This window comes from Drosophila eugracilis, unplaced genomic scaffold (assembly GCF_018153835.1).
Source record: "Drosophila eugracilis isolate 14026-0451.02 unplaced genomic scaffold, ASM1815383v1 contig_90, whole genome shotgun sequence".
Classification (NCBI taxonomy): domain Eukaryota; kingdom Metazoa; phylum Arthropoda; class Insecta; order Diptera; family Drosophilidae; genus Drosophila; species Drosophila eugracilis.
Genome location: NW_024573812.1, coordinates 8,757,239 through 8,871,265, shown reverse-complemented (window position 1 = coordinate 8,871,265; position 114,027 = coordinate 8,757,239). Strand labels below are relative to the sequence as shown.

At 39.1% G+C, this 114,027-nt stretch overlaps 23 protein-coding genes and 2 non-coding genes across 30 annotated transcripts; 15 read left to right on the top strand and 10 right to left on the bottom strand.

Moving 5' to 3' along the window:
• Window positions 1-12,534: 12,534 nt before the first annotated feature.
• On the top strand, window positions 12,535-13,766 carry LOC108112146 (putative gustatory receptor 59d). Its single transcript, XM_017221893.2, has 3 exons — window positions 12,535-12,625; window positions 12,917-13,554; window positions 13,614-13,766. Exons 1-3 carry the CDS (start codon window positions 12,535-12,537, stop codon window positions 13,764-13,766), a joined length of 882 nt encoding a protein of 293 aa, XP_017077382.2.
• Window positions 13,767-16,965: 3,199 nt separating this feature from the next.
• On the top strand, window positions 16,966-18,204 carry LOC108112145 (putative gustatory receptor 59d). The gene is made up of 2 exons (XM_017221892.2): window positions 16,966-17,985; window positions 18,052-18,204. The coding sequence occupies exons 1-2, from the start codon at window positions 16,966-16,968 to the stop codon at window positions 18,202-18,204; spliced, it is 1,173 nt and encodes a 390-aa protein (XP_017077381.2).
• Window positions 18,205-27,058: 8,854 nt separating this feature from the next.
• Window positions 27,059-28,297, top strand: LOC108112143 (putative gustatory receptor 59c). The gene is made up of 2 exons (XM_017221891.2): window positions 27,059-28,087; window positions 28,139-28,297. Exons 1-2 carry the CDS (start codon window positions 27,059-27,061, stop codon window positions 28,295-28,297), a joined length of 1,188 nt encoding a protein of 395 aa, XP_017077380.2.
• Window positions 28,298-29,297: 1,000 nt separating this feature from the next.
• Window positions 29,298-29,796, top strand: LOC108112247. The gene is made up of 2 exons (XM_017222069.2): window positions 29,298-29,361; window positions 29,417-29,796. The coding sequence occupies exons 1-2, from the start codon at window positions 29,351-29,353 to the stop codon at window positions 29,658-29,660; spliced, it is 255 nt and encodes an 84-aa protein (XP_017077558.2). The 5' UTR covers window positions 29,298-29,350; the 3' UTR covers window positions 29,661-29,796.
• A 1,093-nt stretch (window positions 29,797-30,889) lies between these two features.
• On the top strand, window positions 30,890-31,256 carry LOC108112242 (probable 60S ribosomal protein L37-B). Its single transcript, XM_017222064.2, has one exon. The coding sequence runs from the start codon at window positions 30,932-30,934 to the stop codon at window positions 31,196-31,198; it is 267 nt and encodes an 88-aa protein (XP_017077553.2). The 5' UTR covers window positions 30,890-30,931; the 3' UTR covers window positions 31,199-31,256.
• A 6,472-nt stretch (window positions 31,257-37,728) lies between these two features.
• On the top strand, window positions 37,729-42,994 carry LOC108112241 (paired mesoderm homeobox protein 1). The gene is made up of 3 exons (XM_017222062.2): window positions 37,729-38,282; window positions 41,624-41,835; window positions 42,562-42,994. The coding sequence occupies exons 1-3, from the start codon at window positions 38,003-38,005 to the stop codon at window positions 42,895-42,897; spliced, it is 828 nt and encodes a 275-aa protein (XP_017077551.2). The 5' UTR covers window positions 37,729-38,002; the 3' UTR covers window positions 42,898-42,994.
• Window positions 42,995-45,886: 2,892 nt separating this feature from the next.
• LOC108112397 lies at window positions 45,887-47,188 on the bottom strand. Its single transcript, XM_017222239.2, has one exon. It carries the CDS (start codon window positions 47,183-47,185, stop codon window positions 46,652-46,654), a length of 534 nt encoding a protein of 177 aa, XP_017077728.2. The 5' UTR covers window positions 47,186-47,188; the 3' UTR covers window positions 45,887-46,651.
• A 688-nt stretch (window positions 47,189-47,876) lies between these two features.
• LOC108112406 (neuropeptide-like protein 31) lies at window positions 47,877-48,542 on the top strand. Its single transcript, XM_017222247.2, has one exon. The coding sequence runs from the start codon at window positions 48,124-48,126 to the stop codon at window positions 48,478-48,480; it is 357 nt and encodes a 118-aa protein (XP_017077736.2). The 5' UTR covers window positions 47,877-48,123; the 3' UTR covers window positions 48,481-48,542.
• Window positions 48,543-53,045: 4,503 nt separating this feature from the next.
• Window positions 53,046-54,198, bottom strand: LOC108112142 (putative gustatory receptor 59b). The gene is made up of 2 exons (XM_017221890.2): window positions 53,260-54,198; window positions 53,046-53,201 (listed from the first exon to the last, which is right to left on the bottom strand). Exons 1-2 carry the CDS (start codon window positions 54,196-54,198, stop codon window positions 53,046-53,048), a joined length of 1,095 nt encoding a protein of 364 aa, XP_017077379.2.
• A 1,653-nt stretch (window positions 54,199-55,851) lies between these two features.
• Window positions 55,852-57,010, bottom strand: LOC108112141 (putative gustatory receptor 59b). Its single transcript, XM_017221889.2, has 2 exons — window positions 56,072-57,010; window positions 55,852-56,010 (listed from the first exon to the last, which is right to left on the bottom strand). Exons 1-2 carry the CDS (start codon window positions 57,008-57,010, stop codon window positions 55,852-55,854), a joined length of 1,098 nt encoding a protein of 365 aa, XP_017077378.2.
• Window positions 57,011-62,954: 5,944 nt separating this feature from the next.
• LOC108112492 lies at window positions 62,955-63,272 on the top strand. The gene has a single exon (XM_017222360.2). The coding sequence runs from the start codon at window positions 62,976-62,978 to the stop codon at window positions 63,246-63,248; it is 273 nt and encodes a 90-aa protein (XP_017077849.2). The 5' UTR covers window positions 62,955-62,975; the 3' UTR covers window positions 63,249-63,272.
• Window positions 63,273-63,711: 439 nt separating this feature from the next.
• LOC108113194 (protein arginine N-methyltransferase 7) lies at window positions 63,712-66,085 on the top strand. Its single transcript, XM_017223721.2, has 3 exons — window positions 63,712-65,464; window positions 65,528-65,679; window positions 65,737-66,085. Exons 1-3 carry the CDS (start codon window positions 63,755-63,757, stop codon window positions 65,990-65,992), a joined length of 2,118 nt encoding a protein of 705 aa, XP_017079210.2. The 5' UTR covers window positions 63,712-63,754; the 3' UTR covers window positions 65,993-66,085.
• LOC108113195 (tektin-B1) lies at window positions 65,998-67,813 on the bottom strand. Its single transcript, XM_017223722.1, has 3 exons — window positions 67,505-67,813; window positions 66,818-67,249; window positions 65,998-66,751 (listed from the first exon to the last, which is right to left on the bottom strand). Exons 1-3 carry the CDS (start codon window positions 67,714-67,716, stop codon window positions 66,094-66,096), a joined length of 1,302 nt encoding a protein of 433 aa, XP_017079211.1. The 5' UTR covers window positions 67,717-67,813; the 3' UTR covers window positions 65,998-66,093.
• Window positions 67,814-68,808: 995 nt separating this feature from the next.
• LOC108113378 (rRNA 2'-O-methyltransferase fibrillarin) lies at window positions 68,809-70,825 on the top strand. Its single transcript, XM_017223947.2, has 3 exons — window positions 68,809-68,908; window positions 69,028-69,482; window positions 70,075-70,825. Exons 1-3 carry the CDS (start codon window positions 68,896-68,898, stop codon window positions 70,654-70,656), a joined length of 1,050 nt encoding a protein of 349 aa, XP_017079436.2. The 5' UTR covers window positions 68,809-68,895; the 3' UTR covers window positions 70,657-70,825.
• A 352-nt stretch (window positions 70,826-71,177) lies between these two features.
• Window positions 71,178-71,259, bottom strand: Trnas-uga. Its single transcript has one exon. It is a non-coding gene; the product is annotated as a tRNA-Ser (tRNA).
• Window positions 71,260-71,756: 497 nt separating this feature from the next.
• Window positions 71,757-71,838, top strand: Trnas-uga. Its single transcript has one exon. It is a non-coding gene; the product is annotated as a tRNA-Ser (tRNA).
• A 171-nt stretch (window positions 71,839-72,009) lies between these two features.
• Window positions 72,010-77,277, bottom strand: LOC108113160 (transmembrane protein 53). 3 transcript variants are annotated; one of them, XM_017223672.2, is made up of 5 exons: window positions 77,176-77,277; window positions 76,692-76,875; window positions 76,393-76,568; window positions 73,018-73,299; window positions 72,010-72,906 (listed from the first exon to the last, which is right to left on the bottom strand). In XM_017223672.2, the coding sequence occupies exons 2-5, from the start codon at window positions 76,804-76,806 to the stop codon at window positions 72,316-72,318; spliced, it is 1,164 nt and encodes a 387-aa protein (XP_017079161.1). In that variant the 5' UTR covers window positions 76,807-76,875; window positions 77,176-77,277; the 3' UTR covers window positions 72,010-72,315. The 3 variants fall into 3 exon arrangements, with proteins under 3 accessions (XP_017079161.1, XP_017079163.1, XP_017079162.1); XM_017223674.2 differs by lacking the exons at window positions 76,393-76,568; window positions 76,692-76,875 and having other exon boundaries at window positions 77,176-77,262; XM_017223673.2 differs by lacking the exons at window positions 76,393-76,568; window positions 76,692-76,875; window positions 77,176-77,277 and adding an exon at window positions 74,309-74,426.
• Window positions 77,278-77,755: 478 nt separating this feature from the next.
• On the bottom strand, window positions 77,756-80,328 carry LOC108112196 (phenoloxidase 3-like). Its single transcript, XM_017222009.2, has 4 exons — window positions 79,281-80,328; window positions 79,114-79,209; window positions 78,119-78,881; window positions 77,756-78,051 (listed from the first exon to the last, which is right to left on the bottom strand). Exons 1-4 carry the CDS (start codon window positions 80,265-80,267, stop codon window positions 77,828-77,830), a joined length of 2,070 nt encoding a protein of 689 aa, XP_017077498.2. The 5' UTR covers window positions 80,268-80,328; the 3' UTR covers window positions 77,756-77,827.
• A 1,674-nt stretch (window positions 80,329-82,002) lies between these two features.
• On the top strand, window positions 82,003-84,088 carry LOC108112228 (solute carrier family 2, facilitated glucose transporter member 3). Its single transcript, XM_017222048.2, has 6 exons — window positions 82,003-82,092; window positions 82,149-82,259; window positions 82,316-83,074; window positions 83,139-83,351; window positions 83,411-83,513; window positions 83,580-84,088. Exons 1-6 carry the CDS (start codon window positions 82,003-82,005, stop codon window positions 83,858-83,860), a joined length of 1,557 nt encoding a protein of 518 aa, XP_017077537.2. The 3' UTR covers window positions 83,861-84,088.
• A 125-nt stretch (window positions 84,089-84,213) lies between these two features.
• Window positions 84,214-86,914, bottom strand: LOC108112194 (phenoloxidase 3). Of its 2 annotated transcripts, none has more exons than XM_017222005.2 (4): window positions 85,874-86,914; window positions 85,708-85,803; window positions 84,508-85,270; window positions 84,214-84,440 (listed from the first exon to the last, which is right to left on the bottom strand). In XM_017222005.2, the coding sequence occupies exons 1-4, from the start codon at window positions 86,858-86,860 to the stop codon at window positions 84,214-84,216; spliced, it is 2,073 nt and encodes a 690-aa protein (XP_017077494.2). In that variant the 5' UTR covers window positions 86,861-86,914. The 2 variants fall into 2 exon arrangements, with proteins under 2 accessions (XP_017077494.2, XP_041675611.1); XM_041819677.1 differs by having other exon boundaries at window positions 84,214-84,450; window positions 84,512-85,270.
• Window positions 86,915-87,744: 830 nt separating this feature from the next.
• LOC108112226 (zinc finger protein 277) lies at window positions 87,745-89,224 on the top strand. The gene is made up of 2 exons (XM_017222046.2): window positions 87,745-88,024; window positions 88,078-89,224. Exons 1-2 carry the CDS (start codon window positions 87,778-87,780, stop codon window positions 89,184-89,186), a joined length of 1,356 nt encoding a protein of 451 aa, XP_017077535.2. The 5' UTR covers window positions 87,745-87,777; the 3' UTR covers window positions 89,187-89,224.
• Window positions 89,225-89,754: 530 nt separating this feature from the next.
• LOC108113168 lies at window positions 89,755-90,879 on the top strand. Its single transcript, XM_017223685.2, has one exon. It carries the CDS (start codon window positions 89,821-89,823, stop codon window positions 90,397-90,399), a length of 579 nt encoding a protein of 192 aa, XP_017079174.1. The 5' UTR covers window positions 89,755-89,820; the 3' UTR covers window positions 90,400-90,879.
• Window positions 90,880-91,044: 165 nt separating this feature from the next.
• Window positions 91,045-95,225, bottom strand: LOC108113167 (long-chain fatty acid transport protein 1). Of its 3 annotated transcripts, none has more exons than XM_041819692.1 (5): window positions 94,998-95,225; window positions 93,144-93,382; window positions 92,443-93,087; window positions 92,185-92,386; window positions 91,045-92,128 (listed from the first exon to the last, which is right to left on the bottom strand). In XM_041819692.1, exons 1-5 carry the CDS (start codon window positions 95,109-95,111, stop codon window positions 91,187-91,189), a joined length of 2,142 nt encoding a protein of 713 aa, XP_041675626.1. In that variant the 5' UTR covers window positions 95,112-95,225; the 3' UTR covers window positions 91,045-91,186. The 3 variants fall into 3 exon arrangements, with proteins under 3 accessions (XP_041675626.1, XP_017079173.2, XP_017079172.1); XM_017223684.2 differs by lacking the exon at window positions 94,998-95,225 and adding an exon at window positions 93,936-94,093; XM_017223683.2 differs by lacking the exons at window positions 91,045-92,128; window positions 92,185-92,386; window positions 92,443-93,087; window positions 93,144-93,382; window positions 94,998-95,225 and adding exons at window positions 93,645-93,878; window positions 93,936-94,103.
• A 9,406-nt stretch (window positions 95,226-104,631) lies between these two features.
• On the top strand, window positions 104,632-105,708 carry LOC108113287 (ryncolin-2-like). The gene is made up of 3 exons (XM_017223837.2): window positions 104,632-104,783; window positions 104,847-105,461; window positions 105,526-105,708. Exons 1-3 carry the CDS (start codon window positions 104,653-104,655, stop codon window positions 105,650-105,652), a joined length of 873 nt encoding a protein of 290 aa, XP_017079326.2. The 5' UTR covers window positions 104,632-104,652; the 3' UTR covers window positions 105,653-105,708.
• A 1,738-nt stretch (window positions 105,709-107,446) lies between these two features.
• LOC108113286 (protein twist) lies at window positions 107,447-109,888 on the bottom strand. The gene is made up of 2 exons (XM_017223836.2): window positions 108,456-109,888; window positions 107,447-107,957 (listed from the first exon to the last, which is right to left on the bottom strand). The coding sequence occupies exons 1-2, from the start codon at window positions 109,682-109,684 to the stop codon at window positions 107,708-107,710; spliced, it is 1,479 nt and encodes a 492-aa protein (XP_017079325.2). The 5' UTR covers window positions 109,685-109,888; the 3' UTR covers window positions 107,447-107,707.
• Window positions 109,889-114,027: the final 4,139 nt, after the last annotated feature.

Genomic DNA, 114,027 nt, shown 5'->3' with positions numbered 1-114,027 from the left:
AATAAGCTAGCTTCTGGCTCATTTACTTTCCATTAATCGAATCAAAGAAATTATTTACTTTCAAATTTGCAAAGCAAAAAGCTTGATAAATATGTAAAGCCCCCAGGCAACTAGTAAATATTAGCTATCAGACAAAAACCACAAGGCCAAGTATAAAAAATGCCATATAAAAAAATGGAAACCTCCCGCAGAGCGAGTAAAAATAAATCATTTTCCATATCCACGACTAATATAAATCAATAATGGCGATGTGTGCGCCATTGATTGGCTTTAATCATTTTTAATTGCGGCATTAAAAGTGAAACCCCTTTAGCACTCATTTGTTGGTCTTTAATATGTCAATTATTTTGGTGATTTATTTGTCTATTTAAAGTGTTTTTTATTTATTTAAAATATTCCTAAGAAATTTAGGTTGGGCCCATGATTTGATGTCAAAAATATCCCCTCTTCGATACAAATTGATTTTGTATTCAATCGGAAAATCAGATTAGATGAGCTATAGGAGTCTTTTAAAGTTCACTTTAAACTCCTGAACTGAGCTCTTGAGAGGGAAATGAAGTGGCAGTGAGAGTGCCGAAAGCACTTTCAGTTGCTAATTCACTTGGAGAGGCCGTAAAAAGGGGAAATTGAATAAATTAATAAGGCGGCGCACACACAAAAAGCGGAGTTGGCCAGCTGTTGCCCAGGAACCGAAAGGACGTCGAGGCCCTTGCAAGTGGCAAGTGTCCTGGCAAGTCCGAGGATGTAATTAATAAAGTTATTACCAACAAGGCGGAGTACTGCCATCGGGAGAACAGCTTACACGCGGACCCCATTAACTTGTAATTATGGCCGGTTCTCGTTCTGTGCCGGCACAGGAAGTCCGGCTTTATTGCCAAACTTATTGGCAACCGTTGTGGAGCCTTTTTGGCCAATTGGCAACTGCAGCGTAGCCACAAACATACGAAACACGTTGTGATTGCAATTTGTCGGTACACTTCCACTTAATGGGAAACTATGCTCTAACTTGTTCTTAAAAGAGGATTATTTACTAAATCTCATATTTTTGGGATCAAATATAGAAATAAAACTCTTAGAGTGGTAATTTTCATAAGGAATCTCATTGCTCATATCATATCTATTATACTTCTATGTAAGTACATTGGCTACTCATTGGTAGTCAGTAATCTAGTCTGTAGATACTTTTTATGAAACCCCCCAAACAGTAATTCCGTTTAATATATGCCGATTACCTGGTACACGCAATTCACCTTTATGGGATATCGTAATCTGGAACATCCCCCAAAACTGGTCTGGTCGACAAACGATCGAATTACGACTGGTCGACGCAGAAAGCCCGCCGGCGTTTTCGTAACGGAGACAATATTTGAATGTTTTCCCCATTTCGGGGCATCGATATGGTTGATGTATGTATCTATATGTGTTTACAAGCAGCGCCTACGCAACGGCATCTGTTGGCTGACAAGCTAATACAGCTTATTGAAAAATGATTGCGTACTTTTGGCCAAAATGGGAATGGAAAAGGAAGGCAGAAAAACCCAGAGAAAGACAGACAGTCAGAGAGGGAGAGCTATCTGCTGTAATGATTTATGCTGTCACATTCCATTTATTGCACATAATTCGTGGTAAGCCACTCACTCACCCATTTTCACCAGCAACCACCATCACCACCTCCACCTCCACCTCCACCACCCCAACCCGCAAGGCCATTCATTTATCTTAGCACTTGCTGAATAATCGAATACAATTTTTTAGTGTCGCTTAAATAATATTTATTTACAGTCAGCACCAAAAGTATAACTTGGCACGTAGTTCGCCTAGTGGTGCTAATACCAGGAGGGGGTGGCAGGTGACTGGAGGCCAAGGCAGACTTGTCGTTAACATATTGTGGCATATTTATTTTCTTTCCTGCCGTCGACGTTCACGTTGCACGTCAAATTCGCCAAGCTAGTCGGCCAAAAAATAAAAAAATATGGGAAAACTAGAGGGTATTTGATAAACCGAATCTGGAATACCCTTTGAATTAGGAATATCCAGGCAAAGTTCTTTCTTACTAATTAAAGTCAAAATCCAAAGTGTAAAAATGTAGAATGTAAAAAACTATTTTAAAAAGTTGATAATATTATTTCTAACATTGCATTTCAATCTGACTGGGAAAAATATTATATTTTCAATAATTTCTCATAGTTCTCTTACTCGTAATACCCTTTGTTAGGGTATCCAAATACCCAAAATGGTCTAGAAGAGTGGAAGGATAAAGAGTGGAAGCAAAATGCGAGAGAAAAGGAAAACAGTCGAAGTAAACGAATTTCTTTCGTACGTGCCTGACATTTCATTGTTTTCGTTGCGGAAGAAAGAACGCAGTTAGAAGGCAGGTGAGAGGGTGTGGAGAAAGTGGGTGGCAAAGAGGAGCAGTGGGAGAAAGTCTCACGCACCATCATTGCCGGAGCAACCTTCGAATGTTGCCTCTAAACTGCCTTGATGTCGTTACAAGTTGCCTTCATGTGGTGTCACTTCATACCCTAACCCTGGATAATTATTTGGAGAATAAAAAGGTTTTCAAAAATAAAATACGACTTAAAGGGAAGGTTGCGGCCATTCTCTGAAGTTAAAACTAAACAAAATTACTACCCTGAACAAGGCGATATTATAAATGTTTAGCAATTAAGTACGAAAAGTAAAATCTTCTTTCTTGCAACGTCAGTAAAAAATATTTTAATAATTATAAAAATAAATTAGGAAACTTATCAAATCACAACCCTCTAATGAGCTTTATGGTTATTTTTGCAAATTACTTCTTACGTTTAATCGATTATTTGTTTAATCCTAGAAAAGCGCACGAATACGTGATAATATTTACCTCAAAGTCGAAAATTCCCAGCTTTTCCTCGAGAATGCGTGAGCGTGGGTGTTACTGTGGGAGTGTGAGTTTATGTGGGAATTTTATTCGTCGCTATCGCAATGTGGCATGTCAATTTATTTGTCAAAGAGAAAAATAAGGCAGGTAAAGGTGGAAGGAGGCGGGCCAGCAGGAACGGGGCTGGAGAAATGGCAATAGCTGGAGCATAAAAGCTTCAAAGATACGAGACGGAGAAAGTGGCAAAAGGGAGAAGAAAACAATGACAGCCTCAAGTTGCTTCCCATTGAGGTGCCTGTGCATGTGTGGGTTGCTTTGCCTATCTATGCTTACAGTATAATATCAGTAATGTGAACAGGCAGCTGACATAAATAAATTAATGTAACCAAGAGTGTCAAGTTTCATAAAATTGTGTTGTTTTTTTACAGATCCTAAACAGCTTTAAACATAATTTAACTAATGTTATGCATTATTTACTATAAATATTCCATTATTAACGATATAAAATAACTCGTTCTTATAAATCAGCGTTTTTTGCTCGTTTTATTCAAAAGCTATACTCATTAAAAATATTCTTAATACGCTCTTTAAGTCTGCTATCTAAGTTTAAAACAAAACTCCAACTATTTGAGAACATAACCTATTCGTACTTACTATAAATAGAATCAGCTAACTATTAAAAATCAAAAGTATAAAGCTAACAGTCTTCTGTTAATCAGGTTTATGTGGCTTTAACTTTTCGGCTTTTACTGTTCTGTATTAATCTAATATTATTTGGTGTAAAATTTATGAAATTATTGAATAGTGTAGTAACAAGAACTATGTAAGCAACTACTCTTAGTATAAACATGGCCAACGTAGTTTTAGGTTATTTATATTATGTTATTTGTGTAGCCCTGGATATGTATTATGTGTGCTATCCCTGGTTTGTAAAAGTACCGAGAGTATCTTCCATCCCTGGAATGCGAAAACGAAAAAAAAAGAACATTCTAAAAAACGTGGCCGGCGTGATCGGAAGTTTATACAGTAAAGACACCATACTATAATAGTTTTATTTCATTGTTATGTTTTCAGTGACTCAGAGTGAAAGAACCCTTTTTGTGAAACATTCTAGAAAATTTGAAAGTATATGCATTATATTCTAACAAATCTGGTCAATATATCAGTGGTAATCTCTAATACGATCAAAGAGCTTGATAACTGGTTAATATTATGTTTAAAAATCGCTATGTGGTTATATTTTCAAAGTTTTCGTTTTCAACATCTGTAAACTCTTCCTAAAACTTTAACCTCGCTCTTTCTTTTTATCCCATTTATGCCGTATATAGAATATTTACTGTAGTTATTCCTATGTAGGCGTGTCTGATGGCAACTTTAAGCACTCGGGGCGATGGCTGGCAGTAGAGGTAATCGATATTTATAGTTATGGAAATCGCAACAAGGTGGAAGATGGGAAAAGAAACAATGATGGTGGGAAAATGGGGAACTCGACCATTGGTGGAACCTCACGTTTGTCCCGAGATAAGAAATAATATCGTACGTTGCCATGAAAAAATACACACTCTCACCTCGACCATAAACTGTTGCCTATGACCCGGCCAAGATTTCCCTTCTGATTTTCTTCTTAACCCATCTTAAAGATTTCTTCTGATACTGTATAAATTTAGCAGAGAAAAGGCTCACATTTCAGGAGCCAAGAAAAAAGGATGGCATGTCGCAATGCTTTAACCATTTCTATTAATAAACTTGGTCTGAATGTATTCATGCATATACTATATGACTGCAGGTAATGTAAATGGCTTTGAAGGTAATGTAATTAACGCCTCCCCTAATTAAACAAGGTAAGCGAAGTGTAATCGCAGGTGGAAATATTTAAGGCAGTGTCAAGGACACGGATAATCCTTGTGATCTCCGAAATATTTATCGGAAATATTGCGGAATTACTAAAGAATTTATAGTGTAATATTTTCCGTCACAAAAAATATTTGTTGAGAAAATCATTTTGGACCTTGTTCAGGTATTTAGTGAGGAATTTATTAGCTTCAACAATGAAAATAGTATAAAATATAAATGATATTTAAAAACTATTTATTCACATTACGAGTTTTTCCATTCAATTTGATTAATAAAAGAAATTCACATTTTAGTTGCTTTCCTTTATTTGATTTGCGAAATGAATTTACGAATTTGCATTCGTCTCTGTTTTGTGTGTTTCTATTACGCAACGATTTTGCCATTATTAACAAGAGAAAAACAAGGTAAATCCATTTTACCGAAAATGCATCTCCTATCTCCTTTCAATTAAATTGCTCATTCAGTGAGTTCTATTGTGTTGGCTTATTTAACTCACTTTACGTTTAGTTTACTTTCAGTTCACTGTCTGTCCTTGCTGCTCTGCATTATTGACAGCTTATTAAATTGATTTAATTTAGGACTTGGCAAACATGTCATGCTGCATCGTCATCACCGCCAGCAGCATCACGCACAACTTTTGTCCTGACTAAGGCATCCTCATCCCCAGGTCCTTGCGTTGAGATGTTCCCTAGATGGGTGTGGGACACCGATATCATCCTCCTAAAGCCACACCCAGCAACCCACTGTCAAACCGTTGTTGTTGACTTTTTATTGCGTGTTCAGCCCTCCCTCTCCCTGAACCACCACCCATCCACACTTTCTATATCCACGAGCGAGTGAGTGTCCCAAGTTAAGTGCTCATAAAATATTTGTAAATGTTTGAGCTGCCGAGAAGAAGAAAAACTAACCGAGAACATTTTAAAGCGTACTTATGAGCCTCGACTCGGGGGCCTGTCAATTTTCCAGAATCCTAATGCTGTCAATTAGGGCCTTCTAAATTGTTAAGCACTCCCCCACCAACCTCCTCCGCCTCATTCTGCTCGAAGTCTACCCTCAATAATCCCATGAGCCGGGCAGAAGCCTCACTTCGGAAAACCAAGTTGGCCACAAAAACCATAAAATTGTTTCCCTTTTTTCTGGGTTATGAGTACAATGTGGCGTCGTGTGGATGAGTGTTCATATAACTAATATTTATATCAAATAAAGTGAAGTGAATCAGTGCGGAACTTTGACTTTTTTGCCGCATTGTTTTTGCCCGCTCAAAGTTTCTAACAAATTCATTAGCCAGAAAAGGACGCATCATCTTGTACTTTTTAGCAACGGCTTAAAATTCACATCAAAAAGTTGCAGAAGAAGAACAAAAAAGTTGCTAAACTGCATTAAATTAGGGCGAGTAACGATACAATATTATTATTCTGTGTTTTTTAGTGTATTATTTAGACAAATTGAACTCAAAATCTTTTCAGTTTTTACGATCTAACCCCTGTAATTGTGGTCACATCTGATCAACTCCAATGGGCAAGGCTTGAAAGCGAGGCCAAGACAATGACCTGCCAACTGCACCTGATTGCCCCTAATAAGCTGGTCATTACGATAACCCCGGTGGCACAAAAACCCATCAGAGCGAGCCATGGACCACTGCATCACTACTAACCATGGCATCAGATGGCGCTGGGTGGGTTTTCTGGGCGGCTTGCTAGAGCCATTCAATCGCCCGCCAGACAAGCAAATTTCGTTAAAATCCCATCATAAAAACACACGAAACGCTGCACAAATCCAAATACTGTAAAAATACAACATTCGGGTCACTTTTCTTTTCTTCTCAATTTTTCCGCATCTTTTTTTCAGTCATTTTTTGTTCGAGTTTTGTTCGGTCCCAGTTTATTTTATGGCAGCTTTCAAAGTTTTTACTCATCGCCGGACAGGTGAAGTTCCTGCTGCTCTTGAGGTGGCAATAAAATAAATGGCAGCACTTTCGGTTTTATACATATACGCACACACACACATTGAGTTACCTGTGGAAAAAGGCAATTTGGAAAGGTGGAAACGTGGAAACGTGGAAAAGCGAAGCCTGCAATGGCCATATATCAAAAGGCGAAAGAGTAAAGCACATAAAACCAGCCAAACTTAACGAACGTGAGATGTGGAGAGATCGGACCAACAGGACAGAGAGATTTGCTGGCGGCAAGTTGGTTAGCGGCAAATATTTGTGGTACTTTCAGTTGGCCACTGAGTGGTTTATGACTTCTTGGGGCCGTCCCAAATCAGTGGCTCAGCCTGAACCCAAGGACCCAGGCACTAAAAGCTACTCTCTGCACGGGGAAAATATTCAAGTTTGTTGGCATTTTTTATCTATTTTGACTATTCAATAAGTTTTTGATTGAGGTGTTACGTTAATTTCTAAATTGGTTAATCTTTAAACTTGAGTACCTTTTTTCATTTTTCATTGAAAATAGTTACTGAGAAGTTTCATTGAGCTGTTAGATCGACGAAAGCCCATGTACTATTTCCTTCAGTGTGGGTCGCTGAAGGTCTCAGGTGAAACGCTTAAAATGAATGCCTCATCTCATTGTTCAAAGTATTGACAACATTGTAGTTGGCAAAAGAGGGCGAGAAAGGCATAAACCAACGCATGAGAGGGAGCGAAAATGTAATTTCTAAAAGGATTACCGAAAGCTTTAAAGCAAATCCTGGCGACAAGGGCGCCGAAGGAGCTGGTGACATGAAAAATGAATTGCAAGCCACGACAAAAAAGGCGAGTTTTCATTTTCCCAAACACACATACACACGTGGAGTCATCGTCTCGCCAGCGTAAAAATATGTGAAAAATGAACGGAAATGCCGCAGCGACAAAGCGGAAATGAAAAATGCACACAAACACACATGCACACACATATACTCACATGAATGTGAATACCCGGGAAAATGGCGGCTACCTCAGCGCTTGAAGAGCCAAAATCAGAAAGCAATGGAAAATGTAAAATGTAAAATGGGAAAACAAGGGCGCCGGGTGGGAAAAGCCGCACACAAAAACCCAAGAAAGTCAGCCATTGAGAAAGTCAGACCCAACCAGTGAGTACATTGTAATTAATGATGAGGCATAAAGCGCATAATCGAGATGCTGGCTCTGGCTGTTCTCGCACAGATGGAATTTCCATGTGAATACTTAAATGGCACACCGGGGGATAAGGCCAGGAAGTGACTTTAAGCTGCCTTCGGTTAAGACCTAGCCCATGTAAGAAAACCAAACCACTTGAAATGGGACAAAACCTCAGGCTCGTTCAAAAACACCTTCCACTTAAGTCAATGGCCGAATGAGTTTTCCGGCATTTTCACCATTCAATTTAATTGAAAATCTATGTTCGCACATAGTTTACGGCTAAACAAAGCCGATTACATTAATTTCAAACACCACAAACCGAACGGCAAGGTCAGGGCTTAGCAACAGCCAGACTTCTGTATATTGAACTTAGGAAAGCCTAAACTTCTGGAAAGGCCAAACTTTACATTAAAAGCTCTTTAATTTTCTGTGCTATTTGTTTATGTATAAGTTATTAGCAATATGTTAAGCCTGTAAGTCTGGGATGGCAAATAAACATAAAGCTTTAGCTCAATTTTTGGATTTAGTAGTTGGAAAGTGTAAATTAGGGAAGTTCGACTGTAGACTGAGGAAAAGGGTTCACCCACAGACAAAGTGGCCAGAAACTTGTTGAGAGTAAATCGGAAAACTCACCTACACACACCTGCACACACTAGTATATACTCGAAAAGCCACTCAGTCAGGTGTTAAAACTAATTTACGACAATTTGACCAACAAACAACAAAAGTTGCCCCCGGGCAGAGAGCTCTCTGTTCTGAGTGCTCCGCATATTTCACACGATGCATGAAAAGGGTCCGCAGAGCATCCTTGGGGTGTTGGGAGGTGGAAAAGTGGGGATTTCCGTCTACCCACAAGCCCACTCCCATCCCACACTGACCACAAAAGCATCGAAATCGAACAGAAGCCATGTCCGACAAGCACTCAAGAACAACTCAAGCCCAAGTCCAACCACAACTTGATCCCAATTTGGCTGTGAATTTTGCTCACAGCTGACAATTTCCTCCCTGCTCCTTCGCCGCAAATAAACTTCAATTCGTTTTTTGCAGTTTCGATTTTTTTGTGGTAGAGACTGAGAAAGCGAAGGGATTTTCCTAAGGAAATTAATCAGGCACACAGCCACAGAACGAATAACAGACAGAAATGCAATTCATTCAGCTCGATTCTGGAAAGTCATTCCTTGATAATTAGCATGTAATTAAAGCGAATACGCCTCATGGGTGGGAAAAACAGCGGGGACTTTTCCTAATGATGATGAAGTAACTGTCGGCTAATGCATAAAAATTCGCTAAGCAATCTTCAAAGGTTATTTTTAGCCTTGTTTGGTTGGAATTTAAATGTGTTTTCTATTTTACAGTTTAGAAACGATTGTAATATTTTTAAAAGTAATTAAAGCTAACTTATGTTCAGTTTGATATTGAAGTTGGTGCTACTTTTCATGTAGGAATAGCAACATTATTCAAGCTTAATTCAAAGAAAGAATGTCCGGCATATCGAAGCCCTTTAATTACCATCCCAGGGAGGGGTAACTCTAATCTACAGTCAATGATTAACTGAAGAAATCTATCCCCCCAACTCCGTGTCCATTCATTTACCAGCTCTAATGAATTAGCAAACCGAATTCAAACAAGGTACCGGGCAAAAAAAGCAGAAGGGAAATAAGCCTGGGAAAGGAGTGCGAAGGAAGCAAAGGTAAATGGAAAGTCATTATGATACACATTTGGCCTAATGAGATTTTTTTATGGTGATGCCAAAGGTGGCAGCGGAGGTGAGTGAGGATGGCCAACACGCAAACGTCTTCCTAATTATTCACAATGAACGAATATGCTAGCGGAATGGTGCGGCCAGAACGAGAACATTTTGACACCTTTATGGCTCAATAAATTGGACCAAAGGCAAAGAACTCCGGGCACGCCAGTTCATTAGAAACTCACACGGGGGATTTTGATATCGCCTCTGATTACGTTTAAGATGACGAGGCCACTCGTAGCTCACACTCTTATGACACTGAGCACAATGGGGATATGTCAACTATAATTCCTAGTAAGATTAAAGACAAAAAGTTCCCAATAAAGTTCGGAGTAATATAATCAACCAAGTACATGCCAAAGCCACCTAAAAATATCTATTATTTATTCTGATTTTAACAAAGTTAAGCTTAAGCTTAAGTTCAGAATAATGTTTTCCTTTCAAGATGATATCAATTTTTCCTTTGTGTATGCAAACTGGAAATGTGGGCACGTAAAGTTTACAGTTACCGAAGCACTGGACTCGTTAGTACTCGTGTGTGTGTGTGGGTAGTGAAAGCAACGACCAGACGAAGGACCTCCTGCTACCAAGTTGTGTTTTGGTGGGAAAATCCCGGGATCCTTGGGCCCACCGATGCCGATGCCAATGCCGATGCCGTGGACTGCTTATGAATAATGTTTTCATTTTCAGCCCAGCGAATTTGCCAACGATTCCTTGGCCCGCACCTTCGTACTCGGCACGCAATTGCATGTTAAGTGCATATGATTCCGATTCCCGCAATGTTTCCACTTGGCAAGAGCCCCAGGCCCTCAGTCAGCCACGACTAATATGCGAAAATTATGGGTTGTAATGTAAGAGGCACTTTTGCTTCAGTTTTTTAATGACATCCAGCAAACGCGACATGTTCTCGTGAACGACGGATGGCTGTGGGTCTGGCTATGGGTCTGGGTCCAAGTGATTAGCACCGCGGCCCCAAGACAAACATTAGAAACTGTCGTCATTTATATTAATTAATGGCGTCTGCACTTGAGTTGCAGGGAGTAAAACTTTCTAGATGACTTTTGAAACTTTACACTAATAGGGAAAATGCTAAGATGGTTTTTCAAATTGCAAAGACATTTTAAAGCAAATTAGGCTGAGTAGTAAAGTTTTTATTTGATTTAAAAATGCAAGAAGCATAAAAATACGTATACTTATACCACATTAAATGTTCAAAAGTTTAAAGAAGCATTGTGTGTCAGTGATTAACCGTTGGGTTTGGACTTGAATTCCAAGTGAGCTTCCAACTGTTAAGCTTAACAATATCAACTGTATCCCACAGATAAACCTAGGCTTCTATAGTACAATACAATACTTAATCAACTCTGTTATTCGTTCGCATTATTCTCAAAGTTCAGTTTCCTATGACAGGCAAAGCCCCAAAGTATGCAACAGTTTCTGGCTGAGTGCGGCATTGGATTTTCATACAATCAGAAACCATTTTGAACGCATCCGCATCAGCTTCCGTTTTTGCATGGCGGTTTGCATTTTTGAGTTAAAAGCGTGAGCTTTTTTGCAATTTGATTTGTCGCCTAAATTCAACAACATTTTTGACACCCGTCGGTCGCGGAATTCCACGGCAGCAGTAGTTTTTGTTGTAGCCTGGTATTTGACAGAATGACAAATGCAAAACTATAAAAATTCATTCCCTTCTCGACAATAACAAATTTAAATGAAAGAGAGAAATAGCTTCGTGCACGGTGCATTTTAAAGTGAGTTTTGTAAGCGGAACTTGCATTATGGATGCGATACAGCCAGTATCCAAGGGACGTTAACAAAACTCTCGAGACATTCGACGGCATCAGCCACAGATGACGACCTGAGGGCCATCCGCTGTTTAATATGCACTTGAGAACGTCGAAGTTTCAGTTTCAGCTGCAGCAACACTCACAAAAACTACGTTATGTAATTTATGCAAATGGTACTTTGTTCTAAACGAGCTTGAAAACTTGTAAATGAGATGAAAATTAGCATCTTAGAAGATTAACTATATAAAAAATGTATTATTATATTTTTTAATATCAAGGAAATAAATAACAATGAATTTAGATAACTTTTTCTCTGTGTAACTATGTAAGGAATTCGCAGGCTTATACCTAGACCTCCTATCTTCGCGCACGCCTCCAAACCTTTCACTGAAAATAAGTGTTGAGCAAACATTCTGCGGGCATGGAAGTTCGCCTCTGCCACATCAGCATCATCTCCACCAGCTTTGTCCTCTCGAAACAGGGCCATGTTTGTCAAGCCATGAGCTGCGGAATTTCACTGCAAACAAGAATGCAGTGCAAGATATTTAACACTTTTGCCCAGATCCTTGCCCAGTGGGTAGGTCATGGGGTTGCCTGTTGAATAAGATAAGTGAAGGGATAGGGTTAGCAAGTCATACAAAGATATTGTCGTATATCATGAAGAAGCTTTGGCCACTTTTGTGTAGATATTTATGCATATGTATGTAGAATGTAGACAGGTCTCCAATCTGTATAATTTACCAATATTTTTACAGGTTTATTACTTTCGTTGGATTACGCCACAGATGGGTTTAGAAACTGTTCCAAAGAAAAGTGAAAATTAAGTTTATAAAATGTAGAATAACTTAATTAAAGTGATCTTCAGATTGTTATGATCCCAATACTTTACATTTGGGATCTAGAAATATATAATTATAAATTTTATTATGCACTCGGTTGTATTAGACTAGCATTTAGGTCTCTACTGGGACCATCAAATAAACACGTGCAACACCAAGTTGTGTCATTAAAATAACCGTTCTATACAAGCGAATGGCTTCTTCATACCCACTCAGGAAATTAATTGATGGCAGATTAAATGATTTCATTGTCAACGCTTTGGCTAAGATATTACTTACAGATATCAGCATATTGGGTTAGTTCAAATAAGACCAGTTACTTTCTGACCGCTCCTGTTTAGTGTTAAGCGATGGCTGACTTGGTCAAATGGTGTCTGTACATCTCGTACATTTACGGACGTATTTCGGGAGTACTGAACTTTGAGATCGATCTGAAAACGGGTAAAACTCGTACAACCAAATGGGCCACCATTTATGCAGCCTGTATCCAAGTATTTGTATTCATCTTTTTGGTATATCATATGTATGAAACGCGGGATATGACTAGAATATGGGCCAAGGTCAATTTGCTACATGAAAATGTATTTATGATTATGTCAGTGTTTCGGGTCCTTTGTGTGGCATTGGCCTTAATAAGTCGGTGGCTTATGCGTAAACGATTTATGCGATTGTTCAACTCGTTTCGGCGTCTTTTTCTCAACAATCCAAAGAATATTCAATACTGTCGTATAGGGATTGTAAGCAAGTATCTGTGCGCCACAGCAACGGAGATGGTGCAGATTTCAATGGCATTTATACTCGTCCGAAAATACCTAACAATACGCATGGCTCTGGGCATGTGGTCAGTGCTAGCCCTGACAGGCATTGTCAATGTGATCATTACCCAATATTATATAGCAATTGCACATATACGTGGCTGCTATATGACCTTGAATAAGGAGTTGGAATCGATATTATACAAAGCTAAGTCGCTGGTTCCCAGCCGACGTGGAGTTTTTGTGACTAAATGTTGCTTTCTGGCTGATCGTTTGGACGAGATTGCTAAAACACAATCGGAACTACAGGAACTAACAGATCGCCTTTCAAAGACCTACGAGGTGCAGCTTCTTTGCATGGCCCTCACTTTCTACTTAAACTCAATCGGAAGCATCTACATCATGTTCAGCGTTGGGAAGTACAAGAACATGATTGAGGATTGGCCTCAGGTAGCAAAGTATTTAGCAGCAGCGTACTTCATATTTTTCTACCTCGATATCTGGTTAACTGCATACAACTTGTTCCATCTTTTGGATGTCCATCGTGAAATGGTAAATCTGATGGAACAGCGAACTCTGCTTTTTCCAGGCTTGGACAAGCGTTTGTTGACAGCAGTGAGTACTGTTAACCAAACTAAATAATGAAATTCTTTTTAATTTTAACTTAATTCCAGTTTGAAAGTTTCGAACTCAACCTGGCGCGCAATCCATTTAGGCTTCGCTTTTTTGGATTTTTCGAAGCTGATCGTACAACCTGCTTCTCTTGGTGCAACTCTATGATTGCCAACTCCATATTCCTTATTCAGTATGATGTGCAAAATTACTAAATAAAAATTGTCATTAAATAGCGTGACTTTAAGTTGAAGTATCATTGAGGGAGAATGAAATGGATAATATATAAGTTAGTGCTGCCTGTAAGTAATTATATTTGCTGATGCGATAACTTTCAAGGACATTACTGATAAAAATCGAATCTCCTTTCATATATCAGGATATTATGGAAGGCGTATTTTAAAATGAATTTCAGTAATACCGCAATGGTTGACCTGGTAAAATGGTGTCTTTTCATATCATATTATTTCGGACGTTACTCGGGAGTTCTGAACTTCGAAATCGATTTTAAGACTGGTCAAACTCGTGTAACCAATCGAGCTACAATATCTGCGGCCGTTTTCCACATATTTCTGTTTTTTCTTATGGGCTTACAGGTGAAAACCGTACCTTTTCTAATCAAAATATGGATAAAGACTAACTCTCTGCAAGATACAATTTTTATAACCATGTCGTTCGTTCGTATTACATGTGTTTTTATATCTTTGGCCAATCGTTGGTCTCAACGCCGCACATTTATGAGTCTGTTTAACTCAATCTACGGCCTATATCGAAGCAATCCAAATGTAATACGACTTTGCCGAAGAAGTATCGTTAGCAAGTGCTTGTGCGTCTTAGTGAGCAACACATTGCAGTGTATAATGCTTCTAATGCTCACTTCAAAACGATTAACTTTATGGCTGGCTTTAAGCCATTTTGCCATTTCAAACTTCACTGCTATAATAAATTTTATGGTCAGTCAGTATTTCGCAGCATTGGCCATAATAAGAGGACGCTACAACCTTTTGAATATGGACCTCCGATCGGTTATGGCCGAAACTCAATCACTGAGGCCCAGCCGAAGTGGAGTGTATGCAACTAAATGTTGCTATCTGGCTGATAAATTGGAAGAACTTTTTCGAACCCAAACTCATTTACAAGCCCTTACTGACTGTCTATCTAAAGGCTACCAAGTTGAGATCGTCTGCTTGATCATCACGTACTATTTCAATTTAATTGGAAATTTTTACCTAATGTTCGGCATACAAAAGTACACCTTTTTGACTTTGGACTCTCCTTTAGTTATAATAGTTGGAGCCGCAACTTACCTAACATTTTTTTACGTCGACTGCTGGCTGAACTTGTTTAACATTTTTTACCTCATCAACAGTCATGAGAAAACGGTCCAACTGCTGAATCAGCGGACGCTTTTCCCTCCAGGACTAGACCACAGATTGGAAGCAGTTGTAAGTTGTCAATAATGAAATCATTAAGAACATTTTTAAAGTAATTTCATTTGCAGTTTGACGCCTTCATCCTTAACATAGCCCGCAATCCTTTAAAGCTATCCTTCTTCGGCTTATTTAGAATTGATCGCGCAGCAACATTTGTCGTGGTTAATTCCATACTGTCTCACTCAATTCTGTTAATTCAATATGATGTTGAACATTATTAAAATGAAAGAAATACAATAATGAAAAACTCACAACAGAAATTTATAAATCCCATCTATAAATGTATATTCTGAAAGCTTTATATTATTTCTTAAGCCACAAAGTCTTTGAATTTAGCTAAAATTTGGAACTTAGGGAAAATTAATAGTTTCTAGCTGTCATTCTTGTTACCTTTAAAGGTATGTAAAGTATTACCAAACGGCCTTCTTCTGTTCATTTTAGTCTGGTATCAGATGAATTCAAATTCATTAGCTAAAAAGATATGGATAAGAACCAACTCTCTTCAAACTATATGTAGGGTAGTACAAATTGATAATGTTTATTTCGGATATATATAAAGGTAAATTAAAGAAACAAAGGTTTTGTATTAAACTTCATGACTTCATTCTATGGATGACACTTGCTCTCTTCAATATTCGCAATCGACTGACTTCAACTTAAATTAGTAAGGCGCAATTTCTATTAGGAAGAGGGTGATGGGTGTAGACATTCTTTGATGAAAAGAGACAGTTCTATATGGCGTTTTGGCTAATGGAAAAAAGCTACGAGCTTGTGGAATTCCGAACAGTGTGTCCCCATATGAAATTTAATAGGCAGCTTAATACCTTAATATACCCATATCCCACATATATTTATTATTATGTCGGTCGTTCTGGTAGCATTTGTTTTCATCTTCTTGGCTAGTCGATAGTCTCAATGCTTCACCTTTATGAGGTTAAATAACTCGATGTACCTTCTCTATGTGAGCAATCAGGATGTAACACTGCTTACACTTATCATCAACCAGTATTTCGCAACCGTGTCAATCATTAAATCCCAACCAAATGTTACTATTGAAGGAAAAGCTCGAACCCAATTGCATTTACAAGCACGCACTAAAGCGTTATCGAAAGCCTACAGAGTTCGGATCATCTTTATTGATCATTGATCATCATTCTCTATTTCAATTTAATTGGAAATTTTTACTTTATTTTCAATATAAAGAAATAACAACCGTTCAGAGTGGATTGGCCCAAATAACTATTATTAGTGTCTTAACATACTTACCCTTTTATTACCTCGACTGCTGGCTCAATTTCAGTTTCAGTTTCAGTTTGAGTTTTTACCTTATTGATAGCCATGATAAAATGTTCCCATTGCTGTATCTATCGGCCAGGATTAGATCACAGATTGGGAGCTTTTGAAAGTAGTATAAAATCTATAGAGATTTTATATTAAAATGAACACAACTGCAGTTTGACAGCTTCGTCCTCAGCCTGGCCCGAAATCCATTTAAACTTACTTTCTTGCGATTATTCGGAGTCGATTGCAACGCATCATATGCTGCGGCCAATATTGGCACACTCAATTTTATTTTTAAAATTTTAACACATCAAAGAAGAATGTTTTAACTTATGCTATCCGATGATTACAGAAGTTTAAACTATAAAATAAGAGTTCCTGAAATTACCTTAATGCATGCACTTTAAAAATCAAGAAACCCCAAAAACAAATCTAGTCTATATTGGGAAAATATTTATTTTTATTATTAATTCGATTCCCCACATCTGCTGATTACTCGACTGATTCACCTCAACTACTATTCATCCTGAATTAACCATAGTATAGAAATACTGGGGCACCCATCGATTTTATAGAGTTATTACATTACCTAGATCTGATGAAACGTTATCAAACAAAACCCAAGCAAATTACTTCCAGATATCAAAATAAGGGAAACTAGAACCAGGCAATCACACTAGCTTTATTTCAGTTATCCACAATGGACAGAATAGCGAAATGGTGTCTGAAAATGTCGTATTTTTACGGACGTGTCACCGGTGTACTGAACTTTGAGATTGATTTACGAACGGGTCGACCGGAGGTCACTAGGAGAGCTACAATATGGGCAGCTGGCTTGCATTCAGTTATGTTCGTCTTACTTATTTACCACTCAATGACTAGAAATGTTATGAGTAATACTTGGAAAAGTGCTAATTATCTACACGAATACGTTTTCATGGTCATAGCCAGTTTTCGGATAGTTTGTGTTCTCCTGGCTTTGCTCAGTCGGTGGTCTCAACGTAGGACATTTATTCGGATCTTCAACTCATTCCACCGTCTTTTTCAGCATAATCCAGATATAATCAAGTACTGTCATAGAAGTATTGTTAGCAAATGCTTGTGTGTCACGATGGTGGAGACGTTACAGCTCATTGTTATCCTTGCTCTTATGGGAAATCGGTTAACACTTTTTTTGGGCTTACGCATTTGGGCCATATCGTGCCTAACGGCCATTATGAACGTGATCATTACGCAGTTTTTCATAGCCATGGCAATTATTCGAGGGCGATATATCCTGATAAATAAGGATCTTCAAGCAATTATTGCCGAAACCCAAGCGCTGGTTCCCAACGGGAGTGGACTTTTTGGTAGCAAAAGTTGCCTTCTCGCCGATCGCCTGGAGAGGATCGCCCGGAGTCAATCTGACCTACAAGAGCTCATCGAACAGTTGTCGAAAGCCTACCAAGGAGAAGTCGTCTGCATGTCCATCAGTTACTATCTAAACGCGGTGGGAAGCGTTTACCTATTGTTTAGCTTGCACAAGTATGGAGGATCAACGGATAATTGGCCAATGCTCATTACAGTTTCAAGCGCAGCCTACTTCCTCTTTTACTATCTCGATTGCTGGCTAAACTGTTTTAACGTGTTTTACCTTCTGGACACACACAATAACATGGTCAAATTAGTGAGTAAATGGACTCTCTTTCAGCCAGGCTTGGATAGTACACTTGAAAGCGCTGTAAGTTGTAATGAATGGGAGATCATAGAAACTATCCTCCATTTTATTATAAAATCCTTTTTCCAGTTCGACAACTTTAACTTGAACTTGGCGAGAAATCCTCTAAAGCTGCAATTCTATGGCCTATTCGAAATCGATCGGGTGTCGTCATTTGCTTTGGGAAACTCTTTGCTAACACATTCCTTACTTCTAATTCAATATGATATAGAACATACCTAAATACCTAAATTGAATGGAATTATCTCCTAATAAAATCAAAATTAAAAACTACTTTTAACTCAATGAGGAGTAACTCTGTAGAAGCATGCATTTCACTACACAGAATGTCATGAGGGTCGCAGAGGCAATAAATAAGGTGATGCCAGATACCATATTTATCCGGAAGTAATAATTCACAAGGAGTGTCCGAGTTTCAGAGTCAGCGAATTAGTTTCCCATTGAACCCTGACTTTAATATATTTTTAGTAGAGCAAAATGGTGGATCTAGCAAAATGGTGTCTGTCCATCTTATATTTTTACGGACGTGCAACTGGCGTGATAAACTACGAGATCGATTTTAAAAAGGGTCGAACGACAGTTACCAAAAGGGCTACAATAAGTGCAGCTTGCCTTAATTTAGGAGTATTTATTCTACTGGCCTACCATTTCAGACACTTCAACTTTTCGCCCAGTGTATGGAAAAACACGAATAGTCTTCAGGACTATGTGTTTGTGGTTATGTCAGTGCTTCAAACCACTTGCGTTTTTCTGACTTTGGTCAGTCGGTGGACTAGACGTAAGTCATTTATGCGGCTGATCAACTCCTTTATGTGCTTTTACACTCCAGATATAATTCCCTACTGCCGCAGAAGCATTGTCAGCAAATTCTTCTGTATGACAATATCCCAGATTCTACATATCATCTTAGTTCTGTATTCGGCAGGAAAACATATTATATTATCCCTGGACATGTGTGCAATCCTCAGCCAGATAGCCATAGTAAATGTCATTATTATGCATTATTTCATTGCCTTTGCAAGCTTGAGAGCGCGCTACATCCTTCTTAATAAAGATTTGAAAGGGATTATGGCTGAAACATTGTCGCTAAATCCCAAACGACGTGGAGTATTTATAACATCATGTTGCAACCTTGCCGACCGTTTGGAAAAATTAGCTCAATCCCAGTCGGATTTACAAGCACTTATTGAAAGATTTACAAGAACCGATCAAGGCCAAGTGGTCTGTTTGATTATCAATTTCTATTTAAGCTTTCTGGGACGTTTTTACCTATTATTCATCTTAAGTAAATGTACAATTCTAGCAGGCAATTACATCCAGGTCCTCGCCCCGGTTTATATTGCCTTCATAATATTTGAATGCCTCAATTTTTTGATAAGCGCTTACAATATATTTCACCTGCTGGATGCCCATGAAGACTTGGTCAAAACGCTAGCTCAGCGGACTACTTTTCGACCATGCTTGGATCCGAGACTAGAGGAAGTTGTAAGTGAAACGAGGAATATGTGCATAAACTTTTTAAGCTAATAAATATTGTTTCAGATCGATAGCTTCGCTCTAAGCTTGGCCCGGAATCCATTAGAGCTTCGATATCTTGGCCTTTTTAAAATTAATCGATTTGGATTATTTGCCCTGTTCAACTCTCTATTGGCCCACACAATAACCCTAATTCAATATGATATTGAAAAATTTTAAAGGAGCATAAAAATTCAAAATATAATATAGTTATAAGTTTGAAACTTGACATTATTGGTCAATTTATGTAATCCTTTTTTTGGTTTAGTTTCAATATTTAAGATTGTAACCTGCAATATTTTAAAATAAACAAAAATGGTTAGTCCTGTTTTCCATTTGTTTCTTTTAAATTATTTAAAATTGCAGTTAAGACGTTTTTATTAATTTCAATAAATTTGTCGAACTTTTCAAATAACATTTTCTTGATACTTTCTTTATGACTTTTTTCTTTTAATTTTTAATTAATTTAATTTTAAATTTTTTAAAGAATACACCTTTCTTCTAGAAACCCTAATGCAAACGTTGCATTAAAAAACTGTTTTGGTATTTGTAGGAAATGCCATAAATACCGATTTAAGAGGATCGGATCTTCGCTAAATTGGTGGCTAGAAAAATACACAATTGTATTTAACAGTACTAACTATATTCGAAAATATTCTGACTCTCAAACTGTAACGTCAATTTTGGCAGTTCTACAGAATCGTCGTAAATACAGTATTTTGTTAGAATGGCGTACTTCATCCTCCATAACAAGGATTTGGAAATGATTATAGCTAAAGCACTATCCCTGAATCCCAATCGACGTGGAGTATTTATAACAACATGTTGCAACGTTGCCGATTTACAAGCTCTAATTGAATGATTCACAAAAACCTACCAAGGTGAAGTGGTGTGCTTGATTGTAACTTACAATTTATCCTTGGAAGGAAGCTTTTACTTAATATTCATCTATTATAAATATGAGGCCATAACAAATAATTTTCCCAAGATAATTATGGGGGTCCATGTTGCTTTCGTAATGGTCCATTGCCCCGATTTCATGTTAAACGCTTACAACATATTGAACCTGCTAGATAGATGCCCACGAAGACATGGTGACATTGCTAGCTCAGCGGACTATTTTTCGACCGTGCCTGGATCAGTAGGCATTTGTATGTTTTAAAAGATAAAAATAAAATACATTTCTAAGTTATGAAATATATTTTCAGACCGATAGCTTTTCTCTGAACTTGGCCAGGAACCCATTAGAGCTTCTATTTCTTAGACTTTTTAAAATTTATCGAGCTGCAACTACCTATTGCCCCACACAATAATCCTCATTCAATATGATATTGAAGCATACAAAAACAAAAGATTATCTTTTCATTAATATTTGTCTTGGCCTCGAAGGACCGATTGCTTGTTCAAGCCTAAGATATAAAGCTGTAATTTACATTGTTAATAACAGATGAAAATAAAACATAAATGTGAAGTTTTTTGTTTCTCTTTTTATTTATTTTTCTTTTTATATTCATAATCATTTGTTAGGTGAAGAATCAGTACGTGTTCAAAATACGTTTACATCACATTAAACACAAATGGAAAACTAAACGAAACCTAAGTTACCTAAAAAGGTTTACAAATGTGAAAATGGCAGCCTCATTGACTCCTAATTGTTGTGGAAAAACATTGCCGTTTCAGACGCCTCGGTGGTCTAGCTGGAAGTATATTTCCAGCAAGTAGGCAGCGATGTTTTTCCAGTCTGTCACTGTATCTGCTTGTGTGTCTTACAATCTGCTCTTCCACATTGAACAACTTCAAATCTCTATGAAGGTGCCACGCACTTACCAGGGACAGTTTGTCATGATTCTTCGATTCGGTTCGATGTTGCAACACCTGAATCCTTTGGTAATTGGATTTATCTGCAATCCCCCAAATCTAATTTGCATCTAAGTGGTAACTTGCTCCTTCTATTTACAAGCCAGCATACTTGCTGGATCCCCAGATTGCATTAACGGTGTTCTTGAGATGTGGAATGAAAGTTAAGGCGTTTGTCCAGGGTAATGCCAAGATATTTCGCTTGCCACTGCTGCTCTAGATTAACTCCCTCTAGCTCTAGGATTAGAGGAGTATTGATTATTGGCGTTTTCAGTGTAAAACAGGTGTTCGTTGTATTCAACGGATTGATCTTCAGGTTCCACCAAGCTGCAATAGTGACAAGATACTCCTGTAGTCCATTCGCTGCTTTTCTTTAACAGCTGGAGTTGAACATGACTGCAATGTCATTCGCATAGGTCGCAATATGTGCTTTTAAGGGGTCTAACATATGTTGACCGTTAGGGCTGGGTATACCAGAAGTATACAACGAATAGAGTGGAACTTCTGAGGAACGCCTGGTCTCATTCGATAGTTATTCGAGAATATATCTCTAACTTTGACCTTAAGCTCTCGATCTTCCAGATAAGATCCTAAAAGTCCATGGAAGGGAGCAGGTAGGAGACTTTTAATTAATCAATAGCCCATACCAACCAATCTGCTGGAACTTGCCTTGCTGATTGCAGCTGAGGGTGATCCAGATGAGGATAGTAGTTTCGTCCTGTTGTACATAAGATTCTTTTTGCCAACCTTTAACTTGGAAGCAGCATCGTTCAGTTGTGTAGGAGAATTTGTAGTATATCCACCAAGAATTGAAGTCAGTTGCAGCAGGTGCCCTGAATAGTGAAAAATTAAATACAGATGAGCATTGCGTGAAATAAGCATGGTTTGGGCTTTGGATTTGACATCCGACGTGATTTTCCCTCCATTCATCGTTGCCTATTAATTATAAATAGTGGAAACACTACACTTATAAAGTTAATCCGAAGAATTCTGATACTTCTAAGTCCTTAAGAAAATTAAACAGAAATTGAGCTCATAGAAAAGAGATCAGACAAGCTCAACAACTTAATATATTTAAAAAAAATAATAATTTAATATATTTAAAAATATATTTAAAAAGAGTAATTTTAGTATTTTTGAGGAATACCCCGAATGCCGATTCAACAGGATCGGATCCTCGCTAAATTGGAGGCTTGCCTTAAAAATGAGCTGACTCCCAAACTGTATTGGTACTTAGCTCAATTAAATAGCTCAAATTACAACAAATTAACTTAACAATCGATGGTAATAAATTCTTTGTTTAGTTGGATAAATTTGTTTTTATTATCTTCAGCTTCACCCGGAGCTTTATATTAGAATCGCTTAATAAAATAAATATTAAAAAGTTCCTTTTAACTCAATTAGTAGTAAAACTGCAGAAGACCCATCTTAGTACAAATAATGTCATGGGGGCCCAGTGGGTGACAATAAATAAGGTGATTCTAGATATCACATTTACAAATAATTCACACATGTCAGAGTCAGAGTCAGTGTTACCCACTGAACTCTGACATTAATATATTTTCAGCTTTGCTAAAGGGAAGAAAACATTTTAATATTATGCAGGCTTTGGGCATGTGGGCAATCCTAAGTCAGACATCCATTATCAATGTGAGCGCGCTACATCCTCCTTAATAAAGATTTGAAAGCGATTATGGCTGAAACAATGTCCCTGAATCCAAATGGACGTGGAGTATTCATAACATCATGTTGCAACCTTGCCGACCGTTTGGGAAAATTAGCTCAATCCCAGTCGGATTTACAAGCACTTATTGAACGATTTACAAAAGCTTTTAAAGGTCAGGTGGTCTGCTTGCTTATCACAAACTATTTATATTTGGTAGAAAGCTTTTACATCATATTCAGCTGCCCATGATGATTAAGGGGGGTCTACATTGCCTTCATAATAGTTCATTGTCTTGATTTCATGTTAAACGCTTAAAACATATTGAACTTGCTAGACGCCCACGAAGACATGGTGAAATTGCTAGATTAGAGGCATTTGTAAGTCTAAAAGGATAGATATAATCATATTTTTAAGCTAAGAAATATATTTCTAGATCGATAGCTTCGCTCTGAACCTGGCCCGGAATCCATTAGAGCTTCGATTTCTTGGGCTCTTTAGAATTAATCGATCTACATTATTTGCCCTATTCAATTCCATATTCCATTTCTAAGGAAGATTATATTTTCATTAATATTTGTCTTGGCCTAGGCCAATTGCTTGTTTTAGCTTAAGATATAAAGCTTTATATTGTTAAAAAAAAGATTGTTTTTGATGTCCCTAAAAAATTGGTTTTTTAGTATTTTTAGGAAACAGCGTGAACACCGATTTTCCAGGATCGAAACCTCGCTAAATTGGCGATTGGCAAAATAATCGACAACAATCTTCAAAACTAAACTAATTGCCAAACTGGAATTGGGGAATTAATATATTAAATTGCATTTGACAGAGTCATTGGCAGATATCATATATATTTTTAAATTTGTAAAATGTTTTAAAATAATTTTAATAACAGCAAACGCCTTAAGCCCTTATCAGAAAATAATTTCATTTTGAAGTAATAGAAATTAGTTTAAGAGACTGATGTATCACACAGTCAATAAATAAGAAGATACAAGATGAAACGATATATCTGCCAATTAGTCATACGCGACATAGTATCGAAGTCAGAGAGCTGAGTAACAAACTGACACATTTTATGGTTCAGTAGCCCACAATGGCTAGACTAGTGAAATGGTGTCTTTACTCCTCATATTTTTACGACCGTTTTACTGGCATTTTAAACTTCGAGATCGATTTGAAAACGGGTCGAACGAAAGTTACCAAACTGGCTACAATATATGCGGCCTGCTCGCACTTACTCCTATTTACCACTCTTACTTACCATCTCGTCACGTTTATTCCTAAGGCCGCTGCTTGGAAATACGCAAATGGTTTTCACGAATACATATATCTGGTTATATCAATTTCCCGAATTACTTTTTGTTTCCTGGCTTTGGTTAGTCGCTGGACTCAACGCCGGAAATTTATTGGCTTGTTTAACTCAATCTGCCGCCTCTATCAACACAATCCAAAAATAGGACAGTACTGCCAAAGAAGCATCGTTAGCAAATGCATCATAATCTCAATTACGGAAACATTTCAAGGCATAATCACCTTTGTTATGATGTGGGAAGAAATTAGTGTGAACTTTTTTATACGCATGTGGGCCGTCTTAAGCCTAACGGCCATAATAAATGGTATTATTACAGAGTACTTTTATGCAATGGCGATTATTCGTGGACGCTACATTCTCCTTAATAAGGACTTGCGATCAATTGTAGAAGAAACCCTATCTCTGGATCCAGTCCAACGTGAAGAATTTATAACTTCATGTTGCAATCTTGCCGATCGCTTGGAACGATTAGCTCAATGCCAGTCGGATTTGCAGGCGATCATCGATCGACTTTTAGGAACCTACCAGGTCCAGATCGTTTGCATGGTGATCATTTATTATTTAAACATGCTTGCAAATTTCTACTTGCTGTTCAGCTTTAATAAAACGGATTGGACATCCGTCGCGATTTTCCCTCCATTCATCGTTGCCTACTCCATTGATTGTTGGCTAAACTTAAGTTGTATATTTTACCTGCTGGACGCCCACAAAGAGACGGTCGATATTCTAAGTGAGCGGACCCTATTTCATCGAAGTTTGGACCGAAGATTGGAGGCAGTTGTGAGTCGAAAACAATTTTACTCATTTTATGCTTTCTAGTTTTTTTTCAGATAGACACCTTCACTCTGAACCTCGCCCGAAATCCACTACAGCTGCGTTTTCTGGGCTTATTTAAAATTGATCGACCCGAATGCTTTTCCTTGCTTAACGTCTTTTTAGCTCACCTTGTAATACTAATACAATATGATATTGAATACTTCTAAATTTGTAAAGATAACGCAATGAAAAAGTGTATTTAACTTAATGGTAACATTACCACAACACCAAATAGACTTTTTTTTAAAGAACCAAATGCTCGAATAATATGAATGTTTATCAAAGGCTTTATTGTTTTTTTTATTTAAAGGGAAGTGAATCTATTGTATTAAAAAACAACAAGAAGCGCTATAGTCGAGTGACGCAACTACAGCTTAAGGCTTACTGTTTTACACAATTTTAAAATATTCATTTTGCCAAAGCACCTCCTTTTTGTCAGAAAATCATGTTTACTAACTGGTGCTGACTCACTGACCATGTGAGGCCTTATCAGCTAAATTTCTTCATAAATGGCAAAATAATGTTCCGATTTGCAAAATCTTTGGTAAACGATAGTTATTAAACTTGTTATACAAGGTCAAACGAAGACATTCATTATAATATTTTGGAAGCCACAGTTTTCCGCGGCATGTGGGCGTTAGAGTGGCCCGGGCCGGATGAAAACTCACGTCGAGTTGCAGTGGCATTTCCAAAATAAGTATTCCTAAGCCTAACTTTCTAGCTGTAATAGTTCCCAAAATTTTTAATTTTTGGTTTTCCGAGTTCTTTTGGCGTGAACTCTGAGCTTGGCTAGATGGGAAAAGACTAATTCGCATTGGGGGCATCATAAAAAACCACACTCTTAACCCAACTTTCCATCACTTATAGTTACCAAATTATCAGCCTTTCTTCAAAAAGCGAAAACCGCCTTTCGAGCTTGGTGAGCTTAATAGTAGACTTGGCGGGGTAATGGTACTTCCTTCTACCTGACAACAAGAAGAAACGCTATATTCGAGTTCCGCTCCTGGGAGATAAGGTTACTGTGTTAACCAATTTTAAAAGAATAATATTTCTTAAACATATTGACACCGAGGAAAATCCTTACATATGCCAGAACTATATATGGCACATTCATCAATGTCCTTGTGAGGTCTTTAAAAATAAATTGTTGAAAAATCTACAGGTATTTACAAGTAATCAAACGAAACATACTTATTTATTTTATGGATGATATCGTTTTTCCCGCTTTGTGGGTGGTCATATAAGTCTAAGAGTAGGCGTCCATCCGAAACAAACTTGCGCTTCCTCATATCTCAAGAAGCTTAAGAAGCTTCATGATTAATTTGAACTTTGTGCCTCTTATAGTTCCTTCTACCTGTCACATGCTCTTTAACGAATACATTAGACCCTTTTACTCCCCGAGTCACGGGTGTAATTAAACAAAAAAAAATTCCAGCAAATAGAATAGTTCATACCGTGTTTTGTAAGATTGAGATATTAGATATTCCGGGCTTAGTGGGCTTTTCACTCACGGATTCCCTTTATCAAAGTTCTTTACTTATTATTCTTATTAAAAAATATGGAAAGTAAAAATAAGTGGATTGAGCACACGAATAATAAGTCATAAAGTCTTTTTATCATTCTTATCGACTTAACATGAGTCAATAATAAATATATCTATTAAAATATTATTAATTATAGTATAATAAGTGCCCCATTAGATACTACTGTCCAATGAATCTAGATATCAGTACAGCTACCCTTTTTGATAATAAGTGAGTAGTGGGCAAATAATAGTCTTTTCTAGTTTCTATTGAAATCAATCATTGACTAATAGCTTTTCCCCATTGGCCCCCAATCATATTGATTGAATTGCGTACGTGTTCATCACTGAGTCGGCGCTTACGGGTGTTCCAATTCAGTCGTGAACCATGGTCGAGTTTGTGAAGCCGATTCTGCGCTTAGCTTATTTTTATGGTCTTCTGGTGGGAGTACTCAACTTTGAAGTGGATTGGCCAACGGGGAAAGCCATTGTCACCCGACGAGTTACGATATATGCAGCAGTCCATAATATAAGTCTAATAACTATGCTGTGCTTGATTAGTCTCAAAGATAACTCTTTGAAATCGAATTTTACAAACGCCAAGCATCTCCATGAGTACTTCTTCATGCTTATGACGGTGGTTCGGAACTTCGCTGTGCTGCTCTCTCTGATTACTAGATGGTTTCAGCGTTACAGGATCATTAGATTGTGGAATCAATTAATTCGAATGATTAGCGAAAAGCCAAAGGTGGTACACGAGTACCGCAAGAGCATACTTTTGAAATTTGTTGTTTGTGTTCTATCGGACTCCATGCACACGATTTTGGATATAAGTGCTCAGCGGAAAAGAATTACTTTCGACCTGGCTATCAATCTCGTTATGTGGACTGTGTTTACCACCATATTCAACATGATAGTGTTTCAGTATTATTTGGCTATACTGCAAGTTCTTGGCCTCTATAATATTCTACATCGAGATCTGCGGCACTTAGTTCGTGAGGCTGAAACCATTTGCTCAATTCGCAATCGTCGCGGAGGAGTTTTCTCTGTCAAATGTTGCTCTTTGGCAGATAAACTGGACCACTTAGCTGAACGACATTCAACCTTGCATAAAACAATCAACAAAATGTCGGAGATTTTCCAGATACAAAGCTTTAGCATGAGCTTGGTCTACTATCTCTCTACCATGGGCTCGATTTACTTCACCTTCTGTTCGGTTTTGTACAATACAACAGGATTTGGTTCCTCGCATTGGGGATTGGTTTTGATTGGATTATCAACGGCTTTCTTCTATGCAGACAACTGGGTTTCAATAAATATTGGATTTAATATTCTCGATCAGCAAGAAGAGGTTAACCGAATATTGGCAGAACGCACTTTATTTACTCGAGAATTGGATAAACGATTGGAGACAACAGTAGGTTGATCATAGTTTGTTATTCTTAGTAACATTATTTCTGCCTTACAGTTTGAGAACTTCCAGTTGCAGTTCGCCCGTGACCCCTATGAATTCTATGTCCTTGGACTTTTTAAAATGGAACGTGGTCGATTGATAGCCATGCTGAACTCAATTATTACTCATTCTATTTTGCTGGTTCAGTGGGAGCTGCAACCTAATCGAAGTTGAATTATAAAACCCTTTTTATATTTGAATGAGTAGTTCCAATAAATGCACGTATTACTTTAAAATGAAACTGTAAAGTTCATATTGGAAAAGTCTTTTTGAATATGACCCTTTCCAGTCCGAACTAAGCAGGAGGTCAGACCATCATCAATAAACTGCCGAGGCATGTGTAATTGGGCCCTAGAAAACCGATAATGGCTGTTTCATGCACTGCCTGAGGAATGTGCCAGTTGGTAATGGAAATTGCCTGGCCGGGATTCTTTTGTACTGCCAATTGCCAGGCATTTATAAACTTGGTCCTGTCTTCTTGCCGGTTAGCTGGGGAAACTCCCGGCGACAGTGACAAATCCAGCGACAGCATCAATACTTTGCCGCAATTCGAGCAATATAAACGAGCTTCCATTCAATTTGCCCCTCGCCATCAGTTCGCTTAGCATAAGTCGCAATTTAATCCCGCACCGACATCCAACAACAGGCCACGACATTGCATTGCCGGAGCAGCCAGCAGCAGGCAGAGCAGCCGAAGCATCCGGAGAATCGGAATGGAAATCGGAATAGGAATCGGAGGAGCAGACATACTGCCGGACGGACAGACCGACAGAGAGACAGGCAGACAATCGAATGGATGGAACCGGAGACATTTTAGCATAATGCATTGCCACTGAGCCACGGCTACGGCTCCTCCTCATCGTTATCCCGGGACACACAATCCGGCACTTGGATCGGCGGAATGACTCGGCTTGCTTGGGCTAACAATGCAACATATTTTAACATCAATAGGGTCTATCGATTGTTAAGGAATCACACTGAACATGAGTTCAATATTTACTTTTGATAAGGTACTTAATCATTAATAAAGACTTTATTTATATCTGTGATATATGTTGTTTTGCGTATTAAAGAGGTAATTAGGTTACTCATGACTCACACAAGACGGCTGATATCTTGTAATTTAATATCTTTAATACTGATAAACACTACAAACTAGTTAGCATTGAACAAACTATCACTAACAAAATAACTCTAACATATATAATCTTAATATCCATAACCAATATGTCTCATATGTAAGATCTGCAAATACAATTAAAGGCTGAAAAACTTCATCATTTTCCCTTCCAGACTCGCGGCGAAACTCGATTGCCAATGCGGCGGAAAGGGCAGTCCAATCGATTCCGTTGTAGCCCCAATCAATACGGAATTGAGTTGTATGCAGAAGGTGATTGCAAAGGTGAGGAAAATTCAGATGATCGCACTTTTCCAAAGGGACGCTGAGATGTACAAGGCTGAGCTGCGAGCTATGAACCTCTCTCTGTGGCACGAAGTTGGTCATTTATACTGCAAGGGCACAAAGTCAAGTGGATGACCAACATGTGGATGAAAGTTTCCTTTTTCAGAGGGATTTTTGAGAACTAATTTATATTTTTCAATTTCTTTTCCAAATAGTTCAATATTTTGAAATAAATCTAATAAAGGTAATCAAGCTGATATATATCAGTTTATTGATAGATTATACATTCTAACCAGTAGCGTTCAGATAGATATAAGTTTGTAATAAGCCTTTGGCCTGGTCTTCTCCCAAGAAAACTGCAGCCCAGCAAGAACACTTTATGGCTGCTAACAGAAATCTGAATCCCGCCACAGCTAACACAATTCCCGCCGAACCATAACTTGCTCGATATGCAAAGGAGAAAACTGGAGAAGGCCTCAGCAAGAGTGCCTGAAAAATTCATAGGATATCCCACAGCACCAGCCGCGGTGGTACGAAAAAAAAAATTAGAATTAAATTGAATTTTCAAACGCCACGCACATAAATCCAAACGCCAAGCCAAACGAAAAATGCAGCCGAAAAGGAAAAATTTGTAGTTTACTTTTGCCGCCAGGCAACAGCGGCAGCAAAATGTTGCTCAAACATATCATAAATATTTGATTTTCTTTCATTTTTCCAAGGTCCCTGCGATTGCGATTGCGATTGCGAACTCCGTCTGGCTCGGTTTGGCTTCTGGAAAATTGATAAGTTTTCAATGATTACGCGGGGAGATTGATATAATTTGCGCGCAATTTCGCAGCAATTGGCAAATGTCACGCACGTGATAGTGGCATTTCGGTTTCCCGCAGATTAGGTTAACAATGGTAAATGCAAACGGAAAATCAAACTTCAAGTTTTGACATTTTCTGCTTAAATATCATTCGGAAGTTTGGCATTTGATTTGACTATTTCTCAGCATTTTTATGGGCATTTATTGGTAAAAATGTAAAGGGAAATGTTGAATATTAGCAGCCAAAGTTAGTTTTAACTTTATAAAATGCTTTTCGGTGCACTGCTTTTATCTGAACAATAAGAAGTGTTTAAAAAATGATAAAGTTCGAAAATTGCGAGTTCTAAAGAAGTATTTGTTAGCGCTAAAAATAATTTCTGAAATAATTTAATCGATTTCCCTGTAAAATACTTTAGTATTAACGAAATGCATATTAACTTTTTAGCTTTCATCGATAAGACTTTTAAATAAACATCGAATGTTTTTTAACCACAGCTGTCATCTCTAAAATCTGTCTTTTGGCTTGTCATTCCTTTCCTAACAAAACGTCCTGAAGCTATTAATTATTACCAATTTTGGAGGAATCTACCTTACAGAGATGACCAAGGGAACAACAAGCTTTGGCAAGCGCCATAATAAGACCCATACAATCTGTCGCCGTTGTGGGACTTCGTCGTTCCACCTCCAGAAATCAAAGTGCTCCCAATGTGGCTATCCCGATGCCAAGTGTCGTTCCTTTAACTGGTCCCGAAAGGCCAAGGGACGTAAGGCCCAGGGAACTGGAAGGATGCGGTACCTTAAGAAGTTGCGCCGCCGTTTCCGCAATGGCTTGCGTGAAGGAGGTTCATCCAAGAAGAAGTCCTAGTAAATCCAGGAAAAGGTCTTAGAAGCGCCTAATAAAAACCCCGAATGATAAACGTAAAGTTCTCAAGTGTTTTAATTACGATTTGAGGTTAGTTTATAATCCGGCATGTAGGGATCTTTAGGACTGCTATTCTATATTGTCCACACGTGTTTTAAAATTTATGTTTTGTTTGCGGACTTTGCATGTTGGGTGTTTGGTATTTTGGCTTGCGAGAAATGCATTTTATGAATTTTTTATGGCCTTTAATGTACACACACACCTGGCACCATTATTCCATGTGTGTGTATCTGTGTTTTAGAGAGGGACATAAAAAGAAAGAGACAGGCGAAGCAACACCTTTTTATATGCGATGGCACATTAAGCTCGGGGCGAAAATCCGCTCACGCCTCAGGACGGTATTTCATCCTGACCTGGCCTAATCCGTAGCCATGTGGATTTTGGCCACAGAATCTTGCCATTAAATATTCCCCAGGATTGCCGTTGAAAAAGTTTCCCCTTGATTTATCTCTTTGCCGAACTTAAGCAGCCAAGACGGCGAAGGCGTGCAACAATTGCTCACGCCCACTCATTAATTTTTGGCCTGGACCATCAGAGTCGACTGTTTGGCATATGGCATGCGCGAGTATATGGATTCATTATTATGCAACGACTGAATTTTTAAAATAATGATGTCTGCCTTCACGCTGGAAATGGCATTTTATTAATGCGACAGAAATGCAATGCAGATCCATAGTGCAGCAGCTCGAGTGGATTGACGGGCCAAAGGGATCAGGAGGACTTAAGGACGAAAGGGAAATTTCTCAGCATATTTTAACTGAAAATATAGCAGCAGAAATTGCGAGAGCCTTTCCTTAAAATAAGTATAAAAGTTAAATAAGAAAGTCTTAGTGATGGGCCATTTCAGGTTTCAAATAACATAACATATATTTATGTTTACATTAACAAAATAGTTAATAGTTTTATATTAGGTTGTCAAAAAAGTCTTGCGGTATAAAATTGGTTACATAATGCGTTCCCAACGAGATGCCAACTTCATAATGCCCCTCTCATAGAAGCTCGCTTCCCTATTGGCAAAAAACACGAAGCGTGTCGCATCTTCGACCACCTCTACGAAAACGTTGATTCCATTGTTGTGCGGTTGAAATGGAAACTGTATCGGGTCCATAAACTGCACAAATTTTATATGCGGCTTGAGATTTTTATTAATCTTTTAATAATCTTTTAGATAAAAGCTTTGAAATTCTTCTCAAAACCCATGCCTAAAACTCACATAAATCCTAGTTAAATCTGCAAAAAAGCTACCTTCTTTACATTTCAAAAAGCAAACTTAACAGCACGCCTAAAAAAAACTGAATAATAATTGAGTAATAGCATAATACTGTTGTCTAGATCCAACATAAGTGCCATAACTGAAAAGTAAACTTCATCTTATTACAAACTTGAAATTAATTTTGCCCCAGATCTTAAGAATCGCCTTCAACATTTTATTTGATAGGAATGCCATTTTGTTGATTGAACATTTTCAATTGAAATTTTTTCCTGCGTTAGTTGTTTTTTTATTTTTTTTCCATCGTGTTTCTGTATAGTTGACATTCAGTGAGCTGCACAGTCAGCAGCATTTAAATTTCGCTCACGATTGTCTCCGGATGAGCAGAGTGCAGCGAGTGAGCAGGAGAACAGCGGAGCAAACAGTTAAGGAAGGAACAACGCGGATTGAAAATCAACGGATACGGAACGGATGTACGGGTACTCAGGGCTGAGTACTCAGGACTCACAGCCGTACCATAACTCCTTTGCATCCTCCTTTTTCGTTGCCGCTCTGTGTAGCTGTCAGTTGGTAGGAAAAACTGTCACTGCAATCAGATGCAATTAGAGCTTCCGATGCCTTATCGTGGAAAATGGGTGGAAAGGACGGGCTTTGCAAAAGAAATGGAATGGAAATTGAAATCAGAAAAAGGGAAAGTGATTGAGCCACTGTGCAGTGCATCTTCATCGAAAATTGCAAACTCGTTAGCTGAGAGACCTTATTTCTTTCTTAACAACGACTCCTTTAGGCGATGTGAAAGTTGACCCGGCAAGTCAATTGATAACAGAAAATGTAATTAAGTTAATGGGGGAAAGTAATTACATTCATTTTCCATTAAGTGACAAAATATTGCTTACAACGGAACTTATTTTCAGAAACAGGTCTAATATAGGTACCTAATTAAATAACAGATTTTCCACAAGTGTATGTTAAAATTAAGTTTTTCATATACCAAGGCAATGCATTTCCTCTTTACAGATGAAAGCATAATTTTCATAAATTCTCCCGAAATAGAGAACATTGCATGAATAAGCTGGGACTGTGATAACCCCATCAGGTTTTGGCAAAACCACATTTTGTGGTATTTGTCGTGTTCTGCGGTTGGATTTGTTGATGCTGCTGCTGATGCTCTTGCGTGCCGACAAGGCATCAAAAATTCCAATTCCCGTGAATAAATACGATCCCAGGTCCCAGGGGCTATCGGCCAGTGAGCCTGACTTGGAAATAGTGTTTGCAAAAACATTAATTAAAATTCATTAGAGTGTACAGGATAGTAGAATGTCCGAGTTTTTAGTACAGGGAAAAACAATTGGCAGTCCTTATTGAAGACTGTAATCTCTTTCAATCTCAGCTGGATAAATATTAAATGGGCCAAGCTTGGACTCGATGGTCGACTTCGTTACGGCTCAGCAAAATTCAAATGTTTGGCATAAAAAATGCATAAATTATGCAAACCATTTAAGAGCCAAACAAGGAGCAAAAATCGAAAATGCCTCAACATTTTTGCCTTGGTCAAAGCTCTGAAAAATTGATGTTGGCCAGCCGAAAAGTCCGAAAACGACGACTAACCCAAATGGTAGTGAGTAGTAGTGTGTATGTGTGTCTGTCCAAATGGACATCTGAGCAGAAAGAAGGTCCAAAGCGAAAGTATCAGAGGCGGAAAGTCTCTTAACATGGCTTTTAAAACTGCTGCCGCCCACTTGGTCCTGGTTACTGAGAAGCATAAAATATTCATGCGTTTTGTATGTGAAAAACGAAAGGAGAGGCCAGATTGGGTTGTGGGTGTGGGTGAGTAAGTTGCCAGGCCTATGTCACAATAAAAGTCAAGAAGCTTTTCCGTGCCGTAATTAATGTAAATCTCCTTTTACTTTCCTAAACTCATACCCCTTTAAAAGTTGTGTGCATTTCGGGTTGTGACTAACTTCTTGGGAAGTTTGTTTCTGTTGATAGTTAGAATAACTATGCACATGTACGCGTTATTTATTTATTTACCTTCCTTCTAAAAAATTAAAGCGATATTTAAACGCTGAAATAAAAATATATTTTGATTATCACATAACTAAAAATACAAGCAGGCACATTTATGTCATATAATAATTTTTAATCTTCTTGGAATTATGTATAATTAATATATCAGGTATTACTACAGCCTTAACAACTTTAATACCGCTCAATTTGATTTTTTAACCTGCCCCATTGACAGCTGCACGCCGCCAGAGGGCGCCTGTCAACCCTTCTCTCTCTCGCTCTCTATACATGCAGCATGTAATTGATTTTCTGTTTACGCATTGTGCCCCCTAAATCGGGAGCAGATGGAAGTGGGCGTGGCCGGGCAGCAAAGTTTCCGAACCTGATGCTTCCGGTTACTTCTTGTTATTATATTTCATTTGCCGTCAAATTTGTTGTGATGCCTGATTCCTACATATCGCGAATAACCCAACAAGAAGTCGGAATAGGAAGGACCTAAGCCAAGGTTAGAGTATTAAATACCCTGTGATGTCAGTTGAGGATTTGTATTTATAATGTGAAATGCTTATGTTATTATTTAAATTAAGTGTGTCGTTGATGAGGTTCCTTAAGTTTAAGTTATTTACCTAACTTCCTCTTTTGCTAACTGCTTTTGATTAATTCTAGCATATCCTATTTTTCGGTTTCTCCAATAGGTATGCCAAAAGTTTCCATTGCAACTTTTACGATATTTCTGCTTGGTGTAGGGGATGCGCGTGGAGTCGTCTCCGGGAGACGACCCCTTCAAATGAAGGGCAGGAAGTCCGGCGGGACGGAGGGCACATGCCAACACTTGTTTTCTGTTAAGTGATTTAGGCAAAACTTTTGCACCCTCCCCTTGCTGCGATTTTGCCGCTGTCAGGGAGCGTGTGCCATTCGTGTTTGGCATTTTTCGGCTTAGACATAGACGAGGAGCGCATGATGGGTTCCAGCGATGTTGCACAGGAGGTCGTACTTGTGTTCTGCGGTTCCGCTTTGGCTCGGTAATATTCTGAAACATCGGAAATGTTTTACAAAACTTTCACGAAAGCAACAACAGTAAATTGAACGAAAACCGTTTAAATGCTTGCCACATAATCGCCGTCAAGTGAAATTCATTTTCTTGACAAACAACATGAACTTCAAAGGAACTTGGCCAAACACCCGCTTTTGAGTTACTCAAAGGAAATTGAAATTGTAAAATGTGTGCGGGAAACTAGAAAAACTGCCAAACTGGTTTAGAGACTGTCACGGCTTGATGTATTGCGCATCTCATGTTCCTGGAATTTGGATTGATGATTTCCTGAGACAGGGTTTGATGTGTGTTTTAAGTGTGTTAAATTATTAACTTCAGCACATGACGAATTTAAGAATCTAAAATAATGTAAATTAAAGTAAGTTTCTTTTATAAAAAACATATTACACTCTCATTTTCAGGCTTTGCAGAAGCCATCACAAAAGTCTTGCAAATACAACGCATAGTTTTGACATCGTAATCGACATTACCTGCGCATACTTATCCCGTTAAAGAATCCCATATAATATTCGATATTTTCCCGACATTTACCCAACCTCCAGCCTCCGAGGAGGAGTCTGACAAGTTTACTTACTTTGCTGCTATCTGACAGCATTAAAACTGTCTCCTCGAATTCTGACTTGCCAGAAGAATTTCGCCGGCTAAAGTTTGTCTGGGTAACCATATTACATGGATAACACCCACAAAACACTAGCAACATCACCAGCAGAAGCAGCAACAGCAGCACGCGAGAAATGTTTCGTGACAAAGAATTCCAAGAGTTAAAAAAATAAAAAATAAAATAAAACAGACGGATCCGCCCGAAAAACGAAGGAAAATTGAGCTAGGGATGAAAAACGTTTGCGAGACATAGTAAAGCGTGGGAAGTAGGAAACTTTGAAGTTTTATTAAAAATACACACCGCAACATTCCTCAAGAACTTTTCGCACACGAAAACGTGAGATAATTTACTAGAAGCGAACCGGACGAGGCTGCTCCCCTTTGCAGGTGGGAAACCGTAGCCAAAAACCGGCAGCGAAGTGTCAAGTAGTTTGGATAAACTTTTGTGACAGCTCAATTTGGAAGGGAAAATGTATGTACGTTAGCCGGCATTCCCGCCAAGCTGCTCCTTTTTCGCCAAAACTGGAGATGAAGAATATTAGAATATTAATGGCCAGCTTTTCCAGGGGACAACTAATGAGCGGCAGACCTCATTCTCCGAAAATAGTTAAGTCTAAGGAAAGCCTTGATGTGGGTTATCATGTGTCGCAGGAAAGCTTAGGATTCAAGTCAGAAAGTTTGGTCAACAAGTCTGAAAATGAAAGAAGGCCAACGTTAGGTGTTTAATTTTGGAAACCCTTAGTCTTTAGATTAAGTCAGATTTAAATATTATTGATTTTATATTAAAAGAAAGAATAATAATGAATTTGAATGCCTAAATAAGCCCAGCACTATTAATATGAATGGCCTAGATTCCTATCGCCTGACCGTCTATATCTTCACATGCCGAACATATTGACTGAGGACATTGTAAGACAATATGGAAACACCTTCGAAGGTAAAGTCAAACACAGCTGCACAACGGCAAAGATCCACAAACATGCACTTAACTAACCAGTTCCGCCCAGCCTTCCGATAACCATCGCTCCAGTTTGCCGGGGAAAGTGAACAACATGTTGTGGTTATGGAAATTAGCTCAGGAGGATGACAAACACTGTGCGTGCCAAGATTTATGCCCCGATGTTGCCCGAAACTACTTCAGATGCAACTGAGCACATCCTGCGCTGCGAAATGGGAGCACCAAATCAGGACGACAGCAACAAAGACACATGGTCTGTGTGTTGACAGGCCAGGACAATGTGAACCGGAGAGAGCAAAACCCTCTGGCTAATTGGTATTTATTGCTACTTAAATGCTCAAAACTTGTTGATACTTTTCACCTCGTATTTCAAGCAGTTTTCCAGTCACTTGAAAGGAAACGCCCCCAAGATGTCGGCCGACGAAATGGAAGAGACGGCATCCCAGGCCAACAGCCAATGAAAGATCGCTTGGCTATAATTAGGCGCAGAATTGCTAGAATCTGAGAGATCTTGAACAGAAACACATATGTTTGTTTCGGATTCGATTCTTCTGGGGGATGGGATGGAATGGGATGAGATCTCTCGACGAGCGAGGCAGGGCACACTCTTTCGATTTTGAGGCTAATTTCAGTGGGCACACGACTTTGGCACGGTTTAGTATCGTCGCGACAATTATCGTAATTAACTCGTTTATGTGTTGTGTGCTAATCCAATTACCAAGTTCGCACAGGATGCCCCCAATCGTGGCAGGCGAGCAGAACACAAATTAATTGAATCAATCGGACAAATCAAGAATTTAGTTTCAAATTAAAAATCACTTGCATTATCTACAGATCGTGATCTACCTTAATTGATAGTTTTAAAAGTTATAAAATAAACAAGTTCTTAATTCTAAATTCACCGCCGAATTTTTAAGCATGTTAAACTATCAGCAGCAATTGCATTCTCTGCCCGTCGGTAATCCGGGAAATTTCTACTACGGACCGACGGGTTCGCACTCCCTGACAGTTTCCGGTGAGGTTTATCCTTCCCATCAGTCGCATAATCTTGAGTCCGAGGATAAGCTGAATGATCGCGAGGAGAGTGTCCGGAATATGGAAAAAATTCACAGATTCTCGGTTGACAACATCATGGATATGAAACACGATGCCTATGCCAAGGGCAAAATTGCCATGGAACTCAACAACAACAATTACGGTGAGTTAGAGTGACTACAAAAAGGAAAAGTAAATTTATTTAAATATTTCCGCAATCATTTTTAATCTGAAACTTAGTAAAAGTTTTTATGAAAACTGAAACTAACATCTTAAATGAACATTAAGTGATAATACCTAATAGAATTTCACTTTTTATGTGAACTATGAAGGTTTTTAATAGAATTTTTAAGATTCTTTATCAGCAATATAAAAAGAATCATAAAAACTAGTTAGCCTGTTTAATGGAGTTGCTTACCTAAATCTATTATTATCTCTTCATGCAACTCACCAACTTTTAATTTCACAAAACAGCACATTTAATATACCTTAAACGAGGTGTCACCAAAGCTCATTTATCTTTAAAGGCATTTTAATTGCCGTAATTACCAGGTGTGCAACAGAATGCGTAATGCCAAAGGAGTTAACGATGTTCAGATATTCTACTATATATAAATCCCAAACTAAGACTTTGTGGGGCTTAGCCTGGGCGCCTCTGGCCTAATTCATAAATGATAAATACATCTGAGATGCGAGCCAAGAGAACTTATGACATTATTCGCACAACTGCATAATCATGGCTATATCTTTACACATGCATAAATAAGTTGGTTTATACACACAGATATATATAATATATATGTTTTTGGTATGGGTTCGTATATAAATATGGCTTGTGGGGCAACTCGTGGATGACAATTAGGTGCCAGATGTGGGCGACATTCGCTCATTTCGTTTCTCCCAATGCCGGTGCAATGTCATCTCCGTGCATTTTTCCTGTTGCGGTTGTGGCTTTAACCCCCCTTGGCCTGCGCTATTTTGCTGTATTAACCCACCGAGAGGAAACTGTCAACATATTGCTACTGGTTGTCAACTTCAGCATAATTTGCAGCGAAATCCTAGTCAAAAAGGAAAATCTCACGAAATTCTCGCAGAAACTCTAACAATACGTAACGAGTTCATATAAACTTTTTCCATTCTCGTTCCTCGATGCTAGATTTCTTTATTTTATCTTTTTTTTTTGTTCTTGTTCTTTACTGTGGCAGAGGAAACATTTCCGAGCCGACAACACTTCAACATTGTCAACATGACAAAACGTAATCAAAGCTGACATGATATTCCCTCAGTGGCCGCATGCCTTTGAAGCATCCGAGGTAGCGAGTAGCTACCACGACTATAATTTCCAAGTGGAGCATATAAAACGCCAGTCCCACTGTAACCAGTCCCAGACGCAGCAGCACGCACTCCGTCCCCCTTCCCTTGCCCTTCCCTCGTTTATTTTCGTCGCTCCATTGGATTGTAACATGTGCCAGTTGCATCCTAGCACTGAGAAATAAGTTAGCTAAAATTACAAGAATATTTAGTGAGTTAATTTGGAAATAAAACCATTCAGGAGCCAAAAATGCAATCTGAAGTGCAGTTAATATTATAAAAATAGTTATAATAGTTTATCAATCTACCCTTCATGTCTTCTTTTACTTGTTTTAATATTTAAATATTTGTCTGTCTATATATATATATATATAATATTTGCTATGAAACTCCCTAATTTAATTTTAATTTGAAAATATTGAATTTAACAAAAGTTTCTCCCAGTGTAACGCCTCAGTCATTCTTCACCCCTTGCGGCTGCCATTGAACAAATCTGATTGAGGTTTCCCTTTCGATTTGTTGGTTTTTTATTAAGCCGCAACTGTTTTTTATCACTCGTTGGCAATTCAAATTAAAGATCTTCCCTTCACTCACACCCTAAATCCCTTACCAATCTCCCCGGGGACATCAGTTGCCGATGCAGTTGCTCCGATTTCCCATTTTTTCCGTATGTATATGAAGTGCTCTGCGAGGCTGATCTACGATGCAGTTCCCAACTCTGTGGACAGCTTGGCTGACAAATTGAGACAAATGGCGTGGGTAGAGGAGTATATCTGATGTTGATAGGGATAGTCACCGCAATGGCCACCCTGAAGTTGCACCAAGGAATTCCAGCCAACATGCTGCAAGACGGAGAAATCAGAAGCAATTTATCGATACAACTCAGAAAAAGGAAATAGACAAGGAGAAAACAGACTTAATTAAAAAGCAATGTAGGTTTAAAATCCTTTCTACTTCTGCAGAATTAAAAGCGAAATAAGTCGCAAATATAGAAAGAGCAAGTCAGGGTAACTGGATAATTTACTCAAAATAAATTAGAGACAAAAAAGAAAAAACTAATTAATTATATTACTAATTTTCAAATAAAAATATATTTTGCAATTAGCAAAAGCATCACAATTTTATATTCATATTTTTAACATTATTTATAAACATACATAAAAAAGAAGGAAATTAATGCCATCCTAAGCGTACCCAAAAACGAAAGTGATCTATAAGCCTTAGCGTTGAACCATTTTAAAGGATTGAATTGATTGAAATGTCATCAAAGATATATAAATAATTTTGTAATCCTTTTATATTAATCTATTTAAGGACACAACTTATAAAACTTTAAAAAATACCCTGCTTTAAATCTGCTGCAAATCTAAATAAAGCAAAGCGAAATAATGGATATTTAAATCTGTTTTAAGGCCTTTAAAACAAAACTTCCAGATTTAATATAAAATGATAGTCGGTAATGGCTTTGCCAAACATAAAAGTATAGAAATATAAGCCCAGTTTATATTATTATATGATAATGTAGAATATTTAATATTTGCTTAGGGAAAACCACTTAAGTTTTATTCGTTGTTAACTTAAAGTCTTTCCCTGGCGTCCTCACCAATTACCTCTAAAATAGAAAATTCAAGAGAAAATATCTTTAATCTTTTGTAAAACGATTTCCAAAGCGAATTCTATGGAAAATCAATTAATGGCAGCACAGAAGGAGAGAGAGCTCGCTTATGACCGCTTAATGTCACAATTTCACTTTAATTAATAGATCGTAAATGTGCTAGCTCATGTTTGTTGGGCGACGAAATTAGTAGACAGCTGTCCGCCGATGTCGTCAAAAGATATTTTATGGTTCATGCCATTTGTTTACGACCCTGCCCCTCCTTCACCTTCCCCTTCCCCGTTGCCACCTTAGCTTCTTACCCCAAAACGATGGATCAAACGGAATGCAAAATTTTATGTGTTAACGACAACCCATAAAAGTAACGAAAATTCCTAGCTGGCTTCCAAATTAATTGATATCCGTTGGCTCTTATCGATTATTTACGAGCTGGTTACCCCTTACCTCTTACCACCCTCTTCACCATCATCCGTCTGTCCGTCAAAGAGGGATTTTGCATTCAGCCCCCTCAGGCTTCTGAAGCTGAGAACCCAAAAGTAAAAGTGAAAATTCCCAATTTAATGGCTCCCTGATTGCAGGCACCGCTGGCGTTGGTGGAGGAAATGGTGGAGCTGCTTGCTCCGGAAATCTCCCTGTTGGCCACTCGAGGAAGCCGCGCCGCAATCGCACCACCTTCAGCTCCGCCCAACTGACGGCCCTGGAGAAGGTATTCGAGAGAACCCACTATCCGGATGCCTTTGTTCGCGAGGAGCTGGCCACCAAGGTGCATCTGAGTGAGGCAAGAGTTCAGGTGGGTTTTTAATTACATTATTCCTTGAACTATGTCTATAAAACATTCCCTGCATTAACCACACGACTAACTAATTGCACAAGCAAAATTAATTAATAAAGTATATCAGAAATGTCAGAAAGCCATTAATTTGTTTCTCTCACTTTAAACTGAATTATCCGCATTTATTTCCTTTTACTGACAGTTTACATTGATTGAACGTATTATGTTTTGAAGGCTATTGTTTGGATTTACATATGATATATGTATATTTAGATGACATAAGAAGTACAGATGTGTACACAGCATTGCTGTGCTTTCTATTGTTTCTACAATTTAATGATTTCCTTGTTAGAAGTCTTTTATGTATTTACAAGAGAACTAATTAAGGACAGGAATTAGAATAAAAACATTTGTATTGCAAGTTTCCAATTGACTAAGCCTTAATCCGTTTAATCAAAGAAAAACTTAAAACTTAAATATAAATTTAATTATAAACATTAGCCATATTTCCTGAAAACACTTAACTCTTACAAACATTTTACCTAAACTTATAGTAAAAATGAAAGCTATTATCTGATTGAAATTCCAGTTAATCTTCAGATTATTGCACCAGCTTAAGCTCAATATTAGGCGCTATTTGCATAGTTAACCCCAATCCCAACCGCCGATATGTTGGCCAGCCAATAGCCTATTCATTCCAATGAAGCTAAATTCCTTAATCAATTACTTGGAATCATGTTTCAGGTCTGGTTTCAGAATCGCCGGGCGAAATTCCGGCGGAATGAGCGAAGCGTGGGCTCGAGGCCTCTGTTAGATACAGCTCCTCAGCTGGTGCCGGCCCCCATTAGCAATAATATGCACAAATATGCCAATCTGCCACACCCACCGCCACCGCCGCCCCCAGGGGCATATGCCCTAAATTTTGGACCACTTGAACTGCGTTCGTGCCAGAATTATACGAACTGCTATGGAGGATTCGGTACGAATCCGGCCACCAACAGCGGTGTCTGTTCCTTCTTTGGAGCCACCAACTACTGCGTGGCCGCCAATTACGCGAAGAACGCCTATCCGCCGTTGTGATGACGTCGGCTAGAGTTTTTCTGATGGGCCCCACGAGGTTACTACTTCATGCATATGTATTTCAATTAGCCAAATTGCATTAATGCTTAAAAATGTATTAAGACTAACATATACGAGTATATTCGCCTACCTGACTAATATTTATATTTATACGATACCAAGTCGGATGTGACGCACGGAAGGCAAAACCCAATAAATAACATTTTCTAAGACGAAATTGGGGCTTAATATTTTAATGGGAAACAAGGGAATAATATTTATTTATTATGGAATTTTAGGGAGTTTTTTGGAGTACTAAAGGGATTGCATATCAAGGTGCTAACAAGATTTTTATAAGTTCATCTTGAAATTGAAAGACTCAAGTTTGGTTTTGTGAATCCTCGCTGCATGCGGATATGGACTTACTCGTCTATAAGCTTTAGCGCTCGCAGTGCCATTCCACTAACAATTTTTCGCGTTCCTCTTTCCGCATCATTCCGTCGCCGACTGCAATATATTTTGTTTTTGTTTTTTCCTCGATCATCCTCGAACCCTTGCACTGGAATTCATTCCTTATAACTTCTTTTCGCACTTTGGAGTTTAATTCGCATTGGACTCTTTGGCGAGTCAGTAAAATGAGGGATGAATTGGTTAGCAAGAAGAAGTGGTTTTCTTTCTTTCAGTGTACATCTGCAAACTAACACAAAACCATCTCTACATATGTGCACATTTTCTTGTATTTTTGTTAGTAAATGCTGTTTCGGAAGACGAATTTTAGCTCCGCTGCCTTAGAGTCGAATCAATCAGTATTTTTTGTTTTTACAAAATACTTAAAATAATATCAGGAACCACAATTTGACAACCTTTTAAGAATTAAACTCATCAAAAGCTTTAACCAAAGATTGCAAATAACTAAGTTTTTCCCCCTTTCCTGATTCAATATCCTTCCAACCATCGATAGATAACTTTTTTGATTGAATTCATCATCTTGCGAGCAACAAGCAATTAGCTCCTACCCAATATGGCAAAGTTTTCCATTTATTAAACTGTCACTCTGGCATATGAATATGACATGTTTTATTTAATTATTGACTTAGTAATATGATTTAATTAAAAATTCATATCCCCACACACTCACTCACAAACACATACTACTCGTACACAAGCGGAGCTGCTTGAAGGTTTCATCTACGCGTGTATGTGTTATTTCACCCGCATGTGTTAATTTGTATAATAAAACTTAATTAAAGTCAAAACAAATAAACAAACGGGCGAGGGAGGCGCACAAACACTCGAAAGCCAAACAGTGGGGGAAAACTTTTGCGTAGCCGCAAACGTTGGGAAAGCGAAGCCGCAATCAAAGTAGATTAAGATTGTGGAAATCTCGGTTTTCTAGGGCAATTAAAAGTACAGATTGCCATTCGTAGCACAATAGAATCTGCAGTGCACTCAAACGCATTCCCGAAAGTCAAAAAGTGGTGAAGGGATAAGGAAGGAAGGAGCACCCATTGCCCCGATTCCCATTCTCCAGACTCTCAGATATAATATATTCGGATCCTCTCTAGTAGCACAGAAGGTTAACAAGTATGTAATATATTTAAATGCAAATAAAAATTCCCTTTTATCCGCAGGCCAACCATGACAGGGCCAAACAAGATGGGCGAAAGCTGAGCAGCAGGACGAAATGCGAAATGCAAATTAACATTTGGAATGTGGAACGGTTTGTGCAGCTAATTTGCATAAAGCGTTGGCGCTCCGAGCGTAAAACATTTTTACAATATTTTCGAAATTGCAATAATGTTTGAAAAGCACAACGCCAGAACGGCAGAACGATGGAAAAATGCGTTTTGTCCTTTTTTTTTGTTTTTTTTTTTTTGCGATGCGGCAAATTGTTTGCCGGGAGAAGGACGACATTTCTGCTGACAGGCGAACATGTTGCAGAAGTCCTCCTCGAAAGGGAAATACAAATTTATGGGCCAAACAACAGGAGACACACTCACATACACACATGCCGAGAGAGTCCTGTCAAATCAAATGGCAAACGGAAATGCCAGAGCAAACGAGGTCCTTGTGCTAGCAAAACGCAGAGCTACAGGACGGTGTATTATCCTTTTGAACGGATGTTGGGGCAGACACCTGAGAAGAAAGTAGTTGAATTGGACAGTTTATATTAATCAATGACAAACATTCATCTGTCTAGAGTGGAGATAAAAACAATTTGTGGAAAGTATAAGTGCACAGAGGAATATTCTTGATAGTTACTTTTAGATTGAAATGGTACTCCTTAGGTATACACTTAATCTTTACTGCTAATAAGCAAGAATAATGTCAGGAATAAGGATTAGTAATTTTATATATTTATTTAACATATGTTTATGCTGTTAATATGGAACCTATTTAGAATTAAACTTAATTAAACATTTACCCAATTCACTGCTTCAAGTTAACCCCCATCAGGAAACAATTTACTGACACACATTTATTGTTAATTGATATAGACAAATCCTTAATAATTAACTGCCTTGAATTAATGTGAAGCTATCTACATGCAAAATTTGCCGTTGTTAATTAATAGATATAGCAAAACTCACCCCTCTACGAAGTCAGTTGGAATCCACCGTGTCAGGCTCTATAATTAGGTGATAATTTTTGCCTCTGTTAAAAAGCAATTATTTATAAAGAGACCTAATAAACGAGGGATACACGCAGATGCGGTGCTAAAGTCCCCCCATGCCACTAAATGTGGCACATAGTAGATGACAAGGGCAACATTGTCAGATGAAAGGGAAATGCGATGCGATCATGGAATGAGCAGGGAGATCCCGTTGGCAGCTTCTTAGGTTCCATGCCGACACAGGCGGAAGATTTGTGTTCTGTCAGCGTTCTTAGGTTTGAGCACTGTCAAAATATGTCACATCATGATGGATACATCATACGGATCATAAAAAGGGGCGCCAATGAAATTGAGAAGAATGATTAAGACTTGGGTGAAAATCCATTCATATAATGATTACTAGACTTACAATTTTTATTTGGACTGCCATTGGAAATGTTCCAGAGGTTAGGAAACAATGATAATACTATACAAAATTGTTTATAATCTCGGAACACATCCGAGACAAGGCCAGCTACAGATTATTGTCTACAACTTTAACACAGATATAGACATTGAAATAGAAGTTGATATAGGCTATCACCATCTTAGAATGAGTAATATGACCAAAATTGCCGAAATAAATAGCATAGTCATATCGAAGTCAAGAGTGGCCACTTCATTTGTCGGTGGGTCCACCGTTCGCAACCTTTTCCTAACGTTAGCAAAATGCAGGACCGTGAAGGAACTGTTCTTCACGTCTTCCCGATTGCAGTGCATTTCCATTTCAAAGGCCATTTGAAAGAAGTACTCCAAGCACGCCATATAACTACGATTCGTATGGACAGTCGTGTTCTGAAGTGCCCCCGATCGGATGCACTGGAACTCGTTCAAACTCTTCACCATTATTTGTGGGCATTTAGTAATTCCCTTGCTGCCAGTTATGACCATCACATCCATGGAATCTCCATCAGTGGGTCTGAAAACCGCATAGGGATCACCAACCATCGATAGCTTGCTACCGAAACGGATTCGAATGTCCTCCTGATATTGGCCAGAACAAATCAAGTTCCATGTGATAGCAAAGACTCGTTTGCAGCGTTTGGACAATGGAGAATACATGTTGGACGAATAGTTTCTAAAACACGACTCAAAACTCTGAAAAAGCAGAGCTAACTGGTTTTACAATCGATGTGCCTTCCATTGCAGGATTGCGATCAACAAAAATGATATGATCAGACATAGCACAAGTCCATGGGATCCTAGCCGATCACCAACATTTCTCTTAATACTTGTATCGTGGTCATTGTCGAGGCTCATGAAGAAGTAACCCGATTCTAAGTTACGTTGAACAGCATCGGCGCCACAGTGGCTCGTGAGGTCTGAAGTCAATTCCATAGTGTAGTTATAGAACAAGCAGTAACTATAGCTGAAGTTGTAACTCTTCGGTTCATTCTCATTATTTGGACAATTAAGATTGTGCATATCGGTCAGTTGAATGGTTCGACAGTTGATTATATCCTTGAAACGGAATATCAGCAGATAGCTGGTGTTATTGCTGTTCATCTGATAAATACTATACGGAATCTTCTCTGCTAGCATGTGATTGAAATACTTTTTGCTCACGACTTCTGGTACCACGGCCGAGCAGACAAAGGTCATGGTACCAGTGAAAAAAACCTTACATATCGATTGGAATTCATTCTCTGATAGCATATCTCGCTGGCCGTTAACTGAAATTTTGAATAAGTTTTAAATCTGACTTATGTCGAATTTTTTCAAAGACTATTTTCTGAGTTTCTGACTCACAGCAGTGTGACCTGTCAGCGGGATGTAGATCTTCATAACCGGATTGACATCCAGCTTAGAATAGAAACTGAAACAATTGTTTGTTTACAAAAATTATCATAAACATGTACTTTAAACCAAGGTCAGGTTATTGACTTAGCCAAAGCTATTAAAAATACAAATATTAGTAGTAAAATATGAAAAATCAAGCAATATTATAAGTTTAATTGTGTAAAAAACACGTAAAAGACAATAGATTATTTCAAGTAGTTGTTCAAAAATATATTTTAAGAAAGAAATTATCCAAAGCAACGAATAACATTTAATATAGCCCCTCAAGCACAAGCATTAAACAAACTAAAAATAATATAAACAAAAGAAATGAGGTGAAAACACATTTTATTTTCAGCTATAACGATGTCCGAATAGTCAAACCAGCCAGTCGAATGGAAAACCCATTAATGACAGGCTTGATTAGCATAATGTATACTAAATGGTATACAAAGTATGGGTGAGTGACTAAGCGAATGTGATAGCCGAAAAACAAAGCCCAGTGAAATTTCATACCTAATAATTATACAAAACATTTGTTTTGTTTGCGTTTTATTTTATTTTATGCTAATACGCAGGAATGACAGAATTCAGCCCGAGTGATTCCCAAAATCCCACAATAGACGCGTGAGTTTGCGGAAAGGTTAACCCCAAAACTCCAAAACTGGTCTCCTCGAGGGGATGGTCAGCTTGCCCCGCAGCTCGCGTCGCGAATTGTGTCATTTTCGATGGGATCGATTAATTGAAGAGGGAATGGAACTGGCACGCAAACACACCTGACGCCTCCAGAACCAGATGAGCAGGTTGTTGAACCAATGAACGAATCTGTTTATATAATAGGCCGCCAGCTCAAAATCGATCAACAGTTTCAAACGGAAAGAACTAAAGTAAACATCAAGCCATCCAAGATGCGAGCTGCCGCCGTGTTTGTCGTTGTGATTTTCGCACTCCTCAGTGTCCTGGAGGCTGTACCCGCTCCTCAGTTTGGATACGGTGGTTTCGGAGGCTATCCCGGCTATGGCGGATTCGGAGGCGGTTATCCGGGCTATGGTGGATTCGGCGGCGGATATCCTGGCTATGGTGGCTTTAACCGCGGTGGATTTGGCGGTGCCAGTGCCTCGGCATCTTCCTCGGCCTCCGCAGGCGGTTTCGGCGGTGGCTTCTACGGATAAACAGTCCGTTCGAAATTTAATTCTAAGCCTACTTAATATTAAGAAAATAAACTTAACTTGCTTGTGACTCCAAATTATGTTGTGTTGTTTTTATGACTGAAAATGTTTAATATTTATAAGTTAGAAATTGTAACTTAAAGTATACGTGCCCTCAAAATGTATACGAGGTGTGTTCAAAAAGTAAGGTGACTCTTCAAATTTCGCGAATTTCAAATTTTTCGATTATCGAAACCTTTTAGAAGTTATACGAGGTGTGTTCAAAAAGTAAGGTGACTTTTCAAATTTCAAATTTTTCAAATTTTTCGATTATCTTCAGTTTTGGGAACAAGAAAAAGTCACATGGGGCCAAATCCGGTGAATATGGTGGCTGAGGCATTATTGTGGTGTTGTTTTTGGCCAAAAAATCCAAATCCTTTGATCCATATTTTTCGATAGCAAAAAATCGCCGAGCTCGCAAAATAACTTGTAACTTTACGCCTCTCACAACCAAACAAAAGAGGATGTTCCATTGAAACTTGGTACAGATGTTAGGGAAGAGTGTACCAATATAACAAAACAAAAAAATCGATAATCGAAAAATTTGAAATTCGCGAAATTTGAAGAGTCACCTTACTTTTTGAACACACCTCGTATCTTGGTAATGCATTACAAATTCTAAGATCACATTCCATTTAAATTCAATTTTATGCAGCACGATTGCTGTACAGTGACCTCTTATTAAATTTTGATTTTAAATTTATTAAGATTTCCATTTCCATGGAGGTCAAAGTACACGAAGAATCGCACTGCTGCATGTAAAATTCAAGCATTTACGGAAAAACTTTGCAGCCCAAAAACAACTTTCACTTGGCCAAAATTTTCGATTTGGCACAGCTGTGGCTTACATTTGCCTGGGCCGCAAGTAAATCAATGCACAAGCTCTCGTCCTTACCAACAAGGATGCCAAAGTCAGGTCAAATCCACTGAATGTGCATCGAACTTGGTTCAACGACTTTGCGGCATCATTAAAAACTTTTGCCTGGCATCTTGAGCAGTCCTTAGCCGGGCTTCTCTCAGCTCAGCTCTGACTTTTCGGTCGCACACATCTGGAGGACATCTTCTCATATTGTTATTTTTAAAATTTATGTCCTCCGGCTGAAAGGCAACACGGAAGGGAAAAGGCCAGAGAATGCAAGTTAAGCTGAATAGCTTCTTTGCCTGTTGACGTTGACTCAAAGTTGCATTGATGGACGCGGGTTTTGGGCCCTTCTCCATCTCTTGCTGCTTCTCCTGCTATGGCTCCTGCCACTGGCCATTCAATGTCGCGGCTCTGGCATTGATGTTCATCCATTGTGTCCTCTGTTTGAGCTGTATGTACTGTGTGTGTCCTCTGTGTGTCGTGTGGCCACTGCAGAATGTCGCATGCATCCTGCCTTCTGCCTCCTCCTTGGCCTCCTCTATTCACTGGGGGCCCTGCAAGTCATGGGCATTCAAAGGCATAATATAATAACGCGTTTATGTCCTCTCAGCAATTTTATGATGCCCGCTGCTGAGTCCAAAACGGAGAAAGCTGTCCAATGGCAAAGCCACAGTAATGATGACCAGAAGACCTGCCTGGGATATGTGCCAGTGTCAGTTGTGTGAGTAATGACACAGTTGGATGGTTCATATAAAAAGGATTTTTATTGCACTATCTACGTTGATATTTTGGGTTTTCTATTTAATATTCTCTGAGTTACAAAAATTTCTTGGTCACCTTATATTTTAAGACAGAAATCTAAAAGACACAAGCTAGTTATGCTCTCTAACCTATCTGATATCAAATATTTTATTTACGCTTACGTTTATATTAAATTATTTTACAAAATGTTCATCTTGTATTCTATCCGATCGTCGTCACGTCATTTACGACCCTTTTGAGCATCTACACAACATCTACATCGTTTTTTACTTCTTTAACAGATGGTCAACTTAATTGATTTGGTTGGTATTCTTGGTATTTTGTTGTCTAGAGAATTTTTATTTATAAAAAAAATTCATGTCAATCGAATAATCCATCGTTGTTTTATTGAAATATAAATTTCTATACCTCTAAAAACACCCTTTATTTGGAGGTGATATTAACCACTCCCAAATAATATATATGTACATATTGTTAGCATTTAGCATTTACCATTTACCATGTTCGCATTTAGCATTTAGCATTTACCATTTAACATTTACTATCTTATGTTTCAATTCCAATTGTTTCAAGCGATGTATATATAGAGATGGGAACTAGAATTAAGGGGCACTTCGAAAACAATGAATAGGAAACAGCGGATGTTAAAATAATGAACAATAAGACAATTTTGGAAAAAAAAATAAAGAACATCAACAGAAATAAAACGTCAACAATATACATACATACAACCGGACAAAACATGAACTTTATCATATCCGTTAAATAGTTAAATAACAAAAGGTGGAAAATTAATTAATTAGGGGTATTCTCTCATAACCTTATAATTCCTTTCTATTAATTATGCTTAACTTTTACAGAAACCACAATTTAGTTTATAACCGCTAAACATTTTATGACAATAATTGGTGGAAATCACAGAAAATCTGCATTACCAACCTTTTTTTTTCCAAGTTTTGTTTTTTAAAGAAGCAATAATATTTTTTTTGTCTAGATACTTATAGGCAATTGAAATGATTTTCGAACGACTGTCTAGCCCCAGCCAATTTGCATTGGTCTGGCAATGGCAATGACGATGGCAAATCAAGGATTCTTTTCAGCAACACGCAAAGGGCGGATCCAAGGATTTTCGGGGAGAAGTGATGGGTGGGAATGAAGTGCAAACTGTTCGCCTAAAATATGTCAATCGGAATGTAAATCATTGCGTAATTTGCATTTTGAGCAAATCAGCTTCAATTGAAATTGTCGATGCCCGGTGCGGCAGCTCCAACGCCTCCTGCTCTTCATCCTTCCTGAATTCCCCTCGATCCACATGCACTTGTTTCTGTTGCTGGCAACACGTGAGTTATGGCGACGATTTTGACAATTGTCAAGCGACGCGGGACACGCCCACCTACCCAACGGCAATGGGCGTACAGCCGTCGCATCCGTTACGTGCGTATAGTTTATATACGAGTATATATGTTTGCTTCTCGAATCGGGCATAATAAATCTTGGCTCTTGTTATCCAACATAATTGCGTTGACGTGCCTCGACGTGAATTCAAATCATGTTAATATATATATTTACAGAACGGATTGCCGCCAGAAGACATCATCATCTCATTTTGAACTAGTTTGTTATTAAATGTCGTCATCATTCCAGTTTAAGATTTATGACGTGCCTTCTTAGAACCAGTTTAAAGACAGACTTTCATTAGTTCTGTATATTATATATCACTTTATAGGTATATTTATGGCTATTATTTAGCAAATAAATAAAACAAATGTGTCTTCATACCAATAAAAAAATAAAAACAAAACATTGAGATATTTTTCTAGTAAATGACACCATGCTAACAAAAATATTGCCTTTAAGATCTTTTTATTTTTAGTAATAAACTTTTTTAATAGTATAATCCAACAATTACCTATTTTATTTCCTTTTTCAGTTTTAATTTTTATGTTTCAAAATTTGAGTACTCTAATTTTGATATTTTTTAAAGCCTTTTCCACTTTTCAGCGCTATTCCTAAATGGATTTAAACTCAAATTAAATTTGTATATATATAAAAAAAGAGGATTGCCTTATAAGCCGATTGTAAAAGGAAACTGCCTATAAATTTCAGAAACCACAAAATAGAACACTGCAAAACTTCGATACACGTTTCGCCTGGCAAAAGGAATTAGATTTGCATTCAGCGTTTGGTAAAAACGAATTTATTGCGAAAATTATGCTTTGATTTATTTTATTTCATTTTATTTATGCCTCCCTTAACTCTGGCCTCTCACCCATTTCACCTGCTGCCATTTCCAGCATTTTTCCAACTAAGTTGTGTGTGTGTATGTGTGTGTGTGTGTGTGCCTGTGTTTATGACACAACTTTCATCACGTACAACGTAGAGCAGATGTGCATACGCCAAAAAGTATGCAACAGCAAAACGTGATTTCGTTTTAAATTTCAACTGCGAATGCTGTCAAAGCTGAATTTATTTGCTGAACGCATTCATTTGGAAATTATCGAATAGGAAATTATTGGCTCCTACAGAACAGAGCATTTCTGCTGCTATATTGCTGACATTGTTGCCCCCAAAGCGTTTCAAATGTGTGCATTCAAACAGTTACAATTATTTCTTGGCAGAAAATGATTAGAAAATCACAATAGTTTGCGGGCATTTAAATGACAGATTATGCCAAATCAATCTGACTGGGATATTTCCAAGGCTTAGTAACTGAAAAATGTGGTTAACTCAGATATATACTGTCAATTCAGGCTGGCATTTTATCGCCAGAGATAACATGTTTACAGGTTGCAATACAAACAGCTTTATTCTTTAGTATATATATTTAAGCAGTAAAGAAGACATATAATACAGAAATTTGTGTGCTATTTGATTTAAATGACTTAATCTATTTAATAAATATTAATCAATTTCCCATTACAAGATGAAACTGCAATACCACTAAAATATAATACAACACGCTGCTCATCATTTCAAACCACAGACTTCTATTCGCCTGGAAAAGTCCACAGGTCCAGAGCTGTAACTTCGAACTGTTGACGTAAATGACATAGGAACTTATCTACACAAAAATAGTTTGTAAGCTAAGTTTTTAAGGATTCAGAACCCAATTAGCTTACCTCTTTCGTCCAGTGACTTTCACTCCAGGAATGCTTAGCCGCGCCCTGATACTTCACAACCAAATCGCACATGTAATCAATGAGATAATAGTCCAACGAACGTATATAATATTGACCAAATCCGTAAGCGATCCAAAGAAAAGACGTAGATCGGTTGTAAGCGAAAAAGGCTCCCCAATAAGCCTGGACAACTCCAATGATGAAATGGTCAAATCGAGATGCCAACATCTGGGGGCCATAGGTTCTGTTTATTTTTAGCGCTGTCTTTGTGAGTCCAGCATGAAGTCCCCAAAGATCCTGCAGCTCCTTTAAATCTCGAATCGATTTCGATGTTTTTATTTCATCCATGCGCTTGTTCACATAATCGAAGCCTCGAGCAATGTGCCACAAACCGAGAAAGTAGCCCATTGGCACCATTTCCAGAATATTCATGGCATTAGACATGACAATAAATTGCACAAGTTTCATCCAGGTAAAAGAGTTCCACGAAAAGAAGACGAAGAAGGATTCGGTAATACATAACCACCAAACGGTAAAGAACTTTACATATAAAATAATCTTTAAGGATCGTCTTGCTCTTCGAATGCCTGTTCCTCGCCTTTCTTCCTGAAGTAATCTCCGCAGTAAGGGCGTCATCTCCTTGAAAGCTGTATCTCGAAATCCGCGTGATAGGACCGTATATACGATAACTAAATAGGAAACCACATGTCTGACGTCATTGGTAATCAAAATAAGCCGTGGAAATTTCCCGATTGCCAGAAAACTCAATCTAGTGTGCCATATAGCTAGAGGCAACATGGCAAGCGTAATGATATTAGCAATCAAAGCATAAACCCGTGTAAAAAGAGTACTCTGGAAACTTTGCTTGTCCAGTTTCTGCGAAGTAATACCAATTACCAGCGAATAGCCGAAATATATTTTCACCAACGCAAAAGCCATGACCACGTCCGTTCTCAACCAGCGTATAGGATCGACTACTGTCATAATACCAATAAGTGTAAGTGCCCATATTGATCAAATATAAGATAAGAGTGCGGAAGTGATGCTCATATGATATAACTAAGCTAATTACAGTATACAACTTAATTATTCAATATCAGAAGAAACTGCAGCAAGAGTATAAATGAGCTAAAAACGCCTTCGACCATCCGTAGAAAGTTGGCTCGATTCGCTAAATAAAGTCCACAAAATTTTATGTCCGTCTTCATGCTTCTTTCGTAAATCATATAAGCACTTAGCTGGAAATGTTTTAGACTCTATAGAAACACCATTGATAGTTAAACTTTAATATACCTCTTTGGTCATTAGGCCCTCTATGACTTTGTCCTTGGTATAACTTTGATATTCGGTAACCAAATCGAGAATGTAGTCATTGAGGAAATATCCAGTACTTCGTATAGAACATATGATGATTAAATAATATTTTAAATGTTGAGGAAACAACATTTTTGAAAATATAAGAACTGAGAAACAATCGACGATTGCCCGTAGAAAATGGTCAAACCGCAAGGCCAGCATTTGAAGGCCACAAATCTTGTTTGTCCGTTGGCACATCCGACCAAGATGGGCGTGCATTGCCCACAGATGTTGTATTTTTTTCTTGTCGGATGATGTGTATGCCTTAAGGGTCGGGATAAGCTCTTCGAACCGCTTATTTACGTACTCATAGCCCCGGACAATATTCCAGAATGTTATAAAGTACGAATAGGTTCGACCAACCAATATGTTTAGTCCACAGTTAATTAAAAAGTTCCCGAAAAACTGTGGAAAATCGTGGCAAAGCCACCATCCGAAAATAATAATTGAGCTTCCATTGGCCAAAGATTCGAAAAGTAAGGTAAATGTTTTTAAAAAGAATACCCTGCGGAGCTTCGGGCTCGTATATTTTCCACTTCGATTCATCTTGCGTTTCATTTGAGCGTCTAAGCGCTGAAAATCCAACAACAACTTTTCTCCATCACGTCTTGAGGTCAAAGTTAGGAATAGTACCGCATAGGTCACCGAATGCAAAACAAAAGGTGATATCTTAATGACTATATGCATTAAATTAGCTGATGAAATTCGTTTAGCATCTGCCCATAAGAAATAGGGCAGACCTGCTAAAAACAATATGTTAACAATCAGTGCATATATCCGCGTGATCCTAGTTTGAATAAGCCTGCCATTAACTTCTCTGTAGGATGTCAAGCCGATGATCAGGGCGTATCGGTTATATATGGTTAGTACTCGCATACTTTACAGTTCTAATTTAAAGTAACCGCTTTCAAAGAACCTCAAACTTATACTAACTTGCTAAAAGAAGTTTGTGTAAACTTCGATTATTAAATTGCTAGTCCTTCGAAGGGCTTTTAAGTCCTATTTTAAATGATAGATATAGTCAAAACGGACATAATCATGACAATCTGGGGTTTTAAGATTGAACAGTGTCTTCTAAACAGAAGCTTTGTTTTGATGTCACTTCTATCTGGTAATAATCTTAAGTGCTTAGGTGAAAAAGACAAATGGTGACTCCCATGGAGATTGAACTAAACACGTTCCACTATTTTCGCATAAAAATATTTATTATTCAACATAAGTTAAACTTAGTACCATCTATTTCTTGCTCCCAACCAGATGAAACTGGAGCAGCATTGTGGAGTGTACTAAAATAGAGGCCACCATTTCCATCCATTGCTTTTTATTCGCCGGATAGAGTCCGCAGACCTTCAGATCCAGCCTTGTGCTGCTGTCATACATCAAGAAAGAACTCAGCTGGAAATTTTAACGTAGTTTAGGAAAGTTGTTAAAAACTAAACACTAAATTATTAACCACCTGATTAGACATGTCGCGCTCGTTGACAAAATACTTTGGCTGACTTTGATATTCAGTAACCAAACCGCAAATATAATCATTTAGAAAAAAATCGACACTTCGTATCCAAAAAATTAGAGATCCGTACAACTTTTCAATCGCATCGGATTTTCCATACCTTGCGTATATCGTCCCCATATATAGATTTATAATGGAGAATATAAAGTAATCGAAACGAATGGCAAGCATCTGAAGACCATAGTGCCTATTTAACCTTCTCGCAGTCCGGCTCAGGTTGGAATGCAGAGCCCAAAGGCCTCGAAGTTCTACTGCTTGAACTTTTGAGCCCAACCATGCAGCTGAAGTGATCTCTACCACTTGCTGGTTAACAAAATCATAGCCTCTGGCAATCTGCCAAAAGGAAACGAAATAGATGTACGTATTGACGATCTGGACAGTTAAGGAAGTGTTAACTAGACCTCCGTATGCAATTTGAGACCATTCTAATTTCCATTGGTAAACGAAGATGGTCAGTATATACGCAACGCACAAGTAACTAAACGTAAAGCTTTTCAGGAAAAATATATGACGCAGATTTGGATTGATTTCCTTTGCCCTACGCGACATCTTCCGTTTTATTTGCATTATTAAAAGCTGTAGGTCCAGCAACATGGCGTCTCTAAAGCATCTCGAAATCAGAGTATAAGCTATAACAACGTAGTTGCACGAATACAGGACATAAGGAGTTATCCACATGTAGGAAGGCAGCCATTCGGCCATCGTCATTAACTGGGCTGATTTCCAGAAAGCTAACGGCAGAACCGTCAAGGTGATTGCATTCATAGCGACAGAATATATCTGGGTAATCTTTGTCTGCTTTAAATTTCCACCGATTAGGCAGTATGACGTCATGCCGATAGCCATGGCGTATACGTAACATATCGACACAATCAACTTCATTTGAACATTTCCAATGAACCGCCGTGGAAAAGCTTTGAACTGCAACTAAAGTCATTCGGTCGAGTTTTCTTTCTGTTGGTTAAGTTAATTAGTGAAAGTGTTTTTCACTGGCCGATACCAATCAGTTTTAACTACCAGAACTATAGTACCTGCGTTTTAATGATCAGCGGAAAATTTTAAGCTGCGTTTTAATTAAAAGTGCATATAATTCAATCATAGATAGTTTAAGGTTGAACATTAATATTATGACACTAATCCAAAAATATGTTCATGCTGGTCTAAATTGAAGATCGATTTTGTTATCTTACGCACTAATCACTCAAAATCAGATAGAATTGAAGCAGCAATATAGAGTTGCAAACTATGAAGCACATCATTCTGAGCCACATTCCTTTGTTTACTAAGTATAATCCAAAAACCTTTAAATCGGTTCGCATACTGCTCTCATAGATCAGATAGGCACTTAGCTGAAATGATAGCCATTAGTTTTAGATATCTTTACTTATTCTAGATACCACCTGCTTGTCCATCTTGCCTTCGGTAACTTCATGCTTCGGATAACTCTGATAGCGCGAGGTTAAGTCCCAGATGACATCGTTTAGAAAAGAGTCGGCAGTATAAAGCAAATAGACCGCAACTCCCTGACACGTCATAATGGTTACTCCACTCTGAACGAATGTTATCCCTACATAACCATATACTATAGCGAATATGATGTAATCAATGCGTGACACCACCATCTGAAGTCCAAAGACTTTATTTATCTTTTTGGCCGACTTGCTGAGATTTAAATGAAGAAACCATAAATCCTGCAGGTTATTCGTGTAATTTGTTATATTGTTTCCTGATCTTAAGCCGATGAGCTCCATTATTTCTTGATTTACGAAATCATAACCTTTAGCGATTTGCCAGAAGTATTTAAAATAAAAGTACGTGTTGGTATTCAGGATACTATACGCAAGAATTATTAAAATTGAATCAACGTATCCCGATTTCAGAAAGATAACTAAAACCATGGAGGACAGAAAAATATATGCTGATATGAAAAATTTTATACGCAATAATCTCTCGAGCCTTAAATTCGTTTTTCTTCCAGCACGAACCATTTTTTTATCTATCTCATGGGTTAGCTTTAACAAGTCCAAAAACATACTGTCCCGGTTACAACGTGAAACGAGGATGTACACTATAACTAAATACTTAGCAAAGTATAGACCAATTGGGACTAAAACCATATTTTTCGGGAGCCAAGAATCCAAGATCAATTTTTTGATTTCGCCCCAAAACGCCGATGGTAAGATGACAATAGTTATTATATTTAACGTTAGAGCGTACGCTTGGGTTATCTTTGTTTTCTGAAATCTGCCCTGGACCATTCTGTAGGACGTCAAACCAATGAGCAGAGCGAATCCATGATAAATTTTGTCGCCTCTCCCCATTATCCTGTATTAAGGAACCACTGTATCCGAGAGTATAACTTTAACTGACAGGCACAAGTTGTATTTGGGACATGAATACGAAACAATTAATCTCTTCCTATCAACGACAGGTCATTGCAGTGATCAATTGGTTGGGGTACCACGAGCGTGGTCGTTGATTTTATTTCCCGATTCTATACAAAATTCTATTAGTTATTTCTGAACCCTGAAGAAGTTCAAGAGTTCTTTCAATGTAGTTTAACACATTCATTAGCCATAGAAAAAAATATATTAATATATATAAAATATATGTTATTGTTATTCACTAAATTCCGAAAAGAATTTGAGTGATTGACCAAATCTGCTCTATTTCTATCCTTTCTTTTTTAACCATGTGAAAAATTTAATTATATTTAGAATACTCTGTTTACATTTTCAGAAGATTTTATTGAAATTAAGTAAAATATAATATTAATCACTTAGGATCAAAAAAAATTGTAGAAGTAAAACACAGTAAGATACTATTACACCCAACATCCCAAGCCATAGGTTTTTGTTGGCCAAATAGAGTCCTAATACCTTTAAATCAGGTCTAGAACTGGCCTCGTAGATTATATAGGCACTTAGCTGTAAGTATAATCCTTATTTTAAGATATTTTTTATATAATCTATTAACTTAACCACCTGCTTATTCATTGTTCCTTCGATAATATCGTGTTTCGGAGAGCACTGATACCGTGATGTCAAGTCACTGATGTAATCATTAAGAAAGAAGTCCGCAAATCGAACAAAATATATTAAAGTTACATGAAAATAAAGAAAACTAGTTTTTTGATGCACCGTAACAATACCAACGTATCCATGTATAATAGAGAATAGGACATAATCAACGCGTGAAATCAGCATCTGCAGTCCATAGACTTTATTTATCCTTTTGGCCATTTTGCCAAGAGTCGAATGAAGGAACCACAAATCCTCCAACTCTTCCGAATAATTTGTATTATTGTTTCCTGATCTGAAGACGATGAGATCCATTATTTGTTGATTAACAAAATCATAGCCTTTAACAATCTGCCATAAGGATATGAAGTGAAAGTAAACGGTGGTGTTCAGAATGCTGTAGGCAATGTTAATTATAAACGCAAATAAAATTCCCGATTCTAAGAAAAGAAGTGATACCATGGAGGACAGGCATAAATAGGCGAGAGTTAACGATTTCGTATGCAATAGTTTTAATAGCTTTGGGTTTGTTTTTCTTCCAGCACGGCCCATTTTTCGATTTAATTGATCGGTTAACCTTAGTAAATCCAAAAACATTCTGTCTCGATAGCTTCGTGAGCATAGGATATATACTACAACTATATAGTTAACCGCATAAAGAACAAATGGAACTATAAACATAATTTCTGGTAGCCAGGATTTTATCATTACAGTTTTGGCTGAACTCCAAAATGCTGGTGGTAGAATGACAACGGCTACTATATTCAAGGCCAAGGCATACGACTGCGTTATTTTGGTTTGCTGGAAGCTTCCATTGACCATTCTATAGGACGTCATTCCAATGATCAGAGCATATCCATAGTATATCCTAACTGGTTTCTCCATTATCACTACGTAAAAGAACCACTCTCCAAGAGGCACTAGCTGAAACTAACCGGTGAAATTTTCATCCGTTAGGGTGTGTCTGATATTATTTATCTATCTGACCACATCTAATTCGAGACTCCGCTACCCTCTGACCAATCAGAGTGCGCATGTTCATCGAAAACTATAGAATATAGATTTTAAATACGTTAAGCTGCAAATTAAAATGGATTAGTAAGCTAGCAAGCCATTTTTTGTGATGAATAATACCAGTCAGCATAAGCTTGAAACTCTAAGTGCAATTAAATTAAAATTTTAGCAAAACAAAACGGCTAGGATTTCTGGTTTAAAAAACCTTCATTAAGCATAGAGGTAACCTCTTTCAAACTTTCCCATCCAACCCATTTCCAGGTACTAACATTACCTGTTTAACTATATCATTAATCTTACTTGACTCGTAACATTCGCAATTTACAGTTGATCCAGCCTGTACGATTCCGATAAAGATGGGGCTTCTCTGTTGGATCTCATCGACAACAATTGGTCGGATACAATAGAGTTTGTAGCTTACTTTACCCTTACTTCTGCAGTATTCATAGGGAACAGAAAAGGTGCGAAAGTCAGATCCCTTTGGCCAGACATTTTGGATTGAGACCCCTACAACTGCACCACCGTTCAAAATTTTTGCCTGGCGTCAAACGGCGGCTGGATCAGCAATTTAAGGCAATATTCATTGTATGTACTCATAAGAATAAGTATTAAAAAATTGTATTAATAAAAAAATTAAGAAAGTAAACTGCTAAAATCAATTATGTTAACTTTAAAGTGGATCTGAACAGAAATAAGGCTATCGATTTATAGGGGGCTTTCGATAATTTTACCAGGGCTGGCAATGTTTTTTCCATATGTGTATTTTTCTAGTGACAATCAGTTTAAAATTATATGTTAAATGTGTTTTTATTATTTAAAATACATTCCCTTGAATTGAAATATTATTTCAAAATTGTAATATTACATATGCATTTTATTCGAAAAGAAACAAATCTTGGTGTCAAATATAAGAAAAAGAAGCTATAATTTATGTTTGCTTTTAAATATTATTAGTGCAATAACGATCTTGACGTTATACTTAACAACTAAGAACTTTATTTGCAGTTGTATTTTATACTGCTTTTACTTGAAAACAGTTCTAGTATGCACTATTCCCTCAACATTATATAGAACTGGAGAAGCAATATGGAGTTACAAACTATAAAACACATCATTTTAAGCCAAAGGCTTCTGTCGGCCAAGTATAATCCAAATACCTTTAAATCGATTCTCATGCTGCTCTCATAGATCAGATAGGCACTTAGCTGAAATGATAGACAATATTGTTGTATATTTTTACACATTCTAATTTATTAACAACCTGTTTGTTCATTTTTCCCTCAATAATATCGTAATTTGGATAACACTGACAACGCGTGGTCAAATCACTGATGTAATCATTTAGAAAAAAATCTGCAGACCGAACCACATATATTGCAGCCGCATGACACATTAAAACGTTAACTCCTTTAAGCACGAAAATTGATCCTATATAACCATATACAATAGCGTGTATGATATATTCTATTCGTGAAACCAGCATCTGAAGACCAAAGACTCTATTTATCCTATTGGCCATGAGGCTGAGCTTCGAATGAAGATACCACAAATCCCGCAGTTCCTTTGAGTAATTGGTACAAGTTTTTCCTGATCCAAAGGTGATGAGTTCTTTAATTTCATGGTTGACGAAATCATAACCTCTAACGATTTGCCAGAAGTATGTGAAGTAGAAGAATGTGGTTGCATTCAGGATACTATACCCAAGATTAATTACGATTGAATCAAAAATTTCAGCATTCAAAAAGAGAAATGAAACCATGGTGGACAGGAAAAGATAAACTGATGTGAATGTTTTCATATATAATATCCTAAGAAGGCCTGGATTTGCTTTATACCCAGTAGCCACCATTTTTCGATCTAATTGATTGTTTAACTTTAGCAAGTCCAAAACCATTCTGTCTCGGCAGCACCGTGAAGAGATTATATACACTATAACTATATAGCTAACCGAGTGTAGGACTATCGGGGCTATAAACATCATTTTCGGGAGCCAAGATTCGCACATCATTCGTTTGGTTGCACTCCAAAAAGCCGATGGTAGAATTACGATGGTTAAAAAATTTAACGTTAAGGCATATGCTCGGGTTATTGTCGTTTTCTCGAATCTGCCGTGAACCATTCTGTAGGACGTCATTCCAATGATCAAAGCATATCCATGGTAAATTTTTGTTATTCTCTCCATTATCGTGCTTACAAGGAACCGATGTCTGCGACAATCAAACTCGAACTGACCAACACTAGCTGTGTTTTCATATGCATATGAATCAATTAATCTTTTCCTATCAATGACAGAGCATTACAGACATCAATCATACATATATATCATATATCAGAAAAAGAGATGCTATATTTGCTTTTTGCCTTAAAATATAAATAATTCAATAGAGCTTGACGTTTTATTTAGTAATTATAAATTATCTTTTCTTATTTTTTCTTTTTTTGGTCTGTCCGGTTGTTGAATTAAACTTACCCAGCAAAGAGAACCTTTCCGAGATCTTCGAGTTCTACGGACAGACAGGCAAGACGTAACTAAATAGATCGCAATCGTAATACACACACAACAGGGTATCACAATTTGTATTATCAATTATACCTGTACAAACGTGCTTTCACAAACTTGATACCTGCTTAATTTAAAAGTCTAGAAAAACAAAGGGATTATTATCTATGGGTAACCTTTCGGTAATGTGACTTAATACCTTTACCTGCTTATCTATAGATTTAATTTTACCTGACTTTCATATAAAGAGATTGGATTTTCATACCCAAATGTCATTCGCAATTTACAGTTCAAGAAGCCAGCACATAGAAAAATGGAAGGTGCCCTGTCGTTTATCGAAGTTGATCCCGCCTGTTTGATTCTCATTGTGCTAGGGATTTCTCTTCTGGATTTTATCGTCAACAATTGTTTGAAGCCAACGAAAGATGACTGCAATCAGTTTAGTTGCACTGCTACCACCAAGAACCACAATGAGTGCGAAAGTGAAACTCCTTTGGCCAGACATTTTGGATTGAGACCCCTGCAACTGCGACAACGTGTAAAATTATTATCTAGCGTCAAACGACGGCTGGATGAGCAGTTTTAAGAAAATACAAAAAACAACATTATATATAAGCATAATAATAAGCAAGAATTTTAATAATTTTAATTTTATTTTTCAATAGTAAATAAAACACTTAAACTACAAAACAAAATCTTTTAACACTTTGGCGGGCTAACAAAGTATTCAGACTATCGATTTATCGGTAGGCTTTTAATAAATTTCACAGTAAAACACTGCGCTGCCAGATGACAATGTTTTTTAACAAAGTGGCATCCTTACATTTAGATATGGACACATAACTATAGCCAAAGCTTCTGTGCTCGATCCATCTAGCTGTAATGTTTTTCATATCCGTATTTAGAATTAATTAATAAATTTTATATAAAGTTATGCGAACAAAACAGAATAACGTGCTCAAAAACAAAATAATTCTGTAAAATATCTTTATAGCTAAACTAAAATATAGCTATTTAGGGCATTCCAAGAGCGCACCTCACATCAATCGAATTATGCCAGAACTGTGGGAGGTATTTATTTAGCCGGTTTTTATGTTGAGGAATTTTTTGAAGACACGCTTTTTAAGCCGCCGCACTATGTCCTGCTTTTCGCAAGTGATAAACCCGATAACGGGTGAAAACTCCTGGCAGGAGCGAGGCGATGACTACGATTACCATTTAGAGGTGGCCAACGCGGGGTTCGGCGACATGTTGCATGACTGGGAGCGAAACCAGAAGTACTTCGCTGCCTTGAAGAAAACAATCGGCGAAATGAGAAAAGCGGGCAGAGAGGTGCACGTCCTGGATATTGGCACCGGAACCGGAATACTCTCCATGATGGCCCTGGAGGCAGGTGCGGATTCGGTAACCGCCTGCGAGGCCTTCTTACCAATGGCCAATTGCGCGGAAAAAATCCTGGCAGCGAATGGAGTGGGTGACAAGGTACGCCTAATTCGAAAACGTTCCACGGAGATCCTAGTTGGTGAGGACATGCCAAGAAAGGCCAACCTCCTGGTAGCCGAACTTTTGGACACGGAACTAATAGGCGAGGGCGCTATAGGGATCTACAACCATGCCCATGCCGAATTACTCACAGAGGACGCACTTTGTATTCCCTCCCGCGCTAGATGTTACGCTCAAGTGGCCCAATCTCCACTAGCTGCACAGTGGAACAGCCTTAAAACGCTTGCTAACTTAGACGGTGAACCTCTGCTGCAACCGCCTGAGCAGCTTAAGGGATGCCAAGGAGAGGCGGCTCTTCACGACGTTCAGTTGTCTCAGCTTCCAAGCTCCGCCTTCCGCCCGCTTACCGATCCCGTAGAGATCTTCCAGTTTGATTTCCAGCGCAAGGAAGAGAGAGAGAAGAAGCGGGACCAACTATTAAAACTGCAATCCAAACATCCAGGTGCCGCCGAGCTGGTCTTCTACTGGTGGGACATTCAGCTGGATGATGGAGGTGAGATACTGCTCAGTTGTGCTCCTTACTGGGCGCATCCCCAAATTAAAGAACTGGCGGCCGAGAAGGGAAAGGATCATCCGCTGCCTAATGTTGTTCCCTGGCGGGATCATTGGATGCAAGCCATTTACTACATACCCAAGCCTCTGCAGCTGCTCGAGACAGGTAAATCTTTTCACCTGAGCTGTCATCACGATGAGTACTCCCTCTGGTTCGATGCTCGAGAAGAGGTACCAACGAAAAGTGTGCGGCGACACACTTGCTCATGTGACCTGCACATGACTTACTCGCGCAGCAGAATTGGTCAGATCAACCAGTCGCCTCGAAACAAACGCTACCTGCGTTACCTAGAGGAAAATATTGAGGCGGGAAAATCCAATGTATTGGTCCTCGGTAACGGTTGCATGTTAGGCCTGGCGAGCTCTGCTTTGGGAGCTGCTTCTGTCCAACTCCATGAACCACACCGATTCTCTCGAAGATTACTTGAATCTATTGTGCAACACAACCAACTGAAGAATGTCCAGTTTGTGGATAAAGTTGAGGAACTTGAAGACTCGCAGCTGGCTGCCTTTACCCACATCTTTGCAGAACCCTACTTTCTTAATGCCATCCTGCCATGGGACAACTTTTACTTTGGCACCTTGCTTATGAAGGTTAAGGACAGGCTATCGGAAAACGTGATGATTTCGCCATGTTCGGCGAGGATCTATGCTCTACCCGTGGAGTTTCTTGATCTGCACAAGATTCGAGCACCCGTTGGAACTTGTGAGGGATTTGATCTGCGTTTGTTTGACGAAATGGTTGAGGTATATCATCATTTGTTTTAAAATTGATTTTATGAAATGAAATAATGATTTTCTTACTTGCAGAGATCTGCACAGCAGGCCGTGTCCTTGGTGGAAGCCCAGCCCCTTTGGGAATATCCCTGCCGCGCTCTTTCTGAGCCCCAAGAAGTACTCAGTGTAGAGTTCAGCAACTTCAGTGCAGAGCATAACCTGAAAGGAACCATAGAACTGAAGCAGTTAGTAAAATTTGGTAGGATTAATTTCAAAGTTATTAATCTTAATCGTTTTACCAGTGCTGGAACATGCAATGGAGTTGCCTTATGGGTGGACTGGCAATTGGTAGATGACAGCAGTCCCAGATCTGTCGTTAGCAGTGGTCCTAGTGAACCTGTAATTCCCGGCGACTTTGTGAAGTGGGATATGTTCGTGCGACAAGGAGTTCACTTTCCTCGAAAAATCAAAGATGCCTTAACCCACCTCGAATGGAGCACGGAATTTAAACCTCTGCTGGGCGAACTAAACTTTACATTTAGCCAGAAGATGCTATAAACCACTCTGGGAAAATTTATCATTTATTCACAAAAATTTAGACAAATTACAACGAGCAATGAACGTCAGAGTAAAAGCAATGAGTGATATTTAAAAAAAGTCTAGTCCTTGGGAATCTCGTTCTCCATGCGAGTAAGTGTTATGTTCCTATCTGTCTGCGAGGCGTTACTGGTTACTTTGGATCCAAACTCTCCTCCTCTAAGACGCATACGCAGATCCAATGCCCTGATGTCCGTCATCAGAGAGTGCTGCTTGTTCTCCAGATCATCATCGATCCGTTTGCCGTGCTCCTCCAGCAAAAGGAAGTTAGTCTTGCTTGCGTCGATCTGGGCCTGCAGCCTGCGACGGATTTCGCGCAGTTTTTCCACCTCAAGGCAGAGCATGTCGTGTGCCTGATCCATGCACAATTCCATACCAGATCTCTGGGCACGGTTTTCCAGTCGTGTTTCAGCCAGCTTAAGAGCATCGGTTTTGTCACGTAATGCATTCTCCGAGGTACGGATTTCGCACATCGCCTTCTCCATTTCATCCTTCATCTTGAGCTGCTGCCACTCCATTTCGTTTCTAGCCCGTTGGGTCTCGAAAATCCGCTTACGGATGGTGTGTTCAGCCCGCTCCTGTTGAGACTGAAGCATATTGCGCGCTTTCTCGCGGCACACGAACAACGCTTCCCGGATGGCGTACGTATCAGCCAGTTCATTCTCCGCCAGCAGTTTTATGTTTTTCACGTTTTCCAGCCAGGACTCGTATGAGCATGAGCTACGGAAGATAAATTTGGATTATGCATGGGTTACAAACATATAAATTAAATCTGTATTTACTCACTTCTTTGGATTTCTAGTGGGATCCGGCTTGTAGGAAATATTCGCCGAATTGCGATCAAGGGCCAACTGAGAGTTGTCCAACTGCATCGCCTCCACTTTGAACTCAATTTCCAGACCGATCTTGAAGCGCACTTCCTCCAGCCGATTTAGTTTCTCCCATGCCTTCTGGCAACGATCGGCCAGCAGTCTCTGGTTGTTCTCCAGTACGACCAGTTCGTTCTTGATCTCCGTATCAGCCTCATCATAAGTAATCTCCGACCCAAGGCGACCATCTCTCATTGTGAGACACTCGGCAATAACAGAAATAGGGCCCGCTAACGCCTCTAGCTCTCGTTCCGTGGCGTTCTTTTCCTCCTGCAGCAAAAATATCTCGCGTTCAATCCTCTCAAAGGACTTGGAGATTATATCTCTCCAGCGATTCAACTCTGAGATACTGGTACGTAACGAAAGAGGATTTATTAAAAAATAAATGGTTATATTTTTATGTTAAAATTTAACTATCATCAAATGAAAACAAAAAAAAACTTCATTATCTTTTGTAATAATAATCTGTATCTGAATGTATCTAAGAACATCTTGGAATTTTTAAATACTGGGAAAAATCTCTTTGATCATTTTAATGAAATATGAAAGCACGAAAATTGTAGCCCTAAATTAACACCATGTGGAAACTCTTGTATCGACTTACCGATCGGTCAGAGCTTCATTGGTTTCGTAATTGGCCCAGTCGCCTTCGATCCTTGTCTCGTTCCTCAACGATCGTGATGCATGGCGCAGGGCGAAGCCATCTGATCTCCGAGCATCCGCCACATTTCGCATCTGGTTCACCTGGGCGTACCAGTCCGTCAGCGAAATGTGCTGGAGCGGCTTTTCCATCGTTACCACCGAGTGAAAAGCCATTGTGTTAGGAAAATTTGTAACGTAAAACAGCGGGATTTATCTTTAATAAGTTTCAGAAAATGTGTGCTCTCAACTTAAACTCTCAAAGAAGACTGAAATTCTTTTCTGAAACATCGATTTGGAATGGTTGTTTGGTCAACGAACACTAGATCTCCAAGGCGTTTGGGTCATTGCCAAGAACAACGGTCTGTAATTTGTTTGCTAAGGTTGAAGGATACAAAATTTGGCAAATACATGTACATATTTTACTATAGCAACAACAGGAATGAAAGTTCATACATGCATTTATTGAGATAAGGCCCTGGGGCTTATTAAGCAGTTTAAAACTTATAGTTGAGTATTTCTTATAAACTTCAATTAAAAGTTAACTGTAGAACTAGTCGATTTTACCAAGAAATTGCTTTTGTTTACATATTAATGTATATAAATATGTACATACATAAATTGCCCACACAAAAGCATGAACAAACTACTTTAAACAAGAGTAAACGCTATAGTCGAGTGCCGCGACTATAAGATACCCGTTACTGTTGTACACAATTTTAAAATATTCATTTTACTAGTGGAAATTCCCGAAGCGCCACCTATTGTCGGAGAAAGCATGTTGAGTAACTGATAGTGACATCACTGCCCATGTGTAATTAAATTTTTTCATAAATAGCGAAAGATTGTTTCGGTTTGAAAAATCTTTGGTAAATCGGTAGATATTGACAAAAATATGTTATACAAGTGGTATAAAAATGTATATAAAAAAAAATTGGTTTTTAATACTTTTTAAATTAAAATACAAACATTAATAAAGCCAGAGAAAATTTAAAAAATACAAACATATTCAACCATATTGTAAATTATAAATTTTAAAAATGTAATGAAAATAACTATACTCTTAATTATAATTATTATTACTAATAAAGAAATTACCTTTATTTTATGGAACTTATTTAATAATTTGGTTTAAAGCATAGCTAAGGTCATATCGCAGATCCGCACCCAGTATCATATACTTTTCTTTTGGTATTTTTACACAAATATTTCGGTATATTTCCTCTGTTCGTTGGTGCGGTCACCCTAGCGCACACACGTGTTTTTCTTTTCAAGCGTTTTGGTTGCCGCGTGTTAACGGGCCCAATATCATTTCGTTAAAAGTTGTATTAAAAAGTGCAAGTACACCACCTTAAAATGGGCAAACCAGGTGCGCAAAATCGTCCTTTACTAAACCAAATTGAAGCAAGCGCTGCAAATTTTAGTTTGGATCGCTTAACTTAACCTCCTAGTGGGTAAATATTCAAATGCGACTATTTTCTATTGCAGGATTCAGTCCACGCGGTGGCGGCGGCGGCGGCGGTGGAGGAGGTGGCTTCCGTGGGCGTGGCGGCGGCGGTGGAGGTGGTGGCGGTGGTGGCGGATTCGGAGGAGGCGGATTCGGAGGAGGTCGTGGTCGAGGCGGCGGTGGAGATCGTGGTAGCCGAGGCGGATTTGGAGGTGGTCGTGGAGGCGGTGGAGGTCGCGGAGGTGGTGGTGGCCGCGGTGGCTTTGGAGGAAGAGGTGGTGGCGGAGGACGTGGAGGCGGTGGTCGAGGTGGTGGTGGCCGCGGCGGCGGAGGTCGCGGTGGTGGTGCCGGCGGTTTCAAGGCAGGCAAAACGGTCATCATCGAACCTCATCGTCACGAGGGTGTGTTCATTGCACGCGGCAAGGAGGATGCCCTGGTCACCAGGAACTTTGTACCCGGATCCGAAGTCTACGGCGAGAAGCGCATCTCCGTTGAGGTATGTCATCCTTTCCGTTATATTCACAAAATTAACCTCTAGATATCCCTGGCTAATGATGAGGTTGTGCAGGGGTACAGAACATGACATTATGTGGTCATGAGCGTCTATGGCGGCCACCTGTGGCTGTGTGCACTTCAGGTGCACGTAAAGCAGTCCTGGGTGCTCCATGGTCTGCTTAGAACAATGCACAACTGAGGCACTTATCTATCCCAAAACAATCCCAACCCAAACAAATCCACCATTTTGAAAAGTGATTTTGAGATACTTTCAAGCTATTTATCATTGAACAACATGTGTTTGTTAATCTTTTTCAAGGTAAAATCTAGTGCGTTTTAAAAATATTTTTTCAAACTATTACTCATTTTGTGTATAAGTTTCTATTAATTGATAAGTTCTTCAAAAATTAAGAATTTAAATTAAATTTCGCAAGGAACTCGTTAATCTATCTCGGATTTAGAGATCCAAACACATGGCTAAGCAAGGTCCGCTGAATACATTTCCACCTATCATTTCCCACTTCCTTGTTAAACTAATTAAATTAATCAACCTATGAGCACAATATTTAACCATGTTTTGAATTTCTTTACAGTCCAATGGCGAGAAGATCGAGTACCGTGTGTGGAATCCCTTCCGTTCCAAGTTGGCTGCAGCTGTCCTAGGTGGTGTTGAACAGATTCACATGCCACCGGGCTCTAAGGTTCTCTACTTGGGAGCAGCCTCCGGAACGACAGTTTCCCACGTTTCAGATGTTGTAGGACCCGAAGGACTTGTCTACGCCGTGGAGTTCTCCCACCGTTCCGGACGTGATCTTATTAATGTGGCCAAGAAACGCACCAACATCATACCCATCATCGAGGATGCTCGCCATCCGCACAAGTACCGCATGCTGGTTGGCATGGTAGACACGATTTTCGCTGACGTTGCCCAGCCGGATCAGGGCCGTATTGTGGCGCTGAATGCCCAGCACTTCCTGAAGAATGGCGGTCACTTTGTCATCTCGATCAAGGCCTCCTGCATCGACTCAACGGCGCAGCCTGAAGCGGTATTCGCTGCCGAGGTAAAGAAAATGCAGGCTGACAAACTGAAGCCGCAAGAGCAGCTCACGCTAGAGCCTTACGAGAGAGACCACGCCGTCGTCGTCGGCGTATACCGACCACCGCCCAAGCAGTAAGCAGTCATCTTCTGCTTGGTTTAGTTTTAAGGCTATTGTACTAATACAGACGTGTTGTATTAAGTTTCTTTTTAAATATAAAACCATAGTTGTAAAGATAAATCAAAATGCAAACTATTTTTGTAGCAGACGTACAAAATATATTCAGAAACCAAAAGAAAATGTAAAACTCTACCCGAAGTTGTCTGCAGAATGTGGCTGTGGTGACCAAAGATTGGTAATGGGTTTATATGAACCAAGCCGAATTAATTAGGATGCAACTGATTTTAACGGGGCTCATGAAAAAAGATTCATTATTTTAAAATCCGGTTTCCGGATTATCAATTTTTTTGGCCATTTCACAATTTTAACTAGCTATTTAGTTGTTTGAATAAATGGCATTCAGTTTGTAACCAATTTCAGACTTTCAATGACATTAAATATTTTTTTATTTTAATAAAGCACATATAAATAATCACAGGAAAATATAAGAGCATAAAATAATAACATCGTAAATTAATTAAAAAGTAAAAAATTAATCTCGCTGCGGACAGGATTCGAACCTGTGCGGGTAGAACCCAATGGATTTCAAGTCCATCTCCTTAACCACTCGGACACCGCAGCTGTGTCGGCGTAGTGGCAAAGTTCATATAAGACAAAACATCGAGTGTCGTCTCCAACCCCTTCATCTAAAAATTACCAGGGATGGCCAACTATTTTTATGGATGTAAGCCGAGAACTATTCTGGGTTTGTGTCTTGGATTATCTTGTTTAGCTAAAAGGTTTGATGATGTTTTGGGCTCCTGGCTTTGAAGCCTAATGGGCCCAAATAAGAAATATATTGTAAGCTAAACATAATTTTTTTTTACTATCTTTGTTTAGAACTTCCCTTTCAAAATTATTTAGCATATATATATATAGATATATATATATATATATATATATATATATAAACTTCACCTAAAAAATAATAGTGAACAAACTTGTAAGTCACTGTCCTAAAATAAAGCATAACTTTTAAGAAAAGTATTGCCAATTTAATTGCAAAAAGAAAGATGCTTATCCTCATGCAATTATGTAGTCAGAATGATTACATAACGAATAGCCCAGCCTTCGATAAGGCTGCGGTGTCCGAGTGGTTAAGGAGATGGACTTGAAATCCATTGGGTTCTACCCGCACAGGTTCAAGTCCTGTCCGCAGCGGTGTGGTTTGATCTATATTTTTTATTTTTGTTAATATTATTTTGATTCTTCGTTGTGTCTTTGGACTTTTGAATTTAACATACTCCATATATGAGACGTTTATGTATGCAGCTATCTGCTTTATCAGCAGGCTCTTTACTTCATGACTAAGAAAATTATATATAAATCATATATCATTAAAATTACTTTATTTAGCCGTTTTGCAGCGATCTCAAAATATAACAATATAGAGGCGTAGTGCATTTTTCTCTCAGATTATAGAATACGACATTAAGCTTAGCCTAGGAATTTCCCATGCGGGCGTTTGAAGATTCTGCCTCGCGAAAGACACACAGATCATAATCATTCAAAGAGGACATTGGTTTTACTTTTCTTGTTAAACTTTAGGTCTTAGCAGCTAGGGTAAAATCATTTTCGCGTTGATTCTTGAATAAATGTATATCACCGAATTCGTCAGCGGCTCTACGAAAGAGACGTCTACAACTTGGCGCGCTTTGGTACGCCGATGGCCTCTAATACACCGCAGGTCTCCAGATGCTGAAACAGCGTCTGCAGATACTCGTCGCGATGCTTCATGAAGTGGGCAGCATGCTGGGATCGCTCCCAGCACTTAAACGTTACTTTGATGTCCGCTCGCTCCCAGTTCTCACGCACCGCCTGGTTGGAGGATGGTGGACCAATGGGATCGTTGTCGGACACAAAGAACAGCGCTGGAGCTTTGAGCAGTGTGGAGTGGAACATCTGACTGGAGCGCATATAGTGGATGGTAGCTTGGTTGTGGAATGTCTTCATGTGGTACAGCGTATAGTTGCGCAGGGCGCTCTGCATGCGCTCGTTTCTAGGGAAAATCGATTTGGGCACACCCACTGGGATCTCAGTGATGTCGGCGGCGCTGTCCCAAACCTGGCACACGAAACGGTCTAGAATGCTGCCATAGCGATCCATATCGCGAGACATCTGTAGCATGATCTCGCCCAGTTGGTAAGCACCCACGGAGAAACCATGCATTACGATAGGCTCATACGACTTGTTGTTCTCCAGAAATCGTAGAGTTTCAGCGGCCACAACCTGGACATAGGTAAAAAAGGCATTAAAAAGTGAATGATTTAATTAGATAAAAGGTAAGGCACTACTTTGATTCAAAAGCTCCAATGGATCAAAATAATATTTATTTTATACCTGGGTCCCCTTGACCGGCCAGAGGAGTTGCCACGGCGTAATGTGCACCACCACCACATCGAAGCCCATCTCTGTGTAAATCTGTGCATACTTCTTTAGATGCTTTTGCTTGGCCATTAGCCAGGCCATCATTAGGACCAGTGGGTTTCCAGTTGGCTTTTTAAAGGCCAGTGTCTTCGGATCTACCTCGATTTGCGTCTTGTTGCTGGTGTACAGAGTCATGTTCTTGGTAATATCCTGCGAGGATATATACCGGCGATTCTTTGACGGAGCCATGGCGCTCTGAGTGAGAGAAATATTTGTTATTATCTCATTTGGGAAAAGCTGATTTGACATTATTAGTGGGGTTAGCAAAAAATGAATCTTTAAGAACAATAAATAAATGCTATTCACATACATTTCAAATACAATTAACTAAGCAAATATGCATACAATTTTAAACCTCTGTGCTTCACGACTAGCCGTCTAGAACTGTGCTATTTCATAAGCTAATCTCTGTCCCGAACCAAAGTTTGGATAGGTCCAGTCACTAACTGAATAGCTCTCTGATAAGATATGAAAGCTTGAGTGGTTAATATGGTCTGATCGGTCAGACTCTGTCTGTAGATTTACGGTGGCACCATAATCCATGCAAATTCTGGGATATATTTGATATAGTTCTGATTTATCCACGCAATCAGCTGCTGACCTTGAAAAAGTCGCTGAACACGTGATAATAAACAGCTGTGCTTGATAAGATTACTCCAGGTGTCCGTTTGTTTGTTACTGAGTAAGATATTGAATTACTCCGATCACTTTATATATGTTTAAACAATCTATATCACGCCTTAATAAAAAACAGATCTATGTTCCGTGGGGTTCAAATTTTAGTAAGTTAAATCAAACTTTACTGCAATCGTATAATATATACCAAATCGCTTCCGAATAATACTTTTCAGTCACAAATTATCAGAAATTGGCTTAGCAAGCAACAAATTAGCACGAAAGCAACAGACTAAATGAAGGTGGTGCAAAGGTTTTAGGTTCTTTTCCTACATTTCAGCAAGGCTAAACCGACTGATAGCATTCGGGATTCGAAGATAGCCCCGCAAAATCTAACGATAAGCAGTTGCAATTTAGATTAGTGTAGAACAGACGGAACAAATTTGTGACCTTAAAGGTCCCACATAAAATTGTTTAAGGGAAAAAAAAAGATCACATAATTAAGGGGTCCGAATGACCCGATAAAAGAGAGAAACTTTCACTTTAGTTTGACACTTTGAACTTGAACCGAAAGTTCACGGCCACTCACACGTTTCGCGCGATGATAGATTTTAAGCAGAATAATTGCCAATATGACCAGTAATGTTATCTCAATTAGGAAGTCCATATTGAAGATAAAACTAAGCAGGTGCAACGACTTTGACCAACTGACTGATCCACAACATATAGCATATAGACCCAGCGATCCAGTGGAACGATCATAGATAGTTGAGCGGAATTGAGTCGAGCTTACATTCCCCATGGAAAATAGTTATTTCAGCTGATGTGTGTGTATATGGAGGAATATGTTTTTTCTACTCTTTGCGGCATTGGTTTAAATTACATTGCGGCACTGGAAGTCTCGATCCCCTTTGGATAAAGTAAATATATAGACTCGACTAGAAAATACCATTTAAAAAAAACTCTATTGTTTTTAAAAGATTATTGGCTCAATTTTTGTAATGTCCTAGAAAATTCCAGATACTCAGGTGTTTATCTAGACTTTAATACATGAATGCCTATTAAGTAAAATTAAAAAAAAATAATAATTCATTGTTATTAACATCTTAGACCCAAAACACCCTTGAAATTAGGTATAGATATGATTAACTTGCTGTCTGAAAATAAACACAGAACACGAATGTTTGGCGGCTCGGGCGAAAGCTTGGCATTGGGCGCCATTATGATTTGAATCATGGAAAAAGCTGTGTCACATCTCCATGGAGCTTACTGAACGCGAGGGTGGTTCCGAAAATATTTCCAAGGATAAGGGTTTCTGTTCAATAAACTTAATTTTAGGAGAACACCGTTACTAAAATACGAATACCCAATAATTAGCCGGTTAGTTCAAGCGGTTAATGAGCCATTACTAATTGTAGACCAATGGCAAACAACAATTAAAAAAATGTTAAAATATTCACATATATATACATATGCACATAGAGCTTATCGGTACAAATCACCATTGAAGAGGGGGAGAGGTTAGGAGAGATAGACCAAAATCATTTGCCGGGTACAAAGTGCAGGGAATACAATTTACTCAAGCATGCAAATTTCGAAAGTCATAAACTACAAAATGCACAAAATGAAGAAGCGAAAATTTAGCAATTAAAGGTTCAATCGCAGATCAACAGTTGTTCAAAGAAAAAAAGTGATTGGTAGCTGGATTATGAAATACCCTGACAGTTAGAACTTTTCCTAATTTATAGATGGGACTTTAGTCAAACCTAAATCTACCGAATAGCCAAGGTTTTTTTTTAGAAAAATCATTAATTACACAACAAAATTTAAACTGCAGTTGTAAGAGGTAAAATCATGAAAGGCAATGTTTTTTAACGTGCATTTGAATATATAAATATATTTAGGAAAACTATACATTTTACCTACAGCTTTCATCTACGAAGAACTGCAACTGTTGTTAATGCACTATTGTTATTACATATGTACATATAGTATTTTTTTTTAATCTCATCACGGACGTATATATATTTATAAACCTGGATATTTTGTCTTATCTTGCCGATAAGAAGTCTTTTTGTTCATAATATTGTTTAGACATCTACTCATCTAAAAATTTGGCAATGTATTTGTTATGATACACATACCTTTAAAGCCAAAGTTCAGTATTAAACACATGAACCCTGCACTATAAAATGTCGCTTACGGCATATATGGGAATATATACTTTAATGATATTGCAAAAGCCATCATGTAGTTTATCTCATTTTTTCTTGAGATTAAACAGTCTTTTGTTTATAGTTTCTATCTACGTTAAAGCTATATTGTGCAATTTTTTCTTTTAGTTAATGAAAGCCTTTGAGAGGTTTACATTAAAAATTTGGCCTATGTTATAATGCACTTTATTATTATGATTATGATGGATTCAAAAAAAAAATTTACGATTTTAAAATAAATAAAAAGAACAAAATGATTTCTTATGGACAGACGACAATGTCTAGATTTAAACTTCTCTAGATCCAATGATACATGAGTATTTACTTTATACCTATAAAAAGGAACGTATCTTGTAGGTTTACTAATATTATCCTACTATATAATTAGACTTTTAAACTTCTGTTGATTCTGGGAACCTACTAAACCAATGGGATTGATTGTCTCGGAGATTATGCTTACATTTTGAACCTGCTGCTGTTGCTGATGGCCTGTCTGCAAGCTCGAGAAGTTCCGGAACAGCGGGGGCTGGATCTGTCGGGTTTGGGGAACCTTGAGCAATCCCTGGGCTTGGCAGCCTCCGAAAAAGTTATCCGCGTATACATTCTCGTACGGAACGGCTGCCCGACTATTTTGTGCTATTTAATTACGGGTAGTGTGGGATGTGGGCAATGCAGAAGACCAGAAGCGATTATAAATAAAACGGGAGATGCGGAAAATGCAGCAGAATATTTAGATTGAAATTGAGATTAAGACTTTACCGCCGAATGAAAGGCCCACGGCTAAAGTTGCGGCTGTCCGGCCGGCGAAGGGCAAACTCATCGATTTTCTCGCCGCCGTTGCGTAAAATGCAGTGCGGAAAAAGTGTGCAGCCATTATATTGCGGAAAATTGCAGAAATACTTTCACGGGGCGAATACTTTCACAAAAGCGCTTTGGACACAGACTGAAAAATGATTTGCAATGGTTGTCTTTTTTTGTCTCATTTGCGTACTGCACACACACCCACACCTATCACATATGGGCTCACGCACACAGGCACAGGCCAATGCACACGGATTGAACTTTGTACCCACTGCAGACGAGTCTCAATTTGTATTGTTAAATTGATAAATTGAGATTCTGCTTCTAATTCTCTCCCTTGGCTGTGCGAATGTCTGTGAGACAGTGTGTGTGTGTGTGTTGAATCTGTGTATTTATGATTTTTTAATTGGTAACGAACTAAATCGATCGCCGTAACACTTACGCTAACGTCGTGCTCCCGTGTTTCGATTTTTGTTTGCTAAATAATTTCAATCCTGCCCCCGACTACAAACCGCTTGACAGTGCGACCGTTCGCTTAAGTTGCCCTAAGGCCTTTGAAGAAAAACTTTAATATTTTGGTATTTATTGATTTAATATAGTATTTTTCTACACACAAAAAAAAACGAGTTAACCTGAAATGTAAATTTTTTTTATGTTAAAGGTTCCTTTTCGGCAAGTAAGGACATTAATAATATATATATTTTTTATTTGGCCCAAAATCAGGGCATAAAATACCATCAAACATTATAAAAACTGGAGTTTTTAGAGAAGTAAAGCCCTTGATTCCATTAGTTTATTAATAACGGAACGGACTCATTAGTTAGCTGCTAATTAGTAGCATTTGATAGGCGTCTACAATAATAATATTCCAAAGATATAAAGATAATATTAGCTCAGGTGTAAATGTGTGTATATAATAAACAACGAAATTGGTAAGTTAATTATGTGTTTTATAACCTACTTGCACACATACACATTAATGGTGTTATAGAATATTTGGATTTATTAACTTATTGCTGATATCGTATATTTTATAACTATATTCATATCTACGAATTTATTCGTAGAACATAAAGATGAAGTCGATGCTGAGATTAGGAGTTTATCACTTCCGGAAGCTTTTCGGTGCGATTATCATGGGTAATGGTAACTTCCACTGTGCTCATGTTGGAGGTGAGGAAATTCTCCAAAAACTCGGCACCACGACGGGGCTCGCGATCAAACGGGTAGCCCATGGACTTCCGATCCGGGTAGAGGCGATCTCGCAGTCCGCAATACGAAGCGGCATCGCTGCATCCGCACTCAAGGGCTTGGTCATCTTGAAGAACCTGGTGAGATTTGAAGGTCAGCATTTATGATTCGTGTTTAATATTCCTTAAGGGCACTTACCCGATCATCATCATAGTCGGAAATCATGACAAAGAGTTCGAAGCTCAGGCCCTCCGGCCGACCCTTCGGCACCAGCATGTGGTTGGGCCAGCCGCACCCGCAGAAGAAGTTTATCAGCTCCTCTGTAGAATTTTCAGGAGCCGTGTTGCTATCCAGATTGCGGAAAGTGCGCTCGAAGGGAATGGTGACACTCGATTCCTTTGAGTTGCGAGTAAACGTATTGGTTCCGGGAGTCATAGTAACCACAAATTTGTCCAGCTCTACCATCATAAGGCGTTGTTCCGCCAGAGACATGATGCCATTACGATCATCAAGCTTGGGTGCCAGGAAGATTCGCACGTATCCATTTCGTATGCCTTTACTGGAGTTTTCCACATTGATGGTGTAGGTGAATGGGTGGTGCTGGAGATGAGTGAATCGGGCGAACACATTGCCACGGGGCAAGAAGTCAAGGCCGCGTGACATGTCTACATCGGACTCCTGCCAGAAAGTGGTCAACCTATTGGTCTGACCCTGACTCATTACAATTACGCTTTGAACCCTTATGCCCGGAAAGCTCAGGTACTCCTCGGTATAGGCGGGAAGGAGTCGTTTGTGCTCCTGGAACAAGTTGTCGATGAAAGCATGCCACTTATAGAAGACAGGATCGCGCATGGCGGTGGAAGAATCGCCCATCACGCCCGCGCGTTCTAGATGTTTGTTGCTTGGGTCGTGAGAGTACGCTATCATCACGTGGCCCATATTATGTAAGTCGCCGTACTGCAGATTAAGATACAAATACATATAACATTTTTAAATAGTTTATAGATTGTTATAGGTTTGTCATCATAACTGGCCAATCGACAGTGATATAAATTTTTATAAAAAGGGGCAGCAATAAATATTGATGGATTCATACAGAAATTTCATATTTTTTGAACACTCTTATACTTCTTATAAGCGATTTGAAAACTATAAAGCTGTTTTTTCTATGTAAGGATACATCTCTTACCAGTTTACTGTTGATTGTTAGTTCGGAGGCCTCAATAATGTTGCCCAGGATGTCTATGCCCTTTACTTCATCTAGGATAACCTCTTCATTATTTATCTGAAAAGAAAAAAGAGATTGGGAGATACTCTCCTGATGCTCTCCCAGGATGCACGAATGTCAGAACTTACATCCAAAACGTAGCCTTGATGAATTGCTTCATAGATGCGATCGCGCCACCGCTTCATGTCATCGATCCCCACTTTTAGCTCGTTGACAGGGCGGTCAATATCCCTAAGCCGGGTATTATCGAAGCGTGGTGGATAGTCACGACTGGCCACCAGAGAGTTCATCTTGGGGAAGTATCCCTCGGCAATGGGCTCGTCCAAATTGTTGAATGCCTGCACGCGCGCCATGTGGTTGCTCAACCTCTCGGCATTGTAGCGGGCAACAATTTGCTGGTGCATGTAGTAGAACAATTCGCCACGACGGTCCTTATCAACGATACTGCGGTCGTTCGCTTCTATGGGATAGACTAGATGCCAGTGCCAATGGTGTAGGTTAATGCCCAGATCTTCGCGGAAATACCACAGGCGGTGCTCCACCTCGAGATCGGACGCGGTATAGTTAACAGAAATGACGGTGGGAATACGCGCCTCTAATCCTTGCACCACGAACGATTCCTCTCGCATATTACGAAGCACCTTCGAGTCGATGAATCGATCTGGGAAGGTCTGCGAGAAGGAGGGCAGATCCAGGTCCTTGGTGTCCGGTCGATGAAGCAGGGCCACCGACAGGGCGTAGTTAAACATAACTGGGTTAACTCGATCCCTTGCGTACACGGCCACGCTCTGTAGGTCCTCCACGGAGGGCATTTTGGTAAAGATATCAATTAGGTGGGCGGCCTTCTGGCGGTGAGATTTCAGGAACAGAGAGAATTCGTCGAAACGTCCTAAGGTCATGGGGTATCTCAGATTAGGTATTGGGATCTCCTTCACCGAGATATGCTTCTTTTCTCCATCGCCTACTCGTTCTTGTATCTTCTTGCAGATCCTGTTGTAGCGATTTGTCACGTAGGAGTCAGGAACTTGAAACATTGTGCCATTGCCTCCCTTGTCCATGAACACGGGCTCAGTGGGATGTTCGAACAACAGGAGAAGGTTCTTTTTGTCGGCCATGTCTTAATTCCTTAAGGATTTTCTCACGACGTGTTACGGAATTCAGTGGGTAGGAAGGGACTTCACGCGTCGAAACTTCAAAACTGTGATCATGCATTGAGCTGCAAGCCCTATTTATATAAAATTTTGGTTTAACTAACTAAAACTTAGCATGAATCAAGTAAATAAATCATACATTCATTCTGATAATGAATTCCAATCCTATGCCTCAAAGGATTCAGGCTATGATAGGAGTATTCGCAACACAAAAAACGTAAGAAAAAACATTATTATTTTTATTAGTTACGGTTTGAAGCTAATTTATCGGTAAAATTATTATTATTCATTATACGAAATTGGGTAGCTAATAGTCTTGACTGTAAAGGGAATCGGATAGTCGGGACACTCGTCTAAAAAACACTAACAACCAGATGGCAAATATTCAGTTAGCTGTGGGATATTCCAACTGATTGGATAATTTATCAAGTAATTAATAGAGTCTTGATTCATCCATAAATTCCCAGAAAGAGTCACTACTCGTCAAAAAAAATTGGAACTGAACTAAATTAATTAACTTATTTTGGCATAAAAGTTTCGTAATACATTTGATAATACTTTTATTCAAAAGATCATAGCTATGGTAATATGTTTAAAAGCTCTCGTTTATTGGGACTTTTGGTAATTAGTAAGGCAAAAAACTTTCTTAAGCAATCTTTAACAAGTTGACGAGCTGAATCTAAGACATTTAAAATATTTCAAATTATATATTATGAAAAATAAACAAATTGTAAAATAAATAATAGCTTGTCATTTTTAGGGACCTTTACATGAAAGCATGTAAGGTTTTCCTTTAATTAAATAATAACTATAACACTTGTCGAATTTTTTAGATTTTTCTGTAAGTTTTATTATAGGAATTGGCAAAATAAATGTTCCGGCTAGATTATAAATCCTGTATAGTGTGTACATAGCCCAAGAACTAAAAGGAAGCTAGACAGTGTTGCATTTCCTATTGAAAATGGTACAGATTCGCTATCATAGTAACGGGTATCTGTCAGTGGAGAGGCTTTACTATCTTCTGAAAACTTACCCCTTACAGCTCATATGTTAATGTCAATTTAATTTCTTGTTAACTAATTGTCTTATGAGTCTTTTAATCAATTCTAATGGTACTATTTTTAGATGATACATACATACAACAAAAAAATAATCTTAGAATAGAAATGAATATTATTATGTTTACAAATGATATCAAACTATAAAATACTAGTAGGCCAATAAAGGTTTTCCTAGTTATTCTGCTGCACGTGCATCGCACCTCCTACTAATCTAAATTACGACATTTAAGGTAAATGAAAGATAAGTAATGAAGGCGTTTATTGTGGCTTCTGTGAAACAGAGTTGTGGCATATAAATCGGCATTCATCGCCATCGTGACAATGTTTTGATAAAGCAAATAAAGCATCATTTGGCTTGTAATAAATCAAAACCAGTTGCGGATAATTCGTGGGGATGAATGGCACAGCATGTTACTTAAAATAATAGATGTACTATCACCCGCTTTTTCATTATAGACACTGAATGCCATGCCCTTAGCTCATTTGGATGACTTTGACATCGGTTATCTCAGCGTTCCTTAATCTTTGTGGAAAAGATGCCGTCGACGAAGCGAATGATATACGATCTGGGATGATCCACTCAGCACCATTCCGTCCACAAAAGCCCCATAAGAAACGTTTTACCCGCCAGATGCGCAATGGATAAGGGAATAGTCGGCGAATCATTTCAGGAAAGATCATTGAGTTTTTCGGAGGCGCCGCTAATGGCTCGAAAAAATACAAAGCAGGTAAGGAAAAGGATAACAAGTTTTCTGGGATATGTTTAAAAACTCGCCGTTTCCAGGAGGAGCAACCCCAATGGAGCTGGTCCCTTAAGTTGGCGGCTATCGGATCATCGCTCGGTTCAGCGGTTCCAGTGGGATATTGCACCGGTGTGATGAACAGTCCTGCTGAGGTGAGTACACTCACACTTTCCCAGTCTCACATAAGTTCTGCAACACTCTCTCCTAGCTCATGCGTTCCTGGTGCAATGAGACGCTGATCGCCCGCTATGATCTGAACTTGGGTGAGTCAGGACTGGAGTTACTGTGGTCAGCCCTCGTCTCCATATTTCTGGTAGGAGGAGCCATTGGATCTATGACGGGCGCTACAATGGCCAACCGGTTCGGACGTCGCGGCTGTTCCAACATCTGTGGACTCCTTTTGGCTCTGGGAGCCATTTGCTTCTACGCGTGTCGACCCTTGAACTCAGTAGAGTTACTGCTTTTGGGCCGACTGCTGGTTGGATTGGCCGGTGGTCTTCTAACAGCTTTCATGCCCATGTGGCACAGTGAGATCTCGGCTCTTTCCCAGCGCAGCACATTGGCTCCCCTCTGTCCGATGGGTTTGACCTTGGGCGTGGTGGTGGCGCAGGTTTGCAGCCTTCGGTCAGTTCTTGGAAGTCCTGAGAACTGGCACTTCGGCCTCGCCTTTTACGGCATCTTTGTGGTAGTGTGTTACGCTCCCTTTAGATGGTATCCTGAGAGCCCCAAGTGGCTGTATGTAGTTAAGGGACGCAAAGAAGAGTCCCGCCGCCAGCTGCAACAGCTGAGGGGTTACACGGATGGCAGTGCTGCCCTGCAGGCAGAGATGGACGAAATGGAGTTGGAGGCTGCTTCCAAGGTGGAGGCCAGTGGCTTGGTACAGGTGTTGTGCGATCCTCAATTGCGACTGCCGCTGATCATTGTGTGCGCCTATCTCGGTGGCCAACAGCTTTCGGGGATCAACGCAGTAAGTATTGAGTAGGTTCCCGGAGTTCCAAGCAAATGTTTTAAATTTTCGTTCGCCTTCGCAGATTTTCTATTACTCCGTCTCGATCTTCCGCAAGGCGGGACTTTCAGTACAGGCATCTGAGTGGGCCAACCTGGGTGCGGGATCTCTCAATTTGGCCACCTCAATGTTGGGACCCATATTACTAGAACGAGTTAACCGTCGGCCACTGATGCTTTTCTCCACATTTTTCTGCACTGTCTTCCTCTTCCTGTTTGCCATGATGCTGCAATTTATTGTAAGTATAGTAAAGACCAAATGGATACCTATGAAAACTTTTACACCCTTTTCTTTCAGGACAGCTATAGCTGGTTCGCGATGGGATGTGTTGGCTGCATTTTCCTGTACATATTCTTCTTTCAGTTTGGACTTGGCCCTATTCCCTTCTTTATTGGAGCAGGTGAGTTTATTATTCCCTCTAAAAGTTGCCAGGTAACCGACACCTCTTTTTAATCCCTGTTGACAGAAATGTTTGAACTTGCTTCTCGACCAGCCGCCATGTCCTTGGGTAGCGTGGTATACTGGATGTGTAACTTTGTTATTGGAATGGCCTTTCCCACCTTACAAAACTTCTGGGGCGCTTTGGTCTTCCTGCCCTTCTCGGTAACTTGCTTGGTGCTTTTTGTTCTGACGAAACGCTACTTGCCGGAGACTCGAGGACGTGAGCCCTCCGAAGTGGCTCCGCTTGTCGCCTCAGGCTTTAAATCAAAAGTCCTGCTCACTAATCAGGCATCGGACCAATCTTAGAACTCGGATTCCTTTTCTGTCGCTTAGTTCCACCCACTCTTAAACTTCAGATTCCGTGGACTGTCCACTTGTAAAGGAGTATCATAGAAATCATTAACGCTTTTTGTTATCAATTGCTTTAAAAATTGGTATCTTCGTGAATGGATTTCATATATGACATATTCATATAAAATGTAATATATTTAAAATTTATTTCTAAAGTCATAAATAAATCATGTATTAATTCAAAAACAAGTTTTATAGAATTTTTAAAATAATTATTAAAATTGTTTACTCATCGTTTCCATGGCAGTATTAGATTACCTCGATCCCTGATATCCTATACAAACAACGGTAGGGTGGGGCCATTTAGATTAGCAGGAGTTTACTACTTCCGGAAGCTTTTCGATGCGATTATCATGGGTAATGGTAACTTCCACTGTGCTCATGTTGGGGGTGAGGAAATTCTCCAAAAACTCGGCACCACGACGGGGCTCGCGATCAAACGGGTAGCCCATGGACTTCCGATCCGGGTAGAGGCGATCTCGCAGTCCGCAATACGAAGCGGCATCGCTGCATCCGCACTCAAGGGCTTGGTCATCTTGAAGAACCTGGTGAGATTTGAAGGTCAGCATTTACGATTCGTGTTTAATATCCCTTAAGAGCACTTACCCGATCATCATCATAGTTGGAAATCATGACAAAGAGTTCAAAGCTCAAGCCCTCCGGACGACCCTTCGGCACCAGCATGTGGTTGGGCCAGCCGCACCCGCAGAAGAAGTTTATCAGCTCCTCGGTAGAATTTTCAGGAGCCGTGTTGCTATCCAGATTGCGGAAAGTGCGCTCGAAGGGAATGGTGACACTCGATTCCGTGGAGTTGCGAGTAAACGTATTGGTTCCGGGAGTCATAGTAACCACAAATTTGTCCAGCTCTACCATCATAAGGCGTTGTTCCGCCAGAGACATGATGCCATTACGATCATCAAGCTTGGGGGCCAGGAAGATTCGCACGTATCCATTTCGTGTGTCTTTACTGGAGTTTTCCACATCGATGGTGTAGGTGAATGGGTTGTGCTGGAGATGAGTGAATCGGGCGAATACATTGCCACGGGGCAAGAAGTCAAGGCCGCGTGACATGTCCACATCGGACTCCTGCCAGAAAGTGGTCAACCTATTGGTCTGACCCTGGCTCTCCACATTTATGCTTTGAACCCTTATGCCCGGAAAGCTCAGGTACTCCTCGGTATAGGCGGGAAGGAGTCGCTTGTGCTCCTGGAACAAGTTGTCAATGAAAGCATGCCACTTGTAGAAGACAGGATCGCGCATGGCGGTGGAAGAATCGCCCATCACGCCCGCGCTTTCCAGATGTTTGTTGCTTGGGTCGTGGGAGAATGCGATCAACATGTGTCCTTTGTTGTGCAAGTCACCGTACTGCAGATTTAGATAGCCAAAGTAGGAGATAGATAGGAGAATTTCAAATAATAGTAGGAACTAAATTAAGTATTTCTCATTTTAGCCACTCAAATAATCTTAGGCTAGTTTTTAACATTTTAAAATATAACAGATGTTTGATAAAAATCTTAATTTGTTGCTCTTTTATGTTTCGATTATAATCCTTATAGATTGCCATTTTAAACGTAATGATGTTTAGATACTTAAGCTGGCTGGTCAACAACAACATGAGTAATATTATATAAATGACCAATGAAAAGAGAAAATCACCATCACATTTTTATTATATGTTCTTTTTTACTCGTATTGGTATTTGTATTTGAAATCTTTTCGTTATTCATTTTTACCTTATTCTTAATTTTGGCAAGCAATGATTTCAAAAGCTTCGAGTTTTTATCCAAAAATGTGTCTCTTACCAGCTTACTGTTGATTGTTAGTTCAGAGGCCTCAATGATGTTGCCTAGGATGTCGATGCCCTTTACGTCATCCAGGATAACCCTTTCATTATTCATCTGAAAAGAAAAAAAGATTGGGAGATACTCTCCTGATGCTCTCCCAGGATGCACGAATGTCAGAACTTACATCCAAAACGTAGCCTTGGTGAATTGCTTCATAGATGCGATCGCGCCACCGCTTCATGTCATCGATCCCCACTTTTAGCTCGTTGACAGGGCGGTCAATATCCCTAAGCCGGGTATTATCGAAGCGTGGTGGATAGTCACGACTGGCCACCAGAGAGTTCATCTTGGGGAAGTATCCCTCGGCAATGGGCTCGTCCAAATTGTTGAATGCCTGCACCCGCGCCATGTGGTTGCTCAACCTCTCGGCATTGTAGCGGGCAACAATTTGCTGGTGCATGTAGTAGAACAATTCGCCACGACGGTCCTTGTCAACGATACTGCGGTCGTTCGCTTCTATGGGATAGACTAGATGCCAGTGCCAATGGTGTAGGTTAACGCCCAGATCTTCGCGGAAATACCACAGGCGGTGCTCCACCTCGAGATCGGACGCGGTATAGTTAACAGAAATGACGGTGGGAATACGCGCCTCTAATCCTTGCACCACGAACGATTCCTCTCGCATATTACGAAGCACCTTCGAGTCGATGAATCGATCTGGGAAGGTCTGCGAGAAGGAGGGCAGATCCAGGTCCTTGGTGTCCGGTCGATGAAGCAGGGCCACCGACAGGGCGTAGTTAAACATAACTGGGTTAACTCGATCCCTTGCGTACACGGCCACGCTCTGTAGGTCTTCCACCGAGGGCATTTTGGTAAAGATTTCAATTAAGTGGGCGGCCTTCTGGCGATGAGATTTCAGGAACAGCGAGAACTCGTCGGAACGGCCCAATGTCATGGGGTAACTTATATCAGGTACGGGGATCTCTTTCACCGATATATGATTCTTTTCTCCAACGCTAACGCGTCCTTGTATCTTCTTGCAGATGCTGTTGTAGCGATTGGTGACGTAGGAGTCGGGAACCTGGAACATAGTGCCATTGCCGCCCTTGTCCATGAACACGGGCTCAGTGGGATGTTCGAACAGCAGAAGAAGGTTCCTTTTGTCAGTCATGTCTTACAAGGTGGATTTTCTCACGAGTTAATAGGGACTTCACTTGCTGGGACGGCACTTAACGTGTTGAAACTTCAAAACTATGATCACGCCTCGTGCTACCCGCACTATTTATACAACATTTTGGAGTCGCAAACTAGAGCCCTTCATGAATCAGAAGAATTTTTCGATAAAATGTAATCTTAGTAGAACTAAAATCATACTTTCCCGGTGAATCAGTTATCATTATAACTTTTTTTATGTGAATGAATTGTTTTTTTAGAAAAAACAAAACTCCAAATAAAAGAGTTTATTTTCATCATGTTCATAAATATATATTATTAAAAAAATAATATATCAAAACATTTAGAAAAAGCTGGAATCCGTTAAACTATTATAACAGTAAAAGAAAAAATAATTTATAAAACTAATTAAAGTCCTTCTTATTTATTTTTAAGTTTCTAACTTTATGGCACCATTTACTGAAATTAAATGATTATTTATTATTTATTTATTATAAAATTATTATTATTATAAAACTTATTTTGTCACGGTAACAAAACTACGGCTGATTCATAAAAGAATTTCTCATTGTTTTAATCACAGTTAAACTAACTGTTTGAGAATATACAAATATTTGATAAACTAGTAATCACACAACAAAATTTAGAAACCCCAAATCAGGCAAAAACATGGAGTTCCTGAAAAATAATTTATGAAGTCTCATTTCTGGATAATATTTAGGGATATAGTATAAACGCTAAGATCTTAAAATGTTATTTATTTTTATATATTATATTATCAGTAATTCTATATAAACTTTTTTTCAGTGCAGTATGGTATGAATGTACCATATTTAAAAAAAAAGTATATTTCTTAATATCACTTGCGGTCACACTGTTTCTTGGAGTAGGGCAGGAAAACGTAAACATCGTCAAATGGAGCACGAGGTCGTTATTCCTGGAGAGGATGCGTCGTCGGAAAAAATAAAATGTAGTCCGCCTCTCAAACCCTCGGTCAATACGGCCATTAAATGCCTGAAATGTGACAAGGTGTACATATTCCCTGCGGACAAAGACGACTGCCTGGCGCACTTATATCTGGAGCACCGCCTGGTTATTGCCGATGTCGAGGAGATAGCACTACTGGAAGATTATCTGCAACACTGGGAAAAGGAGTTCCACGGTAGGTTAAAGCCTTAAATTCTAAACAGACTAATCAATTAACCCAAAATTAAGACCACGAATTTGAACAATATTGCACAACAATGTTTCTGGATCAACTGCCCGATGGGAAATATGCCAAGAACGAAAAGTACTATTTGTTATGTGATATCCTGCCCCAGGACTACGAACTGCGAAGAAAATTAAAGGAGAAGCGACTGAGTGAAGCCCTCAAGCGTCATCAATTCGAGCTTACAGACAGAAATTTCTCTAAGGAGTGCCTCTTCTGCAGGACCACTATTAAGGGATTGAGGGCAGACTACTTGGACCATCTATTTGACAAACACTTCCTGCTGGTGGGAAAGCCCGAGAAGCTAGTGTACGTGGATGAGCTTCTGGATCACCTGGAGGAGAACCTGAACCGCTTAGTATGTCTCTACTGCGAGAAAATTTTTAGAGATCGACCCACGCTTAAGGAGCACATGCGGAAGAAAGGTCACAAGCGAATCAACCCAAACAGAAGGGAGTATGACAAGTATTTCCTCATAAACTACAATCGTGGACCAACGGCTCCCACTCCTCGAAAGCAGCACCACCAAAAGCGAAGACAGGAGACTGCTTCAGTGTCTACAGTGGCTGATCTCGAAACCGGCAGCGTTGACTTTGACAAGCACTTTGCCCGCCCGGATTCAGATGGGGAACACGATTCGGATTGGTCGGATTGGGCGGCAGATGGAGAGCCGAGTGCCGTTCAGTGCCTGTATTGTACCAATCTTGGGGAGAGTTTCGCCGCCCTAAAGGAGCATATGCAAAATGTCCATCGTTTGGATTTTGACAAGGCCACCAGCTCCCTGAACTTCTACCAACGGGTAAAGGTTGTTAACTATCTGCGCCGGCAAATGTGCATGCTGCGTTGCGTGACTTGTGACCTGCAGTTTGACGAGCAGGAGTTGCTTGTGGAGCACATGGCCCAGGAGTTGCATTGTGGTATTGGAGACAAGGTTAACTGGGATAAGCCAGAGTTTTTCTTTCCCTACATGGAGAACGATGGACTATTGTGTGTGCTGGATGATTCTGCGGGCGATGATCCGGAAGCCGATGTGGTACCCATTATCTCCGAGGATAGTCTCGCGCAGATCAACAAGGATGCGGAGCGCTTGTCCCTTGAGAATTTTAAGCTGTAATGTGTTGAAAAGATTTAGTTTTAAAGAAAACTAAACACATAAGTATGTATATAAGAAAAATAATAAAAGCTTTTTTCTATAAAAAATTAATTTGTTAAAAAAATGAGTAATACTTGTCATAAGAAAGGTTTGTTTTAGACCAAATCCTATTTTAAGTTTCAATCATTACGGCGAGTCATTTCTATACTTATAGTTTTACTCACAATTATTTCGGATTTCTGAAAGCGGACATTTTAAAAAATGTATTATTCATTGAAAGCGAACTGTGCCCCAATTTTCTTTTTAAGCCCTAAAGTTATAATGAATTACATAAATGCAGATTTTTTAATTAAATATATTCGATTTCATCCCAATTTGTTAATATGTTAAAGACGATTTTCAGTAAGATATTTTAAAAAATCTTTATTTGATTTTCTATGTGAAGAGTCCAAGGATCACCCAAGGGTTAATATTATACTCTATTCAGTGTGTACACATTTAACAAGTGCACCTATTATAGCCAATACATATTCCTTATTTAGCAAGCACACTTTCAGTACTGGCGTTGCCACCCTATCAAGAAACATCGATTGTTTTGCAGACTGACATCATTCCCGCAGCAAAGCAACCAAAATAAAGAGAAATTTAACGAAAAATGGAGGCCCTGGACATTTTGGAGAAACGCATCGATGCCCTGACGCGAGTACTCGGACCTGTGCAGGAATCTGAAACGGGAGAAGGCGTTGTCGACGCCCTGTGCTCCGCTCACGCCCTTCTGGGCGAAGCTACTACGGGCAGTGTTCCACTGCAACAATGTGTGAAGAGATCCGGCGAACTGGAGAAGTACTTGGATCCCAACTTTCTTGAGGAACAGCAGCAGGTGCGCTCCAAGGAGGTATACCTGAATGCAGTGGCCCCTGAGCTACATACCCAAGCCGAGCAGCTGGAAAGGATTAGGCAGCTTGAACCTGCTCTGGGAGCGGAGTACTTCCGCAGCATTCCCGCCGAATGCCTGGAGCAGCTGAAGGGCATCACACAGAACAATGGGGAGTACGCCCAGCAAAGCGAACTCATCGAGGAGAGCCTTGTTTTGGCCATGAAGCGGTACGGCGAGATTCAGGCGGGACTCCTCAGCTCCTTGGATGCGATGAGTGATCGGTTGGACCAGGTGGAAGAGCGCATGGAGCAGAGGAAGCGGGCGGAACTTAACAAGGATGTGCCGCCTAAAGACTGAGCGGTTATCGCTCCAAAGACTGCTGAAAGTATTTTATACGACCCCTTTCCGAATCCTTTCCTAGTCAAATCTAGGCTAAAGGTTTAGATAAGATATATCTATCGAAATCATCCTAGCTATTTGGAAGTTATATTTGAGCAGAAATCAAGCCAGTTTGATAGGAATTGGAAATGGAATATGGGATATTAGATTTTCTAACCACTGATTGTCGAAAAGTGGCTAATGATGCTCTTTCAATTGTAAGTTTTCTTTTAAAAATTATTTAATAATAGCACAATAAACAAAATTACAAAACGAATCAAATACAACTGCGATCTAATCAAAGTCTTTTCTAATTAAGATAAATACCAAACCTATGTGATCCCAATATTATTATTTAAAGTAAACCGTTTTCAAAATATCCCAAATTCCTTCTTTGATAATTTTATGAAAGTTGTTTTTTAAGAGCTAACACAATAAACTATATCCAATTAAATACAACATTTTCAGATTAATTGATAAATATGTTTCTAATTTTTTAAAACATTTAAAAATCAAACAAAATTGGCGAAAAATAATACAATAAGAAATGACAATTTCAAGGAACATAGAAAATACTTACTTACTTATCAAAAAAAAAAAAAGTGTGCTACATAAATTCATTCATATTTTTTAACAATATTTATTGCCAGCACAATAAACAAGATTGCCAAAATTAAAACTAGACGGCATGAATCCAACCGAAATCCTAATTACTAACATACGAGGCACAGTCTTGACTTCTCTTTCTTCGAGAAGTCTGGCGCTTCTAGAAGCGTAGCTCGTTCCTTAATATCCTTTCGTAAACGGATAAGGTGAGCGGAGCATAAACGCCATTCGGTTGAGCGTAGTAGAGTTCATCATCTATAACCTCGGGATTGAAACCCTGTTGCTGGAGCTCCACTTTGCGCAGCTTAAAGGTTCCTGTCAGATCAATTCTTCGCAAAAATCTCAGGAACTGTGGTCTTGCATAGTTGGGCAGGGATTTGGCCAGTTCCTCGCCCAGCTGGCTGACCTTAACCTCTCGAACTGGATCGTAAATGGCTGCCATTCCGGCTTTTCCCTCTGTTTGAGGTATGCTCACCCCATACACAATGACATCCTTGTAACCAGCCAAATTACTTAGCTGCGCCTCCACCTCGCTGGTGGATACATTCTCCCCCTTCCAGCGGAAAGTGTCCCCAGTGCGATCCTTAAAATACAAATAACCTCTCTCATCGGCCACCAGAAGATCTCCCGAAATGAAGGCCATGTCTCCTTTAGAGAAGACATCGTGGACTACCTTCTTGGAGGATGCCTTCTGGTCAACATAGCCCAGGAACTCCCGGCAGGGATTTCCCCTTACAATCTTTCCTATAAACACACCTGGTTCATCGGCTTCGCATCTCTCACAGAGTCCTTTGCTGTTCCTCAAAGGTTCTCCCGTATATGGATCTGCCTTAATGATCGAAATCGGATAAATCTGAGGCAGGATACGGGACACAAAGCCAATGGCTCCCACGGTGCTGTCATTATTCATAATATTGGCATTTCCCTCGGTGGCTCCGTAGAATTCGCCTACTTTTTGGATCCCGAAACGCTCTACGAATTGTGGCCAAATCTGTTGCCGCAATCCATTGCCAAACACCATGCGCACCTGGTGCTTCCGATCGTGAGAGGCCGATGGAGTGGCGAGGATATATCGGGCCATCTCTCCAATGTACTGGCCAACCTGTGGGTAAATTAAGATATATAAAATGAATTTAAATAATAATAATTTTATATTACCGTGCACTGGAACCGTGCGCAGTCCGAGAAATAACCCGATGCACTGAATTTCTTTCTTATGACCACCGTTGACCCGAAGAGTAGGGCCTGACCCATGCTCATGACTCCGCCTGCAGTATGATACAAGGGCAAGGGAGTGTAGAAGACATCCTGCTCCTCAAAACCAAGTGTGTAGTGGATGCCGGCAGCTATAAAGAAGTATCTAAAAGACAAGGAATCGGGTTACAGGCATTTCGTATTTAAAAAAGGAAAACTTACCGAGAATGCGTTATGACGGCTGCCTTGGGCAATCCTGTAGTACCTGAAGTGTAGATGTAGACCAGCTTGTCATGATGATCCGGTCGAGAAGCACCTGCGGCTACTTTATCTTTTGCAGCCGTTTCCAAAAGACCATTCAATTGCTGGGCCAATCCCTGGCTAAGGCCCTCAGAAGCCACAATTTCCTGGTTTGCCTCGTCGTTAAACTGATATAGTCCCACGTGAGCGGGCAAATCCTTGGCTATATCCATCACGGCAGATCGAAAGCTGGCTCCGTAAATGACAGCCGTGCATTGACCCACCGTAATGCTGTGCTGCAGGGACGCTCCTCTGAGGTTCGTATTTATCAATGGCGTTATTACTCCGATCTTGGACAGACCCAGCCAGGTGGCCACGAATTCAGCACGATTTTCCAGCAGCAGACCCACCACATCGCCCTTCTTATAGCCATGACTGTGAAATACGTTGGCCACTCGGTTCGAGTGCTCATTAAGCTGCCGGAAGGTCCATTGTTGGGACTCACTAACAATGGCCAACTTGTCCGGCTGACGGGCAACATTCGCCTCGAATATGTCTCCGATGTTCAAGTTCTTCCGCTCATGCCGTTTTATGAACATTAACACTCGGATGTATGCAAAGAGGGCTCTGTGAAGTATACATAAATGTAAAGTTTATTAATTATTAATATTTTTCTAGCTTACATAGTATCTCGTGGAGTGGTGACCGCTGCTATATAGAACCACCGCCATCCTGGACGCACTAGCAATGTGGCTATTAAGCTGGCATATAGGGTGGCCACTCCATACCAAGGTCCTTGGTAATAAAAGATCAGGCCAGTTACAGCGGTTAGAACGGGTGATAGAACCCATTGAAGATTACGACGCAAGTTGGACTTTTTTGGAGGCTTCAAGGTCTCTGGTGAATCCATGGTAATGGTAACCTAAAATAAATATAAAAGGAAATACCAAATACTTATTTTAAGAAACTTTCAATCAGGCAATAAGTAGAAACGGGAAGCTTCCGCCGCATCACGCATTCGCAGCGTAAGCCCTTCCGACACGGGTGTTAGATAATAAATAAAATAACCCCTCAGACTGACCCCTCTTGATGAAGTTTATTCAAAGCTTTTCCTGATCTTCAGCTAATAGCTTGTTGTTTAATTAGCACTCTAGCGACTTATTCCGCATCAATCAATTATCACTTTATTTAAACAATTTGCAAACAAACCAAAACAATGAAAGGCAAACACATATAAAAATATAGAGTATGTGAATAGACAGAATCTAGTGGCCAAAACGGTGGCCATAACGGCTCGAGGAGAAGTCGCGGAAGTGCATCAAAGCCTTCTTCTCGGCATCGGAGGCCAATCGGTTTGACAATCGGATCAGAACGCATATGGTCAGCGCCGAGATCAGTCCCAACATAAAGAAAACGATCTAATTATATGGTACGATATAGTACGCAGTACGTTTTTTGGGGGAACTCCCGATTACCTTGTGCCAAATGGTCAATCGATAATGGGTGGCGCTCACACCTCCATCCTCCACCAACGGATTATTGTCGGTGCCTGTCATCATATTAGGCAAATCTTTGCTCAACTCGTTTGACCCTTGGATGATTGGCTTGAATGGTTTTAGCCTTCTATCTGTTTATTTTTAGGGGATTTTCTTATTCAACTGACAGTTTGCTCGGGGAAGTATTGTAACAATGAATTTGCAAAAGGTGTGACGGCGTCAGGTGAGTACAAACTGATCTTATTTTAAGGAGGGTTCCCTCAGTTACACTTTTAATTAATTATTTTTATGAACATTCTTCATATGATCAATATGGGAATTATTCGTTTGACCTTCTTTCTTTAACTATTAAACTAAAGAATTTCTCTTAAATGCCAGTCATTCCAGAGTTTATGAATCCCAGTTATCATTAAAAGAATTAAGTTATATTTATTGATTAAGGAGTTACTCGTAGCGCTCTCAGGCTTGTCATGCTGGTTTTATTGAAATAAATTTAAAAGGAAAATTGTTTTTATATTGTTACTTAACCAACATACATGACCATCATAAAGTGCTTTTAAACTAGTTCTTTAAATACATTTTCCTTCTTCAAAAGCGAGTCATTTTAATAACCTCCATTAACAACCATTTCAAGTCACCCTGATCTTGACTTTCAAATTGTTTCGGACCAACTCAATAAAAAGACATAGTTTAGGTTGCAATAATCTTTTATATAAAACCTGATTATGAGCTTTATCCGAACAGATGACCGATCGCATAATACTCAAGACCCAGACCTAGTCCCGGCTAAAATCAACAGGCCAAAAGTAAACTGGTTTCGGTTTTTTCTGCGGTTTTGTAGATGCTTGTTTCTGATGGCAACGTGAGTATTATTTTGTTGTCAGATAAGGTTTAAACTCGACGCCGAGGGGAGTGGCCAGGGGCGGTGAACCACCCAGTGAACACAACAAAGCGAATCAAGCGAAACCCAAAAAAAAAAAAAAATCATATGTATGTTGACCACAATGCGTGCGAGTAGATGAGTATATTTATATTATTTACCTGTGGGGGGTTCAAGGCCGTCGAACTTGGGGCGGCCGCAGAGCTAGCATTATCCGCAGTATCAGCACCACCTGTAGCAGCACCACCATCAGCCGCAACGCCAGCGGTGCACATTTTATTTATTTCGGATTTAACAGCACATCTACAGAGGCTCCGAATTGGGTTTGATTAACAGCTCGGCTAGATTTGGTCTTCAATTAACTCAGCCGCTTTTGGTGGTTATTATTGTGGTTTCTAGATGGTTACACAAAGCGAAATATGTAGCAAAGTTTATTAAATAATGTTGTATTTTTAAAGAAAAGTTGGTTAAAATAACAATTCAGGTTAATATTAAGATCTCATGTTATATTTTTATTTGTTTTAGAATAAAAACTTGTCATTAAATGCTTGATAGCTATCCTATGAATATTAAACCTCTTCATCTTTATAAGATCTGCACAAGATAATAGTATGTTGTTCCCATTTTTCTCTGTGCACTTTCGAAGCGAAATTATGGGTAATTAGGCGACGTGCAGCAGTCGGAAGGGGCAGACAAAAGACAAAAAGAGAAAAGGCGAAAAGCTGAGGAAAAAAGCAGGTATAACGATGTGGGGAATTTGCAATTGTAGTGCACAGGTGACACCAGCAGAAAAGATGAAGAAAAATTGCCTTTTTTGACGCGGTTTGAGTGATGCTGCGGCGTTATTCAGCTCAGCAATGCGACAGCGTGTGTGTTTGTAAGCTCAAGGTGAGTTTTTGGGGTCTGCTGCGGTTGTTTATGCGCGACGAATGGCAAAAGTTAAGGTAAGTGAAGCTACAGGTGGGCCATAAAACCGTTAATGTATGGTAAACTCACTTAATGGACGCGACAATTAAAGTGAGTTTAGTGATGAGGAAGTGAGTTTTGGGTTAGAAGACTGTGTCTGCATTTACATCGGAAATGGAAACAGTCATATCTTAACAGGGCTAACAGAATTAGGTTAAAATTATATTTAAATTTTATTAACTGGCTTTTGTTAGGTTTTTTAGACTTTGCAACTTTGATTTCTGTCAGAAACAAAGTTTTTTCAATGAGAATAAAGAATATAATTTAAATATTTTTGAGGACTATAAATTTTGAGACTATAAATACAAACATTTTTAAAGTGAATTCAATAATGAATAGTACAGATGTAAGTGAAGAAAGATCTTTAAGCACTTCACTGATCTATTAATAAGCAGAATCATATTAATTGCAAAATGAAATTACACTATAACGAGCTTAATTGAAAATTAGCTTAAAAAGACATTTTAACAGGAAATAGCTTTAATGGCAATAGTTTAAAAGTGTCTTTATGTTGTTAAGCTAATCGGTCTTATGTCAAAAAATAATTTATTAAAATATGTTTAACTAATTTCCCTTTTTGTCTTGTTCGCTAATTTGGCAATGCATAAACATGGCTCTTTATCAGCCTGCGGCTGACTCAAAACTTAAATTCCAGTCCTCGTGTTGCAAATTATTTTTTACAACATTTGGCTCATGCAAACATTTAGTTTGACTACTGTTGTGGTTTCTTTTGTTTTTGTTATTTTTCCTTTTTTGTGGCACACATATACACTCGCAGATAAACACATAAGATCGGCAGAGATCATTAAGAGATGCGGATGTTGGCGACGCTTCATCACTTTCACTGAAATCTTCTTCTCCTTTCTTTTGTTAAATTTCTTTGCCTTTTGTGGGTCCGCACATCTCAGGCTTGGCATCTTCACGGGATTAAGAGATGCGCTGATGGGATGTGGGATGTGGGTTGCGATCAAATTGCGGTTGAAATTGCTGTTCACTCTATTAACTTGATGGATTTATTGCACGCACAAACAGAAAAAACTTTATTTGCATTTTTACATTTTTTTTTACATTAAGAAGCTTAATTATTATTATTCTTTTTTGTTTATTGGTAAATAGCAGGCTTTTCGGATATTTATATGTTTTTTATTTTAGTAAGATTCCACAGCTTTAAAAGTTGCAAAATAAGTTTAGAGCATTTCCGAACTTTGACTATAATCAATATTTTAAACTTCTTTAATGGAAATTAAATAACAGCCGAAGGTCCATTATTAAGACCAGCAAGTACTAATAAAAAATTCAAGTTTTGAGGCCTGCAAGCTATAGTATTCAGGAATTATTTTGCACTCCAAAAAAAACAAGTTCGACTTAAGGTTATGGAAGTTATAGTCTTAACCTGATTTGTTGTTAAACAACTTAAAAACACTTTCTAGGACATTTTAAAATATTTGTTTTATTATTTTACTTTTCGTTTCTGATAGCAGGTGGGAGTTTAAGTCGGAGTTTAAGCCGGTCGCGTCTTTCGGCCAACAGCTTCGTTCATCAACTGCGCCCAAAAAGCTAACTGCCTCTGCATCCGTCGCTGCTCGAGCTCTGTCCGCTGCGACGTCGGTGGCAACAGGTCGCCGTCGCAAACGCACACACACACACACACAGATATACAGATACACACTGACACACTAAGCCAAGCTTCGGGTCGAAGCTCTGCTTCTGAGCCAAGTTAACAATGTGCTGTGTTGTTGCTCGTCGCTTGGCTGAAATTGCCAGTTGCGATTCTGCTGTGTGTTTGCACGTGATTAAGCCGCATGCAACATGTGTATTGTTTTACTTGCCATGCCTCTTAAGCGAGTTTCCTTTGTGGCCATTAACATGTCAACAACCACAGAGCGTCAAGAATGTGGCTATAATGGGGGAAGGGTGGAAGAAGCGGAAGGGAGACGGAGTGGGTGGGTGCAGGGAGAAGGTCGTGCGGTGTGGGGTGCGCTTTTAATTCAGAACACGTGTCTTCATACTTCGTACTCTCTTTGTGGCTGTTGCCCTCGGCTTCTGTATTGCGAATCTTTCCCTCGCATTTCTTTCTATGTATGAGTGCACTGAGAGAAATTTACAGTAAGAACTTCAATGTTCTCTTTTTTTTAAATTGCATGATCTCTGGCTTTGTCATAATTGTTTTTTGTGTAAATAGTAAGATTGCAAACTTTACTTACCATTACCTTAATATTAAGTATTTTTATAGGTTTCTAATTAAAAACCTCTTTTTTCAGTGTACTTACATGTAGTTTTGTGCGAGCAATTGATGCGTTACCTCCATACCAAGTTCTTGCCCCTGCCCGACTCGCAACTCCATGGCAAGTGCAACGCAAACCGTTTATTAAATATAATTTTGCATGTTGATTTCTTTAGCTGAGATCGTTTGCCATGACTCGGCTAAATTGTTATAAACAGTCTGTGAGTCTGAGTAAGATAGATCTAAAGAGCTAGCTGAAAAGTTAGACTGAGGGCGGACGGAGGTCTTGGATTAGGGGAACTGGGTCAATTGGGTGTTGCCAAACAATTTTAGGTTTGCTGTGGTGAAGGTTTGCAGTGCAAATGACAGCTGACATAACGTAAGTCACTTCCAGCACAGACTTAGCATTACTATGTAAAAAAGTCTTGTTAATAGCCACGGCCCGTTTCGATTTTACAGTTCCTTTAGCTTGTAAGACAGGATTATAACTGATGTTGAAATCGATACTTAGCAAGCTTTCATATCGTGAGATCACATTACAACAAAGTTTAACTCACTTAACAAGATTCTCGTTCACGTTAATAGTTCTAATCATACGGGCTTATGAACTCAGAGCTATCGTAAGGTAATAATTGGTTAAGCTTTGACTCTGGAAAACAACAAGTGAATCACGATAAGTACAGGGCGCCAGAGTTCGGTTCATAGATAAAATTCTGATCTTATAATCATTCTAGCAATCAAATTCAGTTTATAGATAGGTCAACTTTAGGTTCCTCCAATATATGTATTTACAGGAAAAACTACTCGAATATTATAAAACATACTCCCCTTATTAAAAGTCAACGACAGGTGCTCATTACAAACTTGCAATATCTTTCATCGTTAACACACTTACTTACCTGTAAGACATAATTCATATCTGTCAGCAGGAACTTTCAAATGGCATTACATGGCTTCTTCGGCTCTAAGAATTTTTATAGCTCCTGGCAATCAACAGCTCGTCCCACTTCTTCGTACCCCCCAAAGATTCCAATAACAAGGCTCCAAAGATATGCCCGACATCCAATGGTCTTTTTCACACATACCCAACCACCAGACATAAAGTGTCTGTGCAAAAAAAAGAGAAAAGGAAATGCAGTCGCACATATATTCAGTTTATATATACGTCGACTTGATTATATATATAGTTTGGAATATATTTTACCCTTCGGTGGCTTGCCCTTCGCCCCCTCTCTCTGCGTTTCGGCACTTGAGAAGGGAACTTCTTGTGGATTTTGTCAAGTGGATTTTTGTCGAGTTTTTGAGATCATTAAAACAACATCGTTAGGGCGTCCATAATGAAGTACTAAAGAGGAACCCAAGAAGCAATCCCTCGAGAGTGCGACTAAGTCCCGAAATGAAGGAATTCAATTTCAAGGCGATGTTTTATGGGTCTAATGATTAGTTCTAGAGACGCACTGTCGCCTCTTTCAACTGGGACTAACGCAAATCCAACGGAGATATATGTATACTTTCTCATCCGACTTTTCCGACATATATGGTATATTGTGTTACGACGCGCTCGGCGGGATTAATGGATGTGACCGTGAAAAGCGCGGCGTGGAAAACTCTCTCTTCAGCATCGACGTCGATGTTCATATCCATCAACGGTGGCATGAATAATTTTTCGCCATTCAAGCATTTATTTTGGGGCATATTGGTTAGTGGTTAGTTTTAGTGACTATGTTGGGTTTATCTAAGCCGTTTTTAGAGCCGTTAAAGATTTTGTTTTTTTCAGGATGATTTTAATTTAAAAATTGTATAAAAAATTTAAAATAACATCATTTTTATATTCATAAGATATTATTCCTTTAATATATATTACAATTTATTTGGCATAAATTCATCCTTAAAACAAAATGGCAAATCTTCGACAATAATTAAGTAAAAATATAAAAACTTTAAATGGAAATCTACATTTGTTAATGTGAGAAAAGGAAATATTTTCAATTTGTCATATTCAAATTATAATATAACGGGTATAATCTCATTCGACTTTCGGCTTTCTAATTGATTTTTTGTGGGTTTGCCGCCATCGAATCTTGTTCTTCTTTGGCTATATGTCTATATGTATGGCCGCCTTTGGGGACGCTCCCGCTCTGTCAGAAATTAATCTTTTCCCTTACGCCAGATGTTGCCTGCTGCCGGCTGCGGTTGGCCAAAGGGAAAGCGCGAGGGAGGGGTGGAGGGGTAAGGCGAGATCTTGGCGCAAAGTGTCAAGCGTTTACATCAGAGATGATCGGGTTCCCAGAACAAGGAATTCACCATTTTTAATCTTTTGATTTCCCGTCTTCAGTCTTTTGTTTTCCCTTTGGGAGGCATTAAGCAATTTATATTTTGCACGTAGAAAAAAGAGGTATATGAAATTTCGTTTTTTAACAATTTAATTCAATTTTAAAAATATAAACATTAATAACATATTTCAGGGAAAATTCTCTAGTAAGCATTATTCCAGAAAACTCTTTTCACAACCAAACTGAAAATAATTTATAAAATCAAAATAAATTAGTAAACTATGCTAAAAAATATTATATGGTCCAAACTTCTGGCTAAGTAATTTTAAAAATATATTTAAATGACTAAAATAAAAAGCAGGTGGGAATCTACCTTGATCGTCTTCCTAAGGTTGAACTTTTTCAGAGCATATTTTTTTCTGATTGATCTTAATATTTAATAGTTAATAGTTTTTCCATATAAATATTAACAGAACCGATTAATATTGCATATAAATGCCTCCCCTTTGACCTGTTGCCTAAACTGGATCTTTATAACACAACCCATTGATCTTGGGCATATATCGTTTTGATCTTTGATCACATTCTTGTACTTTGCCGTTGAGAAAGCGTTTTACTTACTTCCTGAATGTTAGGGAGGCGTCTGGAGGGGGTAGAAGTCAACAGTTTTTGCCTGCGGGCCAAGTCACTAAAATGTTTTTATGTAAATAAACAAAAGTTTGGTTTGGTTTTTCCTTCGTCTTTCTTATTGTTGTTCTTGTTGCCGGGGATGTTCCTTTTTGGATGTCGACCGCCGTCGTTGTTGGGCTTTTTTATGGATTGTTTTTTGTTTATAGACAACTACAATCTCATCTATGTGCGTGTGTGTGTGTGTGTGTGCGTATGTGGCAAGTTGCTTTTTATGTGCTGTGCGCATCTTCGGCTGAAAAAATATAAAAGCAAAATATTTATGCGACCGATGCGAGGCACAGCCCGTCCGTCACTCCGTCCGGAATTGGATCCGTACAGGGTTGGCAACGGGGCGGACGAGTGAGCGAGATGGCCATAGTAGCGATCGGCTCTCTTCTGCCCCTTTTTTCACGCCTCCGGTCAATTACTTCCAGTCAAATACCCTGTAAGTGCCACTGTAAGAAATTAGGGGAATAAGGCTGATGAAGTTATAGGTACTATATATGAAATATATTAAGAAATGGTAAAAGACAATATTTTAAAAGGATAAAAGATAATATTTTATAAGGTTGGGATATTGCTAGAAAGGATACAGGGAATTCGGATTTTGAAATTAACAGAAAATTCCAAAGAAAAATAAAAGAAAATTTGTTTGTTAACATAAGAAATCATTCTTACTTTCATTTTTATTGTTATACCTCCTAAAAAGTTAAGACGGTATTAGAAAATAAATTTGAAACTAAGGATAATATCAAAAATGTATAAAGGTAATCTCAATAGCTTTTAAATACGCCTTAGTTAAGGATTTGGAGAATCAGTTTTGGCCTACTTTAGCTAAGTTTATAAATATTCCACCTAATTATTTACTGTTAAGTTAAAACTTAGAAATGTTGATAGATTTTTAATAAGATAGACATTTAGTAAAACTACTAAGTGAAGTAAGGTAAAAACAAATTTGTCTAGAAACCACTTTAAAGGGTATATCTTAGTCGCAAGACTCCTCTTAAAGATTTTATTCACTTGTCTTTTTATGAACTTCCACACAAACACACACACCCATACAGAGCTAGGCCATAAACAAACATTTACGTACACATCAATATGTATCTTGTAGATGCACATTCACTACATTAGCTGGGCTTTTTGTTATTGTTGCTGATGGACAGATCGGCCGACTTCATCATCGGTGGCCATTAGTCAGCGCTGGCCCACCACCTCCCTCGCCCCCTTGGAATCCAATCCTCCGGAGGATCTATGAACTTTGATCGCTGATTGATTGGCCAAATGCACTCGAAAATGCAGGCAGCACCTCCGTGAACGAATGCGCCTATATCGATGATTTTAATTACTTGAGCCGTCGAGCTGTTTGCATATTTGGTTGTCGGTGCAAGCGTTGCGTGAACCAGATGTTTCCCCCAGGAATAGGGGTGTCGAGATGGGTCAGAGAAGAATGGTCTTGGGTGTAGCAATGGGGTTGCAGTAGCAGACAGAGCTCCTCTGTGAGGAGAAAACAAGCACACCTACGCCCATGAACGGAGGTAGGGGGGCTGGCAGCTTCCCATTGGCAATCAATCAGCGGGGCACAAATGAGTCTGCGAATGGGTCACAACAATGCATTGCGATCTCCAAGTGGCCAGCAAACGCTTCCGTTTCGGTTTCCTCCTCGTCTGACTGTCTGGTTTTTACTTTGAAATCGGAAACGCTTCGTATAATTTTTGGACACACCGTTTTGACTTTAACATGGACACGGATACGGTCATCTGCTTGTCTGGGAATGGCTAAGGGATCTTGGTTGGGAATGAGAATTCGCAGCTGAAAGCGGGTTGATCATATTTCTGAACTTTGCAAAGAATACAACGGAATATTAAAAGTACCTTGTGTTGAGTTTTGATGAAATTTTTGTTTCATTTCTTGATACATTTTTACAAATGAATTCGGAGAATGAAATTGTTTGTATCTAAGGTTAAGGAATGGGGTTATATATACCAACAAATGAATTTCAATTTAAAATGTAAAATTATTTGCCTAGCTTGCTTGAGAGATAGCGATTTATTTATAACAATATCTTATTATGTTATTGAACCGAAACTCCTGTCAATATTTGTCAACCTAATGCACTTGATATGGGCTCCCAAAATGTTTTCCCCTTTGACACATGATGCTGAACTCAAAACTCTGAAAACCCAAGGAAAACTGAAGGGGGAACTCATCTTTTTCCACTGTATTAGTTTCAGTTACTGCAATTACCGAGTAGAATTTCCGCTGAACATTGTTTTAGTTCGGCCCCCCAAAGGAAAACAGGGAGTACATATATTCAGGGAACCACCTTGAGGATCCAAGGAGGGGAATAAAGTGATTTGGGATTCATAGCCTAGTAGCTACCTAAAAATGGGAGACACAAAACTGTCAACGCCCTCTCTCCCACTGCAGCCACTCTCTTCCTTTTTCCAATATATGTAGTATGAAGTTCCAGGGGTTTCTTAAAAAGTACTGGAAGAGCGGCTCAAATGACATGAGGACCATAAATCCTGTAGCTAAATTTAGAACATGCCTGAGGGAGGATAGGATCACCGCAGGACGAGTGAGATCCCTGCAAGGACGACGAGGGCCATTGCCATTGGCTTTGCCTCTTTACGTGTGATTTTAACTAACTTCGATTTTTTTTTCGCAAGGCTAATTCCCACACATGGTAATCAATGGCATGTGCTATGCGCCTAAGGACTGCAAATCTTGCTGCGCAGCGAAAAGGACCTCATGCCAGGGAAAAAACGGTTTTTCTTATTATTTTCCCAACATATGTGTGGGCGAGCGACTCGTAAATGAAATGAAAACAATGCCGGGAATCCAGGTTCAGGTCCTTTGCCACGATTTTCTTAGCCCTCGCTGACTCTCTGAAGGAATAGGCGCCGCCAGTCCAGAAGATTTGGGTTCTAGCACATATCTTGGCCTCCGCTATTCCGATTCATTCATCAAGCGTCCCGGAAAATGGGCGTTCTGGCAACCAATACTCGAATAAATCAATTGTTCTTGAACTCTGTCTCTTTCTGTTCTCATGATTTCTCTTACATATAGTTTTCCGCCTTAATTAGATGCTGAAATTCTTCGGAAATTCGGCGTTTGTTATACGACTATTGCCAGAAATATAAAATGGTGATTCGGGTTTATTGATCTGATCGGCAGGGTGGCTAATTTTCTTTTCGTTAATAGATTATTTGGACAAACATGCGATGGAAAAACAAGCTGGAAAAGCTGAACAAGCTTAAGAAAACTTAAGGTGTCTGTCTGCATTCTCAGTAATTATTTTGATATTGTAGGAATTTGAAAGCATAAACTCTATGGAATTTGTTATTAAGATTACTTACTAAAGTCTTTAAATAAAATATAAACTAAAAATATATGTAATTTACACAATTTGGCTTTTAATTTTGTAATCAGGTACAGAAGAGAATTGGTTTTTCGCTGTAATGAAGAATAAAACTTCAGGGGAATCACTGCTAGAAAAGCATTAATTCCGTCTGAGAATTCAAAACAAATATTAAGAGTAACACGTAAACAATCTTCGGGAAAGCACTACAATATTCAGAAGAGATTACCGCATTTGTGATAAGGAATCCCGAGAACTTTAGGTACTTCTAACAGCATCTCAGCTCAGTCTTGGCTAATCAATTGCCCTGTACAGTAGTCATGCAGCGATCTAGGCTAGTCATAATATTAATAATCAGTATTTCAGCTTGCCTAAATGCTGAAAAAGTGTGTGAAATATCAACAATTTGCGGGAATGCAGCATCCATTCGATCTCAGATGATTGCAGTGCGGTTTGTATTTCTAATTAACAATTTAACTATAATTAAAACTAAAACTAATTACTATAATTTCAGAGTAGAGCAGGAGCGACATGGCGAGTTACTAGAAGATCTTAATGAAAAAGTGGAAAGTTGTCTATCCAAAATTGGAGTGGAGACTAAGTGGTATGGAAAAAGCTGTGCCGAACCTTCAGTGCTTACCCAGCACAGTGAAATCAATGTGATCGTGGTGCCCGAGTACAGTAAACACCCGTTTGTGGTGGCCTGTGATCAGCTGAGTCAAGGTGGCGGTTGGACTATATTCTTACGTCGCTCAGACGGTAGCGAGGACTTTTTCCGGGATTGGAACGACTATAAAAACGGTTTTGGGAAATTGGAGAATGAATTTTTCCTAGGACTCGATAAGCTACACGCCATAACTTCATCCCAGACCCAAGAAATGTTGGTTCTTTTGGAGGACAACGAGGGAGAGCGGCGTTACCAGATGTATGATAACTTTAGAATCGGTTCAGAGAAGGACGGTTTCGCCCTCGAATCATTGGGTAATACCTCAGGTAATGCCGGTGATGCTATGGCCACCCATTTGGGCCAAAAGTTCACTACCAAAGATCGCGATAATGACAAACATGGAACTGTGAACTGTGCCACAAATTACAGCAGTGCTTGGTGGTACAATGCCTGCCATCACAGGTATACATATTTTCTAACATTAAATTTAAGCCTGAAAATTTAGTATTTATTTATATTTTTTTAGCAACTTGGCTGGTAAATATGGAGATACTGCACATGGAAAGGGCATTAACTGGTATCAGTGGAAGGGACACACCTACTCGCTAAAACGTGCCCAAATGATGATCAGACCAAAGAGGCAGTGCCATTGAAGTGTATTTCGAACGTATATAAACTATAATATGAATATATATATGTTTTTGTGACTTAGACAACACGTAAATTATCAGTAGTTGATTTGTTAGAATTGATAATAATACTATTTGGAATAGGCACTTGAATTAATGCCAAGATTTCAGTATATATACGTAGCAGTTGTAAACAGAGATAAGGATTCATTTTTATTATTCTTTTCTTTAAATTTATGATTGTTGTCATAATCTATGACATTTCCACCTATTTTTGTATGTATTCATTATTCTGAAAGGTAGCAAATAGCCTTTTTGAAATGGTTAGAAATTATGCATGTTCAGGCCACGGTAAAAAATACGGCTTACCCATACTTCTTACACTTCCCGCTCTTAGTACTCCATCTCTACAACTCGCGGCTTACTAGCCTCCAAGCCTCCCAAGTCCCGCTCTCCCGTGCATCTACTCCGCGCAGAAGAGCACTCAGCAAGGTTTGGACCCCTTTCGCTTGCCCTATCTTCGTTAGACTTCGACTACCAACCGCCACATCAAGAAGTCTACTACCCTGAAGCCGCTACCAGAGGCCATGTACAACTGCGTTTTCCCGCCACTTCCCAACCCCCAGCAAATGGCAGCAGAAGGAAGGGTTAATCCCACAACCGCACCCCACTCAACTAACCACCCATTTCCACCCAAACATTACAATTAAGTCTTATCATTTCCGCTGATGATAACTAACTAACAGAATAAGATACAGAAGAAGGAACTTTTTTTTAATAAGTACATATTTGAATTACAGTTTTGCAAAATGCCACAAATTTCTAGGAAAAATAAAGAATTTAACTTTTAAAGTTTATAATTTTTTAAGTAGCAAAGTAATTGGCAGGGAAATATATCAAAGACTTTTGTATTATTCTTAATTTATCGATGTGTGAAGTGATCAAACAGAAATCAAGATTAGTTGTTAAGTGGATCACGCCCCTTTTCGTGTTTCAAGTATTATGCCTCATTATCTAAGATAATCTTCAAAATACTTTCCTCTAATTTGTTCTAACACTTTGAAAACGAGCACTCCCCAAGCCCCAAGCCAACGACAACCTGTCAACATGCATGCGATATGCCAATTTAACCAGTTCCAAATACAAAATCTAAATTTGTATCCACACAAAATGTGTTTGCAGATCTTTGAGAAGATTTCAAAATAAGCTGCTTACAATGTATATAGAGCGGAGAGCACTTTCGAGCACCGAGAGCTGTCATTTAAAAAGCAATTAAGTCAACAACTATGAACGGGAGCGATCGGAGCGATTGCAAGCCTTTGATGAGCAGAAGGAGCAGGTCCAGTTCCAGTCACCAAAAAAGACGGCAACTAAATTATCTGACTGAGCTAATTATGAGCATTTTAAGCACGCATTTTGGCGACATAAATACTTTGCTCTGGTATACTTTGTAAACAGTTTTTATGTTTTTGAACATAAATCAACCGGATGTGGATGTGTTGCTCCATTCGCGGCAGCGCGGGTATCTGTATCTGTATGTCTTCCCATGAAACTGACTGAGCATCTATAGGATGCAATATGTGTATCTCGCAAGATACATACAGTCCATCTGTCGGCGGAATGACGTTACGCTCTAAGTATGTCGACGTCGCTTCGATTGCCTCCGTTTTATAAGACAAAAAGTCCAAAACCCGGGGACCGACCCCCCCAGCGAAGACATTTTCGCGCCCAATTTAGTGGAGGGGACGACGTTCCACCAACCACAAACGGAAAGATCCAAATGAATGCAAAATGGCGTCTGGTTTTGTTCATGGCTTTTCTTTGTTTCTTGGCTTGTTTCGTTTTTACAATTAATTTAGTTTAGACTATAAAATTAAATAGGCTTTAAACGTAGGTTTTATGCTTAGACATCTAATCGACATATATCTGGAAAGAGTGACAGAGAATTGAAGAGTGAGAGCGGCCAGGGCTCTGGAATTCACACGATAGTTGCTGCTGGAAGCCCCTTTTGGATCCTTGACAGGCATATAATATAGTCTATAGTATATAGTATATAGTATATAGTGCCACGATCCGGTGCTATGCCTTTTGGTGCTGGACATCGCCCTCCATGCGCCACACCCCAAAAAGATAACTCAGCTTCTCGGGCGGGATGATGGGTGCTCCGTTGGCCTTGCGCAGGCACTTGAGATCGGCCTCAGCTCCATTGGCAGCGGCACTAAGTAGGGAACTGGCCGATCCGTAGGCCGAAGTCGAGCCCTGGGCTTCCAAGGCCTTCAGCAGGGATATATCACTCGAGCTGAGCATGCGGCACAGGAAGTCGATGTATCTGCAAGTTAAAGAGAAGTTCTTGATTAGTTAAGACTTGAAAAATGTGTTAAGAGCCTTTATTGTAGGCAATAAATGTTTGTTATGTTGCTAAGTTCCACTTGAAATAACACTTTAATTAGCTAAAATACTTTTCATTTTAAAACCAGATATTGATTATGGGAAATAATCCAAACATTTTTCTAATTTGATCAACAATTAATCAGTAAACTGTAAGTTTGAAGTGGGAATTTTGTTATTATTAGAATAACTATTTAAGAATTAGGATCTACTGTCAAACTATCATTAAAAAATGCCTTTAAGAATTGAAATTAGAGTGTGTATTTTGACAACTTCTACTACCTTATATTGAGCCTTTTCGTTATGGAAAGCTTACAGCTTTCATTCAAATTTGATCAACATAGGAAGGTAATAATGAAAAGGATATTAATCTAATTTTAAGAATGACATCTAGTCTTTTCTACTTCTAAACAAAAAATACTTCAGAAAGATATATTACCTTGTTGCCAGTTTAAGGGTCTGGATCTTGCTGAGCTTGTCGCTGGGCAATGTTGGGATGATCTGCTGCAGGGACTTGAAGGCATCGTTGAGGCTCTGGGTGCGCTGGCGTTCCCTTACATTGGCCATAACCCTTTGGTTGCTGAACTCGTCTGTTTCATCCGTTTTGCTCGGCTTCCGCTTCAGCCGCCGACGTGGTTTCCGGAAAGCCTTTCCGCCGGCATCCGAGCCGTCCAGCAAACTCCCGGCACTGCCATCATCGGCCAAACAGGCCGGCGACATGACTCCGCCATTAAGATCGCTCACAGAACTCAAGGCGGTGTGGCGGGCATACTCCATATCATCCCGATCCGAGCTGGAATAGGCACTGCCATTCAGGGAGTTAGCCGGTTCATAGCCCTCGAAGCTTTGTCTATAAGCATTCTGGAAGTGCATTTGGGCGTGGGTCTGTTGGTGTTGCTGCTGCTGTTGCTGCTGAGACTGTTGCTGGTTGCTGTAGAGTGGCAGGAAAACCTGAGCCTTGTGCTCTGGCAATTCGTCATCGGGAAACTCAAAGTGAGAGTGCGGGGAGGCGCAGGTGCTCTGAACTCCTGGACAAGATTGTGCCGAGGCAACTTCATCCACTGTGGTGGGTAAGTAATCCGCATAAATGTGCTGCTGCTGCTGATGTTGCTGCTGCTGTTGCTGTTGCTGTTGCTGGTGGATTAGCTTCTTGTGCTCTGGCTGCATGGCCAGTGATCCTCCGGTTTGACAGTCATAATCGCCACTGCTCCTGGCCCTCTTGCCATGCTCGTTCCAAGAGGAACCACTGCCAGTCTGGGAATCGAAAACACTCGGATTGTTGCCGGAGCTGGTGTTGTTGCTGCTGGTATTGTTGTTATTTAGCTCCAGGCTGGCACTTTGGGCACTCTGATTGCTGCTGGTGCTGAGTACCTCATTGCTGGGTATATTATAGTCGTTATCCTCCAATTCCGTAATGCCAAAAGCCGCATATTCCGAGGGCAGTGGCGCATAGATGGGTTGTTGCTGCTGCTGCTGCTGCTGCTGCTGGTGGGAGTGGTGATGTTGCTGCTGATGGTGCTGCAGTTGGTACCCCGATTGCATATAGGCCTGCTGCTCCACCTGGATAAGCTTGATCACATTGTGCTGCAGCTCCATGATATTGGGCAATGTGGGCTTGTAGCTAATGTCCAGCAGCACTTTGGGCGACACCGAGCGAGCGCTCATCATTTGGTTATCTTTCTGAGTTAACTTAAACACTTCTTGAGTTAGAATCAGTTAAATCTATATGTATCTATATATATTGTAATTCGGAACTTTAAGATCTTCTTTGTAGTTTCACGCCCGCGCTTTGGTGGATCGATCTTCTCGCACGCACTGACGGAACGCAACTGACGCACGATCCTTCCGGCCATTGCTCAAATTGACATTTTGCGGCTGCTCAACGGCCATTCGCTGCCGCCGCCCTAGTGTTGTCTCGTTCGCACGCCTCTTATGGCCATCTCGTTCACACCCAATGGCGGAAGCTGCGGCTGCGGCAGGTATGACGTCAGGCATCAGCATAGGCGGCGGGGGATTTCGATTTTCTCGAGCGGCAACGGCGGCTGCAAAATACAAAAACAAAAATAATGAAGAGAGCCTTGACTCTGCGCTCTGGATTTTTCATCGCCCTCTCTTGGGTTATTCTTTGGGTTTTCTCTCGATTTGGGAAAATATCGGGGAATGGACGCCGGGATTCGGGACGGGGAAAACGAGGGGTATTGTCGGCAATTTTTGAAATATTTTTACTTGTTGATTCAAAAAGGGAATGGGCATACCTTTGAATTGATGACTTATAAATGATCTTCTCTCTTTTGTGAATTTTAAATGATTTATTTAAGGTTGATCTATAGCTGAATTCTGATATTTTTAAGGAGCAATAAACTGATATCTTTAAATCTTGTTTTTTATAACTGTTAACTGTTAAAAACGTAACTATTTAACTTGACATTGGGCCAAGTTTGTTTTATTTTCTTAATGTGTTTCAACCTTCAAATAGTTTTACGCTACATTTACTTTCATTTTATGGTTTTAATTTAAATATAAATACCTAAAAATACATATCTTATTTATAAAAATAAATAAAAAAGCGTATATTTTATCTGAGTTTGTGAACTATTAACTATTATTAGAACCATTAAATAAATGGCAAAAAATAAGAAATTGTACAAACAAAAGTTTTAACCAACTCGTGAACTACCTAACCAATTTTTGGAGTTAAAGGTGTTGGGCTTGTTAAATTGTGGCCTATGTATTTAGAGGTAAGTAGTAGCAAAGTCAGATTAAAGTTTCTTTATAACAATTTAGTTCATTTTAGGATTTTTTCAATCAGTTTTGATAAAAATCTTATAAATGTTTTTGATTTAAAAAGAACAAAACGTTTTTAAGAATCTTTAAAACGAAATGTTGTATATTAGCATAACATCTTAAGCTTTAAGTTTCAACTTTTGTTTATTATCCCTTTATTTATTCTTATATTATATTTTATTATACTTTTAACAAAACTTAAGTTTAACCATAAAAAAAAGTCAAAATAAAATACATCCATATAAAATTTCAGGATCGAAACCCATTTTATTTGACTTTATCTGATTGAAAATTTTCCCAATCACCTTTTCTAGTTGGGGAAATTTTTGGTTTCGGATATAAGGGAGTTTCCCAGGAAACAAGGCAAATGTTTAGACGCTTGCCCATCAAAATCATTCCGCTATTATATAATCATCAGTTGCCAACCATCGTAAAGCGCTTTAATCCACAACCCTAACCAAGGGGAACTCCACGAAAAGGTTTCATTATGCCTAATTAGTGAATTCCCACACACACGTACCGAGAAAATCGCAGCCGAATGCCGCTCGGAGCTCCGAAAATCCAGAAAAATACGAGCGAAAAGTCAAATTTCCGGATATAATTATCTGCCTGCCTGCCGTGGCCACCAAAAATACCCGATTAATGCCGAGCGCGAACTTCCGCTGGAAAAAACCGCGATCGGAGATTGCCGGCTTAGGTAATAGCAAAACCCCAGGACACGACACATAGTCCCCTTAGAAAAACCACCAACAGGGTTTTGCCCTGTACTCAAACTACCTGGGACTTAGGAAGCTTTAAAATTATGTCTAATAATTATTTATTTTATGATATTAAATGTTTATCAAAAAATGAAATTTCGGTTGGTGTTAACGGCATATAAAAATGTCTAATTCAACATATATAGTAAAATGAAGGATATAAAAATATCGAGGAGATTGACAAGATGTGAGACATTCTCATCTCGTTATTAACTTAAAATGATTTTAGTTAGTAGATTTGGAAATTTTTAAAGAAAAAGATGTTGACAAACATTTTTAAAATAATAAAAATATTTATATTTCATTCTTATTGGATAAAAACGAAGATAAATGTACCATAAACTCTGGAATGTTGGGAGACGCCTAAAAATAACCAAAAACATAGCCATCTTTTTGGATGCAATGTAAAAAGACAGCTTGTGATAATTAAATTTTAGGAGCTCCCTAGAGTATGCACCAAAAAATGTTTATATGTGGTGGGGAAATAAAACGTTGGGATTTAACTTAAAAGATTTATCACATGATATTAAGTTGTTTAAAGCATATCAGGAAAATAAAATAGAAAAACAATGCACAATTCACTTTAAAATTCATGTTGTTTTAGTACAGGATTTTGTGAAATCCCGCTGGTAGATGGCGCCCCAGGCTAATGTAAGAAAGATGTAGATGCAACCATTAAAAATGATCTTAATGTTCAAATTGGACACGCTGCAGTCACGTAGTTTATTGATTTCAATTCCGTTTACGAGCCCAAATCAAACGAAATAAAAAACCAAACCAAATGAGAGAGAAGCTGGAAAAGGTATTTTGCGTATTACTTTTTTTTAGCGATGCTGCTTCTGTTTTTCATCTCTTGTCGTTTTTTTGTTTTTAGTTTTTTTCTTTCATGGCTTTGCGTGGTGCGATTGCCAAACGATTTCCAAGCAGGCCAACTTTCCATTTTGACAATGCTCTAATCCTGCCATCGCAAAAACCATGTGTGTGGCAGTGTGCAGAGCGTGAGAAGAAACTTTTGGTGCACGTAAATCTCGCTCGACAATCAATTAAAATTAAAATATTTTTTGTCTGCCGAGAGCGCAAGCGTTGTCTACATATTCGAATTGACTTTTGATGATGTATCACGATTTATTGTTACCAAAAATGGTCGTCAAAGCGCGTGGAAAAGTGGATCAGGTAGTCTGGCGACGTCTAACGGTTTGTTTAGTGGGCTAAAACGGGGCGGTGAGCGGTCGGCAGGCAAACTCCCACAGCTTTTTGAGCTTACAGTGGTAATCCTGAATGTTGAATATTTTGTATAATTTTAAAATGTTTCGACATAAAGTGGGATTTGAAATGATTTTACAAACTTATTAATAATTATTCGAATTTGTTTTTTAATAAAATAAAAAGCTTTTAAAGATTTAATATCTTTCCTCTTAAAATAAGTCAAAAATTACGTTGCTAAACACTGATCATTAAATGTTAATATTATCTCCATGTCTGTGACTTAAAGGCAGCACTTTCAACGATCTAAGCTCCAATCATGGCGAACTACGATTAAGAAATTTTATAGTGCTATTAACTTTTACTCTTTATTGTCAATTACATGGCAAAGAAGTTGCGGAAGGAGATAAATATGTGCTGTCATTATTAATTATCGAAAGATCAAAAATTAATAATTTAAAACATAATTTAAATTAAAAAATAGTGAATAACAAGCTAAAGCAAAGTCATGACTGCATAAAAAAACTTTTTACATCTAAAGATTTCTTTAATTGCTCTTTATTTTGGATGAGTGTTTGGAAGATACAAATTATTTTAACCAAAAACTAAGATTAAGAACTTGACGTAAAAGCATTAGCCCTCAGTTTTTCCACCATGTCGGTAAATCGTGGTTAGCTTTTTACTATCTTTGATTAGCGAATGTGAACTATATTTAGCGAATAAGGACTGTGGCTTAGCTAAAGAAAATCGTGAGCGATGCAGCTTCCGAGATTAGACATAAAGCCGCTTGATGGAAACCGCGGCTGCTGTCAGCGAGTGCTCCAAAAAGTATCTTGTGCCTGTGTTAATTGCACCCACTCACCTCGCTTACATGACCCACCTGCCCCACCTGCACCACCCTGGGCCGTCAGCCAATGAAATCGCTGGCGCCAAACACCTACACTTTGAGCTTGTCAAGCGGCTGTCTGCGTGTGTGCTTGTGTGTGTGTAGCATGTTAATTAACAGCCAGCGAACACACACACACACACACCTACACAAGTGGCAAAAAAGCACTCGCACACAGGCGTACTAGGGTGGGGGCTTTCACACATACAGGCGAACGAATGTTGGCCACCCAATAATATAAGCGCCAACTTGTCATTTTAGCCTAGCTCCACCTTAACTAAACAAACAAACAAAGTGGTGCACACAGACAGCCACACACGACTGTCAAATGCGTGTGCGAGGTGTGGTGAATAGCGGTGGCCGCCAAAGCTCACCACGCT

Coding starts and splice junctions, on each gene's coding strand:
- LOC108112226 (XM_017222046.2), top strand. CDS start 87,778: ATGGAGCACGAGGTCGTTATTCCTGGAGAGGATGCGTCGTCGGAAAAA. Junction 88,025..88,077: donor CTGGGAAAAGGAGTTCCACG/GTAGGTTAAAGC, acceptor CCCAAAATTAAG/ACCACGAATTTGAACAATAT.
- LOC108112406 (XM_017222247.2), top strand. CDS start 48,124: ATGAACGAATCTGTTTATATAATAGGCCGCCAGCTCAAAATCGATCAA.
- LOC108112146 (XM_017221893.2), top strand. CDS start 12,535: ATGGCTGACTTGGTCAAATGGTGTCTGTACATCTCGTACATTTACGGA. Junction 12,626..12,916: donor TGAGATCGATCTGAAAACGG/GTAAAACTCGTA, acceptor ACTGTCGTATAG/GGATTGTAAGCAAGTATCTG. Junction 13,555..13,613: donor ACAAGCGTTTGTTGACAGCA/GTGAGTACTGTT, acceptor ACTTAATTCCAG/TTTGAAAGTTTCGAACTCAA.
- LOC108112143 (XM_017221891.2), top strand. CDS start 27,059: ATGGTCGAGTTTGTGAAGCCGATTCTGCGCTTAGCTTATTTTTATGGT. Junction 28,088..28,138: donor ATAAACGATTGGAGACAACA/GTAGGTTGATCA, acceptor TCTGCCTTACAG/TTTGAGAACTTCCAGTTGCA.
- LOC108113287 (XM_017223837.2), top strand. CDS start 104,653: ATGCAGCGATCTAGGCTAGTCATAATATTAATAATCAGTATTTCAGCT. Junction 104,784..104,846: donor TCTCAGATGATTGCAGTGCG/GTTTGTATTTCT, acceptor CTATAATTTCAG/AGTAGAGCAGGAGCGACATG. Junction 105,462..105,525: donor TACAATGCCTGCCATCACAG/GTATACATATTT, acceptor ATATTTTTTTAG/CAACTTGGCTGGTAAATATG.
- LOC108112242 (XM_017222064.2), top strand. CDS start 30,932: ATGACCAAGGGAACAACAAGCTTTGGCAAGCGCCATAATAAGACCCAT.
- LOC108113286 (XM_017223836.2), bottom strand. CDS start 109,684: ATGATGAGCGCTCGCTCGGTGTCGCCCAAAGTGCTGCTGGACATTAGC. Junction 107,958..108,455: donor ACCCTTAAACTGGCAACAAG/GTAATATATCTT, acceptor TTTAACTTGCAG/ATACATCGACTTCCTGTGCC.
- LOC108113378 (XM_017223947.2), top strand. Junction 69,483..70,074: donor AGAAGCGCATCTCCGTTGAG/GTATGTCATCCT, acceptor ATTTCTTTACAG/TCCAATGGCGAGAAGATCGA.
- LOC108112228 (XM_017222048.2), top strand. CDS start 82,003: ATGGATAAGGGAATAGTCGGCGAATCATTTCAGGAAAGATCATTGAGT. Junction 82,260..82,315: donor TGATGAACAGTCCTGCTGAG/GTGAGTACACTC, acceptor ACTCTCTCCTAG/CTCATGCGTTCCTGGTGCAA. Junction 83,352..83,410: donor CCATGATGCTGCAATTTATT/GTAAGTATAGTA, acceptor CTTTTCTTTCAG/GACAGCTATAGCTGGTTCGC.
- LOC108113167 (XM_041819692.1), bottom strand. CDS start 95,111: ATGTGCACCGCTGGCGTTGCGGCTGATGGTGGTGCTGCTACAGGTGGT. Junction 93,383..94,997: donor CGGCCTTGAACCCCCCACAG/GTAAATAATATA, acceptor TATTTATTTTAG/GTTACCATTACCATGGATTC. Junction 92,129..92,184: donor GCGCACGGTTCCAGTGCACG/GTAATATAAAAT, acceptor ATTTACCCACAG/GTTGGCCAGTACATTGGAGA.
- LOC108113160 (XM_017223672.2), bottom strand. CDS start 76,806: ATGGCTGCACACTTTTTCCGCACTGCATTTTACGCAACGGCGGCGAGA. Junction 73,300..76,392: donor AACAGCAGCAGGTTCAAAAT/GTAAGCATAATC, acceptor TCTCTCACTCAG/AGCGCCATGGCTCCGTCAAA. Junction 72,907..73,017: donor GGCCGGTCAAGGGGACCCAG/GTATAAAATAAA, acceptor ACCTATGTCCAG/GTTGTGGCCGCTGAAACTCT.
- LOC108112145 (XM_017221892.2), top strand. CDS start 16,966: ATGGACAGAATAGCGAAATGGTGTCTGAAAATGTCGTATTTTTACGGA. Junction 17,986..18,051: donor ATAGTACACTTGAAAGCGCT/GTAAGTTGTAAT, acceptor TCCTTTTTCCAG/TTCGACAACTTTAACTTGAA.
- LOC108112194 (XM_041819677.1), bottom strand. CDS start 86,860: ATGACTGACAAAAGGAACCTTCTTCTGCTGTTCGAACATCCCACTGAG. Junction 85,804..85,873: donor ACCAAGGCTACGTTTTGGAT/GTAAGTTCTGAC, acceptor TTTTCTTTTCAG/ATGAATAATGAAAGGGTTAT. Junction 85,271..85,707: donor TAACAATCAACAGTAAGCTG/GTAAGAGACACA, acceptor CTAAATCTGCAG/TACGGTGACTTGCACAACAA.
- LOC108112241 (XM_017222062.2), top strand. CDS start 38,003: ATGTTAAACTATCAGCAGCAATTGCATTCTCTGCCCGTCGGTAATCCG. Junction 38,283..41,623: donor ACTCAACAACAACAATTACG/GTGAGTTAGAGT, acceptor CCCTGATTGCAG/GCACCGCTGGCGTTGGTGGA. Junction 41,836..42,561: donor TGAGTGAGGCAAGAGTTCAG/GTGGGTTTTTAA, acceptor ATCATGTTTCAG/GTCTGGTTTCAGAATCGCCG.
- LOC108113168 (XM_017223685.2), top strand. CDS start 89,821: ATGGAGGCCCTGGACATTTTGGAGAAACGCATCGATGCCCTGACGCGA.
- LOC108112196 (XM_017222009.2), bottom strand. CDS start 80,267: ATGGCCGACAAAAAGAACCTTCTCCTGTTGTTCGAACATCCCACTGAG. Junction 79,210..79,280: donor ATCAAGGCTACGTTTTGGAT/GTAAGTTCTGAC, acceptor TTTTCTTTTCAG/ATAAATAATGAAGAGGTTAT. Junction 78,052..78,118: donor CTATGATGATGATCGGGTAA/GTGCCCTTAAGG, acceptor AGGTTCTTCAAG/ATGACCAAGCCCTTGAGTGC.
- LOC108112397 (XM_017222239.2), bottom strand. CDS start 47,185: ATGCTATCAGAGAATGAATTCCAATCGATATGTAAGGTTTTTTTCACT.
- LOC108112492 (XM_017222360.2), top strand. CDS start 62,976: ATGGAAGGTGCCCTGTCGTTTATCGAAGTTGATCCCGCCTGTTTGATT.
- LOC108113194 (XM_017223721.2), top strand. CDS start 63,755: ATGTTGAGGAATTTTTTGAAGACACGCTTTTTAAGCCGCCGCACTATG. Junction 65,465..65,527: donor TGTTTGACGAAATGGTTGAG/GTATATCATCAT, acceptor TCTTACTTGCAG/AGATCTGCACAGCAGGCCGT. Junction 65,680..65,736: donor GGAACCATAGAACTGAAGCA/GTTAGTAAAATT, acceptor TCGTTTTACCAG/TGCTGGAACATGCAATGGAG.
- LOC108113195 (XM_017223722.1), bottom strand. CDS start 67,716: ATGGCTTTTCACTCGGTGGTAACGATGGAAAAGCCGCTCCAGCACATT. Junction 67,250..67,504: donor AATGAAGCTCTGACCGATCG/GTAAGTCGATAC, acceptor GTTACGTACCAG/TATCTCAGAGTTGAATCGCT. Junction 66,752..66,817: donor CCCACTAGAAATCCAAAGAA/GTGAGTAAATAC, acceptor TATCTTCCGTAG/CTCATGCTCATACGAGTCCT.
- LOC108112141 (XM_017221889.2), bottom strand. CDS start 57,010: ATGAAGTTGATTGTGTCGATATGTTACGTATACGCCATGGCTATCGGC. Junction 56,011..56,071: donor AGCGCGACATGTCTAATCAG/GTGGTTAATAAT, acceptor TAAAATTTCCAG/CTGAGTTCTTTCTTGATGTA.
- LOC108112142 (XM_017221890.2), bottom strand. CDS start 54,198: ATGGCTTTTGCGTTGGTGAAAATATATTTCGGCTATTCGCTGGTAATT. Junction 53,202..53,259: donor AAAGTCACTGGACGAAAGAG/GTAAGCTAATTG, acceptor ATTTTTGTGTAG/ATAAGTTCCTATGTCATTTA.